This window comes from Leptonychotes weddellii, chromosome 9 (assembly GCF_054177405.1).
Source record: "Leptonychotes weddellii isolate Sample4059 chromosome 9, ASM5417740v2, whole genome shotgun sequence".
NCBI classification, from domain to species: domain Eukaryota; kingdom Metazoa; phylum Chordata; class Mammalia; order Carnivora; family Phocidae; genus Leptonychotes; species Leptonychotes weddellii.
The window spans coordinates 42,416,646-42,539,924 of record NC_138377.1 but is presented as its reverse complement, the minus strand read 5'-3'; the positions used below and the strand labels follow the sequence as shown (position 1 = coordinate 42,539,924).

The 123,279-nt window shown below is 40.3% G+C and overlaps 1 protein-coding gene and 1 long non-coding RNA gene across 6 annotated transcripts; both read left to right on the top strand.

The window, feature by feature from the left end:
• Positions 1–2,424: 2,424 nt before the first annotated feature.
• On the top strand, positions 2,425–82,054 carry FRMD6 (FERM domain containing 6). 4 transcript variants are annotated; one of them, XM_006731129.3, is made up of 14 exons: positions 2,425–2,562; positions 45,516–45,760; positions 50,487–50,577; positions 53,707–53,786; positions 55,007–55,083; positions 57,258–57,444; positions 60,627–60,782; positions 64,065–64,130; positions 64,991–65,059; positions 67,691–67,865; positions 71,952–72,287; positions 73,631–73,762; positions 77,118–77,209; positions 79,093–82,054. In XM_006731129.3, the coding sequence occupies exons 2-14, from the start codon at positions 45,662–45,664 to the stop codon at positions 79,375–79,377; spliced, it is 1,845 nt and encodes a 614-aa protein (XP_006731192.1). In that variant the 5' UTR covers positions 2,425–2,562; positions 45,516–45,661; the 3' UTR covers positions 79,378–82,054. The 4 variants fall into 4 exon arrangements, with proteins under 4 accessions (XP_006731192.1, XP_006731191.1, XP_081686643.1 ...); XM_006731128.3 differs by having other exon boundaries at positions 53,707–53,810; XM_081830517.1 differs by having other exon boundaries at positions 2,436–2,523; positions 53,707–53,810.
• Positions 82,055–91,141: 9,087 nt separating this feature from the next.
• On the top strand, positions 91,142–101,860 carry LOC145723433 (uncharacterized). Of its 2 annotated transcripts, none has more exons than XR_014148486.1 (4): positions 91,142–91,258; positions 95,460–95,715; positions 98,927–99,046; positions 100,350–101,860. It is a non-coding gene; the product is annotated as an uncharacterized LOC145723433 (long non-coding RNA). The 2 variants fall into 2 exon arrangements; XR_014148485.1 differs by having other exon boundaries at positions 95,460–96,977.
• The last annotated feature ends 21,419 nt before the right edge of the window (positions 101,861–123,279 follow it).

The window sequence follows — 123,279 nt, the reverse complement described above, 5'->3', positions numbered from 1 at the left end:
GGGCGCCTGGGTGGCTCAGTTGGTTAAGCGACTGCCTTCGGCTCAGGTCATGATCCTGGAGTCCCTGGATCGAGTCCCGCATCGGGCTCCCTGCTCGGCAGGGAGCCTGCTTCTCCCTCTGACCCTCCCCCCTCTCATGTGCTCTCTCTCTCATTCTCTCTGTCTCAAATAAATAAATAAAATCTTTAAAAAAAAAAAAGAGTTTTTAGGTACTTAGTTTACAAAATGTATTATGTAAGAGTCCATGTTTTTTGTGGTATTCACTGTTAATATGCTCATTATGATTCAAAAAATATTCACATAGTAAATTTTGCCACAATCTAAATCTAGACCATAAACCCAATCTTAAACATATGTTTGTTTGTTTTAAGATTATTTATTTATTTATTTGACAGAGAGAGAGAAAGAGAGAGAGCACAAGCAAGCAGAGTAGCAGCAGAGGGAGAGGGAGAATCAATCCCAGGACCCTAGGATCATGACCTGAACTGAAGGCAGTTGCTGAACCACCTGAGCCACCCACAGGCACCCCTTAAACATATGTTTTTTTAGAAAAGCTGTTTAAAATATTTTGCTCCTTGGGTTACCTAATTATTTTATATTGCAGCAGTGTTTCACCATCTAACAATATGTTGTTCTTTATCTGCTAGATGGAGAAAGCCTGAAAAGAAATCAGATTTAGGAACTGTTTTCCAAGATAGTAAAGCAATACTCATTTATCTTTACATATGAAATGCTGGACTATCTCATTAGACATCAAATTAATTAAAGACCTTACCAACTCGTGTTCACTATGCACTCATTCTGAATGCATGTAAAAGATAAAAATGAGAGAAAAGTGCAATCCTCCACTTTTAAATCTTACATTGTCATCAACTACCGTCAACCAATTTTTAATTTTAGTCTATTAATTAAATACAACTAATTTAGAAGGCAGTCATTGAAACATAGCTCTTGTTCTCTTTTCCATAATGAAGTCATGACTTAAAATCATAAGCGCAATATCCTTAGACACTGCTGCTTTGCTTTATCAGAAAGAAACTCTGAGTGTATTATCAACTGTGAAAAAAGATCACAGCTTCTCATGTTCAGTTCCAGGGTCATGGTTCCCAAATGGTAAAAGCTGCGAATGAGGCAACTATTCCAAGTTAGCTTCAGCCCTAATGAACACAAAACTGAATTTCTTTTGCCAAGCAAAGGAGGCACACAAACAGGTACACTTTCAACCAGTCCCAGCCAGCTTTACATACTGATGTTTGGATTCAAAGAGCAGAGCCGTTAAGTTGCCTTCTGTAAGCATAAATCTGATTTTGGGTAATGTCCTTTCTCAGGTCCTCCCCTGTCTGTCTCCTCACCCATTTGTCAGACCCGGAAACATACACCCTATTCCTCCTTTAGTGAGGGGCCCTGTGGGGCGTTACTGCCACCCCTGGCCAGGGGTCACTGGGGTCGGCAGTCAGCGTTAAGACCTCAGAGGGCAGAAGCCCACCAGGTGGGAGCACTGTGCGTCCAGGGCCTGGGGACCAGGTGGAGGCTGGGTCTCTCCCGTGTCTCCAGTTCCCATCAGCAGGTCCTAGCGGGCACAGGCTGACCCGCTCTTCTCCGGACCCAGCAACTAAAGGAGGCAAAGAAACCTCAATCTTCTGATTCGATTCTTAGTGCCATAAAAAAACAACTTCCAGCGGCGCTTTGCATCACCCGCCAAGCCCTCCAGCCACCTTTGGGAGCGGGCAAATAGAATTTGAGGGGTCACGAACGCTAAAACCACAGCAAATAGAGGCTGTGTCTACAATTGCATAAACAAGAGTTAGCGGGGGGAGGCTTGGCTTCCTGGCGGCGCCCCCTCCATCCAGTATAAACACCCACAAGGGCGCGGCGTCCCGAGTGGTGGGTGGGCCGGTGGGTGCGGGACAGGAGGACGGGAGGGAAGCTAGGAGTCACGAAGCCTCCTCTGCTGGGATCGCCTCCTCTTTGAGTGGCCTCCACTCCGTCGTTCCGAATTAGTAAAACGATGCTCAGTCCAAACAGCCACCCCCGCCCAGCCCAACTGGGCTCGGGAGGGAGCGTTCCAGGGGAGCGGGGGCCGAGCGTCGGAGAGGGCCATTCGGCCAGAAGGGGGAAGCTGACAGCGTGCCCTCCCGCCTCCGTCGTGGGGAAAGGCCTAGATCGCAGTGGTCCACACACAGCGCTCTTCTGCCACTCTCCTCCTTCCTCAGGACCCGGGAGGTGCGGTGCCCTCCGCTTTCTCCCACCCCCGAGTGGGGGCACCCCTCCGCGGGACGCTTGGTTGGGTCCGGGGCGGGGCCGGCAGGCTCCACGTGCGGCCGCAAGCTAGGCTCTCCGCTCCCGCGGCTCGGCGGCCACCCCCGCCACCTCGGGGCGGGCGTGTGGGCGGAGCCTCGGGGGGCGGGGCGGGAGGCGTGGGCGGGGGGCGGGGCGGACGCGGAGCGCTCGTCAAGCCGCCGGGGCAGAGGGGCTGAGAGGAGCCGGGCTGGCGCGGCGCAAGCAGGAAGGAACGGGGAGCTGGTGAGAGTCCGACGCCTGGTGCTCCGGGCTTTCTGCGAGGTACTAGCGGGAACTCGGCGCCTGGGGGCTTCCCAGTCGGCCCCTAGCCCGGCCACCGCGCCCCGGCTGCCCACTGTGCCCCCTGCCGGCCGGGCGGCGGCGGCGGCGGCTGGACGGGACTTTGGGAGGGTTTCTGGGAGTTGAGAGCCCCAGCTAAAGCAGTGTCCCCTTCTCTGCGTCTTTCTTCGCCTTCTTGCTTCCTCGGCTCTGGGCGTCGGGCACCGGGCTGGAAGGTCGCTTCTCCACCGGCAGAGCTCGCCCACACCGGGGCGGGAGGACAGGGCCCCGGGGCAGCCGAGCCCGGCAGCGGGGGAGGCGCGGAGCTCCGTGGCCGCCTGTGCGGCGAGGGCGGGAGGCCGACCGGGGCTGCGGGCTGCGCCCCGGGCTCACGGTGCCGCGCTCGGCTCCCCGGTGGTTTCCGGCGCCCTGTTCTGGGGGCGCCTGTCGGTTGCGCCCCATCGCTCGCGTCTTTGACGGGGCGCCGGGGCCAGCCCCTGAACCCTGCATTCCTGGGTGCCGTGCCGCCTGTTGTGCGCGCGCCGGGGCCCGGCAGCCGGGCTGCGGGAAGGGACCCGAGCGCGGCGGCTGCCCCACGGTCCCTGAAGTGTCTGGTCGGGGGGCCGGAGATTGAGCTGGGGCTCGGCGGCGCCAGAAGGGGGCCTCGGTGGGATGCGAGTGGGGGGCGCGGCCTGCAGAATTTGGGTTCCTGGAGGTGCTTGCGGCGTGCAGGCCGGGCCCCGGGCAGAGGAGACCACCAGCCTGTCCTGGAGGAGGGCCAGGAACTGTCAGGTATGGACCGCTGGGGGCCACCCGTGTGAGATCCACAGGGCTTCTAACAGCACCTCGAGTCCTGGGACAGCATAACCTAATGGGGAGGGCGTTTTCTTTAAGGGCATGAATAAATGGAAAGCTGTCAAAACAAGCATATTTTAAAGTTGAAATGAAGGCTGGCAGATTTTTAGGCCGTGCAGTTGTGTAGTTAGTGTCCAAAGAAATATTAGCTCCTTTACACCCTTTTCGTTTTTATTTTTTGGCAAAATCTGTGTTGCCAGAATTTCCCTCAGGAGCTTTGCATTGCCCACAGCGGGGAAGGAAAACTTCAGCAAGCGTTCTCAGGTTGCTTTTTTGACTTCAAGCCTGTGCTCTCCAGCTTTTTTTGAGTGTGCAGAAAAAGTATCTGATTCTCTCCCTTTTTCTCTGAGATCCCACGATGTTTGTTTATTGGTTTTATAAGCATCTATTTAAATTTAGCTTTTGCACGAAATACTCCCCGTTGCCACAGGGTGTAGTTTAGGGATTAGAAAATACTGTTGGAGAAAGCTGCTAGTGGCTTCATTTTCCAAGAATGTAAGTCATTTCCTTTCTGTGATTTCAGGGAGTTGATATTTCACAGCATCAAAACTTTGTGGGGAAAATTTTCCGTAATACATCTGTCATTAAAAAGGCTTTTGACTTTTGGATTTTTTTCTTCTTAGGGCTGCGCATAAATTCAGGTTCAGCAATGTTAAAGGATAAGAAGTTTTTCAGAATCTACAGCATCATGAGAGTATTGTAGAAAGTAATTTTAACAACCACTAAGACTTATAAACAGCCTGCTCCGTAGAGAGTGGGGGAGGGGAGAAGACCAGAGGAGAGAGGCAGGGAAACAGATGCTTTTGCTGTTGTCCTTTGTAGTATAAAACTTGTAGCACTTAATCATTTTCCTTGGGTGTGGTTTTGAGAAATAAAAGTATTATGTTAAAAATGAAATTACTCCACAATATGAGATAGCTGACATTTAAATGCTCTTTCAGTATGTTTGTAAACATACTGGATTTGTATTTCATATTAAAATGGACCTTTGGGATCATTAGATGGGAAGGGTCCCCCAGGAGATATCTACTATCAAGTAAGTTATCTGCAGGATATCTTTTCCAGAAAGCAGACCGACTGTAATATGAACTAATTTTCCCCCTTTTGAAAAATTGCTTGTAAAAATGCCTGAGATCTGACACTGATGGACCACAGTAATCAGCAGTTCTTACAGAACTCAAAACATCTTAAGGGAAAGGAAATCTGTCTCTATTTCCACTCCCTCCTTTCTGGGGGGCAACCTGGGTAAGCTACCAGCTTCAAGTACATAATTTGAACTTGCTGATTTAAGATGCTCCTGGCTCTCCAGGAAGACAATAGGGGCTAGGATGAAGACACTATTTGAAAGCAAAGTGTCCATGTGCTAGGTAATCATTTCTGGCAACCCGTTCTGTAAAAACTCATTCAATTGGGCTAGCTGAATCCAGGGAAGTGGGGGTTGTAGAGCTTTTCTAGTTTCTGGACTTTGTTTCCACTTTTAACTACACTTAAAAAGCCTTTGGCTTTCAGAACTTATGACATAATAGACTTGTGTAGCCTTTTTGTGGCAGATGCTTGAAATGAAAGTTTCAAACAATTGTTTTTGCCTCAATTGTCAAGTTCAGAGTTTAGTGTAAATAAGTCCTGTCTCACAACTTTTTTGATAAAGGAATTCTTTGTAGTTTTCAACTTGGATGCTGCACATTTTGATTTCTGAGACTGAGGGTTTAAAAAAAAAAAACCTGCAAACAATTATTTTATTACATGAAAGCCAGTACCAAGAAAAGATTAACTCAGTCCAGATGTAAAAATGTATGTGAATTTTAGATTTGGATGATCTCAACAAGTTTTCCCTTTTGTTGATGGAACTGCCTGGATCCCAGATGGCATTCACAAATGATCCCTTAGGTGGTTTTCTGAGTTCAGAACTAAATTTCGGGGGACTTCTATAAAGGCCTTTAAAATTGTTTTAAGTGTTCTAAAGGATAGAAAGTTTTCTGTATTTATGCAGACATGGGTTTTTCTGATTTCACGTTAATACAAACCTTATAAATACCCTGGTTTGGTAAATGAAGCCTGTGTAGGCAAGCCAGAAGTATTCAGGATTGTGTATTCTTATGGGCAAAGCATAGAATCTCTGGCTTTCGTTTATGCAATTCCAGTGTTGTTTTAAAGAAAATGAAGAGTTTTGTGTGTTTGCAGTCTTCAGTAGAATCCTGTTGTAATACAGTTTCTGGTTTCCTATATTAAGCAATTGGTCCTTACATGATGATCCTCTACCCCGCTCCCTCACCAACAAGAAACAACAAACACAACCTATAAGAAAACTACAGTAGTTTAAAAAAATCTGTACTTCCAGCGCTAAAGTTATAAAGGCTGTGTGTTGCACACTTAAAATTATATACTTTCAAGAAGTCTTTGATTATATAATTACACATTTGGGAGTTTAATTGCATTGTGATTGTGTATTAAACAGTTGAGTGTAGGAGGGGGGAATAGAAAAGATACAATGAAGGAATTTTATGAGTGGTGAAATTTTAGTTAAAATGTGTCTTTCCTGGGGGCACCTGGGTGACTCAGTTAAGCATCTACCTTTGAGCGCCACAGAGCGCCCCCCCCACCAACATCCTCGGGCTCCCTGCTCAGTGGGGTATATGCTTCTGTTTCTCCCTCTCCACCTGTCTTTCTCAAATAGATAAATAAAATCTTTTTAAGAAATGTATCTTTCCTAAACCCACACAGGAAAGATAGTATTGTTGGCCTCTGTAGTTAAACTTTGACATGGAGGGTAGAAGAGAGCTTTTTGAATTGCATATTATCCTGCTCGCTTCGGCAGCACACGTACTAAAATTGAATTGCATATTATCCGGAGGAAGAGGCTTTGGGGCCTATAAAAATAAGTAGAAACAAATTAAAGGAATAATTTGAGAGGAAGGAGGAGGTAGAATACTGGGGCTTGAGTTGCAAGGAAAATCTGAACTTAGGATGAATGTTTATTTATTTATTTATTTATTTTTAGATTTTATTTATTTATTTGACAGAGATAGCGAGAGCAGGAACACAAGCAGGGGGAGTGGGAGAGGGAGAAGCAGGCTTCCTGCCGGGCAGGGAGCCCGATGTGGGACTCGATCCCGGGACCCTGGGATCATGACCTGAGCCGAAGGCAGATGCTTAACGACTGAGCCACCCAGGCGCCCTGAACTTAGGATGAATATTTAAAACAAGGCTGAAGTAGGGAAAACTTTCTATTTAAAAGTGGAAATTAAAAAGTAAGATCTTTAGCTGAGAAAAAAGAAGGATTAGTATTAAGGTGCCCTACACAATCTGTATACAACTTGAAATAGTGCTGTTAAGTGATACTTACCTTGGAAAGCTTGCCTGCATTTGTGTCGAATTGCTGCTTTGGTGTCAAGTAATGTTTAGGGACTGGATGCTTATTATTGTGTTCTGCCCCCACCCCACACCACTTCTCATTTCAAAGACTGGGAACATTTTTTGTCTAAACTCTGATGATTCTACAAATATTATTAGCCCAAACGCTTGTGAGAACTAGAGCCTGCCTGCCATGCTGTGGGACCAGAGAGGCTCTACAGTAATAATGGCCAGAGTTATCATAAAATTTTGAGTGAAAACAAGCTACCTGTGCTTCCAGGTTATCTGATATGATTTGGTGGTGTAATTACTTCTGATGCAAGTTTGTATAATACCACTTTTTTTCTGTATCAAGTGGAGCAATCATGTAGTATACCATATTGACCAAAAGAGATAATAGAACACTGGGAAGGGGAAAGAAATCGCTGATCTGACAGGAAGAATTTTCTCAGGAGGAGAAACGTGTAGTGCTGCACCAAGTTCAGATGAACCAGTGATAGGCCAGAGGAGAAGGCAGTGTTGACTGGAGCTTTCTTGGAGCTGTCTGAGCATAACATTTTCTTGAATGCCTTTCCCCACCTGTGTGGCTTACCTAACAGAGTTTAACCTGTACAGGAAGAAACCAAGTAGAAATTTGGGCATTATCTAGTTTATTTCATTAATGTGATAACTGGGATAATTCTGACCAAAAATAACTATTTAGAACCTTCAGCATTCCTAATTGATTATCCAGGAATATTTCCAGAGGTTTTCTAATAACCCTGCCTTTATACATATTTATTTTAGAACGTTGAGCAGTAATGCTTTTCAGGTATATGAACACAGAAAAGCAATTATTTTATACTAACTTATAACCACAGTTTCATATGAAGGAGGAAATCATTATAAAAATCAAACAAGTTCTGGATGAAGATTTTAGGAAATTAATGAAAAGCTCACTGAGCTTTTCAGGTAGTTCTTTGTGTGGTTTATATTAAATGAGTAGTTATTTTTCTCCCCACAAGTAGCAGCATGTGTACTGTCCCAGTTTCAGTAGATGGCTTGAGGGGGGGGAGGTGTCCCTGTGGCTTTATTTCTTTGAACTTGTTATTGAATAATTAGATACAACCAGAAAAATGCACAGATCAGAAGTGTATACCGTGAAGTGATCATATCCAGGCAGCCAGCATCCAAATCAAAAAACCAGATCATTACCTCATCCCCCTGCCCCCTAGAAGCCTCTCCTTACATTGGTAATCCCTGCCCCAGGGATAACAGCTATTCTGACGTTCTTTGCCGTGGGTTAGTTTTAATCTGTTCTCAGACTGCATTTAAGTGCAATCAAATATGAGTTCTCTTTTTTGTCGTCTTCAGCTCGACATAGTGTCATGTCCAAATTGATGCAGGTAGCAGTGCCTTTTACTTTTACTTCTGTGGATGAATGTACCCAGTTTATTTATCCATTCTGTTGATGGACATTTGGGGAGTTTGGGGCTGCTGTGTGGGGTATGACCTTTTGATGGCTCAAGAAAAGTCAAGCACTTTGGAGTTGAAAGGAGAATATAGTCTTAAGATAAAAAGAGAAAAATACTTCAGAAATATGAGAGAAAAAAATGCAATATTACAAAAACACTGAAGTCTCAACTCAGTCCACAGAATCTTAGTGTTTCAGGGACACAGGAATATACCAGCTGGATATTGCCAGATTTTACCTGAGAACTGGGAAGAGGGAGGAGACCTCAGGTGGCAGCTAGCCTCACCATTTTTTAGAAGTGGAGGGACTGAGGCCCTGTGAGGTTGAGGGACTCAGAGTCTCAGGGCGCATGACAGCGTCAAGAGTACAAGCTGCTCTGACCCTCAGTCTAGTCTAGATTAGTGCCGTCTGACCGCTAAAACCTACTCTGCAGCCCGAGCAGTGAGTCCACTGGCCTAAGGATGGGGTGCCCTTTTCTGATTGACGCCAAGGTCTTCTGTAGCTCTGTGCAGATGGACTCAGCCCTGCCCAGAGTAAGCAGAGCAGTAGCCCAGTGAGGCAGCATTTTACCTCCTCAGGGCTCTTCTGTCTCTGCTCCCCTGCAGAAGTCCCTTGAACGTCTCTTCCTCCCTTTTCTACTTCTCCCTGTGTTCTAGGCCTTTCTAGTGAGATACTGGGTATTAAGTGCCAGGTAGGTGACATCTCGAGGTCCCTCCTGATTTATTGTTTCATTGCCATAAATGATCTAGGTTGGACCCCAATTTCAAAGGACTGTTTTCTAAATATTTTCAGAATAGTTCACTCTTAAGGAGATATTGTGAAAAATTCTTTCTTCTTTTTTTTGTTTTTTGTTTGGCTCTTCCTGCCATTATGTCCCCACCTTTTATACACTTTCCTCCTCCCCTGGACACCCTTCCCCCTCCTTCAAGTTATCTTTTTGTAAACATCCCTGGAAACATCCTGTCTCTACCTACAACAACAGTGCAATTCGGATGCTGAAGTTTGTGGCAGTCTCCAGGAAGCATTTACTGTAAAACATAGGATTATGAGAAATCTAACAGATAAAACAAAGTGCTTACAAAGGGAAACAAATGATATATACGTATCTTTCTTTCGTGTTTCCCTAAAGAAAAAAGGGCATTTTTTGTGGTTTAAGAAAAGGCTCAGAATTTTGACGTGGGCTCATAAGCAAGATGAAAAACAGGTAAAATAACAAAAGTTTTACAGATGGGTAGTAAATATATTCTGCTCAAATGAGATACTGCTTAGAACAGCAAAAACTTAGCATGTGTAATCTTAGAAAATAGAAAAAAAACATGCTCACAATAGGGTCACAACTCTGACAAGTTGCTCGCTGAAATTACTGCAGAAAGAGTAGTATGTTTTGGAGGCGACATGGAAGAGAAGCAGGAAAGTATAATGGTAAGAACGAGGTCTTTGGGTGCCTGGGTCGCTCAGTCGTTACGTGTCTGCCTTCGGTTCAGGTCATGATCCCAGGGTCTTGGGATGGAGCCCCCATCAGGCTCCCTGCTCAGCGGAGAGCCTGCTTCTCCCTCTCCCGCTCCCCCTGCTTGTGTTCTTGTTCTCGCTGTCTCTCTCTCTGTCGAATAAATAAAATCTTAAAAAACAAAAACAAAAAAACCGAGGTCTTCTGAAATCAGTCCTCTGGGGCCCAGATACAGGCTCCACTATCTTCCAGTGTGTAACCTTGAGGAAGTTACTTAATTCTCTGAACCTCTTTTTCCTTATCTGTAAAATGAGGATAATGATAGTAACCATACTGCAGTGTGGTTTTGATTATTAAATGAAATAGTACATATAATGCAATGGCATGGTCTGACACAGTAAATTGCCAAGTAATGTTAGCTCTTATTACTGAGGACAGAAAAACCCCGATGTATAGGATTTTTAGTTTTCTTGGAAGTCCCTGAGCCTTTAATTTACAAGCAACTCATGAGATTTTATTATGTTTACTTTTTGATGACATTCAGCAGGCAACAAAACCTAGTATTTCTCAGGTACAGATACCAGGCAATCTATGTTGCTGCACTTAGAGTAGCTGCTGGCCTGTCCCATTGATCACTAATTGATTGATTTTTCCTAATTCTAATTTCCAGTAGTCTCACTCAGTCTCTCAGCTTCTGCTTGCTAGATAATTCTTTCCAGATGCTAAAAAATAAATCTGCAGATTAAAAAATACTCTCTTTATGATAATTAAGGTTGTGCAAAGTATTTTTAAATGTAAAGAGTACCAAATGGCCCATGTCTTTTGCTCTACATAGATTTTATGTACTTTTAAAGAAAACCACGATTATTGGTATAAAGCAATTGTTGTTTATTTCTCTCATCCCTACCCCCCTCCAGTGGCACAGTTTATATAATGTGGGTCAGACCCCTTTATAACTTTCTCTCATGAGGCCCAAAGCTTACGATTTTAGACCATTCATTCAATGGAAATTAATAGTCTGAAAGTTTAAAAGGAGCGTTTAAGAAAAACAAACTTAAGCACATTAGAAAGACACATTTACATCTAAACAGCATAATTATAAGCCCAGTCAAAATAGGCACAGCATCCTCCAGAATTATCATGATGTATCATTTTACTGTGTTCATTAAAAGCGGGACTTACTCTGTATAACCCCATGCCCTGTAACACATTGTGTAATATCTTGAACTTAGTGAACATTTTTTAAAGCATTAAGTTACTGTGTCCATCAAAAAAATGGGTTTTACATCAGAAGTATCCAGGACCATGTTGAATACTTTGTGCAAGTCCTGCCAAAGTGCTTCTTGTCTAGGTGGGTGAACAAAATACATGTGTGTGGAAAGGAATTAGATGTTTTCAGATAAGTGCTAAATGGAGTTCTAGTTTTAGGGAGCAGAATCGCTAATGGCCAAGGGTAGGATGTCCCTTGCTTCCCTGGGGCTGCTGGATTTGTGTTGGGCCATGAGGTCAGGCTGGGATCTTTCTCTTCTTCAAGTACATAGGAGCTTTTCTGGGAACAACAACAACAATAAAAAGGTTAGGATCTAGTAAAAGACTCAAATATTAAAAGAAAACTATGAAATTGGAATTATTAAATGTTTATTTAACTTCATTCATTTAATATAATGTATGCCTACTGTGTTCCAGGCACTGTTCTAGGCCCTAGAGATATGTCAGTGAACAAAATAAAGACAAAAGGCCTGCCTTCATGGAGCTTATATCCTATTAGAAGACAAACAATAAACACAACAAGGCAAATTTTACAGTATTTTAGAAAGTACTAAGTGTGGTTGGAAAAAGAAAAATAGAACAGGGTAAGGGACATTGGTAGGGCTGGAGGAGGGTAGTGGGGCCTTTGGCAATTTGAAGTAGTATGGTCCTGATAGGACTCACTGAGAAGATGACTTGGAGGAGGAAGTTGGCCATACAGAGATACTTGGGGGGGAAGAGCATTCCATCAGAGATTAGCAAAGGCCTCAGGCAGAAGTGTGGTTGGTGTGTTTCAGGAACAGTGAGAAGGTCACAGAGTAGTAGTAGTAGATGAGGTCAAAGAGGTTTAGGTGGCATGTCCTGTAGGGCCTGACTGGTAGACCATTTTAAGAACTTAGGCTTTTACTCTGAGTGAAATGGGGAATCTTTGGAGAGCTTTGAGCAGGAATAAGGGGATTTGATTTGCATTTTAATAGAATCACTGGCTGCTATGTTGAGATGGAAAAGTGGAGCAGGGTGGTCAAGGGCAGAAGCAGGGATACTAGTTAGCAGCTGTTGATAATAATCCAACTGAGAAATGTCAATAGCAGTGGAGGAGGTGGTGAGAAATGACCAGGGTTTATTTTGTAGATCAAACCACTAAGATTTCCTGGCCAGCTGTTAGAGGAGTATGAGAGAGATCAGAGTAAGGATAACGTCAAGACTTTTTGCATAATTATTGAGTTGCCATGAACCGAGATGGGATCTGATGGAGGAGTTGGTTTGCAAAAGATAACTAGGAGCTGCTTTAGACATGTAATGTTTGACTTCCAAGTGGAGAAGTTGAGTAGGTTGTTGGATATAGGAATCTGGAGTTTGGGCACCTGGGTGGCTCAGTCATTAAGCATCTGCCTTCGGCTCAGGTCAAGATCCCAGGGTCCTGGGGTTGGGCTCCCTGCTCGACGGGAAGCCTGCTTCTCCCTCTCCCACTCCCCCTGCTTGTGTTCCTGCTCTCGCTATCTCTGTCTCTGACAGATAAATAAATAAAATCTTTAAAAAAAATAGGAATCTGGAGTTTAAGATATCCGGGCTGGAGATTCAAATTTGGAAGGTGCCAACAGAATTTGGATGAGATCCTCTAAGGAATGTTTGTAAACAGAGAAAGCAATCCGTGGACCAAGTCTTGGATCATACCAGTGTTTACAGTTTGTTGAAGAAGAGAGGAAATCTCCTAAGAAATTATCTTACAACATAGGAATTATGCACATATTTCCAACATAGTGGACCTAAGTGTCTCCATTTCCTAATTAAGTGTTATTATTAGAAGATACTGTTATTTCTTTTGACCCACAAGATGGGAAGAATGAACTGTGAGTTGTTTTTCTGTGATGAGGCACTTGGGCTGATCCTGAGGTGTTTCCACCTGTAGAGATTGAGTTGGTAAGAAGGAACCAGTAAAGGAGACTGAGAAGGAACAGCCAGAATGATAGGGGGGAAATTGGAAGAATATCCTTGAAGTCAAGTAAAGAAAAGTGTCTGAGGGAAGAGAGAGTGAATCAGTGGTGTCATAGGTTGAGAGGTGTGAGAGGTCAAGTAGGATGAGGACTGAGTTGCTCATTGGATTTAGCAAGGGAAGTCATTGGTGACCTTGACAAGAGCTGTGTCAGTGGAGGTGTGGGGACGAAACCTGATTGGAGTGGGCTCAAGAGGGAGTAAACAGCTTTTGAAAGAGAATTCTTATTTTCAGTTCAGTTTTTTATAAATATCCAGTATTGAATGTGAGTACTATTTAATATATCTGATAGACTTTGGGGTGGGACTTCAGAATACTAGAGGCCATGAGGGTCTTCAACAGGCTCTGACAGGGATGGGGGGAGCCTTTGAGCTTCCTTCTAATTATTACTGGTAGAGATCCTAGTGTTTAGATTGTAGACCGTTTCTTTAGAAGTAGAAAAATAGGGGGCGCCTGGGTGGCTCAGTCAGTTAGGCGGCTGCCTTCGGCTCGGGTCATGATCCCGGGGTCCTGGGGTCGAGCCCCGCATCGGGCTTCCTGCTCGGCGGAGAGCCTGCTTCTCCCTCTCCCTCTGTCTGCCGCTCTGCCTGCTTGTGCTCTCTCTCTCTCTCTCTGTTAAATAAATAAATAAAAATCTTAAAGAAAAAAAAAAAGGTAGAAAAATAGTTCTGATGCAGTTTCTTTATTCTAAATTGCATCCCTTTGATAAGAACTATATCCTGGAAGCACTGTTGCTTTGTGTTGAGACTTTTTGTTCTGTTTCTAATAAAGAGGTGTTCTTTACAACCCATTGATCCTTTCTATGAAAAGGATACAACAGAGCCCCGGGGAGACCTGTGCTTTGAGTTGGCTTCCTTTTCAGCAATGGTGATAGGTTTCAGCTGACCAGCCACATATCCTAGTGCCCCACGGACCTGGAAGCCTTCGTTCACGGAATGGATGGCTCAGGTTAGGGGTTCCCAAGAGGGGAGAACAAATTAAGTAATAGAAACATTGCTTGTTTTATATTTCTTTTATACCTTGCTGATATCTTCCATTGTGAATATTATTTCAAAGCATGTGATTATGCAATTTTCATAGTTCTGTATTGTATATCATAATTATGCACCAAGGATTTTCTCTTCTGGGAATTACCTTTCAATTATAATGCTAACTTTGTGTAATACTGTCATCAGAATGAATCAACAAGTCTCTGATACTAATTATCTTTTCTTTTCCTAAGCTTATTAAAATGTTAACACATAGGCCTTTAATGCTTAAATATTGTTTTTGGGTAGTTAAAAGCTTAAGGTGAATGGTAGAATTAAAACTTTGTTACATGTGTTTGAATGTTGTTTGGTAATAAAAGTATAGTAATAGTCTTTAGAAAGTTGCTAATTATGGGAAAATGCTGGAAAGAACAAGGGCTTTTTTTTTGCAGTGGATTATGGGGCGTGTTTTTTGAGAAGTGGCGCTCTGGGGGCTATATGTGTTTCCAGTGGGTTGTGGTGTACACATAATGTCAGCATTCTCTTAGGTACTGCTCTGTCAACACTGCTTTATTAGTATCATTTTGAATGTTTTTTCAGCTGAAACTTATAAGTCACTCCACAGTTAGTTAAATGAGCGTAATTGGCTTGTAACAGAGAAATTCTGACACAAGGCCAATGTGAAATAATTTGGCAGCCCTAGGTGTTTTACATGGTAAATACTGGAGTGTGCAGAGGTATAAAACTAAGCAAATTTTGAAATAAATGTTAAGTCTCTTAAGTCAGTGACTACAGGATGAAGTCCAGAGCTCTTAAGCATGGGAATTCAACATGCCAAACCAGAGCTGCAATCCTGTGGCCCACCGGGAAGACAGGCTGCAGACATGTTTTGGTTTCTAACATAGTATTAAAACATTTTTTGGCCACCATTTAAAAGTTGAAATTTTTAATTAAAAAAAAAACTGAATTCTGCACCTTCTTTTGAAAAACCAGAAGGCATGGTGATGATTTTTTGGGAGCAACGTAACAGCTTCCCCTTTCATATGGGATTTGTACTCTGCAGTCCACTATAGTACCCAGAAGAGATCCTCTTGCCCCCAACACAGACCAAGTGGTTGTTGGCATTTTCATCCTGCAGGCTTCCCTCCTTTCCTGCCTGCCCCAGTAGGCACATAAATTTACTCTTCTTATTTATAGTTACTTGGATGATTTTCCAGTGTCATATCACAGGTCCTTAAGTCTAACCAAATTTTTCTCCTCCTTGTCCCCCATGGTCTCCATTATCAGACTAATACTTAGTCTGGGTCCTCCTTGCTCTTCTGCTTCTACTGACCGGAGCTGCAAAACGTCTGTATCACTGCATTGGAACTTAGTACCTCCTACTTTATGTAGTCCTCTTTTTACATGTATTTTCTAGCTCCCCAGCTGTAAGTTTCTTGAGGGCAACAACCATATCTTATAATTTACTAGTGCCTCGCAAGTTTATTTTAGATTTACTAGATTAATTATTGTTTAGATTTATCTCCCAGTGGATGGTAATATATGATTATAATGATGCTTTAGAAGAATTAGAAAATATCAAAAATTGCGGCGCCTGGGTGGCTCAGATGGTAAGCGTCTGCCTTCAGCTCAGGTCATGATCCCGGGGTCCTGGAATCGAGCCCCACATCGGGCTCTCTGCTCGGCCAGGAGCCTGCTTCTCCCTCTCCTCCTGCTCCCCCTGCTTGTGCTCTCTCACTCTCTGTCAACTAAATAAATAAAATCTTTAAGAAAAAAAAAAGAAAATACCAAAAACTTATGTAAAATATATTGCCTCAAATAGGGCTTTCTTAATTTACTATGTCCATTTCTTTGTAGCAGGATTTATGTAATTTTTTTGAGTATTCACTAAACACCTCATTTATTGTCAGTTCTGATTCTGTTATGTAGATGGATGAAGTTTCCAAGTAAGTGGATCATTATTACATAGCAGTTTATTATTTTAGATATGCTTCCTTCTAAGGCTAATACTCTTTTAAATGTCTTATTTTTTCATTCTTTTGACAACTAGTATGTACCCTATGCAGAAGGACCTGGCGATAGCGTGAGTTCAACAGGCATTATGGTGCCTGCTCTCCTGAAGCTTTAACCTGTTGGCTGGAAAGGCAGATTTAAATAACAGAGTATATAATTGTTCAATTTTTTTTTAATTTTTTTTTTTTAAAGATTTTATTTATTTGACGAGAGAGACAGCGAGAGAGGGAACACAGGCAGGGGGAGTGGGAGAGGGAGAAGCAGGGAGCCCGATGCGGGGCTCGATCCCAGGACCCTGGGATCATGACCTGAGCCGAAGGCAGACACTTAACGACTGAGCCACCCAGGCGCCCCTATAATTGTTCAATTTTGATAAGTATTACCAAGAAGTAGGGGGTATTCCGAGGCCTTATAAAAGAGCACTCTGGTCAGAGGGTGGGGCTTTAATGGGGAGTTCTTAACACAAGTGAATTCTTAACTCCCTGTCTTTCTCATAATTCCATAACAGTTTGTAAAAGATTCTGAAAGTAAAAATTTAACCTTAGAAACAAATAAATTAGGCAATTTCTGTAAAAAAAGAAGAGTTAAAAAAAAACTTTTCTAAAAAATTTACCATTGGCTGCAGTCATTGCATTAATGATAAAAAATGAATTACAACTTTATAGTTTATTTTGTTTGGTACCTGAGTTGAACTCGATTTAAATAAGTAAATGAAAGACAAAAGGGAAATTGGGCTAGAAATTTTCAGATACAGCTAACTTGGAAACCAACTTTAATTTTATGAAACCATAATTATTTTAAAGATGTTTGAAGTAAGGACTTACGGCTTCCAAAAATAGAATATAAAAAATTGATTTTTTTCCCCCAAGTGGTTAATTACCTTTATTTTCTATCTCCAAACCCGTGACTGAAAAATATTAATAGTTTATCGGTCTGATCTTGGAGTGATGTAATACGGTGTCATGAAAAACCTCAGCAGTAAAGTTAGTGGCATTTGTGAGCCAAAAAATAGAGTGGAATTTTGTGTGGTGCATATATTTTATCACAGCAATCAGAAATGCCTTAGGCATTTTTTTCCCAAAGAAAATAGAATTCTATACTTAACTAAACCCATCTAAATATAGTGGTAAAGTTAATTTTTTGCATAGTTTAGTGGCACACTGAAACGAAGGTCAGCTGAGGTGGTGCCATTTCTGAAATTGCTGTTGAGAAACATGTTACTGGTAATTATAGAAGGAGATTCAGAAAATTAACATATTTAAGGAAGTTTTAGTTCAGATAAACCCAGGATTTTCAAATGTGAGCTTAAGGAAATCAGATCAGGACATAGTTTTTAAGAAATGTCAAATGTCATGTAGAATTTAAAGTGAATTCCAAATAAATCTTTTTAACCCCAAATATGCATTAACTCAGCCCACATTAATTTTAAGTTACGAAGAGGATGTTTAACTGATTATTTGTAATTTACTAAATTATTTGCTTTTCCTGGTGTCTACAGAAATATAAAGAGACATTTTCATGAATTTTAGTTGTAGAGTAAAAACTAGCGGGGAAAGCTAATGAAAGTTATCTAACTAATAAAATTTCCTTTAATGATTGTTTGGCTTATGTATTCTTGAACTAGACTTATATTTCTGACCAATAAGTTTCAGGAAACTTGTAAGCAGCATATCATAGATAGAGGATCTAAATTAATGCATTTTAATGTATAAACTATTTTCAGTTGAGGAGACTGAAATAAATACTCATTGCCAAGGGGATGGGAAAGGCTATGAAATGTTGTTTGGGGGCCTGGTAGGCTGGTTAGTGGTCACTGAATTCCATTTTCTAGTGCTTGAATCCTGACTAGACTTGTTGTAATGGTGACTCGTGTTTGTGTATCTTTTTCTTGTATGATGTTATTGTCTGTACTGTGGATATTAGTCATGTCTTCCCAGGTAGGCAGTAAGATGTTTTGAGGACACATGAGATGCTGTATTTCTGCTCTCTTGAATTCTTCCATAGCTCCTAGAAAACTGTTGGCTCTTGATGTAAGCCCAACAGCATTATGGCTTTATTCTTTCTGATATGTATGATATGAGAGTACTGTCATCTAGATGTAAACCTTCAGCAAGTCAGGGAAGCAAGCATTTGACCCATTAAAAAAAAGGTAACAGAATTGTGTTTATGCTTACCTCCCAAGACTGACGTTTAAATGATACGTATGTATAAATCGTACAATACCGATAGGTATTCCTATTTCAGGTTGGCATTGGAAGTATATACATTTTGTTGCTTAAATATTCAAAAGATTATGAAAAATAAAAATTTTGTTCCATAAACTTTCAAAAGACCATATGTAAATACTGGGTTTTAAAATTAGCAATAGACTGCAGTAATAGAAATTATCTCTAATTTCTCAGTGCAAGAAGACAAAGTCTCTTTTGAAATACCTTAGTTTGGCGTTTCTTCCCAGCCTGCATCAGAACAGGTTTCTTGTTTCCTCATGCCATGAGTTTTCTCGGGTGACAGTACAATATGCACAGCGTTCCTCTGCTTTCCTGGGGCTGACCGAGACACAAGCTTAATCCATTGGAAACGCCCATTTAACCATGCCTGCAGTTTTTTCTCCTTGGTTTGACAAGTGGTGGTGTCCACTCTTGTTCTGGTGATCAAGTTTTCCATGAGGGGGTAGTCTTAAAATGACATGGGCCTCTGACCATTTGAGTTGATGTGCTTGGCCCAGTGGCCTAGGAGTGAGATGATAATGGAAGTTATTTTGTAAGTATCTTTATGAACTTTGAACCTTCCACAGGCCAGGAGCAGTTGACTCATAACACAAACGAAAAACTATGTTTATGAAAATCCATGTTATGTATTTCCAAGTCTGACATATGAATAAAATATAACTTTCATAACAGTAATATGTAGTTAGATTTAATGTAGCATTGAAAAATACAAATTTTGTTTGTTTTCAAAAACTATGAAGATTGAATTTTGGTTACCAATAAAATGTAGCTGTACCATAGAACATTTTCCTCAAAGAAACAAATCAAGATGTCATTGATTTGCTTCCTGTGATAATTTTAAAAAATAACGTATATATACAATATATAAATATATATATATATTTAAAAATGTTTGGTTATGGGAATAATTACGTAATGGTAAGAATAATTCCAAATGGTGTTCTTTCGATTCTCTGAGATGCCAAAATGTAAAATAAAATAATAGGTCTTCAGAATGGTATATGCATCTTAATTAATGAGGTATTTCTACCTAAATGCAGATAGAAATATAGCCATATAGCACGATTAAGAATTCTATCATTAGAGTTCGGTATTATAATAGATCACTGTTCAGAAGTTGAATTACATCTGATTTTGAGAGAGGTCACAGATCTTAAGGTATTGTTAGATAATGGAAGATACTACTAAGATAACACAGTGCATTTGCAAGTGCTTTGTAAACGTGATACCCTGTACAGACACACCTCAGGGTCTTGTATAGTTCTCTGGATGGTCATGTACTACCAGTAGGTGTCCACAAGAGAAAGCAGAGTGTAGAAATTGCTGCAGTGTTTACCCTGGGCTGCAGGTCATGAGAGGGAGACTGTGACACTCTAAAATGAAGCACAAATGCGGGGTGCCTGGGTGGCTCAGTCGTTAGGCGTCTGCCTTTGGCTCAGGTCGTGATCCCGGGGTCCTGGGATCGAGCCCCGCATCGGGCTCCCTGCTCCGCGGGAAGCCAGCTTCTCCCTCTCCCACTCCCCCTGCTTGTGTTCCCTCTCTCGCTGTGTCGCTCTCTGTCAAATAAATAAATAAAATTTAAAATAAAGAAAGAAAGAAGCACAAATGCTCTGTGTGTGTGCATGGACACATACTCTGTAGGGCAAGGATGCAGAGTATTCATCAGAGTAAGAACCATGATTCATATATATTACCTCTTAAAAATTGAAGGTGAGCATGTATTTCCTTCAACTAGATATTCTGGCATCATCATAATTACATAATGAATATCTGTGTGACGTTTTGTAGTTTTAAAAGGAATTTTTACTTTGCTTACTTTATTTGATCTTCAGAGTAGTAGCCCCTCTATTTTACGGATGAGGAGGTTAAATAATTTGTACGACTTTACAGCTTTACCTGATACAGTTTGTGACACAACCAGAACATGGTATTCTTCTTCTAACTGCGGCCTGGGCTTTTTTGCCAGTCACAGTCGTCCTGTTGATAAAACATTTCTGGAGTGTTTGTAAAATAAGATGTGACATTTTGATTTCTTTTTTTTTTTTGGTACCTTTTTAAGTCAATTATAGTTTCTGCCAGATACTAAATCAACTTGTGTTCCTTAGTTAGCTTACATGGATTTTGCCATAGAGAATTTTTGTGTCAGGCTGAACTAGATAGGGTAGTCTTTTCAAACATACTGTACTTCCTGTGATAATGCATTTAACGTGGCACAAAATTCCTGATCATTGGATTTTATTAGAAGACAGCAAGGTTTACATAAAATTTCACCCTATTAATCCTTTGTTCAGAGCAGCTGTTACCTTGAAAAATATCTCTAGTAGTTTGTAGGGTTGGTTAGTAAAGGAAGATTAGAATAAAGATGTTTTGAAATGATTATACATTGTACACTTAAAGGTGAAACACTACATTTGCGTGACTTCTCTTGAGAACGTTGTAATCTTTAAGTGCTAATGTTTTATGGAAACATACCACAGGCCTTTTTGTAGGAAGTTTTACTTACATGTGGACTTTGCGGATGAACCCAAATTTAGCATGAGAACATCTGCAGTTCTTTCTTTCATTCAGCTGTCCATTTATATGCCAAGCATTTTGTTGGAAATTCAGTGATGAACAAGGCATGGACCTATCCTCTGGAAGTTAGAGCCTGGATGATAAGGGGAGACGGACAAACCAGTGAACACTTACACCACATGACAAATGAAATGCTACCTGTTTAAAACTCTGCTGTGCACTTTTTGTTTAACAAGAAATTTTATCTCCAAAATTCTTACTAGGTGATACCATTGGTATACATAAAAGGCCAACCTCTGTTTTTACTTAGTAAAACATTTAAAATTATACTCTTTTTTCCAAATCACCATGAATCCTATGTTTTAATTTTTAAGGTCTGGTTTAAACTTTCTGAAGCCATGGGTTTAGCCAGGTTAGCTAATATTGTATTATATCACTTTTGTTTATACCCTGTGTCATGCAGCAGAGGGTTTGAGGTAATGTGGTATTATTACTTCACACATACAACACTTAAATGAACACGTAATTCATTAAATTTTTTAAAATCAGCTTTTTTATTATATAAATTACACACAATAAAAATAAAGTTCACACATTTTAAGTAGATAATTTGGTGACTTTTGAGAAATGTATATAATCATGTAACCAGTGTCACAATCTTGATTGTCATGCCAAAAAGTTTTCTGCGCCTCTTCTTAGTCGGTCCTCTTCTCTTCCACCACTTCCTCCTCTTCCTCCTTCCTCCCTCACCCTCGTTATCCACAACAACTGCTGATTTTTAGTTTTGCCTTTTATAGAATTTCATGTAAATTGAATCTTCTGACTTGTAGTTTTTTTGTGCCTTTCTTTTGTATCTGGCTTTTCTCACTTAGCATAATAATGCTTCTTTGATTCATTCATTTTGCTGCATATATCTATGGTTCTTTTTTCTCATTGGGTAATAGTTGTCACAATTCGTTCATTCATTCACCTGTTATTAATGGATATTTGGGTTGTTTCCAGTTTGGAGTGGAACTTTATTATTTTATGAATGAAGTTACTATGAACATGCATGTGTAAATTTTTTTAAAATTTGAGGCACACCAATCAATGCGTTTATGTTTTTAAAATTTTTATTCAAGTGTAGTTAACATACAGTGTTATATTAGTTTCAGGTGTACAATATAATGATACAACAATTCTATCCATTTCTCAGTGCTCATCAAGGTAAGTGCACTCTTAATCCCCTTTATGTATTTCACCCATCCCCCCACCCACCTCCCCTCTGGCAGCCACTTTGTTTTCTGTATTTAAAAGTCTGGTTTTTGTTTTTCTCTTCTGTTTGTTCCTTTGTTTTGTTTCTTAAATTCCGTATGAGTGAAATTCTGTATGAGTGAAATCATACAGTATTTGTCTTCCTCAGTCTGACTGACTTCTTTTATCATTATACACTCTGGTTCTATCCATATTTTTGCAGATGGCAAGATTTCATTCTTTTTTTATGACTGAGTAATACTCCATTGTGTGTAAATACCACACCTTCTTTATCCATTCATTTATCAGTGGACACTTGGGTTGCTTCCATATCTTGGCTATTGTAAATAATGCTACAAGAAACATAGGGATGCATATATCTTTTTGAATTGGTGTTTTTGTTTTCTTTGGGTAAATACCCAGTAGTGGAATTACTGGGTCATATGGTAATTCTATTTTTAATTTTTTGAGGAAGCTCCATACTGTTTTCCACAGTGGCTGTACCAGCTTGTATTCCCACCAGCAATGAATGAGGGTTCCTTTTTCTCTATGCCCTTACCAACACTTACTTCTTGTCTTTTGAATCTAGACATTCTGACTGGTGTAAGGTGATATCTGATTGTGGTTTTGATGTACATTCCCCTGATGATGAGTGACGTTGAGCATCTTTTCATGTGTCTGTTGGCCATCTGTATGTCTTCTTTGGAAAAATGTCTGTTCATGTCTTCTACCCATTCTTGATTGGGTTATTTGGGTTTTTTGGTGTTGAGTCGTATGAGTTCTTAGAAATCCTCGGATATATCATTTGCAGATACCTTCTCCCATTCATTTGGTTGACGTTTTGTTTTGTTGATGGTTTCCTCCACTGTGCAAACGCTTTTGATATGGTGTAGTCCCAGTAGTTTACTTTTGCTTTTGTTTCCCTTGCCTTAGTAGACATATCTAGAAAAATGTTGCTAAAGCTGATGTCGAAGAAATTAGTGCCTATATTTTCTTTCAGGAGTTTTATGGTTTCAGGCTTCCCATTTAGGTCCTTAATCCTGTTGTGTATAGTGTAAAAAAGTGGCCCAATTTCATTCTCTGGCATGTAACTGTCTAGCTTTCTCAGCACTATTTATTGAAGAGACTGTCTTATTCTCACTGTATATTCTTGCCTCCTTTGTCATAGATTAATAGACCATATGAGCATGTGTTTATTTCTGGACTCTCTTCTGTTATATTGATCTGTGTATCTGTTTTTGTTCTAGTACCATCCTGTTTTGATTGCTATAGCTTTGTAGTGTATCTTGAAATCTGGGAGTGTGATGCCTCTTGCTTTGTTCTTTTTTAAGATTGCTTTGCTATTTGGAGTCTTTTGTGGTTCCATTTAGTATTATTTGTTTTAGTTCTATGAAAAATGTTACTGGTATTTTGATAAGGATTGCAAGTGTAAGTCTTTGGTGGATGTATCTTTTCATTTATCTTGGGCAGATACCTAACAGTGAGATATCTGAGTTCTATGATGAATGAATGTTAGACCTTCTACGAAGCTGTCAGTTGTTTTCCAAAGTAGTTAATACCATTTAACATTCTCACCAGCAGTGTCTGAGAGTTCTCATTGTTGCAAATTCTCACCAAGGCTTGGTATTACCAGTGTTTTCAACTTTAAACATTCGAGGGGTATGCATTGTGGTATATCACTGTAGTTTTTAATTGCATTTTCCTAATGACTAATCATGTTGAACATCATTTCAAATGCTTACTTGCCATTTGTATGTCTTTTTCAGTGAAGTGACTGTTTAAATTATTTTTAAGTGAGTTGTCTTCTACTAGTGAGCTATTTAAGTATTCTGGATTTAAGTCTTTAATTAGATAAATGTTTTTAAACTATATTTTTTTCCAGTCTGGGGATTGCATTGCCATTTTTTAAGTGACTTTCAAAGAGCAGAATTTTGTAAAGAAGTTCAGTTTATCCTTTAAAAAAAACATTTGACCACAAAGAACTCCTAGAAGTTTTCTGTAAGTTTTACAGTTTTAGTTTTTATATTTAGATCTATAATTCATTTAAAGTTAATCTTTGTATTTAGGCTAAGGTCAGTTCTTTTTCATATGAATATCTAATTGTTCCAGCACCATTTGTTAAAAAAGTTTATTCCCTCGCTAAAGTACCTTAGCACCTTTATCAAAAATCAAATGACTTTTTAGGAGGCCTCTATTTCTTGACTCTCTATTCCATTGACCTATATCTCTTTAGGCCAATATTTTACTGCTTTGATTATGTATTCTTTACAGTAAGTCTGAAAATCAGGTAGTAAGCCTTCCAACTTTGAATATGAATAGGGGAAAACCATTCAGTCTTTCACCATTAAGTATAATATTAGCTGTAGATTTTTCATAAACTGTCATCACTTCTATTCTTAGAAGTTTTTGAAAGACTCCTTAGAGGGAATTTTAGGACTTGTCTCTTCATTATCGAGAACTATATCGAAGGTTACCAGTAGATAACTTACAACTTTCCAAATCTTACCTGAAAAAGAATTTTCATCCAGCTTTCCCTGGAGAGACCATGATTAGTACCAACACCATATTTTCTTAATTCACTTTTCCAAATGTGAAGGTCATGAAGGAAAATAGACACTCCTCTCTTAGTGAGTACTTTTTGAACACTTTAATAGTTCTGCCCCTGGATCTGAGATGATAAGACGCTGAGGCATTTGTTGGCATTATATAACATTTTCTTTTTCTTTTTTTTTTTTTTAAAGATTTTATTTATTTATTTGAGACAGAGAGAATGAGATACAGAGAGCATGAGAGGGAGGAGGGTCAGAGGGAGAAGCAGACTCCCTGCCGAGCAGGGAGCCTGATGCGGGACTCGATCCCGGGACTCCAGGATCATGACCTGAGCCGAAGGCAGTCGCTTAACCAGCTGAGCCACCCAGGCGCCCTATATAACATTTTCTTGGATATGATTGAGGGAGTAAGATGACAGTGATGCACCATTGGTATTGGACAGTGGTCCTGCCTTGAGGAATGGTTGACCTTGGAATAGGCTGCTCATCTGGATTTTTTCAGGATCAAAGTCTATAGGTCAGCCTCAGGACTCATTGCCTTTCCAGGATGATGAGAGCCATATAAAAAAAGCAGTGCTAAACAGATAGGTTGGTTTCTGTTTTTTGTTTGTTTGCTTGGTTTATTTTTAAGTTCAAGGTTGAGTTATGGTTCCATTTTTCATGGAGGATTAACCCTGTCATTGTAGGGTAAAGTGTAATTCTGATTTCCTTCCTCCACACCCTTTAAAAACCAGACTTTTAAGTCTCTCTCAAAGTATTAGAGGATGATTACTATAAGAGGGAATGTTGTCTTTTGGCAGTGTGCTGGGGGGATGCACATCACAGAACCAGAAAATGGTGAACAGGTAGGTCAAATGGAGACAGCTTGACTGGGCTATTCAGTGACACGCTGTTGGACTGTATAGACTTTACACACCCGGGAGCCTGGAGGTTCACTGACAAATGGCTTTTACTTCTACTCTCTTTGGAATATACGGGTAATAATTGAGTTGGCTTTGTTTTTTTATCTTATTTCAAAACCCCGGTTGAGAAGAGTTCTAGAAACAAGGCCTGTGATTGGTGTATGGGAAATAGAATATTACTATGTAGGTAACTACTACTTGAAAATGAGATTTCACACTTGATGGAACTGGCAAATTTATGGTAGCTATCTTCTAAAAGTAAGCTAACGGAATTTAATGCTGGATGATGGGTAAAGAGAGCCAGCTTCTGATTGAAGATTACCTTGGGGAAAACATAAGGGATGCAGCCTCAGCTCCCCGTGATGTTCCCTGCGGCCGCCTTAATAGTCTTGGATTTGTGTTTCTCCAGAATAACACAAATCACCTCAGTCTTCTTAGAGTAGATTGGCTAATGATTGGATGATGCTTCCGGGAAATGGGGTAGCCATAAATAACGGAAGCCCTATATAAAATAAACATTTTTATCAGTTTTCTTAAGTAAGGGCTTTTAAAACTATAAATCAGAGTTTCAGGCTTTTTTTTAATGATTAAAATAATCATTGTTTTCTCTGACTTTTGAAATTGATATTTTCAGATGTCTTTATAAGTTTATGTGACAACTTTGTCTCTAACTTACTTATTCATAGCCAAACTCCCAATGGGGTGTTAAGTAAGAACTTTTGTAGCAATATAAAGCCTTGTTAGAATGTCCAGAGGAATCTTTTACTTTGAATTCTATAGATTGTGATTTTGATCTTCTTTTACCGTAAAGAGTACCTGGACCCATGAGTTTTACTTTACACCATTCTGCACATTTGGCACGCACACGGTATGTGTGCATGTATGAGGGTGTGTCCTGCTGCAAATGATACTCTTCTGGGTGTGTCTGGTTAACAAAATAATTGCAGCCCATAATTGATGTGTATAAGGGTAAAATTTGGATTCCTAGCATCTCACACTTTTTCTGTCTTCGTAAACTATTTTACATATAGTTCTACAACTTTATTAGCATTTGAATACTTTTACCTTAGTAAATCATTTTAGCATGTTTCTTAACTTTATATAAAAAATGAACTTTTTGAAGAGACTAGATTAAATTAAATTGTTCCCGACTCATGGGAGATTTTGAACAGAATTTAGAGAAGAAAAATCCTGAAAAGAAAAGCACACTGGGTACCTAAGACTAACTGGTATTATCTTGGCAGGTCAGTGCCTCACGGCATCGGTTTCATTACCAATAAAATTAAGGGGTTGTTGTAGATCGTCTGTAAAATCTGATACAGTGGTGAAGTTTTCATTTGGTTGTTATTTTATTGCATTATTTTTCCATTTAGTAGTAGATAGACTCCCAGAAATTAATACATACGCATACTACCAAATTGTAAATACTCCTGTAAGAATTCATTAACAACACCAGAATATCTAAAGCTTTCCCCCATTTCTGGGCCATGGAAACAGTTGTGTAGTAAGCACAATAATATTTTGCAAAGATTATTTTAGTTTGCTGTAGTTTAAGTGTTTGTACAGGATCCTCAGTGGATTTATTTTATGTTAAAAGTAGCAGGCCATTATAACAGGATTGCATACTTATACTTTATGTATCTTTTTCAAGTCTAATTGCCAGTATATATTCACAGCATTTTCAACAACACCTCTGATAAATTTTATTTTTTTAATTATGAAATACACAGAAAAGTGCTTATAATGTCTGTGTACATTTTAAATGACAATAGTAATCAACATCATTGTATCCACTACCAAGCATAAGAAAAATAATATTTCTCTAGCTCCTTTGTAGCTCCCGCCCCTTTCTGAAGACATCCACTATTCCCAGCCTACCCCATCCAGCACCATTTTGAGGTTAATCATTACATTGCCTTTCTTTATAGTTTTACCAATATATATTATGTATCTCTGAATTATTTATTGGTTAGTCACCTGTTTTTGAACTTTGTATTCATAGGAAGGAATTGTATGTATTCTTCTATAACTTTTTTTGCTGAACATTGTCTGAGATTCATAGCTGTTATCTTCGTATGGCTGTGGTTCATTAATGTTCACTGAATTGTTTTAACATACCATATTTTATTTCTTCTCCTATCAGCGGACTTTTGCCCTTTCCAGTTTGTACATTTATTTTGTTGTTGTCAAGAACCATTTAATAGGGGCGCCTCGGTGGCTCAGATGGTTAAGCGTCTGCCTTCGGCTCAGGTCATGATCCCAGGGTCCTGGGATCGAGCCCCACATCAGGCTCCTGGCTCAGCGGGGAGCCTGCTTCTCCCTCTCCCTCTGCCTCTCTCCCTGCTCATGCTCTCTCTCTCTCTGTATCTCTGTGTCTCAAATGACTAAATAAAATCTTAAAAAGAAAAAAAAAAACCATTTAATAGTATGGAAAATCCTTGCAGTGTTAAATTAGCAACTTCCCAAATGCTTTATTCAATCTTCTTTAAAGGCATTATACTCTCTTAGGAAAAAAAAAATATTTCAGGGGAAAAATAAATAAAGTTAATGTTAAGATTCCTATGTAATATAAGAATTTCTATATTACCACCAGATAATGAGAATTATTAGCAAAATCATTATCTAGAAAGCTGCAGTTCCAGTGTCAGAGGGAATTGTGTGCAAGTCTCATGAATGAAGGAATCAAAGATTTCATTGTGGAAATTAGAAGCAGATGCTTCTAAGTTGGAGGATTTTCCCTGAGAACAGCACTTTTTGTTGGCGATGTCGTGCTAGAAATTCATCTTGGCTGAAAGGAATTCTTGTGCCTGGTTGCTAAACCTGATATGACTTTTGAATACAGATGGCGATGAAAAACTAAAGTTTGTCTGGTTGAAAATTCATGAATTTTACCATTGCCTTTGTTCTTTTTGTTGGTTGCCTCTCTAGCATCTCCCCTCATCTCCCAGCTTCCCACAGGTACTCAGATTTTTGTTTTGATGTCCATGTACTTCAGGGGAAGTTGATCCTACCTCTAGCTCTAGAGGTGGGCCTCGGGTGGCCTCAGCTAGTCTTAACTATTCCTTGCCCCTACCCTGTGATAGGGGTGCTGGTGACCTAAGACATCCAGTTAGGCTGAGTATCATTACTCTTGTGTGCGTCCTCATTCTGGTTTATTTGACCAGTCTTGGAAATGCAAGCCTTAAAGCGGAGTGGTTCCAAGGTACCAGGAAGAAACTAGGTTTTGCGTGACATCTCAAACTACCGCATCAAACTACCCACAAACCCTTTCATCCTACTTGTAGTCTTTAAGTTACTTTGATTTTTATGAATTTCCCTTATAGCATTTAACTAGTTTACTAATAGTTAACATTTCTGTAGTATCTACCATATGCTTTATTGTCATCCTTTAAAGTAGACGCCGTTGTTATTTCCATTTTATAGACATTGAAGCAGAGATGTAGAGGTGGTAGGACTTGTCCAGTGTCATATAGCTAGGAAATAGCTGGCTAATAGTCAAACCCAGGCAATTTGGCTAACAGAGTTCAAGTTTGAGTTGGATAATTTTGATACTTGTGATTTAATGCCTCTCAACCAATAAATCTTTTTACATATTTGCTTTCACATAAGCTGGCTTAATTTGATACATAGGGAGACTTTCCTAGAGACTATTTTGTTGACAGTTTGGAGATTAGTATTCTTTCATGTTTGTCCTCTACATTTAAAGACAAGGAAAAATATGCACTTTTCCCCCGTAATTAATATGCAGAAAATATTTAAGAAGCTGTGACCAATACTGGCTCCCATTTCTGGAATGGGGATGGGGGAGTGCTTCTTAAAAAACATAATTTTAATTTTTTTTTTTTTTTTAAGATCTTATTTATTTGTCAGAGAGAGAGAGAGAATGCAAGCAGGGGGAGTGGCAGGCAGAGGGAGAAGCAAGCTCCCCACTGAGCAAGGAGCCTGATGTGGGACTTGATCTCAGGACCCTGGGGTCATGACCTGAGCAAAGACAGACACTTAACCGACTGAGCCACCCAGGCATCCTCATAATTTTAATCTTAATTACTAAAGAATTCACATGTCCAGTGAATTTATAAATAATTTACTCCTCATATCCTGCTCTGTGCCTATCATAGACCTAATACTACTGCAGACATTAGAGACATAAAGATGCTGATGGATCCTGTCCTGGAGGAGATTCCAGTTCTCCATGGGGAGACAGACTTGCCAACAAGTACAAGGGTGATAAGAGTGCAAGGGAAATGACCCTTAGCTGCCTACCAGTGTGGAAGCATGCTTACCAGAGAAGTATCTTGAGTTTTCAGGGGAGAACGAAGATATTTTGTTCTTGTTCTTTTAAGAGGTGGGTGGATAATATGCAAGGGAGGATATCTAGGCAGCGGGAACAACACAGTCAAAAGCACAGACATATGACAGCAAGACTTGCTCAGAGAACTACAAGGAAAACAATTGTAGTAAATGTACGACATGAGTTAGAGAATGGCCACACAGAGGCTAGATGGAACCCAATGGTGAAAGATTGTGCCTTAGAGTTTAGGTGTTCTTCCGTGGAAGTACTATAGCATGAAAGAGTGTGTGAGCTGGGATGTGAGAGATTGGATGTGCCCTTTAATGAGGTCACCCTGGCAGTATTGTGGGTGGCAGACTTAAGGAGTGAAACAAGACAGAACATTTAGAAATCCAGGTGAGAATACAGTGAAGATGTACGGTAGAGGAGAAAGGCACTAGAATGATAGACTAGACAAAAGGAAGGATTTTTTTTAATAAGATTATTTCTTAAGTGGATGTATAGCAACTGAATCCCAACCTTTTGACCACTGAGAATCACTTTTGTTGTCCTCCTTCTCCCCCATCTTCCTTGGGCCTCATGTCTGAAAAGATTGTCTATCAAAATAAATTGTTTTCATTTTTTAAATCAGGCACGAAAAACTAAATGTGCTATCAAAATAAGCACTTGAAAAATGGTATTAAAATTACTTAAGTGAATGATCTCTTAGTTTTCCTTGAAACACTACCATGGATAAATGTGCCAGTTTTGTTTTGTTTTTTTTTAATATGCCAGTTTTATCAAGGTGTTTGAAATATTTAAAATAACTGTAAAGATCTCATTACTTTTTTTTTTTAATTAAAGTATGACTGACACAAAGTGATACATTAATTTCAGGTGTACAACATAGTGGTTTGACAAGTTTCTATGTTATGCTCTGCTCACCACAGGTGTAGCTATCATCTATCACTGTATAATGCTATTACAGTGTCGTTGACTATTCCTTATGTTGTCCTTTTATACCCATGACCTCTTCATTCCATAGCTAGAAGCCTGTGTCTCCCACTCCCCTTCACCCATTTTGCTCATCCCTCGATCCCCCTTTCCTCTAGCAACCACCAATTCTTTGTGTTTTGGGATCTCTTTCTGCTTTTTGTTTGTTTTGTTTCTTAGATTCTATATACAAGTGAATTCATACGGTATTTGTCTTTCTCTGTCTGACTTAACTTCACTTAGTATAATACCCTCTAGGTCCATCCATTTTTTTTGCAAATGGCAAGATCTCATCCTTTGCGGCTATAAGTAATACTCCATTGTAGATATATGCACCACGTCTTCTTTATCCATTCATCTATCAATGGACACTTGGGTTGCTTCCATATCTTGGCTATTGTAAATAATGTTGCAACAAACATAGGGGTGCATTTATCTTTTTGAATTAGTGTTTTTGTTTTCTTTGGGTAAATACCTAGTAGTGGAATTACTGGGTCATATGGTAGTTCTATTTTTAAATTTTTGAGGAACCTCCATAGTGTTTTCCACAGTTGGCTGTGCTAGTTTCCATTCCCACCAACAGTGCATGAGAATTCCTTTTTCTCCACATCCTTGCCAACACTTGTTATTTCTTGTCTTTTTGCTTTTACCCATTCTAACGGGTATCAAGGTGATATCTCATTATGGTTTTGATTTGTATTTCCTTGATGATTAGTGGTGTTGGGCATCACTGTATGCCTTCTTTGAGAAAATGTCTATTCAGGTCCTCCTCCCATTTTTTAATGGGTTATTTGGGTTTTTTTGGTGTTGAGTTGTGTAAGTTCTTTATGTATGATAGTAACCCCTTACTGAATACATCATTTGTAAATATCTTCTCCTGTTCATTAGGTTGCCTTTTTGTTTTGTTGATGGTTTCCTTCACTGTGCAAAAGCTTTTTATTTTGCTGTAGTCCCAATAGTTTAATTTTGTTTTTGTTTTCCTTGCCTTAGGAGACATCTAGAAAAATGTTGCTGAAGTCAGTGTTGAAGAAATTACTGCCTGTGTTTTCTTCCAGGAGTTTTATGGTTTCAGGCCTCACATTTAGGTCTTTAATCCATTTTGAGTTTATTTTTCTGTATAGTGTGATAAAATGGTCTAGTTTCATTCTTTTGCATATAGCCATCCAGTTTTCCCAGTACCATTTATTGAAGAGACTGTCTTTTCCTTATTGTATATTCTTGCCTCCTTTGTCATAGATTAATTGACCATATAAATTATGTATTCATTTCTGGGTTCTCTACTCTGTCCAGTTGATCTGTGAATCTGTTTTTGTGCTGGTGCTGTAGTGTTTTGATTACTGCAGCTTTGTAGTGTATGTTGAAATCTGGGATTCTGATACCTCCAGCTTTGTTCCTCTCTTTCAAGATTGCTTTGACTATTTGGAGCCTTCTGTAGTACTGTACAAATTTTAGTAGTATTTGTTCTAGTTTTGTGGAAAATGTTGGTATTTTGATAGGGATCACATTGAATCTATAGATTACTTTGGATAGTATGGACATTTTAACAGTATTAATTCTTCCAATCTGTGACCATGGAATATCTTTCCATTTGTTTGTGTCTTCAATTTCTTTCTTTAATGTTTTACAGTTTTTAGAGTTCTTGGTCTTTCATCTCCTTGGTTAAGTTTATTCCTCGGTATTTTATTCTTTTTCATGCAATTGTAAGTGGAATCTTTTTTTTTTTTAAGTTTTTATTTTAATCACCCTGTGCTCATCACAAGTGCACTCCTTAATCCCCAACACCTATTTAACACCCCACCCCCACCACCCCTCTGGTAACCATCAGTTTGTCCTCTGTAGTTAAGAGTCTATTTCTTGGTTTCTCTGTCTCTGTCTCTTTCCTTTTGCTCATTTGTTTTGTTTCTTAAATTCCACATATGAGTGAAATGATACGGTATTTGTCTTCCTCTGACTGACTTACGTCACTTAGCATGATACCCTCTAGCTCCATCCCTGTCATTGCAAATGGCAAGATTTCATTCTTTTTTTGGCTGAATTATATTCCATTTTATATTTATACCACATCTTCTTTATCCATCCATCTATCAGTAGACACTTGAGCTACTTCCATTTCTTGACTATTGTAAATAATGCTGCAATGAACAGAGGGGTGCATATATCCCTTTGGATTAGTGTTTTTGTATTTTTGGGTTAGATACCCAGTAGTGCTATTACTGGATCATTTAGTATAGTTCTATTTTCCACTTTTTGAGGAACCTCCATACTGTTTTCCATAGTGGCTGCAGTAGTTTGCATTCTCACCAACAGTGCAAGAGGGTTCCTCTTTCTCCACATCCTCACCAACACCTGTTATTTCTTATGTTGTTGATTTTAGCCATTCTTACAGGTGTGAGGTGATATCTTATTGTAGTTTTAATTTGCATTTCCCTGATAAGTGATGATGAGCATCTTTTCACGTGTCTGTTAGCCATCTGAATGGCCATATATAAGTTCTTTATATATTTTGGATACTAATCCTTTATTGGATATGTCTGGGATTGTTTTCTTAATTTCTCTTTTTGCTACGTCATGATTAGTGTATAGAAAAATACAACTGATTTCTGTGTATTAATTTTGTATCTTGCAACTTCTCTTAATTCATTTATTCTAATAGTCTTTTTGGTCTTTAGAGTATTCTATGTATAGTATCATGTCATCTGTAGATAGTGATAGTTTAACTTTTTCCTTAACAATTTGGGGTGCCTTTTATTTCTTGTCTGATTGTTGTACCCATTACTTCTTTTATGAACTCCAGGTTAGAAGCCATTATAATTGTTGGTCAACAGAATTATGCTTATTACTATTCTGTCTAGAGAGTATACCAGAATCATGCTTTGTAGAAATGTTTTTGATCTCAAGTATAAAAAAAAAAAAAGTGATGGTTTCATTTTCCTGCATACCACTATTATCATTACCCTGTGCTTGGCCTCTGTAATCAAGTGCATAAAGTGAGTATGGTCATAGCAGAAAATAATGACAAAGAAGGGCAAACTTTGAAAGGCTAGGAGTCAGAATACCACAGGATGCAGAACTGTTGCCAAAGCTTAGAGAATGTGATTGGTTGAGTTAGCATACAACAAAACTTGAAAAATGACCCACTCTGTAGGATACCGTTGTGATGTCCAGTGAGTCTCCTTGGAAGCCTCGTCAGGGTACTGAAGGAGATTCCTTGTAATTCAGGGGAGCACTCCACAGCCTGATTTCTCATCAGTCTGAGTTTGCATCATGGGACAGCAATGCAGATTCTTTGATGGACTCAGGCCTCTCTCCTGCCTCCCTATCTGGGGCCCTTATCTGTATGACTTTACACCCTTGTCATTCTTTTTCTCCCCACTGCCTACAAACCATTTCACCTCCCTCCATGACATCTTTCCTCAGTAGCTGCACTTCCCTCTGTTCTCAGCCTTTCCACAAATCCATGGACAGCCTTCTTTTTACCACACAATTTAGCATTTAACTTAAAATATAATTGTATTGCTTCCTTTGTTTCTACTGTGTCAATTTTAACTCTTCAAAGAGGTTACAAGGTCTCTAAGGGCCAGAATTTAGAAATGACGTGAGAGACAAAAAGGAGTAGTATACTTTAAGGAAGTGCTGGAGGACTCAAGTACCAGCTAGCTTATATGCTTGCTCATTGACTGACAGAATATTCGTGATCTTTTTCTTTTTTTTTTTTAAAGATTTTATTTATTTGAGAGAGAGAATGAGAGAGAGAGAGCACATGAGAGGGGGGAGGGTCAGAGGGAGAAGCAGACTCCCCGCCGAGCAGGGAGCCCGATGCGGGACTCGATCCCGGGACTCCAAGATCATGACCTGAGCTGAAGGCAGTCGCTTAACCAACTGAGCCACCCAGGCGCCCTCATGATCTCTTTCTTTTCTTTTCTTTTCTTTTCTTTTCTTTTCTTTTCTTTTCTTTCTTTCTTCCTTTCTCTTTCTTTCTCTTTTCTTTCTCTCTCTCTCTTTCTCCCTGACTTGTTATCTTACTGTCTTTCTTTCTACCTATTTAATTTAGGGGCTTTCTTTATTCCTGCTAGTTCTATTCTAAAAACAGTGAAACAGAGTAAGTTTGGGCTACATGGGACATTTATGATTTGGGGAGAATGGGCTCAATAAATGGTGTTTTTTAATTGATGTACTACAGTTTACTAATCCATTCCTGTGGTTAAACTATTTAGGTGTTTTTTTTTCCAGTTTTTACTGTGATGGATAATAGTTTAGTGAGTACTTATGATCAAAAGCGTGACGTACTTTGGTTGAATTATTTCCTTTTTATACATTCCCAGGAAGTCAGGTTATTGGGTCAAAGGGTGCAAACATTTGTAGGACTAGCCACATATTTTTATTCCTTAGAGTATGATAAGCATTAGTTGGCACCAATTCAAGTCCACTTTGATTGGAAGGTGCTTTGCCATTCCCAGCTCCAAGGTGTGTGTAGCAAATCTCATTTTAGAGAAACAAAATAATCTATTAGCTACAAACAAGAGAAAAACACTATTTCTTTTAGAACTCAAGATACAATTAATGACAGAATAGATTGATTTAACCACCACATACCACCAAAAAACAGTTCTTCCCCTTACTTTCTATAACATGACATCAATAATGTTACTTGGTATTAAAGAATAGCTAATTTAATAATCTTCACAACAGTTTGATTTCAGAGGTGAGAAAAATGGACACAAAGAAGTAAAGAGCTTTGCCCAAGGGTACCCAGGTTTCAAGCATTTCAGCTGGGATCCAAATCCAGGCAGTCTGAATCCATGCTCTTAAGCAGCACATTATATTGCCTCTCACTATATTCCCACTTTCCAAACTTAACATTTCTTTTGATTGAATAACTACATTTCAAGTGTAGTTATTACTTGTGTATTATATGTTTGTGCTTATATGTATGTAAAATATATAAATATACTCAGATGAAATACATATATTTGCATAATACTGTACATAGGTTAACTATATATAAAGCTTCATTTCAGATAACATACACAACCACTTTTAGCTGTATAGTGTAAAAATGCTGTAGTCAGGTTATAGTCTGTACTAGATTGCATTTGGTAGTTAGCAAATTTTCCCCTTACCAAGTTTGTAAAATAGACCCCAAATTAAAGATACTTTTACTAGAAAAATAATTTTTAAAAAATGCTTTTACAGTTCTCAAATTGCTGTGTGTAGTACTCTTCCAGAATAGTAGTGTCTGAACTGTAGCTTAACCACCTAAACTTTTCAGTTGCTCAGATTTTTTTTTTTTTTTTTGGCCTTCCAGGTCTTCTTTGCTAATGATGAATATTCATCAGAGAGTGTATTATCCTTTGTCCAAAGAGAGGAGTAGCTCTCTCCATCCCAGCATTTGTATAACAAATTTCTTGGAAGAATTCTGGCTTTACTTGGATTATACGTTTACCCTTCAGACCAAGCACTGTGACTGGAGATTGGGGCACCCTCTTGGGCCAGCTTTGGGTCACATTCATACCCTATGTCATCTCTTCACCCTTCTAAAGTAGAGAATACGCTGATTGATAGCCCCACTGGAAACATGTGGGATTGGAGGGGGGCACTGCCAGGGGAAAGATGGTGCCAAACAGAATTACACATATGTCTTTCACATTCCATCTTTTGGTCAGCCAGCATACATTTGAACCTAATGCACTCATACACACTTTCTCTTTTTCAATATATAAAATTTCGAAGGAGTCACCACCTAATATAGTGCAACTGTCCCATTTATAATCAACACTATACTTAACTTCCCCACCCCAAAGTAGACCTCCCAAAGTTTAGCCCAGTTGTTGCATCTGGCTCTAAATTCCAGATCTCTAGGTGATAATGTATTCTTGTTGATCAGTTATCGATGTGCCTTTTTATGACCTGGCAGTGCATGACTGTTGTTTCAATGAACCATCCCCCCAACAACCTGATACCTAATACTTTATATTCATTATCTCATTTAATCTTTGTAATAGTTCTAGAAGGCCAAAATTACATATTTTAGAGGTGAAGAATCAAGCTCAGAGATTAGGTACTTGCCCATGGACATTGTAGAATCCAGATTAGGATTCAGGTTTGACTCTGGAGAGGTTAAGTCCATCTTTTTAATCAATATTCTGTCCCTGTTGTCTCTAAACAGCTGAGGTTCAACCATGTGAAAGGTGGTCTTAAGGTCTTCACAGTCCCTCATTTATCTATGAGAGCAATGGTTGGAACATGGGAAAGAGCAACAAAGAGTGATGTTCTTTCTAGAGGGTTTGGCTCCAGATAGTTGATAGATACCAACTACTTTCCTTTTCAGATAAAACAATAACTGCAAAAAAGGGACATGAAATGCAAAGTGTTCAATTTACTTTTCAAATTAAGTGAGAAAAATATTTCTGTAGTCCCAAAATGACTCTTACAAGCAAATTACCCTTACTTAAGAAAAAAATACCTTCATAATGCAGAGCATACAGACAAACTGAAAATGAGGTATTATTTGTTTCCAGGTCTGTTTTTATATTTCCAGGTATAAAATCAAAATGTAGGACTCTCCAGGAATAAGTACCTGATAATAATGGAAGTGTACTTATGTGAGAATTTTGGCAGTACACTCCATTAAAAATTTAAGTTTCAAGAAGGCTAAACATCAAAGCAGCCTCTGAAGCCAGAGGCCAATAAGACATTCAAAAGGTTAAAAAAGTTGACTTCAAGATTCAAGCCAGGTTTCTGAGTTTTGACTCAGTTGCTAACCTTTAGTTGGAGAATATGTGTTTAGTAAATGTTGTACTATTACAGACATACCCCAAGACATTGCAAGTTAGGTTTCAGACGACGGCAGAAAAGTGAATATTGTAATAAAGCGAGTCAAATGAGCTTTTTGGTTTCCCAGTGCGTATAAAGGTTATATTTTCACTATACTGTTGTCTGTTAAGTACACAATTGTATTATGTCTAAAAAAAATGTATATACCTTAATTCAAAATACTATAGTGCTAAAACAGTGTTAACCATCATCTCATTTTTTATCAGGTCATAATTCTTTTTTTTTTTTTTTTAAAGATTTTATTTATTTATTTGAGAGAGAGAGAATGAGAGACAGAGAGCATGAGAGGCAGGAGGGTCAGAGGGAGAAACAGACTCCCCGCTGAGCAGGGAGCCTGATGCGGGACTCCATCCAGGGACTCCAGGATCATGACCTGAGCCGAAGGCAGTCGCTTAACCGACTGAGCCACCCAGGCGCCCAGGTCATAATTCTTTTGCTGGAAGGTCTTGCCTCTGCATTGATGGCTGCTAACTGATCAGGGTGGTGGTTGCTGACGGGTGAGATGGCTGTGGCAATTTCTAAAAATGAGACAGTAATGAAGTTTGCCGCATCAGTTGACTCTTCCTTTCATGAACAGTTTCTCTGTCTCATGTGATGCTGTTTGATAGCATTTTACCTGCAGTAGAACTTCCTTCAAAAGTGACTTCAGTACTTAAATCCTTCTACTGCTTTATCAGCTAAGCTTATGATGTATTCTAAATACTTTGTTGTCATTTCCATAGTCTTCATGGCATCTTCACCAGGAGTAGATTACATCTCAAGAAATCACTTTCTTTGCTCATCTATAAGAGAAGCAACTCCTCATTCATTCAGTTTTTATCCTGAGATTGTAGCAATTCAGTCCCATCTTCAGGCTCCACTTCTAATTCTAGTTCTCTCACTGTTTCCACCACATCTGCAGTTACTGCCTCCACTGAAGTCTTGAATCCCTCAAAGTCATCCATGAGGGTTGGAATCCATGACTTCCAAACTCCTGTTCATGTTGATATTTTGACCTTTTCCCATGAATCATGATGTTCTTAATGGCATCTAGAATGGTGACTCGAGGTTTTCAGTTGACTTTGCCTGGATCCGTCAGAGGAATTGCTACCCATGGCAGCTATAGCCTTATGGAAAGCATTTCTTAAATAAAACTAGAAGGTCAAGATGACTCCTTGATCCATTGGCTTCAGGAAGGATATTGTGTTAGCAGGCTTGAAAACAACATTAATCTCAGTGTCCATCTCCCCATCAGAGCTCTTGGGTGACCAGGTGCATTGTCAATGAGCAGTCCTATTTTGAAAGGAATATTTTCCTGAGTGGTAGGTCTCCATAGTGGACCTAAAATACCCAGTAAACCATGTTGTAAACAGATGGGCTGTCATCCAGGCTTTGTTGTTCCATTTACAGAGCATGGGCAGAGTAGAGTTAGCATTATTCTTAAGGGCCCTAGGATTCTCAGAATGGTAAATGAATATTAGCTTCAACTTCAAGTCACCAGCTGCATTAGCCCCTAGCAAGACAGTCAGCCTGTCCTTTAAAGTTTTGAAGCCAGGCATTGACTTCTTCTCTCTAGTCATGAAATTTTTAGATGGCATCTTCTGACAGAGGCTGTTTCACTTACATTGAAAATCTGTTGTTTAGTGTAGCCACCTTCATTTATTATCTGAGCTACATCTTCTGGATAACTTGCTGCAGCTTCTGCATCAGCACTTGCTGTTTCACTTTGCACTTTTATGTTATTGGGATGGCTTCTTTCTTTAAACTTCATGAACCAACCTCTGCTAGCTTCATACATTTCTTCTGCAGCTTCCTCAACTCTTTCAGCCTTCCTAGAATTGAAGAAAGTTAGGGCCTTGCTCTGGATTACTCTGGGTTAAGCGAATGCTGTGGCTGATTTGATCTATCCAGACCGCTAAGTAAAGCTGTTCTGCTTTTTTATCATTTGTGTGTTCACTGAAATGGCACTTTTCCTTCAAGAACTTTTCCTTTGCATTCACAGTTTGGCTAAGTGATGCAAGAGGCCTAGCTTTTGGCCCATCTTGGCTTTTGCATTGCCTTCCTTACTAAGCTTAATCATTTCTAGCTTTTGATTTAAAGTGGAAGACATGCAACTCTTCCTTTCACATGAATGCTTAGAGACCATTGTAGGGTTATTAATTGTTCTTATTCCAATATCATTGTTTCGCAGAGAATAGGGAGGCAAGGGAGACAGGGAATGGCTGGTTGGTGGAGCAGTCAGAGCACCCACACTGATTAAGTTCATTCTCTTATATGGGCACCCCAAAACAATTACAATAGTAACATTAAAGATCACTGATCATAGATCACCATTACAAATATAATAATAATGAAAAAGTTGAAATATTGTGAGAATTACCAAATGTGAAACAGAGAAAACAAAGTTAGAAAATGCTGTTGGAAAAATGCTGCCAGCAGGCTTTCCACAAACCTTAAATTTGTAAAAAAACAAAAAAAAACAAAAAAAAAACAGACAAATAACCTCCCCTCCCCGCCAAACGCATTATCTGTAAAGTGCAATAAAGCAAAGTTCAATAAAACAAGATATGCCTATATTTTAAAAAAACAGCTAGATTGTAAAAAGTAATGACTTTAAGGAAACTTGTTCTCAATAGTTGGTTCTCAACAGTGGGTGATTTTACCCCAAGGGGGCATTTGACAATATCCAAAGAAATTTTGGGTTGTCACAACTGGGACATGGGGGGATTCTCCTGACATCTAGTGGGTAGAGGCCAGGAATGCTGCTGAACATCCCACAGTGCACAGGATGCCCACACTGCAAAGGATATTTGACCCATAATGTCAGTAATGCCAAGGTTAAGAAACCCTGCTGTAGGATCTTCCTAGTCCAAAGACATGTATGTAGCAAGTGAAACAACCCACACTTAATGAGCAAGCCTGCCATTGGAGATGAAAAGAAATCTGAGTTGGGGAAATAGACAAGAAAGATAACTATAACCTACTGAACTGTTAGAGATAGTGATTTGAAATAACAGACAAAGAGCATTTACACAAATGAGTTATCCATGAGGCAGAACTTCTAAGCGAACATGAGTTAGTCACAGGGCAAGCCCAGATTCAAGGGAAGGGGAAATAGATCCCATCTCTTAATGGGAAGCATGGCAAAGAGTTTACAGTTTTCTTTAATACACTGTAAGTGCTTAACAGTAGAACCTGGCACATAGTAGTATGTACTAAATGTTAGCTATAATTAGTCCTCTTATTCTGCCTTTTCTTAACAATAGGTGAACCTTAGCATTTGCTGTTCCCTCTATTTGGAAAACTTCCCTGGGATGGCTGGGTCAGTGGAAGGGAGGAAGGGAGGGAGGGAGGAAAGGAAATGACATCCCTCTCTTAATTCTGTTATCAGCTCAAATAGCAACTTATAAGAAGTGCTTCCCCTGATTACCCTGTATGAAATAGCATCTACACTACCACCTTATCTCCATCAACTCTCTCATCTACTCTGGGTTTATTTTTCTTCACAGTACATATCACCATCTACATTATATATTTATTGTCTCTCTGTGCTTTGTTCAGTGTTATATGCTCCATGCCTACGACAACACTTAGTACATTGTAGGTGTTTAATGTGTATACATGGAATGAATGAATAAATGAATGAGGGAAAAAAAAACAAGCCATTTTACCAAAGGCATTTTGATATCACTTTTAGGAATACCATACATTAAAAGACTATATACTATTTATTCCATAATGATATAAGCCACAGTATTCCTATGTTTCATGCTGTCAGCTGTTATGTCTTCCCATGAGAGTCGCCCATCAGAATACATGTGTTCTTGGGAAGCAGGGACAATATCATTATCTTAAGTTTCTTGGCAAAGGTATGTCCCTAACTAGATTCTGAGCTCAAGGGTGTAGGAGCACATCTTTTATTGCTTTTGTATTCTGCTTTTTAGCAAATAAATATTATAGTACTGTGTGTATAGCATGAGCTTCCTACATGTATAATTAAATTAAAAGTTAGGGCTCTCTGTGATCCAGTTTTCCAAGATAAATTTTGATCTTGTTTTTGTTAGGTAATAAAGACACCTTGTTGACTGTTGAAATACGGCTGCTAACCATGATTGCCTTATAGAATTCATCATATCGCAGCACCACCTTTTCACTTTTTTTAGGGTGACAGTCTCAGAATTGAGACTCCTTTGCCTCCATTCAAAGTGAGATTATATCATGTGTTGGAGATTTCTGGCAACCTCGTTCTTTTTTTTTTTTTTATAAACTTTTTTATTTTAGAATACTTCTAGATATATAAGACTAGCAAAGAAAATAGGAGTTCCTAGATACCCCATATGTACCCACTTTCCCCTATTGTTAACGTCTTACATGAGGGTGCTACATTTGTCACAACGGATAACCAGTATTGATACATTATAATAAACTAAAGTTCATACTTTCATTCAGGGGTGACCCAGTTTAAAGGTTAATTCCAATAATTTCTAAAAAATGAAAACTGATACTCAGTGTACGCACATCAGGTGGTGGCTTCCTGATTCTTAAAAGAAACAAAGTAACTTTTAACCAGTGGGGCTTATCAGGAAAAAGGGACTTATAATAATGTAGGTTTAAAATTCAAGTGGGGGGAGGGACACCTGGGTGGCTCAGTCGTTGAGCGTCTGCCTTCTGCTCAGGTCACGGTCCCAGGGTCCTGGAATGAGCCCCGCATCAGGCTCCCTGCTCAGCGGGAAGCCTGCCTCTCCCTCCGACCCTCCTCCTGCTTGTGTCCCTTTCTCGCTGTATCTCTCTCTGTCAAAGAAATAAATAAAATCTTAAAAAAAAAAAAAATTCAAGTGGTGGAATCTTATAACATTTTATTTGTAAGTTAGATATTAATAAAGATGATAGGATGGGGTTTGATCATTATTAAAGCTGTTTTGTTGTTGCCTGGAAAATATGATTCTGTAGCATGGTGTGTTCTTCATAAATATCTATCCTAGAAGCAATAATCTATCCAAAGATCCCTGGACAGAAAAGGGCTGCCGTGGAGTAGGAAATGTGCTCTCCTGGGGCTGAGTCGGGACTCAGCTGAGGACACAGCATAGGTAGCCAGTAGCTCAGAGGCGTATTTCTACAATTCAGATTGGTATAAATTTAGTCTGATTCTTTTCCCCAGGACTGTCCAATGTATGATTAAATTTTATACTGGAGCATTTTAGAGATAATAGGCATTTTGCTATTTCGCTGGAACCTTTTAATCAGCTTTCATGCAGTCCTGGGTGAAGTAAAAAACTTCATCCTCTCTCTCTTTTAGGACTTTTTAGTTTGCCATCCTCAAAGCAGAAAAGGCAGCAAAGAGGCAGCACTGCTTCTTAAAGACTCTTGGTTTTTATGAAATTTTCTTCAATAATCCTACTCCAGTCTTCTACTGCATTATTTGAATCATAAAATAAGTAAAAATTGTACTCAAATGAAATTTGGAAATTATCTTAATGAAGCTCTGGAAACATCTCAAACCTCAGAAGGTATTTTTTCCTTAATTTTTTTAATTATAGAAAGTAGGTCAATAGAAATACCCCCCTTTAACTGGTTTAATTAGGAATGGAAAATTATAGGAGTAACTCAATTTGAAGTGTAGATTTAAATAAGAAGAATTACACTGGGATTAATACCATTTTAGGTTTTGAATTTAAGTAAGATGCATTTAATTGTGGCTTATAATTTCTTCTTGAAAAGATTTTAATAGAGAGGAGGCCTAAGTGTTGGAATAGAGCAATACATAGGAAAAAATCTGCCATTAAAGATTTGAAAAGGAAATTGCTTTACAACCATAATTCTCAAATGGGATGTTTAAGAATTTATTCTACAGGACCTTAATAGAAAGGTCTTAGAGGAGAGGGAAACTATTCAGTGACCAAGTAAGTTTGAGAAATATTAAGTTAAACAAATTTAAGAAATTGCCTGCAGGACTCTTCAGAGCCTTTAATATTGAGGATTTTTTTTTTCAGTTATAGTGATGATGTCTTTTACATATGTTGGCTTATTCCCCATTCTATACCTCATGATGTTTTCCCAGTATATACTATGAAGGTATTAGAACCAACTCTCTGCTCAGTACCTTCCTTCTGTTAATTCAAGTGTGGTTTTTATACATGACTATATGTCAGAAATACCTGGGAGCTTTTTTAAAAGATTAAGATTCCTGAGCCCTGACGTGGGCTCAGTGAGTAGAATGCCACTGTGCTTGGGATTCTGTATTTATCACAGACACCCAGGTGATTCTGAGGCAGCCAACACCGGTCTTACGATTGGTGCTTTGGAACTGTTGAACTAAAAGTGGATTGAGGGGCACCTGGGTGGCTCAGTTGGTTAAGCATCTGCCTTTGGCTCAGGTCATGATCTCAGGGTCTTGGGATCGAGTCCCGCATAGGGCTCCCTGCTCACCAGAGAGTCTGCTTCTCCCTCTCCCTCTGTCTCTTCCCCCTGCTCATGCTCTCTCTCTGTCTCTCTCTCAAATAAATAAATAAAATCTTAAAAATAAATAAATAAAAGTGGATTGGATTTGGGGTGCACTTAGTTTGTGCTCATAGAAACATGGGCTAACCATCCCATACTGAAGATAAACTGCAGTGCTGAACTTCACTGATCCTGTAGGGTGATGTGCTGGCTACAACCTAATGTGCAACAATTGCTATGATCCTTTAAGAAAAGCAGAATGTTTCTAAGGGGCCTTTTGGTCACCTTCCTAATAACGAAATACTGTATATAAGATTACCATTTGTTTTTACTCAGTTTGAGTAGCTGCCTTGTGGTTGGTATTTTATTCATACTTTAAAAAGAAATAATAGTTTATATTTACTCCTAGTGCCATAAAAGATTATATTCTCTCCCATCTTCCTACTGATAACAGATGGACGTTTAACCTTAAGCAGATTATAAGTCATCTATGCTTTGGTCTACATGAGCGCTGACAGTAGCTTTTCTATTAAAACTGTGTTGTTATACTCTCTGCTTAGTAAAATCTTCTGCTCCTACAAATATACCTGGAAAGAGACAATATAAATGCTACTGGAGAAAAATAATTACTGTTGGTTTGAAAGGCAACTAGCCTTAACACCTTGGTTGAATAGTGTTATATTAGTAATAATATATGAAACAGTGGCACACTCATTTAAAAGTAGAAAATATCCCCCATTGTTTTAAAATTATTCTCCAAAGGTTTGCCAATGCAATAAGACATGAAACAAAGGAAGGATGTGAGTATTGAAGATTGGAGATAAAAATCTTCATTACTTGCAAAAAAAAAAAAAATTGTATACATTGAAAACCTGAGAGAAGTTAAAAAATAATGTGTTTAATAAACTGATTAGATATCCACAAAATCCACAGTTCTTTGGTATACAAACATGGTTGATACATATACAGTTTCGTTATTTCTATGTGTTGGTTGGTGAAGTACATAGAGGTATTGTTTGCGTTGTCAGGTTAAAGGATCAGGAGAGAGAGCAGCGTAATAAAAACTCAGAGAGAAAAAAGTTGTAAGGAGGCCTTAACCTTGGTGAGAGAGAGCAAGATCAATTGAAGTGAATCCTAGAGATGCTGCTGATGGTCTAGAGATCCCTGGCTTCCTTTGGCAGAGCCATGTTGGTGAAGCAAAGGAAGTAAAAGCCAGACCACAGTGGTTGAAGAAGGAATGTAATGGAAGAGCCAAGACACTTATTTGAGTTTGTAATGGAAAAAAAGAGCAAGAGATTGAGAATTTTGTTGTCGCTGCTGTTTTGTCATTTTGTTTGTTTATTTATGGAACCCTTCGTTATCTCCCATGTGAGCTTGGAAACTTCCCAAAGGCAGGCTCTCTGTTTCTGTGAGCTCTGCAGTGCATAGTACTGCCTTGAATGTATGAGGCACTCACTGGCTTTATGTTTAATTCGTGACTGTGAATGAAAGTTTGAAAACAGTTGATAGTGGGCAAAATACAGACTAAATTTCAGTGAGTTCTCCTTTACTAAAACAGGCAGCCCTAGCTCTGAGACGTGCTGACCCTGTGCGAACAAGAGCAGTTGTGCTGCTCATCTCCCTGTCTCTCTCACCAGTCTCGCTGCCTTTATTTATGGCTGGCTTTGGGGCTTTTTTTTTTTTTACAGCTATGAACCCTACGTAGGGGAACATCCTGCTGCTTCTCCTGTAGAGCGAGTGATGAGGAGTGGAGTCTGGCTTTGGAGTGCTCGGAACCAGAGGAATTGCCGAGGACTCGGAGCCTAGCCCTGACCACTCGAGAGCCCACAACACAATGAACAAATTGAACTTCCATAACAATAGAGTCATGCAAGACCGCCGGAGTGTGTGTATTTTCCTTCCCAATGATGAATCTCTGAACATCATCATAAATGTAAGTAGGTCCAACTTGAGAAATGTTGGAATATTCTGTTCCCAGCAGTGACCACATTCAAGTTACTGCTTGGTGAAGGGTGAAAGCCTTACAGAATGAGACCATGAGTAATGTAGCAGAATTGGGGTGTTTTAAAGTTGTCTACACAAGTATAAACTTGGAATTATGGCTTAAGTGCAGCTGCCTTCAACATTCCTTCACCTGGGGGTAAAATTATAGAATTTTGGTTACCATATTATAGAAAAACTAACACCTTGCTATTTTATAACTTTTTACTGAAATATAAATTTTTATTAATATATAATATGAATTTGCTTTTTAAATGCTTTTGAGTTGTCACACAAATGAAGTGGTAATAATTGCTAGCCTCTTACTATGCATCTTGATCATTACTAGTAGCCTGAGTCTAGCCAATTTCAAGAATAAGCTGTGACTTGAGCACTAAGCTGTGGCTTTTGGTTCTTGAGTCAGAGTTAACTGTCTTAGTCATCGGACATTGAGGAATATGGTCTTATTTTTCTTAACTTCTAAAATTGAGTTATAATCTACATACAGCAAAGTGTAGGAATCTTAAGTGTGCAGCTCAGAGAATTTTTACAAGTGTATATACCCGTGTAATCATCATCCAGCTTGAGATATGCTATATTTTCAGCACCCCGGAAAGATCTGTTGTGACTCCGCCTAGACAGTAATCTCTACCCAAAGAGGGGTAGTAACTGTTTCCTCCTCTATAATTTGTTTCTGAACTTCACACAGCTGAAATTATGTGGTGTGTTCTCTTTTGTATCTGGCTTCTTTCAATCAGCATTTGGTCTGTGAAATTCATTTATGCTATTACATGTAACACTAATTCCTTTTCATTGTTGTGTAATATTCCGTTGTGTGCAATTTGTTTATCCATTTATTTTTGATGGATATTAGGTTGTTGTAAGTATCGGGCTATTATGAACAAAACTATTATGAGCATTTTATGTGTATACCCATGTGTATACATTTGTGGGGTTTATTCAAGAGTGGAGTTGGGAATCATAAAGTATATCTGTGTTTAGCTTTGGTAGAGACTGCCAAACAGGTTTATGGTAATCAGAATCATGCCTAGCATTTTTCAACCCCTCTCCCTATTATCAACTTTCATATTCTTCCTCTCACTGATTGTATTCAGATGGAATTAGGGAGAAACTTGTCTTAGTGCATGCCTTGAATTGTTTTTTTTTTTGCTATATGCTACTGTATTTTTAACCCAATTGCTATATAAAAGAGTATTTCTAAATGTTATACTGAGTATATATGACATTTAAGTAGCGTCATTAAAAAATTTAGACAGGAAAAGGTTCTGCTTATTACCATAATTATTTTGGTTTTATTCTGAGAATCACCACAGTTTCAGTTTCTTGATTTACTAATGTAACCTCATTTTTGCTCATAGGGATTGTCTGAGCATCAAACTTACCTCTTGGATTAATTTTATCATCTGTTGGGCAGAATTTCTTTTGATTAACAAATTGTTATTCAGGGTACCCAAAGTTGTTTTTGAATATGTGAACTGATAGGCTATTATTTTTACATTTGGTTTTTAAAAATCTAATAAAACTCGGCAGCTTATCTTTTTCAGTGTGGTCATGGGCAAAATACATTAAAATGTAATTCTACTTATATAGGTGAATATGATATTTCAGTTGTTATATACGGTTATTTTATAAAAAGATACCCACTGAATTTTTTTTAAAAAATCAAAATCAAGACATATAGCCTAAGCACTTTAAGAAACTTCTCTCAGTTCCATTTATGTATTTAAACTAAACATAATCCCCTGATTGGATTGTATATCTGTGTGTTCACGTGTGCACTTATGCACACATACAAGATACGGAACCAAACCTTCCTGACCTCAGGTAAGTGGAAGGAAGGACTAATCTGTCTTCATGAGGAACACTAAGAGCTGACTACAATTTTCAAAGAAATTAATTTGTACTAAAATCTCAGCTGAGGAAGATAATTAGGAATAACACCTCTGCTACAACCATACTATGTGATTGTGAGAATTGAGAGTTGGCACACAGCGTCATTCCTGACACATAGCATAGTAGCTGCTATTATTACTGTAATTCCTCATCAGAGATTAATTTTACATGTCTTCACTTTCCTTATTTTGCAAAATTACTGTAATATCCCCACAGGATGGTCAGGACTATGATCATGGATTGTATAGCCATATATCGTCATGATTAAGGAGGGTTTAGAGTCACAGGGACCTCACTTGAAATCCCTACTCCTCGACATACTCTAGCCTTGGGCAAGTTAGGTTTTTTTTGCTTCCGTTTCCTCATCTATAAAGTAGAGATAATCTTCCTCCCCTCATCAGGGTCATTGTGAGGATTTAAAGATATAACATGAATAAACTTCTAATTGTAGTGCCTGGCAGCTGGGAATTGCTCAGTAAGTGAGCACTTAATAGAGTAACACTTGTTTTAATTTCTTTGAGCTGTTTGTTCATTTCATTAGGGAGCTCTGTTAATGAAGCTCAAATGGAGAATCTGAACTCCCTCTAGGCCTGTAAGATTTTCTTATTCCAGGGCACATAGACTCCCCTGCCACGTTCAGACTCCTCTCTAGCAAGCTGTTGAACAAAGGAGGGAGGAGGGACCGAGTTAAGTAGTATGGAGGCCCCTCATTGCTAGAAAACCGATTCAGGGCTGCCAAAGGTCTGTCTTTTTTCTACAGTGTTATCTTTGTATTCATAAAATTGCAATTGATGTTTGTAGTGTTGTACTCTTAACAAATTAACGGTAGCAAAAACAGTTTTATTAATGGTCTCATTTTTCATCATTTCTAAATATTTTTTAAACAAAGATAGTTTATTCCTTGACGTGTAGTTGATATGAGAGAATGTTGTCTTTCTGCATGTGGGGTAAACTTAGTGTTTTGATCATCCTAGTTTCTCCATGAGTTTGAACTAGTAGGCGATGTTTTAAATGATTTTAATCATCAGGTAAATATTAAATATGGAAACTTGGTAAATTTTGACAATAAAATTATGGTAAATATAAAAATTTTTGAGTAATATAAATAGTGGCCAAGAGTTTATACCTGTTCACTAAGACTAAAGTGAACAATTCTTTTTTTGGAATATATTTTAAGCATGCTTACTCAAAAACAATGACATTTATTTATTTATTTTAAAGAATTATTTATTTATTTTAGAGAGGGCATGAGCAGGGTGAGGGGCAGAAGGAGAGGAAGAGAATCTAAAGCAGGCTCCCCACTGAGTGTGGAGCCTGACACAGGACTCGAACTCAGGACCCAGGATCATGATGTGAGCTGAAACCAAGAGTCAGACACTGAACCGACTGGGCCACCCAGGCGCCCCAACCATTGATATTTAGGATCAAATGATGTTTTTATTAGAAAGTTCCATATGGAGTATATTTTTAGATAATACTTTAATTCTTAATACCTCATACTCTATAGCACTTTTTAAAGCTTCATTGCTCCTGAAGATTAAAGAACTTGAAAAATTGCACAATTAGCTAAAATGTGGCCTTAAAGACTCATAATATGAAAATACAAATAACTCAGGCTTGTTTTCACAGCAGGTTAAGACTTCACAGCCACAGCCTTACTTAATTACACTTTTATTTTTATTTATTTTTTTAAAGACAACTTTTTTTTTTTTAAGATTTTATTTATTTATTTGACAGAGAGCGTGCACAAGCAGGGGGAGGGACAGAGGGAGAAGCAGACCCCCTGCTGAGCAGGGAGCCCTTAATTACAGTTTTAAACAAGAACACTGCTTACTTGATAGTTGTTACAGAGTTTTATCAGTAGGCTCCAAATACTTGATTTAAACTAGCAGAACAATAATAAGTATGGAGGAAATGTACAGCATTATTTGATTAGCAGTTAGACAAAGTTACAACATGGTTTGCTTTATATATAGTTTGTGGTTTGGAATTTTTCTGTTAACTTTTTATCACATTTTATCCGAAGAGCTTTGTTTATGACATTTAAAAGTACAGTCAAAACTAAGGATTAAAGGTGCTATAGCTGGTATGACATTTTAAGTCTCAAATTTGTAGTATATTAGCATATTAGGCCATCAAGAAGAAAACCTTCCTTGTAAAGATACTTGCCTAATTCAGGCTTTTGATAATCTGAGTAGCCTGTTTGGATATCTTCTGAAATATTTATCATGCGCCATGATTTTAGAATAAGGCCTTGTCCATGTATTATAAGATTTATGAGTCTTGGACAAGATAGTATTGGTACCTTATTACCATTTCATAAACATTTGTATTGTGATAATCATTATTGAAACACAGCACAGATTAAAGCAATTTCCATGGACCAACAGTTGTTTTGCCAGTGTTGCTTGTCATTTTAAGGCGTATATTTACGGTGCATTAAATTGCCTGTTTGTGGGGGTGCCTGAGTGGCTCAGTCGGTTAAGTGTCTGACTCTTCGTTTCTGCTCAGGTCATGATCTCAGGGTCATGAGATCGAGCCCTGTGTCACACTCCCGAGTTCAGCGTGGAGTCTGCTGGAGATTCTTTCCCCATCCCTCTCCCTCCCACTCTGCTACTCCCTCCACTTGCATATTCGATCTCTTTAAAATAAATAAATAAAATCTTTTAAAAAATTTAAAAAAATAAATTGCCTGGTTGTGGCTCAGCATGTGGGCTTGGTTTATTTGCTATCGCAAGTTGTGTTTTTGTTTTTTTCCTCTACAGGTTAAAATTCTATGTCACCAGTTGCTGGTCCAGGTGTGTGACCTACTCAGGCTAAAGGACTGTCACCTGTTTGGACTCAGTGTTATACAAAGTAGGTCTTAGTCCCATCTCTGATAGATTTAGCCAACTATCCCTGAGGAAATGATATTTTATAGCTGTAACTTAATTTGGGCAAATTGTGTTAAGATTGTGATTATCAAAATACCCATAAGTTGGTCATTATTTTTAGTCTAGTAGTCATTTTAATCTTAACTGATGTGTATTTCTTTTAAGATTTAGAATTTAGGCCACGTATTATAGTTTGAACTTAAAAATGGGTTCCTTTTTAGGAATCTAGATTTTGTGTTTGTTCTTTTCTGTTTTAATGAACCAAGCTTGGTTTTTGTTTCCTTGCACTCAGGGAGCAGCTGATGCTAGGAGGAAATTATCTTGAATGTTTTTATAATTTCTTTTATAATTTTTGACATTAAAAAATTTAGACATAAGAAAAATAACTCTATTCAAGTTCTCTTACCGTTGACTGTATAGTATAACAAAGTGATCTACTAATTTGCTCCTATTTTCTGTTTTTCCCTCTGCACACCTTCTGTTTTTTCCAGTTGGACTATATGACATGAAGATAAGGGATCAGTTTCTTCTGTATATTTTATGTGAAGGTTTTCTGCACATAAAGGGCTCAATATAAGTCTCTTCCCCACCCCCCCCCATAATATCTTAGTTACTAAGGATTTACCTGTAACCATTCCTTATAAGCTTTTTCTTTCACATCATGTTTTTAAATTTCTCTAGTCTTGTGTCAAAAGATCTTTTAAATCTGTGTTGAGTTTTTCAGGAATACTTTTTCTGTGAAATGTATTTATTTATATTTTATACTTCTTTATGGATCATATTCTACTACTGGAATTGGTTTAAATTTAAAAGCTTATGACATCTTGAGAATCTGGTTAGTACCATAAAATGCTTAGATCTGCCAGGTTGGAAGGTGTATCATGATGAGCTGATAAACAAGGCCCTTCTCCACCAAAATGTGAACCATTTTCAGTTATCTTCTTAGGAGAGGCCAGAGAGCATGGAGCAGGGAGCACCTCAAGAATCAGTGAATCAACCATTTGCTCTTCAGTCTCTTCCTGTAATAGTTAAAGCAGTAAAAACACAAATGCTTAGCTCCATCCTTCTATCAGTGCATCTCTCAGTCATTCTTTCAAGGAAGGGTCCGGGAGAAATAAGATGCCCTATAGATTCTAAAAAATTTTTCTTTTATTCTAAACTCAAAGTTAATTCTTTTAATTCTACAACTACAGCCAGACTGTTGATCTGTGTTGTTCAACAAGTCAGCCTAATAAAACCAGTTTACAGCTTCCTTAAATTTCAAAATGAGAGTTTTTAAGATACCTTTTTTAAAAGAGAGATTGTAGTGTGGTGAAAGAACATTGGAAAAGGAATCAGTTGACCCGGTTCTAATTCTGGTTCTACCACTAGCTAGCTGTGTGGCTTTAGAAATATCACTTGACTTCTCTCGATTTCATTTTTCTCACATGTCAACTGGAAATTACTGCTTCACCTGCTTTGTCAGATTTTGATACAGCTTTTGAATTCTTAAAATAATAAAGCCACGATCAAACTGTCAGACAGTAGAGATATGGTGGTAGTTTAAAAATATGTGCTATTACACAGTGAACAGTCTCAGTTCTGTTTATTATATGGCTTCCTCAGATGGCAACCCAACCAAAACACAAATCATATTCAACAGGAAGGGTGTCTGGTCTTGTTCATTTCATGTTAATCGGTAGCATATGAGAGATGGGAGATAATTTAGTTGATCTGATAAGTAGATTTAAGTAGCACCCTTTTTTTGTCCCTGGGACCTCTTCCCTATCCCTTTTCAAATTGGTTGGCTTAATATGTCATTTATAAACAGAGTAGCTCTACCCTTCCTATTCTCTTATTGCTCTTTTTCAATCAACCCCCCCCCCCCCAGCATTGAGTCAGGAGTGACAGTGTGGTCAGGCGTGTTACCCTGGTAGGGAGTAGTCAAAGAGACACACTACCCTTCCAGAGTGAGTACATTTTTATGCAGAGCTTTCCACGAGCATACTCCTTTAGTGATGGTTAGAGAAAAAGGAATAAACTTTAAAAAAAAAAAAAGGCTTAAAACTTTGGGGGCACCTAGGTGGCTCAATCAGTTAAGCCACCAACTCTTAGTTTTGGCTCAGGTCATGATCTCATGGTTGTGGGATTGAGCCCTGTGTTGGACTGCTGCACACTCAGCGGGGAGTCTGCTTCAGATTCTCTCCCCCACCCTCCCCTTTCTGCCCATCCGACCCCTCCCCCATGCACCCTTGTGCTCTCTCTAAAATAAATGAATGAAATCTTAAAAAAAGAAGACTTAAAACATAGTATGGGATAGGAATGCTGAAGGCTTTTGTTGTGAAATATCTCGCTTTTAAAAGATTCTTTTCGGGAAATCTGAAAATTTAATATTTTTTTACCAGCTTGTCTTCACATGTTTAGATAATTTTTACATGGGTTTTAACAATCATAGTTTCTGCTCATCTTAAGAACATCATCCCCTTGAGGAAACACTTTGGCATTCTTTTTTTGCATGAGATTCTTCTCCTCATTCCACAGGATCAGTCCCAAAGGCAGTGAGAGTAATGGCTTGCTATTTTATCAGGCTGTGTTATATGTGGAGAACACAGAGAAGAAATAGTCTTAAAGGCTGTTGTTCACAGAGCATAGGTCAGGCCCCTCACTTGGAAATAGGCAGTTATCCTCAATGTCCCCTAATGTCTTACATAGCAGTTAGGATGCTGTTTCTTCTCTGTTTCATTATTCTGCACCTATGATGAGAGTTCTCTGTGAACTCAACAAAAGCATGTTTCTTCTAAGAGCCAGGAAGCCCACAGTGTTGGAAGTTTGTGCATTAGGATGACCATAGAAACTAAGTAAAAACAGGAGGTGGAAGCTTAATATTTCTTCTAAATATTACAGATTTTTAATAGTATGTGTTCTGTATTGCAAATGCAAAATAATTCATAAAAAATCTCATTAATGTCTAGCCAACCTTTTGTCTTTTAGTATCTTGTTGAGTTTTTATGGTACTTTGTGAATTCAGAACACATTCACAAATCTTGAGGCTTTATAAAAAACCCTGTTTTTGTGTATATTCTTTTCTTTTAAATCTTTTCTTATCATCTTGTCTCCTTTTTTTAATGTGCAGATAATGAACATGTCTATATGGAGTTGTCGCAAAAGCTGTATAAATATTGTCCAAAAGAATGGAAGAAAGAAGCCAGCAAGGTACGACAATACGAAGTCACTTGGGTGAGATTACATTTATAAGCAAAATTATTTTGATTTTTTAAAAGGTTTATTTTAGCTATTATATATTAGAAAAATATTAAATTTTAAAATTTTAATTCATAAAAATATTATGAAGTAGAGCATGGGAAAGGGAAATGAATTATAAGTTCCAAAATGTCATGTTGATGAAGTGTTAATAGTTTATTGCATATAACAGTAGATTTTAGGTATCTGCTTAAATAGGGGTACCTGGGTGGCTCAGTCAGTTGAGTGCCTGCCTTAGGCTCAGGTCTTGATCCCAGGGTCCAGGGAGCAGGGAGCCTGCTTCTCCCTCTGCCTGCCACTCCCTCTGCTTGTGCTCTCGCTCTGTCAGATAAATAAATAAAATCTTAAAAAAAAAAAAGATATCTGCTTAAATAATGTTGGATAATAACTTTTTAGTAATTTGAGGATAATGCTTTGAAATGAAAGCCATGGAAAAAGTATTCCTTTTGTGGCTATATTAACTGTCAAAACTGATGTTCTAGAAGTTATTAATAATTTTTTAATCTACTTTTACTATACTTACCTTTGATACTTTGTTACTTTATTGTACTGGTGGTGCTTTTATTTAGTAAACATTAATTCCATTTACATGGGAGATCATTCACAGGGAATTTACCTAGTGTTTCCAGGATCACCCTAGAAAATCAGGAATAAATCCCTAGTGTCTAATCCTAGATCCTCCAGTTTGTATTTTAAGAATTCTTGGAATAAACGGGAAGACTACTTGAAAGCCAACTACAAAGTAAGGCACATTAAAGTCTAAATAAACAAACAGCATATTAGAATTTGGTATGTGGAATGTCAGAGGCACAAGAGAACATTTGTAATGAGGAGCAAATGGTCACCACAGGGGATAGAGCTGAGAGAGGAGCTGGATCTCAACTAGAAATTTCCACTGGTATTTATTTTTATCTTCCCTTATGTTGTCATTGGCCTTACGGTGAATGAGTATATGCTGATGCTTTATAACTTCCCAGTTTTGCATGAACTTGGTATCCATATGGGACAATTGTCTGCCCTCTGCCAGTCACCACCCCCCCCCCCAATTAGAAATAGATAAAACCTTTCAAGATTTAAAAACCATCTTGTAAATAATGGCATTTTGTTGCTTTTGAAACCCCTTTTTGTAGTAACTAAAAATAGCTTGCTTTTTATATGTGTCTTTGTTTTAGGGTATTGACCAGTTTGGACCTCCTATGATCATTCACTTCCGTGTGCAGTACTATGTGGAAAATGGCAGATTGATCAGGTATGAGAACAGGGATTCTAAACTTTTACTTTGCCATAGCACTCACCTTCTAATATACCAAATAAAGTCCTCATGTTTGTCTGTTTTCACCTGCTATGATATAAATTCCAAAAGAGCAGGGATTTAAAAAAAAAAAAATATTTTTGTATGCTCATGTATCCTCAGTTCCTATAACAGAGGTTCAATAGACAATAAATATTTGTTGAATGAATGAATGATAATGTTAGACTATTAATGAAAATGTTAACAATATCACTGCCTCTCATTTTCTATACTCCACGTTTTTGATAACACATCAGTCAACACAAAGGTATTTCATTCAAGAAGGAACTAGCATTTTTGTGAAGAATAGAGAAACTAAAGGATTATATTCTTGTGGTAGGGTGGGGAGTAGTAGGGCAAGCAAGCAAGAACTCTCTCCTATAAAAATGCATGGTGTTTATACAGCCTGGTTTTCTTTTCACCTTCGGGGTCTTGCTTCTGTTCTTGGCAGTAGTTTTAAAGCTGAGATTACACCCAATGGAGCTATCCTGTGAGAATCTTAGATGCAGTTCGGCAAGGGCAGGTAATTGATTCTTTTTCTGGAGGTTGGTGCGTGAACAATACTATGCTCGTGATACAAACTCAGAATTTACCATCTCAGAAGCTAAGTTTATCATTTGTATAGGAGGATTCAGTACTGGGAAACTTTCAGAGGTGGTTTTGTTGGCTGATAGAGAAAATGGTGAACTCTCTTTTACTTATTTACTTTTAAACTCTGAGAAACCCCATGTAAAAGAGACAAAGATACATTTGGCTAATGAGTTATATGTAAGGTTCGCTCTTAATATTTGTGTTTTTGCCATATGTAATTTTAAAAGTAAAAAAATTAGTGCATAATTTTTTTAAAAGGCTAAGAAACTTTTTTAGTTATTCCGAGTTTATGTAAAATTTTTACTCAGTTTACCTACTAAGTATGGAATGTGCTGAAAAGAAGCAAAATATATTATTTAGCCACTAATTAACCCCCCGGGACTAATGAATGTTTAATTCATCCATGTACTTCTTTTCCCCAGGGATGAACTAGTCCAAACACTGTGTGGTCAGCATTATAAAAAGAAGTGCTCTGAAAAGTATTCTGTCCCGAGGGGGAAAAAATTACATAAATGCCTTATTTTTAAACTCTTCATACTTAAACACCATCTTAGTTGAAATCAACTCATGTTTTTATTGTCATCCGCTAAGAAGCTATGAATTTCAGATAAACATTCGATCTAAAATAATAGGAAGGCAAATAAATTCCTTAAACACACACACACACACACACACCCTTTTTCTCTTGCATTTTTACTTTGATCACAAAGGCATCTCATTTGCCTGTGACATTTTTTGGAGCTTGACCATGTTTTCCCCCAGTCAGCACTTCTTATTCAACGTATTTAATGGGAACTATATTTATTTCTGACCTCAACAGATTGTAATGAGTGCATTATTAATATTTCCATTTGTGAGGAGTATCATGATTGTCATAACATGTGCATATAAAACCACACCCATAAAGTAACATCCATTTAAAAAAAGAGAGAGAGACTTAAGGCAAGCTTTTTTATTTAGTTCATTCATTCTGAGAAAGAAAAAAAACAAAACTCTATAGTTAAATTTTTTTTTAAATGGACATATAAACAGAAATATTTTTAAAAGGGCCTTAGAGTATTTGTAAACAAACCAAAACAGAACGGCAAAACGTTAGAGCCAGGATTATCCCCTCAGATCTGTCCTTGTTTATGGCATACGTGCAGCATTATTGCAGCAAAATAATTTTAATGCAGACAACAAATGCCTAGGCTTCTATACTAATCCTTGTTCAATGAAATGTTTACCATATTGCGGTGGAATGATTCAGACCTTGTTTCCATTCTCTGAATGAATCAAATGGTACCGGCCTCAGGAAATGGTACGTTTGCTGTTGGGTAGTCTGGCTTGGAGTTCTGCCTCCCTGCGACTTGGGCGAGGCAGCAATCAGGTATAGCTACAACCCTCCCCCCTTTCTCCAAGGAGTTGGGGCGGGGAGGGAGGAAGAAGGAGCAGAAACAGAAGAGCTCTTGTCAGCAGATGGATAGCAGGATTTGGGTTCTGTTTACATGCCATCGGATTGTTCCATCAAATGTGATTTCGGTTTTCTTTTCTTTTCCTAGTGACAGAGCAGCAAGATACTATTATTACTGGCACCTGAGAAAACAAGTGCTTCATTCTCAGTGTGTGCTCCGAGAAGAGGCCTATTTCCTGCTGGCCGCCTTTGCCCTGCAGGCTGATCTTGGGAACTTCAAAAGGAATAAGCACTATGGAAAGTACTTTGAGCCAGAGGCTTACTTCCCGTCCTGGGTAGGCACTGTTTTCAAATTTTAAAGTGTTTTCTCTAGCACATTTGTGGTTCATTATGCCGCTACTTACTTGTGTTGCTTCAAGAAATGGGAACCCAGATGTTTGTGGCCAGTAAAACCTTTCATGATGCCCAAATACAAATTTAACACCTGAGAGCACTGTACACACGGATCTCTTGATATATTTGATCTGCTCCTTCTAGTTAATGGGGAAGAGGATTGCTATCCGTCCTAAATATGGTGCAACTTGGAAGTTGCCAGCCTTGTTTTGGTATTTGCATTGTCTTTACTTTCTTATTTCTTATTCAAGCTTCATTTTCTTTGCTTTGGAGGGAGAAAAAACATGACTCTTTAAAAAGTGAGATCATTGACAACTTTTCCTGTGTTGAGAAAACAAATATAAGTAAACTCCTTGCTCTGACCTCCATCTCCTCCACTCCCAAGAGAGAAACCATGCCACCATGTCAGCAAGAAAATTTAGGTTATTCCAGCATGAAATGTCTCAGCTGTCCTTTCTCCACACAACCCTGCCCCTGTCTGTGCCCACCCTTCGTCCAGGTCTCTGCTGTCACTTGTCTCTCTCCCATATCTCCACATCGCGAGCCTCTACTCAAACTAACTTCTTCAGTCAGAACAGACAAAGCACGTTTGGCTGGCCCCACTCATCCTCAGGAAGAAAGGAAAAAGGGAAAGAAGAGCTCCCACTCTCGCCTTCCCTTCTCAGTAAAGCCTCTTGAAAAAATAATGTATATTTGATTTTTTACCTTCTTTATTTCCCAAATGAACCCCTCAGCATGCTTCCATCTTGCCTTCCTTGCCTACCACTCCACTTGTGGCGCTTTCCCTAAGGTCACCAGTGACCTTGAGATTGCCAGGTCCAGTGGACACTTTCTGCTTCTTTTCTCGGCTGTATCTGACACGTAACTGCTCTCATCCTGGAGATCTCATCCAAATGAACGCTTCTTGACAACCACTTACGTGCTGGCAACTCCCAAATCTGTTTCTCTCCCCCTTGATCATTAGATAGCTGTTTACCCATAGGCACCTCAAACTCAGGATGCCCCAAATCAAATTCACCTTTTCCCCACCTCCATTCTGTATATTCCTTCCGCTGTGTTCCTATCTCAGCTAGTGGTGCAGCCATCCCCCCAGTCACCCAGAAGCTTGAGAGTCATACAGATCTCTCCCCATCACCCTTCTTTTTCCCTGCCCTATCCAGGCAACTGGAGCATCCTCTAACATAAAACACTTGATCACCCATCACTCAGCTTAAGAAATAAAATTCTCTTGAATTTTTGCTGTGGTTGACTTGCTAAATGTTTATCATGTGCCCGACCCATCATCCCATCTCCCAGGTTTTAGCTCTTGTCAGCGCTCAGCAGCACTCCTGTGGGGCTTGTCTTTGCTTCAGTCTTTACAGCTTGCAGATGAGTTGATTTTGCTTCTGACTTAAACCTTCAGGGCCTCCCCTGTCACCTGCAGAGTGAAAGCCAGGCTCTCAAACATGACTGAGGAACTTTCCAGAATCTGATCTCTGCCAGTCTTTCCAGCTTCCTCTCTGGTTGTCCTGCACCTTGAATTTGATGCTCTGACAACATCCAGCAATTCCTATGTCTCCACACATCCTGTGGTGTTTCACACTTCTGGCCTTCCTTCTGAAGTTCCTTTAGCCAGTGAAGCCCCTCTCCCTGTTTGACCTGGCAGACTCCTGTTCATCCTCCAAGACTGCTCAGCTGTAGTTCCCTCTGGGCAGACTGTCTAGCCCCCGCCTCTGGGCTCTGTCAGACCCTAGACGTAGTGTTTTACATCTCCTTTTCAAATGATCTGTTAATTTTTTGCCTCCAGTAAACTGTTTTTTTAATATATTCTAAAGGACAGGCACAAACGTCACCTTTTCTGTTTCTTCAGCATTTCACATTGAGGTGCTTCATGTAAGTTTTTGTGGACTGATTGTCAGTGCTTCAGTTAAAGAGAAACCACAAAAGGTGTCAAGCTTTTACATATCAGTGTCAGTGGAACCCAAATTAGCCCGTATCTCATTCCCTAGTTGTTGTCAGGTACTCACTGAATCTTGGTCCTTTAAATCCGAGCTCCCCATCAGGTGCCACAGCCTCCAGAGTGCTGAGATCCGAGTTTCTTCAATCTTTGGGATCACCAAAGCCACCTACTTCAGTGCCCTTACAAATACTATATTCTGTGTGTATCTTTGACCTGAGAAAGTTTGACAATTGCTCACTTAGATGATCTCCATGTAAAAGGAGTCTAGAAGGAAAAATCTAACTTTGAGTTCTCAGCAGAACTTCTTAAATGGCCAGTAATTGATCACATTTCATTCAGTAGGAAGAAACACAATGTCAGTATCTATAAAAACATTTTTAAACTAAAAATTCTTTTAATTTTTTATTCTGATGGTTTTAAGCACTACTCTTTTTGCTCTCCTTGCATAATTCTTTCCTTATTTTATAATCCTCATGAAATCAGCTGAGACTTTGAACTAATCAGCACCTTTCTCTTAGCCTGCAGCTAGCTGCTGGCTACTATATATTTTGGGCATTGAAAGGCTCAGGCTACTGTCCCATGAAAACCTGAGCCATGGTGAATTGCAATGAATGCTTGAATGAAATTGTTTTCTCACAAGTATTCAAATAGAGTGTTAATATCAGCCTTTTATGCAAAAACCAAAAATGTTTCAGAGAATTCCTCCCAGTCCCCTGCCTTCTTTGGATTAACATTTAGAACCTCCCACTCTGTGGCTGTAATTTTAGAAGAGTTAAGTAGGATCCAGAACCTGAAGATGTGTTGACAGTCAGTGTATTGCATGGTACCAGTCATTTTGCAAGTATAAACAGTGATGTGTACAAAATTTTGCAAGTTCGCATGATTTTTTTTTTCCCTTGGTGAGTTTAAAACCAAGAGAACATATTTTTCTCATTTCTTGTGATTTTTCTTCTCACATACGCAGTACTACAGCTAAACTGACTTTGTAGCTTCTAGTATTAGCTGATTCAGCCTAGTAACATAACAGATGGTGAAAACGGAATAAAAGTGGGAAATTTCCTACTGGAAATTAGCCAGTTTACGTGGCCTATTTTAGGTTCTTGTCCTTTCATCATTTGGGGGATGAGGGTAGAACTTCCATCCCTCCAACAAATGTTGCATTGCATACCCATTGTATCCCAACAGGTTGTTTCCAAGAGAGGGAAGGACTACATCCTGAAGCACATTCCAAACATGCACAAAGATCAGTTTGCACTGACAGCTTCCGAGGCTCATCTTAAATACATCAAAGAGGCCGTCCGGCTGGATGATGTTGCCGTGCATTACTACAGATTGTATAAGGTACAAAACTGTAGTGTGTCTGCCGCTTCTGAGGAAAAAAATACCTTCTCGATTAGAAGAAGCTTTTATTAAAATTTGTCATTTCATTTTTTAATGGGATTTTTATTTTTAATTTTTTTTTAAGATTGATTTATTTGAGAGAGGGAGAGCGCACGGGCACACAGGTGGGGGTGGGGGGAGGGGCAAAGGGAGCAGGAGAGAGAGAATCCAGAACAGATTCCACCTGAGCGTGGAGCGCTACATGGGGCTGTTTCATGACCCTGAGATCACAGCCTGAGCTGAAACCAAGAGTCGGGCACTTAAGTGACTGTGCCACGCAGGTGCCCCATTAAAGGGCTTTAAAAAAAAAAAGTTTCATGTGAACTGTTATCATAGGTCAGTCTTGGAGTTAATGATGCTTTTCCTCAGGCCTGGCAGCACAATGGAATCTTTCTGTAATGGTTCTAATATTGAGACAACAAGTGGCTTCAGATTGTGAATCTAGCTTTTCAGTGATTATGAAATAGTTATTTTTCTCTTTTCCAAATCTGCATGTCTGCCTTGGGGACTAACATTTGCAGTTTGTTTGATCAGTAATTTTTAATATTCCCCAAAGTGAAGCCATACCTGCATTGTATCCATTAATAAGAACTACCACAACAGCTAATGATTATTGAGTATTATCTCCATGGGGCACACTTGATTTTCTTTTTTAAATTCTCACAATTCTGTAAGATAGAAACTGATATTCATTTTACAGATGAGGAAACAGACCAAAGAGCATGAAACTAGCAAGTGGCAGAGCCAGGATTCAACCCGGGTCTGCCTGACTAGAGGAATTTATGGATAAAAAGTGTTTAAAACAGTGCCCAGCACATGTTAGGCATGATGTTCGGCTGTTAGCGTTATCACTGTTACTGTTATGCTCCTTATTACTACTGTACCCTTTGTGGTAAGATTAGCATAACTGGGCCATTGGAGGCTGGACTATAGTTTGGCTGCGTTACTGGATAATCTTCCTGGCTGGTTCAGAAAACTTACTAAGGTACCAAAGAATGGTATTTTTTTTTCTCACTTCCATGCCCAAGAGATGCATCGTTAATGTCCTGTCATCCTTGAGAGGCATAATTGAGTTCCATAGGAGCTCTTTGGCCAAATTCCTGAAGGACTGAATTGTTACTTCTTTTTTTTCCTTAAAAGATTTCATTTGTGACACCTCAGTTTATATGAGAAAATGCAAGTAAATGACATTTGACAATCGTTTGTATTTTAAAATGTACCGGAAGCATGAATGGTGTATAAGAAAGAGTGTGGCTTTAGAGTCAGATATTAGAAACCCTACATCACCACTATTATGGGATCCTGGGCAAATATAACTATAATCCTGGACCGTCTATGAAGTGGGAAGGATTCTATACAATTCACAAGTTTGGGAAAATTCTGTGAGATAGTGAATCCGAAATGACCAGGTGGAATGCCTGGCACATTAATCAGTGCTCAGTAAATATCAGCTGCTCCTTATTTGATAGGGAAACAGTATTTTAAAGAATCCTGTTAAGAATCCTTTAGTAAATTATCCTCAGTTTATCTTTTGTGTACAAATTAATCTTTTTTTTTTTTTTTATTCGAGAGAGAGTGAGAGAGAGCACAAGAGGGGGTAGGGTCAGAGGGAGGAGCAGACTCGCCGCTGAGCAGGGAGCCCGATGCGGGGCTCGATCCCAGGACTCTGGGATCATGACCTGAGCCGAAGGCAGTCGCCCAACCAACTGAGCCACCCGGGAGCCCCTACAAATTAATCTTTTATTTGCTTACAGTGTGGTACTTCTGCATGGCATAGAAAATGACCCTCTTACCTGCTTAAAACAAGATAATTAATGTAACTGAATGAAGTGAGGAAACAGATATTGGGCAGAGTTTTCATTCTTTACAGAAACAAAGTGGCCATTAAAACATGGGCAGAGTTTTCATTCTTTAGAGAAATCAAGAAGCCATTAAAACCGCTTCATTTAAGACCCGCTTGTAAAGTGGAAATAAAGTAGAGAGAGGACAGGAAGCATTCTGGGAAAAGAAACTTCTGAGTCCCTTTCTCAGTAACGCACACCTTGTGCCTGCCCAGCCAGCATTTTTATGAGCACAGTCTTATTTCCGAAAGCAGTCAGGGTAGCCTTGAGGAGGAGATTGACCTAAACTCCCAGTGATAGATTGGTTTCTCCCATTAAACCCTATACTGTATGTGCCTTTCTTGATATAAAAACATATTCGTTGGAAAAAAACAGCCCAAATAGTGAAAATAGGCCTTGTCTTGTCTTTACTATGCCAGATGAGCATGCATTTTCTAAACACATATCTTCTCATGTTCATGGGAAAACTGGCACTAAATATACTCATTTATTTTTATTGAGGAAACTCATAATGAAAATATTTCAGTTATTTAATAATTTTATTTTCTGTTTTGAACTTCATACCTTATATCCCGTTATTACAGATAAGCACTTAAAAGATGTGGCCCAATTTCAGAGTACATTTAAAATTCAGAGAACATTTCAGGAATTTTTTTTCCCATATGCTCATTGTAATTTATTTTTTTATAGTTTATGGTTTAGCTGGTAGAATGGATATCATATTACATGCAAATGATGAATCACTGAACTCTGCCTCTGAAACTAATAATGCAATATGTTAATTGAATTTAAGTAAAATAAAGTAAAAAAAAAAAAGGTATATCGTATTGGCAAGTGATAGTTGAATTTCTTAGAAATAAGTATTTTCTTTCCAAACTGAATATAAAGCCTTTCAGCCTTTTATCCTCATGAGATGACAACCTTAAATATTTAGGCTTGCCTATGATTTTGGCTTCAGAGCTGGAGAGTTACATGGTTTGAAACCTATAAAATCTAGTGCCTTTCAGAATATAACTATGACATTATATTCAACATTCTAACCTCTGAGAAAAGGTAGAAAGCTAAAAAAAAAAAATAAGCAAAAATAGTCTTGTTTATCAGAGTTTTCAATAATGTAATAATTTAGAATATTGTCAGATATGAGAGTGTATTAATATAGTGAAAATACTAATGCTTTGAAATCTTAGTAGTTTAAAAAGTAGAATATACCATTATTGATTTAATATGTACTCGTGATTTTCTTAAAGCTTATAGTAAAGTAGGGATGCAGAAAGATGAGCAAAGTTATTTTAAGTCACAAACTTTCTAATCCTGGGATTTCTCCTTCTGTTTTTCTTCTTTGGTGCTTAATTGTCCATTATACAAGAAAAACATACTTTTTCATATGGTTTTATTTCTATAGGATAAAAGGGAAATTGAAGCTTCTCTGACCCTTGGATTGACCATGCGGGGAATACAGATTTTTCAGGTTAGTAAATGAGAAATAAGTGTCAAATGGTATCTACTATGTCTTACATTGGCATTGCACCTGCCTGCTCCTTGGTAGGTTCACTGGTTCATTTCTGGCCATTGATTGGTCATTACTTCTTGTTTGTCCAGTACAAATGTGAATGATGTAGGATAGATGAAGTGATACAGTCCAAACCTCAACAGTAATAAGTCCTCCAGAACAGAAAATAATAAGCCAAAGATTGGCCCAGGTTCATCACTAATAGATCCTTAATATCCAGACATTCTTCTTTGTGGGTATTAATTTTATATATTCTCTTTTATCCTCTGGAGCATTATAACTGTGCAAAGAAAAAAATGACATTTTAATACAGTGCCGGACCAGACATTTTAATTTCCATTACATTTTCTGATAAAGCCTGTCCCTTGAATAAGTAATAACTGTCACACTTTTGCAGGCAGAATAGTATTATCCTACAGCCATCAACAGGGGAGAGAGAATGCCTCTTTCTGTGAGACCAAGGAGAATATAAGGATCTCTCATCTTTGGTTTAGGCAAATATCCAGTTATGAAAGTCTAAGTGCCTTTTCTCATCTCTTGAATGCCTGAGTCTTGGACTTTTTATTTAAATTTAGGGATAGGCTCAAAGGGAAAAGATTACCTTGAAAGACCAGTTAATGCAGTCACTCAGGAACCCAGAGCTACAGTTTGGTATCACTAATCTTTTAATTACTGTCTGAACATCTCCAAAGAGAGTTGAGGACCCCTTTCAGATTTTAATTACCACATTTTAGTTTTCCAGGAGAGAAGTTACAGCCGTTGTAGAGTGTCTGGCATTTTCCTCCATAACACTGTGTGCATTATAACTTTTTCCACAGAATTTAGATGAAGAGAAACAGTTACTTTATGATTTCCCCTGGACAAATGTTGGAAAGTTGGTGTTTGTGGTAAGTTTAAAATAAATGACTAAAAAATAGCACAGTTGTTTGTTTTGTGGATTTTTGTTGTTCCCTCTTCTGTTTTGTTTTTAAAAATAATGTTGTCCCAGGCACAAAAGTTGGTATTTTTTTTAAAAAGTTGACAAAGAAGACAACTAGCTTTCTTCTATTCTTATTATATGTGTTTTAATCCTTGCCACTCATCAGTAGTGAACCTAAAATTAAAGAATCTTATAGCAAAAAAGATGACTAATTTTAATTTGTGGGTCTGGGTCCCACTGCACTATCCTAAGTTACTCTGGTTGCAGAAGAAATGTAGTGGGGGAATGTATAAGATGAGTTTATCAAACAGAATTATTTTTAAAAGCAAAGGGATCAGAAAACAGCCATAATCACAGGATAAATTACTCATAGCACGGGGGTTAGCCAGTTCTTTTGGAAGTTACTTCTTTTGAGCAGAGAATAAAGAGTGATATAACAAGATGTTTCTATTAATATCTAACTCTTTGAAACTCATCATTATAAAGAAAGGTCTGCAGTTCTTAATAGGAAAAATGCTGTTATTTTTAGAATATTGAGAATAGTATCCTTTTTTTTATTGTAAGAGCAAATTCATGATTTTTCCCAGGTGTTTCTCTACCTTGCCAGCTATATCTGGTTTTTGGTAGGGTTCAAAGAATTACAGTTAATAATATGTATATCTAGTGGTCATTAAAATCCATATTTTTTTCTTTGTTCAGAAATTGTTGGGAAAAATGCACAAAGAAAGGAGGAAAATAAGGTTTTGTACACATGTGCCTCTCTCCCATAAGGAAGATGGCCTATATAAATAGAGGGCTGTATTGCCAAACAGCATTCGGGCACTGACTCCACACTGCCCTGTGAAGTCAAAAGACCTGTTCCTGACTTTACATTATTTTAATTACTTGGGCACAGTTCAATCTGATTCCACTTTACTGATACATCGAATGGGGCCTGACCTGCCTCCTCTTCACTTGCTGTCTCTCATCCAGGCCCTTTGTAAAAGAATCTGAGCGATATGAAAATGAGCAAATTATTACCCCACTTGGCCCTGTCGTGTCCCAAATTGAGTAGTAATAAAATGCACTTATGAAATTGAGTGTTTTCAGGGTCCTGGACTCAGTGGTTCCTGAACTGAGTTGTGCATCAGCCTCATCTGAGGAGCTTAAGATAAAAATTTCTGAGCCTCATCCTCCTCCCCTAAGAGATTTTTGATTCAGTGGGTGTGCGTTGGGGACCAGGCATCTATTTTGATGAATTTCCCAGATGATTCTTGTCATGGCCAGCCCAGTCCTGCCCAAGTTGTAGTACCTTGAGCAAGTTACTTAACCTGTGTGCCTTGGTTTCTTTGTTCCCAACTGGGGATAATTGGTCCTCCCTCATAGGCGTAATTGTGAGGATTAAATGAGTTAATACCTGCCGAGTGCTCATTAAGTGGCAGTTTTTACCATCCTGGCATTGGGATCCACTGGTGGTTCCTTTAAAATGAAAAGTCGAAGGGTGAGAACTCCATCCCCAACTGATACACACAAAGCCATATTGTTTTGTTTTGACTTTAAGTGTGTAGTTAGAAGATGCCTCCCTCTTTGCTTTACTTCTCCACTCTGGCTGAGAATTGTTATGTCTGGAATATTCCTTTTGCAGTCCTGCTGCCGTATTCATTAATAGGAGAGGTGAAGGAATTTATACTATCCCATAACTATAAGAAACTTTGCCAAACTCTCACCCTCAACTTATGTTAATGAACTTTGTTAATGATCCCAGGCTTAAAGAATGAGATTCCTTATATCTCTACTGATAGAGATAATTATATCTCTTCCTTTCTCATCCCTCCAACTGTCCCTCTAGCTTCCAGCTCCCCCTTTTTTTTAAGACACTGCATGCCCAACGTGGGGCTTGAACTCACCATCCTGAGATCAAGAGTTGCATACTCTTACTGACTGAGTCAGCCAGGTGCCCACCCCCCGTCCAGCCTCCCTCTTTGATCCAGCTAAAGAAGTTTTTCCATTTCTTTTCTTAACCCTAAATAGGAATTAGTAGTGTTTTCTATCAAAACTCCTTATTTCCTCCCCGGAGTTTATCACAAACGATAGTTATTTTATGTGTTTATGTACCATCTCTCCCACCAGAATATCTCTCTATGAAGATAGGGACCTTGTTTGCCCTGTTCACTGTCATTTTCTCAGTGACTAGCACAGTGTTTGGTACATAGTGTTTAACAAATATTTGAATGCATTATGCTTCTAGAATCTGTCATCTTGTTTGCTGAATTAGGGTGTTGGAATTGCATTTGAAGATGCTTTCATGATGGGCCCTTCTCTTCTCTCTTGTGTAAATGGCCCCACTAGCCAGAGAAACCGAAGATACTCCTCGACCGTCATACCCAAGTCAGTGTTTACTAGAAGACCCTGGCTAGACACTTCCCTGAATTTTTGGTAAACCTTGTCCTGTGACATTTTTGAATGGAAAAACAACAATTTGTCTCTCAGTGAATTTTGAATGGAGCTTTCTACATCTAGTTCTGAGCCTGTGGTTTTCCTTACTAAAAAGAGAGTGAAGGGGACCTTGGCTGGTGAGAGACTTCTCTTCCCAAATCCGACTCGTGCTTTTGCTCCACAGGGTAAGAAATTTGAGATTTTGCCAGATGGCTTGCCCTCGGCCAGGAAGCTCATCTACTACACGGGGTGCCCCATGCGTTCCCGACACCTCCTGCAGCTCCTCAGCAACAGCCACCGTCTCTACATGAATCTGCAGCCTGTGTTGCGCCACATCCGGAAGCTGGAGGAGAACGAAGGTATGGCGCAGCCAGGGAGGGTGGGGGCAAGTGGTGCCTTTGCCGCCTGTGGCCGCTTGCTCCTGAGAGCCCTGAAGAAGAGGCCCCGAGGGTTGGGCTTCTCCAGATTCAGAGCAGCGTTGCTGTTCACGTCTCATCACTGTCCTGGAAGACCAGGGTTAGCCTTGAGGCCCACCAGCTGTAGCACCTGTCCGGAATACCTGAGGTTATCGCTGTCATTTAGCTGTCCCTGAGTACCGTCTCTTTAAAGTTTCCCCACACTGGCCTTGAAGACCCTTACAGCAAGCCGCCACATGAAGGTGCAGGCCAAGGTTTATCTGCGACTCAGAGCACCTTGGAATCTGGAATTTTTTTCCAGTGCAGTTATTCCTTAGATTAGAGTGACAATAAAGGTGGGTGACAGAAATGTCTCCAGTCTCTCTTATAGACTGCCAGGAGGCCCCCAAGTCGAGGTGAGCAGAATGACAAAGGAGAAAGAAGTTTTCACTCAAGGATTGTATAAGCCAGTCCTGTGGGGGCTTTGCTGAGACACAGAAAAGAGCAATCCATTTGGGGCCCCTGAAAAGGGGGACGAGTCAGGGTAAGGAAGAGGAAGGCAGCAGACTTCAGCTCTACAATATGAACCTGACAGCCCTTTATCTTGAGCTGTGGCACCCCAGGGTGACTCCATTTAACACACTCCAGCTTCTAATCCCCCCAGATGCTACTTTGCATATTTGCCTATTTTAATGTCTTCAATTTGTTTTGCAAATTCACATTGTAGTAATTCTTATAATTCAATTAGATTAGATTTAGGATATCTGCATGAACATTTGGATGCAGATTCATATCTTGGGTCCATGTGTGAAACAAATATTGACCTCTTGGACCCCACCTTTCCCACAGAAACCAGGCAAATACCTGTCCTCTTAACCAAAAAACCTTATAGAGGTTTGCACATCTGATTGGTATCTCTCAAAAGCTATCTCTAACTAAATGGGACACAGTTTGGAGATGCCATTGCATTTGAAGCAGCCATCAGAACATGAATCATCCCCCACTGTCTGCCACCAAAGTGCTTCTGTCTTTGGAGAGAATTGGCATAACTGCCAGATGTATTGGCTTCCTCTGCTGCCACACAGCCAGTTCCTCCCCACGGTGACTCATCGGTAGAACAGATACATCTCTCCAATGCTGACATGAATATCAGGAGGAATGAAGATGGGACAGAAGCACCAAGGAGACTTGGAAGAATAGGTGACCTCAGTGTAGAGGCCATCATTTGCCAAATTGGCCACATTCCTAAGTGGCCAGGTTATAGGGCCTTGAGAAGTTCATTCCATGACCTTTGCCATCAGCATTTTCATAAATTCTTATTTAGATGACCTTAAGGGGAGCGCTTTAGAGCCTGAGAGAATTCATGAACTTCCCTTACAGGTTCTAAGGTAAAATTACAAGGAATTTTCAGTTGTTCGAGGGCAGGGTTTTGTCTCTTACCATACATAGTACTACATGCATATTTGGGGGCTTACATGAGGAGGGCAATGAAGGAGTGATAAAGGTGTAAATTGGATTTTTTATTTGGATAAATGTAGATAGATTTGAGGGGACATCTCTCTTTTTCTTCTAAAGAAAACATACTTAGTTTCTTCTACTTAGAGATTCTTCTAGGTCTAAAGCAAACCTGAACTAAGTTTTTCTGGGCCAGCCTTGACCTGACTCCATTTATCTCATCCACACGGAAGGGCTTCATTCTTACAAGAAAGCTCTTTTCCCAGTGTCCATTTAGTAAAACAAACAAACAAACAAAAAACCCAGCCCAAAAAGAGACTGTATTTTCCTTTTATTGAGAGTCACCTTGTCTGAAATACTCTTTTAGCATTTTATAGTAGAAAATGATCACAAGAATTCTTCCATAGCATTAAAAGCTTTTGTCATGAGAAAGGTTTTTTAACCCAACTTGATTCAACAGTTGGAGCTTATTCTTAGGTCTTATGTCAAGAGGTCACACTGACTGCATTCTGTTCCAAAATCATGTATAAAAAGCTTTGTGGTCTCTGGGCTTCTACAACAAAGGGAAGACAAAGAACACCAACATATTGATGATTTGTGCAGTTGACACCATTGATTACTAGGGAGGTGTAAGGGGTTGCATTTTGAAGGTCTTAGAATAAATTTCAGAATTTATTCTGAAATAAATTACGTAATTTATTAGAATTACGTAAACATTTCCTTCAGTTTGTAACAGAGTAGTGTGACACTTCTTAACTGTTTGCACTGGGTCTAAGTGATTCAGCCCTAAGAAGGGAACACTGGCCAGCCACATAGAACACCGAGGCTGCTCTGACATGTTGAGAGGAAGTAGATTTAGGCTAGGCTCCTATGAGGTAGAGAATAGGTTGGTGAGTGCTTATGTTCTGGTATAGTAATGAATATAGAGTAACTGTAATTGAGTCTGAACCTCTGGGAAGGGTTGGGAGTAAAAGGGCTATTTGTAAAAAGGTAGAAAAGCTTTTAAGTTATTAGATCCATAATTCCCAATTGTCTTAGAATTCCAGCACCCTAAAGAATTTTTTAGAAAACTATTTTCTCTTTGCTTTCCACCTTCCAAGTGCCCCATGGCTATTATTTTGAAACTACCGTGAATAGAAATTGTATGAGAATTTTGCAAACCCCTTTAGGTCTCCATCTTCATCTCAACCACTGTTGCCTTCAGAAAATAGGAATCTTTAGAACCCAGTCTCGCTCTAAAAGATGGATTGTAGATGATGAACGTGAGACTTGTCTCAGATGTGTGTGCATTGGGCTCTGGTATCCAACCCCAGTCTGCTTTCCGTGTGGGCTATATGCATACTCGCTGCTGTGGTGCAGCCTGATTCCTTAGAATTGATAGGAATGGCCCGGGTGCAGAAACGTACATTGCTTCCTGGAAAGCACACCTTCTGTTTCTGCTGATGCTCCTTCCCTCTCTGGGGAGCCCGTGGTGATTATACTTCAGAGTTGGGTTTAGACATCAGGAGTGCAAGTGTTTTCACTTACCCAAGAAACAAGACAATTAAATCCATCCATAGGCCCCTGAGAACCCAATTAGTCTACAAGTTAGCAGTTTCTGAAATAATATCAATTTAACCTTCCCCAAGTGCATTCTCCATCTTTCACATTGTTCTAATGTGTTATTTCTCATCAGTGTTAAGAATACAAAGAATCTGAACTACTTTGCTGTTTTAAAATTTTGACGTGTAACACAAAGGTATTATTGTATACCTGCAACTCAGTTGTGATTGGTGCTTTAATGTAATGGTTAGTTAAGCATTTGATAAAAGGGACTTTCTAATATGTCTTTGTGTTAAAGAATGGCACTGACCTATGAAAGAACAGTTTTATCAGTCAGAGGCCACACAGGTATAAATCACCAAATAGGTATCTATTATCGAAATAGATAATAAAGCCTCACTAGTTCACCCCAGATGGAGAAAAGGAGTCTTCATTAATGAAAAACTGAATTTTAGAACTCTTTGGAAGAAATTTGCAGAAGAATAGTTCTATTTTAAATTATATTCAACAGTCAGAACTAAACTAATTACAGGCCAAATTGAATAAATAAAATCAATGGCAATTAGTATAATTATATTTCTTAAACAGTCTTCTATAACAGTGCTTCTGAAATTATTTTAAAATTTCCAATCTATTGTGGACTGATCTTCGGCATAATGCAAAATCACAGCAGTGGCTGGCATGGCGATGTCCCATCGCTCTAAAAACTTCTGAGTATTTATTCCCACTTACTGAACCCATGTCACGTGGACCCATAGCAGTTTGCAGACAAGAGGTGGCCTGGCGACTCTACACGGAAGAGCACTTTTCTCCAGTTTTGAAGCTTTAAAACTCCTGGAGTGGTTCAAATACTCCCTCATATCTGTTGTTGCGGCTGATACTCATTTGCAGTCTTCTGAAGTTGAGCTCCTGTCCCAATCCTCACCACCCCCCAGCCCCTAGATTCTGGGTGTGCAGCCCCCTGCCTCTTGGCCGGGTGACTCACTTCCGCTCCCCGGCCGTGCGCTCTGGGTTGGTTGACTGTAACGGCGCGCTCTGCTCCTCACCACGCAGAGAAGAAGCAGTACCGGGAGTCTTACATCAGTGACAGCCTGGACCTCGACGTGGACCAGCTGGAAAAGCGGTCCCGGGCCAGCGGGAGCAGCGCGGGCAGCGGGAAGCACAGGCGCCTGTCCCGGCACTCCACCGCCAGCCACAGCAGCTCCCACACCTCGGGCATCGAGGCGGACCCCAAGCCCCGGGACGCGGGGCCGGAGGACAGCTACTCCGGCAGCGCGGTCCACCGCAAGCTGAGAACCTGCAGCTCCATGACCAGCCACGGCAGCTCGCACACCTCCGGAGTGGAGAGCAGCGGCAAGGACCGGCTCGAGGAGGACTCGCAGGACGACGGTAAGCCGCTCGCCGGGGCTCTCCGGGCTCGCAGCGCTGCCCCGCCGGCTCCGGCCCCCTCCACCGGCTGGCCTAGTATTATTTTCACATACCGGTTCTGGAGAGTTGATGTGTGGGGCGCCGCTCCAAGTAGTAGTAGCCGAGAAGAGGGGTCTTGCATCTCCTCCTTCCCCCGCCGCCCCCCGATTTGGTGGAGTTGCTTGGGTGTGAAGAAAGCGTTCCTCTAGCGGTGAGATCCGTGGCAGCCACAGGCTTGGATGCTGGTGGATTCCGAGGCCTAGCGGTTTCTGTGAAGTAGAGTAGAGGTCAGCCCTGCGGCGCTCACGGCTGCGTTTCTGATTCCCAGATTAAATAGGCATTGGTTAGGACAGCAGAGTAGATGCAATGATAGTGACAGAAATGTCTTCAACTTTTTGCAGGGGAAAAAAAAAAAAAAGATTTGAGCCCAGGCCATTGGTTATTTAGTATTTCTTAAATTCCTCCTATGCGACTGGAACTCTGGGAATATAATAGAAATTAGCACCTGGCTGCTTAACTCTCTGTTAAGGAGATAAAACGAGACCTCCAGCCAAACGTAGCCTATGTGTGCATCCTTTTTATTATTTTACTGCCTCAAGTGCTATAGCATTCAGGTTTGGGAAAAAGATACTGACTTCATTAAGGACAAATGCAGCACATTTGCTTGGTTTGGTTCCTGTAGAATTCATGCGGATCTCAAATGAAGTCCCTGAAATGCCTTGTGAGTAGGCAGCAATGGGAAATGGGGAGCTTCGTGAACTACTCATTGTGCTCTGGCCTTAGGCAAACAGCCTGTCAGTCTCAGTTTACCCTTTGTCATCTCAGCAAGGTGCTATAGCTCTTTCCTTCTTTTTAATTTTTTTTAGGATTTAATTTATTATTTATTTTAGAGAGCACATGCGAGCGTGAGCATGTACAAAGGGTGGAGCAGAGCGAGAGGGATAAACAGACTCTGTGCTGAGTGAGGAGCCTGATTCAGGACTCGCTCTCACAAGCCTGAGATCAGGACCTGAGCAGAAATCAAGTGTCAGTTAACTGAGCCACCCAGGCGCCCCTTTCTCTTTCCCTCTTTCTTAAAGAGTAAAGAATAATTGACAGTCAAATCATGGCATGAGAAGACATGTAGATAAACGGCGATCCTGTGAAAAAAGAGAACAAATTCATCTAGTTGAGTATTGTCCCTAGAGTTTCCTATTGTAGATTCTTATTAGCAAATCTGTTTTAGAATATGGATAATCACATAGCCTCCCTCAAAGTATGGCTATGAATTCTGGTGTCCATTTACCTTCATTATCCCCAAATGTCTTTTCCTTCTTCTGTGTCAGAAATAGAGATGCTGGTCGATGACCCCAGGGACCTGGAGCAGATGAATGAAGAGTCTCTGGAAGTCAGCCCAGACATGTGCATCTATATCACTGAGGACATGCTCATGTCACGGAAGCTGAATGGACACTCTGGTGAGCTCTTACGGGAAGTTCTCCTTAAGCAGTGGACTGTCCCAGGCTGAGAAGCAGGTGCCTCAGAAAATAGAAGGGTTGGGTAGGGCTCTAGGTCTGACAGGACTGGAATCAGAACCTTTCCAAGTCAGCACCATAGACTACAGGACTGAGTTTCTTCTGAGGAAGAAAGGGAAAGGAAGGGGAGGAAGCACCTAGGATTGGGAATTAGCATCTTCTACCGCAAGCGCTGGACAAAGTGGTAAAATACAGTTTTCTCTTGTTGTTGTTTTGTTTTGCTGTTTTAAACGATAATCAGAGAATCCTGTAATACATCTAGAAGGGGCCTCAGAGACCTTTTTACAGATGAGAAATCCTGTAGATTAGGGGGACAAATGCTGTGTGGCTAGAAACAGAAGTCAGGTCTCCGGGTTTGTTTTGTATTGTTTTCCCCACTATATCATACTGGGTGTAGGAGTCTAGAGGAAAAAGGTGTCAAAAAAGTTTGACATAAGAAGACATTCTTACTAAATCCCATATTCGATTAACTCTATTAGAAAAAATGCATTCACTGGAACCGTAGTATAAGGTTATATAATACGTAGTATCTATTTCTACCAAATAAAAGATGTTACCCTAAAAAAAAAAAAAAAATCAAACAGCACTATGGGTTTTGTTTTTAAGCCTCAGTCACTCCTAATGGCTCTTGTCACATTTCATGACTTGGTCTCCGTTCTGTACAAAAACACGCGTTAGGAATCAGCAGTGTGGACATGGCGCAGGTGCTTATTGCTCAGCCATGTCGAGCTTTGAGTGAAAGACCCTGTTTACAACTGGGGTGACCTGTGATTGCTCTGTCAAGACCCACGGTCCCCAATAGTGAGCAGCACCCCTGCAACAGGTGCTGGGAATCAGAGATGAACAAGGCCAGCACACATGGTCCTCTCATCCTGGCATTTAATCTGTAATTTCACTTGCTGACCTAGCAGAACCATGGCCTCCAGATGCTCCGCCAGGAGCCAGCCTGCCAGTGGTTACAGAGAATCCCTCTGCCGAACCAACACAGATTCGTCAGGCTGCTTGCTCTGGTCACGCTTAGAGTTCTCGTACCAAACTTGGCCCCTTTTGTTTTTTGCCCATTTGCTTTATTACACAGACATTTTTCCTTATAAATACATTTTAATATATATTAAATATAAATATACAATTATATGCACATTATAGGTGCATGGATATCATGCTCTCGATGCGTGCATGTGTATTGTTGTGGAAAGAAAACGGTATAAACAATACACACCAAAGTGTCTATGGGACGAGGAGGTGTGAGGGAAGCAGAGTTTTGCTTTTTATTTATATATTTCTACGTTTAATTTTTATGATAAGATTTTGTAATTTTGAATAAAGTATAAATAAGGTAGCAGTTTAAAAAGATTTATATACAAAAAATACTTCTTGTAATGTTATTTATAATAGTAAAGAAAAGGAAAAAGAACCTAAACAGTTAACAATGAAAAGTTGTGTTCTGTCCATATAGTGGAATATTGTACGGCCATTAAGTAATGAGATTTTCAAAGGATATTTAATAATATGAGAAAGATAGGCAGGAAAAACAGCACAAATTGTATAAACAGTAGGATCTCAAATTATAAAAATGTATATATGTATGTGGAAAAATACATAAAAATATTAATAGCCTTTTCTCTGGGTGATGGGGTTATAGATGATCTTATTTTCTTTCTTGCATCATCTTACTTTTCCAAATTCTTTACAGTTTGAGCATTTAAACATTGTTTTTAAAATGTGGAGCTGAGATTGAGTAGTGATAAAAGTTAGGTAGATGTCAGTTTAGTATTCTGACCACCAGACTTAATGCTGATTTATCCAATGCAGAGTCTGGGTTTGGGAGCAGATTATTTACAGGCATAGTGGCCAAGAGCACAGTTACCAGGAAATCCAGGAGGACCCATCCCAGGTCCTAGTGCACTAGTCCACATCTTTCTGTGAGATTTGTTAAGAGTTTAAAGCTTTTTAAAATACAAGGATATTCTAGAGAAAGACCCCCTACTAAAGCAGTCTGTACCACCCCCAAAACATAAATATCCACCTGAGAGTTTTTAAACTGTCTACATGTAAACCAAGAATGTCTTCCTTTCGTGTTTCAGTTGAATTAATTATCAAACACTTAATATATGCAAGGCCTATATTAGTCACTTGAATCATGAGTCATTTCTAAAGAGTTAAGAGAATACAAAAGGCCATTTCTGAGGTTATTAGCAGTAGCTAAATAAAAATCCCATTACTCAGGGTTCTTTTTTTATAAGGTGAGAATGTACTTTACCTGAGAAGCCATTTGGCCTTGAGGCTCTGGGATTTGACTGATGTGCTTCATCTGCCTGCAAGAAAAATGTCAGTGGTCATCTTCACTCGTGTCTCCAGTTCTTGTTAGTGGTTTTATCGCCGGAAACATTGGTTTCTGGTGCTTCACTCACGTGTCACAGACGCAGAGGGAGGTTTCAGCCCTGGATTTCTGTTGCCAAAGTATTAGCGGATTGCCCCTGAGCGCTGGGGTGACTAGGGGCCCTGTTGCTCTCAGAGGTCCAGAACCGAATGGTCAGGGCAACCTCCCATTTGTGGCCTTTCCCCGGTAGGATCTGCTGCAGGAGGCGAGTGCCACAGGGCCCCTGTCAGCCTGAGGCGTTCCTGTGAGCTGAGTGTGTCCTGCAGGCAGGCCCGACACCGTGCCCTTGCCATGCATTTGCTCTTCAGTCATCCTTAAACTCTGTGGGATGAATGCTGCTTGCAGCCCCACTTTATAGGAGACTTAAGACACAGGGAGGCACAGTCACTGGCCAGCATACACAGCCAATTACTCGTCTGGGCCCAGTTCCATCCCAGATCCGTGTGACTCCAGAGGTCAGACCCCCCACTAAACCACTGCACATCTAAGGGGAAGCAAGCATAGAATGCCATGTCACGGTTCAGCTGGGGTTAAGTTCAGACTTTGTGCTCTGTGGAACGTGGAGAAACTTGAGGCGATAAACTGCTTTACACCTACAGTCTTTCTTTTTGTTACTCACTTCATAAATAGCTTAATGAGAAGTTGTCGTTTAGAAAAATCAGACTCTAAACTCCTTCCTGTCCTCTAACCCCACATTTACTCCTCTCCCGCTCCTCCCTATTTACTGTAAGACAAGAGACAGAATCTGTTCCGTCCTGGCTGTCCACCACGGAAGAGTAACAGATTTTTCAGTAATGGTTAATATTTGACCTCTCAATCTTGGTGGTTGTATATGTCAGATATGTGGCAAGAGGTATGACTAACAGGAAATCTTCTCTGTTTTGTTTTTTTTTCTTCTTCTTCTGTGTTTTACTTTAGGGTTGATTGTGAAAGAAATCGGTTCTTCTAGCTCCAGCTCCTCAGAAACCGTTGTCAAGCTTCGCGGCCAGAGCACTGATTCTCTTCCGCAGGTACAGAAGGGATTGGAAAATTTAAATTGGGTACTGAAAACTAAAATAGAAAACTAAATAGAACTTAGAGTTATATTTATATAAATGAGCAAAAAATTTTAAAAACCCTAAGGAAATGATTCTTACTAGGGACATTTCAGTTTTGTTCTGAATTTATGTCCATTTTATTTGCTAGTTGCATTCATCTTTAAGTTGATACTGGGAAGCCTCTAGACCTCAAACTTCAGGTTAACTGTGTGTGTGTGTGTGTGTGTATTTATTACCTCAACAACTGGGAGAATAATTTTCTCGTCAGGTGTGTCATGGCAGAAATGTTTCCACACTCTGATTTTTCCATTCAGATTGAATTTTCTAAGCATGCTGAGTGAGGCTGTTTGATAACCTGTGATCGCTGGCTAGACTATTAAAATATCAAAAGATAAAACACTCTGAAACTCATGGTTGCAGCATCTGGATTTATTCTGCAACTGATTCTCACCTCTGCTTCCTGAGCATTCCCTTGCTCTCTCCTTTTCTGCGTCTCTCTCGGAACGTCTCTTTTTTGTTTTTTTGTCTTCTGTGTGTGCTTCTCTCCTCCCTTTTCTCTCTCTCATTTAAGTAGCCTTAATGTGCACCTGATGTTTTATTAAATATTTTTTTGAGTGCTCCAGTGAGTCATTGCTAAAGCAGTATGTGTAGCATGATGATTCAAGCTCCAGGGTCACACTGCTCGGGTTTGCCCCCCAGTTCTACCCGCCCCCCACCCCACCCCACCCCCGCCGGCGGTATTAGGTCTGACTGTACAGAAATGTCCATGGGACACAGCTCGGTATCAGGTTCCACAGTGGCAAGGCGGGAAGCACCGTTGTATGCCTGTCGCATGGATTTGCAGTGAGGACCTAGTGCGTTCTCTGTGGGAGACGCCCGGTGGCCCCTGGGGAGCCTGCCTGAGTACAGGCGATCAGCATCTTCAGGGAGTGCTCAGATGGGTTACTTCCTAATAAAATGTTTTTGGGCTCAGACCCTGTTCTATCCTCCTGGCACTTTTGCCTTTAGCAACACTCGATCACTTAACTCTAACAAGGGTTGGCTTTTGTGGTGTTCAGCAGCACAAGCTGAGAGGGCCATGCCTTGTTTCCTTAAATCACCCAGTAAGTATCTTTCATTCATGTAATTGTCTGAACCACTTTTTAACCTATTTATATTTTCAGCCAGTAGCACTTCTTGGGATAATGAGTTCTAGAAGTCTGCTGCCCGCTGTGTGAAGTATTTGGCAGAATACCACTTAGAGTGTTCGGGAGCTGCCTCTTGCCTCCCAGCCTTTTCTGTACTTTGTATTATTTTTCGATCCAAGAATTATAGCTTTTTAAAAAAAAAAACAATTCTTTAAATTGTGTTTCTTGAATAATAATTGGTTCGTTTCCCCACTTCTTATTAAAATAATAACAGACCTCAGCATGAGAGTGTTACCATGCTGAATTGTCATATTCTAGTGGGGGAAAAAAAATTGGGCCCTATCTTTACCTATCCAGCCCTATTTTAAGACTGTTTCTTGACAGTTGGGTTCCTGATGTATTTACTTCCTTCGCCTTAGATTATTCATCTGTAAAATGGGGAGAATAATGGCACTGGCCTCGTAGGGCTGACTGGAAGATTGAACGGTCAGGGCCTGCCCATAAGGGCTCAGTGAACATTCGCCGCTGTTACTGGTGGTGGTGGTGACATTTTCCCCCCAGGGCCTCAGGGGCCCAGAAATCTCAGATCGGAAATCACACTTTCCAACATACAAAGATTCCATAACCTTCTATGATTTTGCAGCCTCTCTCTTAACAAGAGCAAATACTGCTAACCTTTCACTTTGGTCTATACTCTTAAGGTTGTTTTAACCTTCCCTTATTTTGCAGACTATATGTCGGAAACCAAAGACCTCCACCGATCGACACAGCTTGAGCCTTGATGACATCAGACTTTACCAGAAAGACTTCTTGCGCATTGCAGGTCTATGTCAAGACACTGCTCAGAGCTACACTTTTGGGTGTGGCCACGAACTGGATGAGGAAGGCCTCTACTGCAACAGCTGCTTGGCTCAGCAGTGTGTCAACATCCAAGATGCTTTTCCAGCCAAAAGAACCAGCAAGTACTTTTCTCTGGATCTCACTCATGATGAAGTTCCAGAGTTTGTTGTATAAAGTACGTCTGCGCACAGCTAGCTCTCCATAGGCCTACAGGCAGCCTGCTGTTGGCTGGAGGCTGGAAAGCCATGGTTCGTTCTTTTAAGTATTGTGCCATATTCTCTTCACCCCAGAACATAGCTCTTTCTTGATGATAACTTGCGATGGAAATAAAAGCCTTGGGACAATTGCACTTTAAGTATTACACAGAGATAAAAGAACTGCGGAGAATGTACAGCAAGACAAGTGCCCGGAAGTTCATGATCCTTTGGAAGGAAATGTGCTTTACTGGTTACCAAGCCTTCGGAATATTGAATCGTGGTGTGTGTGTTCCTCGTTTTGTTTCTTCGTTTGATTACGTGACATCGCATTTTTTTTTATCATGTGAAAGATGTTGTTAGGTTTATTTGTTTGCTTGTAATTTTTTTTTTTTTGTTACTCCCTCACGCACGTGGTTTGAGGGAGGAGAGAAGGGTCTCTCCTTTTAACGGAGAGACCGGTGCCCACTACGTAGCCATTGCTGCCTCACTGGGGCTGTCCCAAAGTGAGCACTAATGAAGTGGTCAAAGTCCTGTAGCTCTAGCAAGCCAAAGATACGGACATACCAGAAGCTCAGCCCAGGTCCAGAAGACGTGAGTGAAGCAATAACCAGAAGGCTCTGTGTGCTATGATGCCTTTTGACTCCTTCACGCCCAGTCGGTGCTGTGTCCCCTTCCTGCTCTCCCTGAAGGCTCTAGGACCCAGTGGAGTTTGTCATCCGAGGAACGAATCAGTGGTGTTCATGTCATCGTGCATTTTGTGGCGTTAACAAAACCAGTTTCTGTTAAAACTGTGGAAATGCCTTAGAAGATGTTTGTGCTTGGTGTTTTGTTTTAATCAAGAACCAATTATGGTAATGCTAGTTTCTGCTTAACCAAAATACCCTAACTGTATGTATATGTTATACATATATAAGTACCTGAGATTGCGTGTGTCTATATGTGTTTAAAGCTTACTAACTCTTCTTCTTGGCTCCCATGACTGTTCTTGTGAATGTGGTCTTTCTTGTGGAGTATGGAGGATGTGTCACTGAATGAATGATACCTACAGACAATCAGTTAATATATGTAGAGTTAAGAATGACTGTTTCTCGTGGGTCTTTTGCCGTGATTCTCAGCCCTGGTTGCTTTAAAAACAGTAACGATGTCTGGGTCCCACGTCAGGCCAATAAACTCAGTCTGTTGTAGTGAGGTCCAGGTGGACCTGCCTTCTCCTTTAAAGCTCCGAATGGAGCTAATACGAAACAGGGTTTAAAACCATGGCTCCGGAGGGTGCCTTTCTGTTTTAATTTCGAAGTTAAAAGTGTACAGAGAATTGTTAGCGTTTGAGAGAGGGCCATTTTTAAGAGTTACTGCCACTGCTGTTAGGATATAGAATGAAACCACGTCAGGAGAGTGAATCTATTAACCTTTAGATGTACAGTAACAATGTTGTTCGTACTTCAGGAGAGAACTTTAGCACAATGTCTTTCTAGGAGATGTTTGTAATGATTTCATATTTTATAACATTTGTTTACCATATTTTGATAAACCATTTTTTCTATCTGCCAGGTTTTCTTAAAAAAAAAAAACTATATATTATTTTCTAAAGAAACAGTCATATTTTTATACAAAATTAAGTTTTCAGGTCACAAAGAAATAGATTTCGGGTACAGCGGAACATGCGGTGTTCCCCGTGGGTGGGAGTCGGTATGATAAACGCATGGAGAACACGGACCCGCCCGCCTGGGCCGCCCTTGCACGCCCGCATGTGGGTGTGCACCCGCACTCCAAGCCCGGTCAGATCAGTTCCACCCGACACCGGTAAAGGAACAGAAGTTCTGTAGGGTTCTGTAGTCGTGAAATTATTTTGCTTTTATCAAAAGTTCTAAAAGAACCAAAGTTTCAGATACCAGAATGTACAAAAGTATCTCAGTCTTCTGTACGAAAGGGTAGAAGGACCAGCCAATGACTGCTTCACTTACAAGTAAGTCGTTAAATAATCCACCATTTCGTATAGATGCTTCAGAGACGAGTCCTGGGAGGTATAACTGTAAAGAGCCCAGATCATAATGTGGTGCATTTCCTTAGCTCTTAGTGTTTCTTGCAAACATCAAGACAAAAACATATTTAATTAAGTATTTAGTTCTTTATTTTCTCTGTACTTCAACCAGAATCAGGTCTTCAGGGTTTTGCCAGCATTGTTGGTGGTTTTGCACACCCTCTTTCCAGTTGGATTTATGAATAGTCTTGTGGGTTTTCAAAAATTGAAACATGCTGAGGAACATTTTTGCTTTTTGATCCAGTTTGCAGCAGAGTTATATATATGTATATGAAAGTCCATTTTGGTTATCGACATTTTGTATTTGGAAATTGTTTTAAACAATAAAAAAGGAAAAGAAACGTATGAAGCTGTAATTTATTCTGCATTTGTTAATATCGTTGCTAGTCGGTATACCCGTTTGGTATATATGGCCTCTCTGCATCTACATTTGTATCTGCAACAATGAGCTTTATATCTACGTAAACTGTAAATAATCCTTTCTGTGAAAGGATCATCATATCAGGATGATACCAAAAGTGTGTAAAAGAAAACTGCATTATTTTGTAATGATTTCTTATAGGCATTTCATGGTAAGATTAGCAGTCAATAAAGTTACTTTTTATTTGTCTTTAAAGTGCCTTTTTTTTTTTTTAAATTAGAGTTCTCAGTGAAGCAAGAGGCATTAAGAAGTGAATGTTTTCTTTGTGTTCTTCTTTCCTATAACAGAGCACCTGGAGGGACATCCTAAAGGTCCAGTGTGGTAGAGCTCCCAGACGGACAGCCCTGTGGCGGGGATGCTCGTGAGGACGGAGGCTGAGCCCTGCCACGTGCTGTGCCCGTCCCACGTGTGTTAGGAGTTCATGGATTAACTCCTTTCATCCTTATATGCACATAAGGCAGGTGCTAGTCTTCGTCTCAAGTTAGAGATGAAGGAACCAAGGCTCCAAGAGGCTGTGGCAGCCAGCTGTCATGCACGCCCAAGTTGAGGGGCTGAAAGCACTCAGTAAAGTAGAATCTTTTTCATTTTTTTCAATTAAAATAACCACTTTAGTTTTGCCCACAAAATAATCATCTTTGGCGTGTTAAGTTTTCAGTTTTAAAAAGTAAGTGATTACGTCTACAAGCATGCAATCCCCAGGCTGAAGGTGAGGGCAACGTGGCATCAAGGATGGAGATGGCACTTCCACTTCCGGTTGGTAGACAGGAGTCTGAAGAGCCCGGTCAGCCTTGTGAAAGGGCGGCCATTATCGTCCTGTTACCCCGGTTTTCTTCCCTACGGTGGGATTAATAATTCAGAGGGCTGTATGGGGTTTCAATCAGGTAATAGTTAAAATATGCCCCTGAGGATGAAGGTGGGAGAGAGGAGGGTTTTCAAATCTAACCAACATTTAACTTGTATAGAATTGCAGCCATTTGGAAGCCTACAATCCAAAACCTCAGTAGAGGTGTTACTCGTGAATTTTGCAGTGTATCTGGTAAATTGTGAGTAAAGTGTCTGGTCACCTGCTATGTATCTGACACAACGACACACGTCCTGTCTAATCTTCATAACCCTTCGGGGAGTCAACTCATTTTACAGCCGAGGAAACAGACTTCCCCAAGATCCTGCAGCTCGTAAGTCTAGAGCAGCGTTTGAAACCCAAATCCACCTCCAAAAGCTTTGCTTTTTCTACTACATATACCACGTTATCCACTGCACTTAGAGAAAGTTCAGAATCTAATACAGAAGACAGACTTATGATTTTGATACTGCAAGAAATGAAATCATTTGTTGGCACACTTTTTTTGGCCACTCCTATGCCAGACCTGTGGGAGGATTATCTGGGTACTGCTCTGGCGCAGAGGCAGTGAAGACCTTGGGTGGGTAGGGAGTGGCAAGTGGGAAGAATGGAGGTTTTACTCAGAGGAAGAGCCTTGAAGGGGGACTTCTGGCAGATTGGGGTGAGGTAAAAACTGTCCGCGCGAAGATGAGTAGCCAGAGACAACAGTGTTCATTCAGGGACCTTTGGGCTTGAGGAACGACTCTCTCCAGACTGGTCGTGAAAGGCCCTGGGTGCCCAGAGGACACTGAGTTTTTCTCTGGACAGGGAGCCACTGAAGGGGACTATAAAAGGAAGGAAACATACTTGAGAGACATTATTTGAGAGGAACAATGGGATCAGTGCTACTGGAAGATAGGGAGAAGGGGGGCAGGACTGGAGAGATGGTGACCCGAACAAGGATGTGGCCACAGGGAGAAGAAAAATTCAAAAATGTAGCTATGCCTCTCTCCCCCTCTCTCTCATTCTCTCCCTTCTTCTCCTCCCTCCCCCCACCCCATCTCTCTCTCTCTCTCACACACACACGTCACCTTCTAAGCTAAATACTAGAAAAATAGGCAAGTTTTCCATATTTGGCAACATGCTTGGGAAAGCAAAAGGTTCACTACTGCTTTATATATAATGAATTAAAATCTCTGCACGAATGCCTTGAATGTTAAATATTGGCCCCACGGCCACAAACACTCTCATGTGGAGGCAGTGGTTCTCAAGCTGGGCTGCACATAAGAATGACCTGCAGAATTTAAAACACCAATGCCTGGGGTCCAGACCAGAGCTTATGATTTATTCGGTCAGGGTGGGCATGGTACTATGGAAAGTTCAGCTAGTGATGCCAATGTGCATCAGGGGGTAGACTCGTTCTACAGGTGAGCCCAAGCAGTGTAGACCAACCAGGCAACCTGCTCCTGAGCTAGCCTGATCCACACTTGGGCTGAGTTGCATTGCCAGAGTGTCCCAGTTGATTGCATTTTGTGAGAATGACGTTGTTTTCTTTTTACCAATACAGAGGTCAGAGCGTGGACCAATGTTCAAGTCCAGTGAACTCACCATTTCGGGAAGTCTGAATATACCCACATTCTGGAGAGCTGGGTGATACATACATATAGTTGTTTTGCCAAGTATGAGAGTGGAGGTTATGGGAGTTCAGTAAAATACTCGAACATCTCCTCCCTGTCACTTTTATTTGCTTCGTCATTTCTCTGACGCATTATATAAGTTGATCGCTACAGAGAGTAATGAATAAAAGTAAGCTAACTTCCACCTAGCCCTTTGATTCTTAAGACATTTATTTGAGTTAATGGAGGAGCCTGACCTCTGAAAAGTCCTGCTCAGATGCCATGAGACATTGTGGGTGATGGAGCTATATACTCTCAAGAGATTAATCGAAGGTCTGTAAACAGGGCACAGCTATAATTAACCAACTCATTACTTAAGATGGGTGTTTACCCATCTGGTGTCAACTGTAGTCAGTTAAGGTCTCCTTATTTTATTACTGTCATTATGGCAAGAGATGGATTTCATTAAAACAGACAGTTCCCAACTTAGAAAGGAATTATGTTCCAAGTTTGCTTTTAAATTGGTTGCTTGGTGTTTACAACACAACCTCCCCAACTTCCCTAACTAGCCCACAAATGCCTGTTTATCCCAGAGATACTATTGGAGATGATTTTTTTCTGCGAATTAGTAACCATCAACAAAGAGGCCCAGAGTATAAATAAGGTAGACAGAGTGACCCCACAACCAGATACAGAAGACCAGTAATTCAATCTTCAGGTTTTACTTCTCAGAGTACATCCGTATCCAAGTGTAGATAAAAGTAGAAAAAAGCAGTTTGCCTGGGTGGCTCAGTCGGTTAAGCGGCCAACTCTTGATTTCAGCTCAGGTCTTAATCTCAGGGTCGTAAGTTCAAGCCCCAAGTTGGGCTCCACTCTGGGTGTGGAGTCTACTTAAAAAAAAAGAAAAAAGCTTCAGGCAAGCCGTGTCAAAATAAAGCCACTCTCAGTCAGTTTCTACCTTGGGGTTCCATGAGGGGTGCTTCTAGGGTTTTCCCAACCACATGCCCAGGCTCCAGTCCAGAGCTGCCCAGTCCTGCTCTGCCATCATGAAAGAATCAGCAAGAACGAAGCCAACCCCAAAGGTCAAGTCGCAGGCCCTCTTCTGATCTCCAGGTGGGAGGAAGAGGATGGGTCTAGGAGCTACTTGGAGAAGCAGAAGCCCCAGGGTCTTACTTAGACTCTATCCCTGCGTTGTTACAGAGTATAAATAAGATGCTAAGAAAAAAGTGAAGGAGCCTCTACAGGGGCCTTTAAATGCAACAGCTAAGTGAATGTGGAAGACCACAAAAGCCACTGGAAGAATTAAAAGAAGGCCTAAATTAATACCCCCATGTTCCTAAAAGAAAAGACCCAATAAGATCAATTTTTCCCCATCAATTTCAATCAAAATTCCAACAATGAAACATCTTAACCAGGATGGAGTAATAGGACACGTTTTGCCCTCTCACCTTAAACAACTTTACAAAAAGAAAAAAGTAGGTCTAAGAAATGTTTTTTAAACCTTCAACAATAGTGCAGTAGAGTCAGCACCCCCTCGCCCCCCCCCCACACGCGCCACACACGCGCGCGCCAAAGAAAAACAAGGTGAGCCGCGCCATTGTCCCAGTTTACTGCCTGGAGAGTTTCCAGACCACCAAGGGAGGAGGGACCCAGGCAGATCCCAGTGGTCTCCCAGAGTTGAGAAAGCAGGGTGGGTAACTGGGGAGGCCAGCGTAGCTAGAGTCCACAGGGCGGAGTACCGGAAAAGAGAGCGCTGCCCAGAGCAGCGAGGAGAAGCGGGAGCGGGTGAGCGATGGAGAGCGCGCGCATGCGCTCTGGAGGTCTGCGTGAGTTTCTCCCCGTGCTGCGCTGAGCGTTCAGTACGTAGACTGCTCAATTCTTTACCTGTCATCTGGGCCGCTTTCCAGCTGCGGAGTGGACTAGTCACAACAGAGCCATAGGGCCTGCAGAGCCCAATATATTTACTCTTTGGCCCTTTATAGAGAAAAAACCGCCAATTCTTCATCACTGTCATTAATAACAGGAATTCTATGGTATTTTTTTGCCTCTGGAAAAAATGTTCTTACTGGGTCTGTATTTCAAAAAATTCTGGGCTATTCCTTGTAAATAAATGTCTTCAGTGAATTCTGCGTTGAATTGATTAATGATACTGACTGGGTTTAAATGTACCAACATTCTATTTGATTTTACTTGTGCTCTTCTCTGTTCCTTTTTTCCTCTTTGCCTTCTTTGGGCTTAATGATTTTTATTTCATTTTCTCTCTTATGCTTCTTTGTTTATTTATAGTGGTTGCTTTGAAGTTTATAGTATACATCTTTAAGCTCTCATAATCCACCTTCAAATAATATTACACCACTTTAAATATAGTATAAGAAACTTACAACAGAATACTTATATTTCCCTTTCCTGGTCTTTTTGCAGTTGCAGTACATTTGACTTTTTACATATGTTATAAACTTCAAAACACACTGTTTTTATTCTCGCTTTAAACGGTCAGTTATTTTTAAAAAGATTTAAAATATGAAAAAAAATGTGTTTTATATTTACCCACATATTTGCCACTTCTGGGGCTCTCCCTTCTTTGTGCAAATAAAGTGTTTCATCTGGTATTTTCTTTTTGCCTGAAAGATTTCCATTGACATTTCTTATACAGATCTCCTGGTGTTGAATTCTTTCAGCTTTTGTAGGCCTACAAAAGTTTTTATTTCAGTTCTAATGCTGAAACCTCCTTTTGGAAAGGAATGCAAATGTGTAATTTACATGTTGAAACATAGGTGTATGGTTATCTGTTTAATTTCAAAATTTAGTTTACTTTCACTCCTGCCACAGGAATATTCTGGTGTCCATAAATCTAAAAATAAAATTATTGCCAAGCCTTTAAAAAAAAAGTTTTAATTTCATTTTTTGTTTTTGAAAGAGGTCTTTGCTGGGTATAGTACTGAACAGCACTTCTCTTTCAATATTTAAAAGACTTGCTTTTTAAGCTCTGTTAGGACCAGAGAACCTTTAGTCCTAGAAGAGAGAGAATGAATGTGTGTGCCAAGTGGTATCTTATCTTCCATAATAGGAAGCTGGCAGATAATATTCCAAATTGAAAAAGCAGTATACAAATATTATGAGACTGTTACTTGAAAATATGGAGGCAAATACTTTTCTTCTAGAACCACCTCAAGAACTGAAAGTGTTAGCATCTGGGGAGGGAAGAGGAAAATGCTCTTTTTTTGTTAGAGGCTTTATAGATCTATTGCTTTAAAAATTTAAAAATTCTTTTTAAGAAAATAAAACTGATTTCAGTCACTAGCAAAGAACTCTGGGTTCCCAGAGACCATAAAGAGAAAAGGATCAGGACATGGAAGCAAGTGGGGTGGGGAGTCAGGCTTCCTTTTGAGGAGTGGGAACTGTTAAGTTTATCTCCAATGAACACAGTGTGGGCATAAGCCCAGGGGGTAGAAGGGAAGAGGGAGGCTGTTCCTTTGGGCTTGGACTCTTCCTGACAACGCCTGCAGGCTATTCTGGGAGGTATTGGGCTATTAATGAAAAAGACTTCCCGCGGCCACATGGGAGTTTGTAGTGAAAGCACCAGAAGGCGGGATGAATCTGCCTTTCTCCCTGCACATTGGGACATGTGGGGTCGATGCCCAGTGAAAGTGATCTGGCTCCTGTTTCCTTGGTGAGAACAGTCAGCAGATGGGTGTCTGGTAACTCAAAGCCTTTGTTGACCCGGCCCAAGTCAATTGCTCCACCTGGCATGGGGTTGGGGCTTACTCAGGTTTCAGCAGCCCGCCTTGGGGGCGGGGGGCGGCTAAGACAAAAAAAAGTGGGCAGAAGATGGAACCTGAGTCTGGGCATGCGGAGGGAGTGGGTGGAGACACAGACGATGTCAGCATCGGAGATGACTATAAGTAGGAGACTGTTGATCAGTCTATGCCCTCGGTCAAGTGTTCACAAACCTGAATGAGTCTCAGAGGCTCCCAAGAAGCTTTTTTAAAAGATAGATTTATTTCCGGGCCTCACAGCCCACCAGCCCATCAGAACCTGCAGGGGTGAGGCCCAGGATTCGGCTGTGCCCGCCCATTCCTCTACCGCCCCCTGGAAGCCCCGCTCTGCCGGTTGCAGACCATTCCAGACCACTCCTGCCCGGGGCCCCAAGGCAGTCCTCTCCTACGTTAGCTTTCTCTTCTTCCTTCTTTAGTAGCAATTCAGATGCAGTAGGAACTTTCTGAAACCCAGGGGTAAAACTCTGCTTTTTGCCAGGGGGGTCGACAGCGTCTGGCAGTTACAAATTCATGCTATAGGAGAAGCGGGGGCTTCCTGGGAAGGGTGGGAGCAAAGCTCGCCTATAGATTGTTGCCACTTCTGTACCATCGTTCATCTCATGAGAGATGAGAAACTCAGAAGGGCCCCTGAGGGGTTCAAACACAAACCGTTCTTTCCCCTTTGACAGCCTCCCGGGTCTGAGAAGTGTGGGCAGGCCCGGCCATTGCGCTTCTGCTCAGCACCAATAGAGGGCGCCCAAAATGACAATGCCGGAATGGGCTGGATTCAGTTATGGAAGATAGGAGCTCTGCTTTGGCAACCCAATTCGTCTTCTTACCCAGAACTGGCGAGATGGGATGGTATGAAGAGTATGCTAGAGAGCAAAGGAAAGCTTCCTTCCCTCCAGAATGGGCAGGCTGTGATGGCTGGATTTTTTTTTTTTTTTTAATCTGTGCCACCAGACGTCACATTCAGGTTCTTGGGACCTCCACAGATGATTCCCCCATTGGATTTTGGTATTTGTAGTCACAAAGGCCTCCCCAACAGGGCCACACTAATCCAAAAGCTAAAATAAATCTTCTATGATGAAGGTTAATGGTAAACTTAGAAACTGAGCAACAGCAGAGACTTATCTTTAAGAATTGCACCAGGTTATAAATTTTAGGAGGGCAGAAACCATGTCATTCTTGCTCACACCTGCATCCTCACCAACTAGTGTCACGTGACTCAAAAAAGTTGTTTGAAAAATGTTGAGTTAAGCAACAAGAGGAGGTTCGGTTGCCATGGGCCAAGGTGCCGGGTGGACTTGGTTGAAACTACAAGAAAATACTCTCTACCTGGAATATTCCACCTCAGGTCCTCCTCTTCATTCCAACCTCAATTCCATGACCCCTCCTCAGAAAGTTCTTCCCTGAACACCCAACTGAAATTGGCCCCTCCATTGCATCTCTGCCCTATTGCCCTATTTATTTCTTTAATAGTACCGGTCACAGTCTCCAACTCTCTGATCCACTAATTCAATTATCATGCTGTCATTTCCTGCCTCCTACACCGTAGTAGCTGCACTGTGAGGGACACAACATTGTGAATCTGGCTCACCCCTCCCAGCAGGCTCTTGGCTCAGAAGGTACTCTATGAATTTGAGTTGAATGAATAAAGTAACAATCGATTATGAGAAGAAGAAACCTTTCTCTATTCTAAAACACATTTTGTATTGATTCTGGAACTGGGCTGCATCTTACAACAGAGGAGCATATTTACAACAGAGGAGCATATTTGATGCCGTATTTCACTCCCACTTCTCCCTGAAAAGCTGTTAGGACATCAGGGTGCTCGTGTGGTAAATTTTGTCTTAGCACCAATGAAGGACAACAAACATTATCCTGAGCAGAGAGCTTAGCTGCCTCTAATCCAGAATGCTTTTTCAGAGCAATGAGGAGGAGGGAGGGACGTCAAAGAGGATGACATAAGGAAACCAGTGCCCAGAAATGATTAGAAGGAACACAATGCATGAAGGACATCAGGAGAGGGTTGGGTCAGTGGCAGTGGTCTTCATCTGGGACCAGGGAGTAAGAATTTTCCTTCATCCTCAGCCTCCTTCATCCCCATCTTGGGTGGTTATTCACGTGGCCAGAGACCACACATCTGATGCCTCATCCCATGGCCTGCTTAAGTCCCGGGCTAGACACAAAGCCAAATCCCTCCACGTACGGATTGCCCTGGTTTGAACTGCTTAAAGCATTGCCTTGTCAAAGTGTGTGCCTGCACTACCTGCCTCAGAACCCTCAAAGAGTTCGCGCACGACGCAGATTCTTGGGCCCAAACCCCCCACCCGGGGAGTCTGCCCCCAGAATCAGGCCCCAGGATAAGCGCCGCCTCCCCCACCCCCACGTGATTCTTAGGTGCGTGGTTCTCCAACTTAATGGAAATGAGGGAATGATTCCCTCGTGGGCCTAACTCAACTCCGGGCAGCTTCTGTGACAAATGGGAAAGGAATCCACACGCAGTGCTGGACGCGCTTGGTTGGCTGAGTTTGGGTGCGCGGTCAGGCCGGCCCGCGGGCGGGAGGCAGGGAGGGAGAGCGGGGCGGAGCTCAGTCTTGGGGTGTCCCTGCCTGCTCTCAGCCGCAGCCTGACCCCTGGCGGTCCCAGCGACTGGCTCGGCAGGAAGGACCCAGGGCTTGGGTCTTGTTGAGATTCCGGGAGAAGTTACACTCCACCTCTTGGCGCTCTTGCCAAGACTGGAAGACTTTGAGGAGGGGGTGATACGCAGTTAATGGATTCTCCGAATTCCTGTATTACCTCCATTGCTTACTCATCTTGCCCCCACCAACGTCTGCAGGCAGCTTCTTCGCTGCATATCTTATCCGAGGGAGGAGAGACAGAGAGAGAGATGGACAGGAAGCTGGGTGTTTTTACAATCATTTTTTTTTAAAGGTTGGGGAGGGGAGCAAGGTTTAAAAATCGCGACCAGGCACACGTGTGCTCCGGCGCTGCCTTTCCCTGGTTAGCGTCGCGGACGCCGGCCCCTCCCCGCGCCGCGCCCCGGAGCGCACTGAGCGTGCAGCACGCTGGCCCCGCTGCTGCTGCCCCCCCCCCCCGCTCCGCTCTCTGGGGCTCCCCGCGGCTTACCCAGCCCTCGGGCCCTGCGCCTGTTGAACTGGCAGAAGTTCGGTCCCTCCCGGGATGCCGGTGGTCCTAAAAACAGGTAATTCAAAAAGTCTCTCCGACAAACCATCTTTCTCTCCTTTTCCTTTTTTTTTTTTTTTTAAGATTTCATTTATTTATTTGAGAGAGAGACAGAGATAGCCAGAGAGAGCGAGCACGAGGTAGGGAGGGGGAGAGGGAGAAGCAGGCCCCCCGCTGAGCAGGGACCCCCCCCCCCCATGCGGGGCTCGATCCCAGGACCTCGGGATCCTGACCTGAGCCCAAGGCAGATGCTTAAGTGACTGAAACACCCAGGCGCCCCTCTCCTTTTCCTTTTTAATTCTCGGTAATGTGTAAACCAACAGAAATAGATCACTTGACTTTTTAATAGTGAACAATAATATGCTTTTGCATTTTCCGAACTGAATTCTAGAGCCCAATTCGAGAAATCATTATTCTTTTGTCTGGTGGTCCCAGAGAAAGATTAGTGTAGCAGGCTTGCAAACACAGAAGTGAGAGGCTCCCCCTGAGGGATGGTGTGGTGGAAGGAGAAGGCGGCCTGAGTGTCAAGGAGTCTGAGCTCTTGTCAGGTCGACTGCAACTCATTTATTCAGTCATTTCACAAATTTTACTGAGAGCTCTCTAGGAGGAAGGCATTGAACAGGATGCTAGGAAGACAAAGAAAAGTAAGAAATATGGCTCCTACCCTCAAGTTACTTTCCGTCTTGTGGGAGGCTGTAGAAAGACATATAAACCAAAAATTAGCCACCTGTTTGGACCATGAGTTTCTCTGGCATATTTAATTCTTTGATTTGCTGTGTGACCATTTTCGTTGCCACTCTCCATTCATAGCGTGCATAGAAACTTACTCAATTCTCACGATAACCCTGTAAGGGAGGGCCTATTATATACCCATTTTATAAATGAGGACACCGAGTACTTGGGGGGATCAGATCGCGTGCCCAAGGTCACATAGCTGGTGAGTGGTGGTACCAGAATCCAGAGCGGTGTGACTCCGGAGCCCAGGCTGCTAATGATAATGTTCCCCAGGGCCTTCTGCTTCTCATCTTGTTTCTGCTGCTTTGTTGCTTAGAGTCAACTTCTTAACCTCTCCCTGACAGCTTCTCTCTACCCACTTCTCCATCCTGACATTCTTTCCTCCAGTGGCAGAGAATAAGGTGCTCATCCTGCTGCCAAAGCTCATGCCGCCCCCGTCTTCCTTCCTTCTCCTCCAGACTACATCCACTCGTCTCCTTTCTCCTAGACCTTCAATTCATTGTCTCTGCTCATTCCTTCCCCTCAGCGCATAAACTTGTCAGAGGCTCACATTTGCTAGCAAACCTACAAACAAATAAAACACAGTGCAATAAAAGCTTCCTATAGCATACACCTATTAGAAATGCTAAAATAAAAAATATCGACAATACCAAATGCTGATGAGAAGATGGAACAATTGGATCGCTCATAAATTGCTAGTGGGAATGCAAAATGGTACAGTCCTCTGGAAAATAACTGGTAGTTTCCTATAAAAGTAGACATACACTTACCATATGATACAAAAATGGCAAATATGCCAGAGAAATGTAAACGAACATCCCAAAAACTTCTACCCTACTGCTACACAATGTCCATAGCACCTTTCTGTGTAAGAGCCCCAAACTGAAAACAACCCAGATGTCTTTCAAAGAAGTGAATGGCTGAACTGTGTGGTGTTTCCATATAATGGGATACTATCCAGTAATAAAAAAAAACCCCAAACTCTTAATACCTGCAAGAACACTGATGGTCTCAAGGCTGAGTGAACAAAAGCCCGTCTCTAAATGTTACATACTCTGTGGTGCCATTTCTGTCATATTTTCAAAATGACAGTTGTAGTGATTTGTGGTCACCAGGGGTTGGGGCACTATGAGGGAGTTCTTTGTGGTGATGGAATAGCTCTGTATTTGATTGTGGTGGTGGTGGCACAAATCGAGGCCGATTAGATAAAGTTGCAGAGAACTATTCAAACACACATAAGTGCCTGTAAGAACTGTTGAAATCTGAATAGGTCTATAGGTTGTAGCAATGTCCATTTCCTGGTTTCGGGACTATCGACTATGGCAATGTAAGATGTTACTCGTGGGTGAAGAAGCAGAACCTCTCTGTACTGTTTTTGCAACTTCCTGTGAATCTATAATGACTTTTTTTAAAAAAGTAAAAAAAAAAATGCATATACTTTAAAATCAAACAAGTAACAGAAGGGTTTTTTTACCCTATATTCAGTTCAGCCCTGCTGGCTCCTCACCTCACGGTCACCACTCCATCGCCCACCTCTCTCCTCCCCTTCTCAGCCTGTGCCACCCAAAAGGTGATCTGCTCTCATTGTCCCCACGTTCTCAGCTTCCCTTGGCTCTCCAGTCCACCGCCCTCAGCCCGCTGCAACCTCCCCGTCACCACGCAGTGTGGAGAGGCCATAGTCTTGATCTTGCTGGGTCTCTCTGCTGCATTAGCACCATCGACTCCTTCCTTCTAATCATTTGGAGTCTATGGCAAAGCACTTTCCTGCTTCGACTTACACCTCCTTGGCCATTCCTTGTCTGTCTCCTGTATGGATTTCTCTTTACAATAGCTTCTCTTCTGCTTCTTATCCCTTCACTGTCAATGTTAAAGGAATCAACACTGACCCGCTCCTTGACTCTATTCCAGGACCATCTCATCTACTGTCCTGGTTTTAACCACGCTTATCCGTTGCTGTCTCCCAAATAAATACTACTGCTCCAGACCCTTGATCAGGTTTCGGCTGTAACTACCTGCCTGCTGGTCATCTCTAGCTGCATGTCCTCTGAGCACTTCAGACTCAGCATGCCCAAATCCTATTTTTGTCACGTTCCTTCCAAATCAGCCCTTCCTTCCGATGCCACAGCTCCTTACTCTTATAAGCCGGACACTTAGGAGTTGCCCTGATCCCTCACTTTCAGTTGGTTGATGGGGTCCTCTTGCATGAGCCTTCTCAATGCTCCTCTCTACGCCTTCACCACAGTCCTGGCTCAGGCCACATCGTCTCCCGCCTGAGTTACTTCAATCGCATCCCAACTGGTTTCCCAGGATACAGGAATATCTTTCCTTAATCTGTCCTTCCCCTTAGGGGTAGAGCGATTTATTTAAAGCATAAACCGCCTTCATCAAACTCTTCAGGGGTTCAGTCCATCCCTTAGAGCCAGAGGCCCAACTGCCTGTCACAGCGCTGCTTCCTCAGTGGCTCTCTGCGTTTCGGTCTCTAGCACCCCAGAACGACCTGTGCACGTAGCTTGCATCTGCTGTCCCTCACCTCCGACCTGCACGTGTCGTGTCCGTGGAGAACATTTTCCCTCATGCCAGCCTCGCTCCTCTGCCCACCTAGGACTAGCTAACTCCCACTCAGCCTTTGGAGATCATCTCTAACCTGCCCTCCCCTCAGGTTTATGTTGCAGTGATTTGTCTGTGTGTCTGGACCATGTTTCCTCATGATTTCCTAGGAAAGATGACACCGGATTTAAGGGCAGGTCTTCTCATTACTTTAGGCAATGGGAATATTCTCTTCTCTGCGAGTGAGATGCATGAGCCACTGGGGAGGTATTACAAATGCTTTAGGCTCCATAATATGCCTTTCGCCAGCTGGTAGATTGTAAGTGAGGAGGAAGGACCGGGAAGGAAGACGGTGGCCCTGTCAGCAGAGGGCTGTATGGAGTGGCGGCTCGCAGGAGGGGCAGGACCACTGCAGCCCAGGCCTGGGTCTATTCCAGGTGAGATACAGAACAAAATCGACTCCCGGATCCAGGTGCTAGCATCGCAACCACAGCAAGTAATGTCTGAAGTGGATGCTCAGCAGCAGAGAACATGGGGGCAGGGGGGCAATTGTGAGAAACCTGTCCTTGCCATCATGGGAAGAGATAAGGAACACAGGTCTCTCTGGGAGTAGAAGAGGAACTCAGGAACGTTACACTCTGGTCAAGGCTCAAGTAGACCCTCAGTCAGGGACCCCGATAGCCCATTCTGGAGTGGGGAGCTCTGACAAGAATATGAGTGAGGAGGGAGGCAGCAGGACCAGGGGCGGACACCAAGAAGACTCGTCCTACCACTTCTGCTCCTGGGTCCCCCCACCGTAGCCTTTCTCCTGTCACCTCTCAGGCTGGCAGAATCTCCTTCCATGCTCTTTGCTTTGTCCTGAGCATTTTTAAGAGTGAAGGAGGCAACTTTTAAAAATAAATGCATCTTCTTCTGATTCGAAATATGCCTGGTTTCAGACTTGCACTGCGGTGTTCCCTTCCCGAAAGAAGAGGATTGTGTGCCATCTTGTGGTTGAGGGGCATCACGACAGCGGTTCTGCACCCAGAGCATCCTTTCTAGTCCCGCACCGGCCTTACCTGCCATAAAGCTCTGGAACGGGTTCTGGTTCAGCGGTAGGAGCAATCAGAGAATGCATCTCCAGAGAGACACTGGGGACTGAACTGGTAATGAATGGCATTGGAGTACGGTCCAAAGGGATTTTTCCTGCAACTGGTATGATTTTATCTCTAGGTACCCTTCTCCATAATTAATAAATGAATTCCAGAAAAATGACCTTGCACGGTGGCAAGAACGCCAGACCAAGAGCTAAGATACCTGGTATCTAATTGCCCCTCTGCCACAGACTAGCCAAAGGAACCAGCAGCAGAGAATAGTGTGGAAAGAGTACTGAACTGGGGCCAGGAGCTTGCTACTCAAGAGCTACCACAATCTAGTGTGTTAACACTTTGAGCACCTTCATGTGCCAGGTGCTGTCCAAGGTACTTTTTATGTTTCTTCCTCATAGCCATGCGGATAGTGGGTCTAGAAGTCAGGAAACTGAGGCTCAGCAAGAGTGAGTGAGCTGTCCAAAGTCACAGACTCAGTGAGTGACGAGTCAGAATCTGATTGGAAGACTGACTCCAAAGCATATGATCTTCATTTTTTAAATTATTGTATTGTTACAATTTTTTGTCACGTGAATGTGGGGAAGTTAGTGGGGGGTCACACAGAGGCCAGATGGTTTGAGTTTATTGTGTCCCTTGCTGATCGGGCAAGCGTGATTTCCGCCTGAGTGCTCTCTTAGTTTCCTGTGTGTTCTCACCTCTCCCCATCTGACTTAGTTTATAAAGGCATTTTTTTTTAATTTTATTTATTTTTGAGAGAGAGAATGAGAGGGGTGAGGGTCAGAGGGAGAAGCAGACTCCCTGCTAAGCAGGGAGCCCGATGCGGCATTCGATTCCAGGACTCCAGGATCATGACCCGAGCCGAAGGCAGTCGCTTAACCAACTGAGCCACCCAGGTGCGCAAGGCATTTTTAAGAGATTGAACTACCTCGGCTTCAAAAATCAGGTCCTTTGATTTCTGAAGATAACAGCTACAACCTAGAGAGAGAGAACACTGTCTGTGGGATGAATAGTAAAATCAGGTTTTTATAGGGAGGACGAGATGCTGTACCTGCCATTGGTGTGGTACTTGTTTAAGGACTGTCACTGCAGGGTCTCACCTGTAACATGAAACTTGTTCAAGATCACACAACTAGGACTTGAACCCAGGCCTTTTTAAAAACAACTTTACTGAAATATAACTGAACTCTAATAGACTGCACATATGTAGAGTAAAATTTGGCAAGTTTTGACATGTATAAAATGGTGAAACCATCACCATAATCAAGATAATGAATATATCTGTTATCCCCATAAATTTCCTCAGCTGCTTGGGAATCCCTCCCCCTGTCCTACCCCCTCTCCTCTCCACCCCCACACTACCATCTCCAGGTAAGCTTTGATCTGCCTTCTGTCACTATGGTTTTCATTTTATTCTTAAAGATTTTATTTATTTTTGCACACGCACACGAGAGAGAGAGAGAGCACGAGTGGGGGGGAGGGGCAGAGGGTGAAGCAGGCTCCCCAGTGAGCAGGGAGCCTGATGCAGGACTTGATCCCCAGGACCCCGGGATCATGACCTGAGCTGAAGGCAGATGCTTAACCGACTAAATCACCCAGGTGACCCTGGTTTTCATTTTATACAATTTTATATAAATGGAAGCATACAGCATGCACTCTTTTTTGTCTGGCTATATTCATTCATCATACGTTTCCTGAGATTCATTCATGTTGTGTGCATCAGCAGTTCATTTTTTTATAGTTGATGAATATTCCTTTATATGGATATACCACAATTTGTTTATCCATTCCCTGGCGACGGGAATATAGATTATTTCTATTTGGGGTCTACTCTGAATAAAGCTGTTATAAACATTAATGTACAAGTCCCTGCCATGGACATAGGCTTTCATGTCTTTTAGGTAAATAGCTAGAAATGGAATATCTGGGTTATATGATAGGTACATGTTTAACTTTTAGGAAACAGTGAAACTGTTTTCCAAAGTAGTTATACATTTTACTTATCGGTACTTCCAGAGTTCCAGTTTCTCCATATCTTTGCCAACACTTGCCATGGTCAGTCTTTTCATTTTATACCTTCTGGTAAGTATGTAGTAATATCTCGTTGTGCTCTTAATTTGCATTTCCTTGATGACTAATGATTTTAAGTATCTTTTCATGTGCTTATTAGCCATTCATATATCTTCTTTAGTGAAGTGTCTATTCAAATCTTTTGCCCATTTTAAAAATAAGGTTGTTTGCTTTTTGAGATTTATGAGTTCTTTATATATTTTGGATATGAGTATTTATCAGATATGTGATTTTTCAAATACTTTTCTCATTCTGTAGATTGTCTTTTCATTCTCCTATTAATGTCTTTTGAAGAGTGGATGTTTAAATTTTGATGAGGTCAAATTTATAAAATTTGTCTTTTATAGATCATGGTTTGGGTGCCGTATCTAAGAAGGCTTTGCCTAACTCAGGTCACAAGGATTTTTTTCTAGGTCTTCTAGAAGTTCTGTGATTTGGGGTTTTACTTTTGGTCTTTGATACATTTTGGTTCATTTTCACATCATGTGAGAGTGTATTGAATTTCTTATTTGTGTGCTTGTTTGCAAATGGATATCCAGTTGTTCCAGCACCATTTATTGAAAAGGCTATCCTTTCTCCATTGAATTTTCTTTGCATCTTTTTTGAATATCAATTGGCCAGATATATGTAACGATATTTCTAGAATCTCTGTTCTGTTCCACTAATCTATTTATCTTTATGCCAATACCATACTCTCTGATTACTATAGCTTTATAATGAGTCTTGAAATCAGGAAGCATAAACCCTCCAAATTTGCTCTTCTTTTTTAAACTTGTTTTGACTGGGCACCTGGGTGGCTCAGTTGGTTAAGCGACTGCCTTCGGCTCAGGTCATGATCCTGGAGTCCCGGCTTCGAGTCCCGCATCGGGCTCCCTGCTTGGCAGGGAGTCTGTTTCTCCCTCTGACCCTCCCCCCTCTCCTGCTCTCTCTCTCTCAAATAAATAAATAAAATCTTTAAAAAAAAAAAACAAACTTGTTTTGACTATTCTTGTTTTTTTTGTTTTGTTTTGTTTTTTTTACATTTCCATACAAATTTTAGAATCAGCTTTTCAATTTCTACAGAAAAGACTTCTGAACTTTTGTTAAGGATTGCATTGACTTTACACAGGTTTTAAGACTCACCTCATTATTAAGAAATCATGTCTCAAGAGTCAAAGTCCTTTGTTTTCTAATGTTCATATTTTTGAAAACCTTTCTTTCTTTCTTTCTTTTTTTCTTTCTTTCTTTTTTTCTTTCTTTTGTGGTTTCAGGTGGGAATTGTAAATCTCATCCCTGTTATTCCATCTTGACTGGAAATGGCAGATGAGCAAACCAAGGTCTTTGACCCCAAATCCTGTGCTCTTTCCTTAAGAAGCCTGATGGAAGAGAAGGTGGGTATAGTCTCACTTTAAAACAAACAAAAAAGATTTTTATAAAATTAAATTTTACTCCTGTTACTACCTTCAGTAAATGTTTAAAACCCTGTCCCCCACTCCCTGATATGACTGGGTTACTACACATCAATTTTTAAATTCCCAAATTTTGATTCTCACACATTAAATCTATTCTTTTTGTTCAATTTTTTGTATGGAAAGTCACAAAAACCCTAATATTGGAGCAAACTTCCTGACTTGGAGGAGACGCTATTTCCTCTGTAATTCTGATAGTTAAATGATACAGGACCCAGTCATTTAGTATGAAAAGAGGGACTGGTTTTTCTGATAAATCTCATCTTGTCGTGAAAGAGCAGAATCCAGGACTATGGGATATTGGTGGTTCCAGGCAGAGACCCTAATGATCTACTATATGTACTTAGCTTTTGACTTCATTAACTTGGAAATGAAACTGTTGGGAAAGCTAATCTAATGTCATCCATTAAATAAGAAAAATAGAAATTAGATCATTAAGGTGAAGGTGGCTGGTGCCAAGGTGAACATAATGAAAAATACTTTATTACTCTCCCTTATTTCAAAGCAGTCCTTTAATTAAGATTTCTTCCACCAACGAAACTAATTTCATAAGTTTATACAGCCATCACATTTCAATTTGCACCTCCAGAAAGTAACCCTTTTGCATTATAGGGAATTTATGTTTATTATCCAGGAAGGAAATGAGGCCAGGAGGCAAGAGAGACACCTCCGCGTGGTGGGGTGATGATTGTCCTGTCCAGCCTTGGCACACACGGCCAACAGTTACATTTCCAATTCCTTAGACTAAATTGAGTCTTATCTACTTTTCACATCAACAGCTAGTCTAAGAAATATTGCTGGAGATAGCAGGCTGTCTCTGGATTTTATCCCTCCTTGAACTTGTTGATGAAAGTGGAAGCCTGAATAGCAGTATCATTCTGGTTGCTGGTTTCCATGAAGATGGGGCAGCATAAATTCAATAATTTTTCAGAATATTAATTTAAGCTTCAGCCTGACAGCCAATGATCACTGGAACATATAGTACTGACCCAGCTGCTCAGCTCTTTTAGAAATGACTTAATTACACAGTCGGAACAGCTGCTAGCAGCAGCCAAAGACACAAGGAAGAAAAACAACAGTTAAAGGAGAAACAAGACAGGATTAATTTGTGGTCTAACTCATTAAGACCTCCTGCTGTCACCCTTTGCCAAGCCACTGAGCCTTCACTTCTTAGGAAATGATCACACACCTCCAGCTACTCTTATTAGTTTCCTTGATTTTGCAGAAATCATCACAACACCCAGGAGTCATGAAAAGCACCTGGAGCATGTAATCTGTTCCAAATGGGCAAAGCCTTCCCAGGGGGACCAGGGATGGTCCACAGAGCCTCTGCCCTTCCCTCTGTGGTGGAAGATCTCCCTCTCGATGTAGCTACGCAAGCCCAGGGTGACTCTCACTTTTCTTCCATTCTCCCCCTCCTCCTTTCTCTCATCTTTCTTCCTCCCTCTTTCCATCCTTCTTTCTCCCTTCCCTCGTCACCCTCTGGCAGCTGGATTGAGGCTGAAGATGGGGTGTCAGACGCAGTCAGATGTGGAGCTGCTGCCGATGCACCTGCCCAGCAGTCTGCATTCACCACTCATTCAGTCCTTACAAAAACCTCGAGAAGAGGCACTTCTCCCCGTGACACAGGGAGAGGAACTGAGGCTAAGAGAGCTTCTGTCATTCCTGTAAGGCCATTGTACTGGTTAGTAAGTGATTTCTTTCTGTTTCAGAACCCATCTTTTCTGTGATGCTGAGGCCTGGACTCTGCAAACCACATTTCTGCTTTATCACTGGCTCTTCGTTGGCAGGCTAGCAGGAGACTGTCGCGCTGGGCAAGGGAGAAGGGACTGCTGCTTCCTATTTGCTTCCCAGTAAGGTCAGCATCTTGCCCGTAGTGGTTTTCACCTCTGCAGCAGTAACTTCCCACATCCCCAGACCGGCCCTTCAAAAATATCAGCGTCAGTCAACTCAGAGGTCCAGGTTCCAGTTACAAAGGGCTCTGCTCCGAGCTTTGAGGTTCTAATATCCTCATCCTCTTCTCTTTGTCCTGCTAGCCCTTGGGGCAGTCGCTGCTTCCTAAAGTCATCATCCCTCTGTGCCTCAGTGGCCTCTTTGTTTTTTTTACCTTTTTGCATCTCCAGTACCCATTTAAACAATTCCTCTGTTAAATTCTTTTCTGTTAAAGTTACTGTCTTAGTTTCTGTTTTCCTAATACACAGAGCACTAGGATTCAAAACCAAGTATGTTTGACTCCAAATCCAGGCCCTTGATCCCTACTCTGGGCTATTCCCACCCACTCCCTTTCCTACCTGTGGCAAAGATACATTGCTTTGATCAAACTTTACTCAGCCTCCTAATCCTTCTCCTAGGCCCATCTGTGCACCACCTTATAAAAATCTAGTTTTGTCAAGAACCCTGCTAAGTCAGTTTAACCAGAACCTTCCACTCTCGGTATCTGATCAGGCTCCCCATGCTCCACTACCCCCCCAGGTGATGTCTGCTCACCCTGACCTGTCTTCAGCAAGAATTCAGTTGGGTCAGTTTCGCCAGACAAACCCCCCTCACCCCAGATGTTTCCTCTCAGTAATTTTCTATCTACGGACCCTCACTGTGGTCCTTGCCTATAAATTCCCACTTGCCCATCCTGTATTCCCAGTTTAGCCCATCTCTCCTCCCACCATGGAATCCCATTGCAGTGGTCCTCATACATTCATGATGGTCCTGAATAAAGTCTGTCTCACCAACTTCAACAAATATCATTAAAAAAAATTTTTTTTTTCATTAACAGTGGCATTCAAAAAACACTTTGAATCAAGTATCATTAGGAACTCAAGTTACAGTCTTTGGGTGCATTCCTTGGGGAAAGTCCTAAACATTGTCATATTGATGACTGAAGATTCCATCCACTGTTAAATGGTTTGGAAAGCACCTAGCATAACATAAGTGAATATAATAGCCTCAGCTAAACAAGATGGAACTCTGATTAATATATTCCTAAAAAGATCACAGAATTGACACATTTGCAAGTCATAGCAGTAATGGGAACTTACCAGCCCTCTGAGTTTCAACTGGAAATCTCATTTCTCTAAAAGCAGAACATACGGTATACTTTTGACCTTGTCTTGCTGATAATTTCATTTTGCAGAGGAAGAGAAAGAAACACAAGGAACTTCTCTCCTAGATTTAATTCTGACCTTGGAGGAAGAAGTAAAAACTAGTTATTGAAGCAGAAACGTAGGAAGCTGGGGGGGTGCCGGGAATCTTTCACAAGGAGGGTTAACATGCCCAAGAAAAACCATTCAGGGGAGGCTCTGACATGGATCCTAAAGTCAGCACACAGCTCTCAGAAGCTCAGAGGAAAGTGCAGTCTGATCCCATAGCCAGATAATTTGAAAGAAGAAACAGTATAAGAGGGATGACAGGATCTCAAAAATGAAAATCTGAGGATATAAGAGTATGGCTCTTGACAAGGAGTGAAAGGGATTGGCCTCCCGAAATGCCAGTGTACCTGCACAGAGAGCAGTTTAATGAGCTTAATTTATCAAAGGGTTTGACAAAAGATGGGAGAGGTGTATAGCAGGTGGTGATCTGTAGATGCCTGTTTGTTACACGTACCATCCAGAAGTGAGCTATCCAGGTCATTGCCTTCAAGATACTTACCTCCCAGGGAAGAGACAAATAATAAGCCTAAAAATAAGCAATAAAACCATAAATACATAAAGGATAACAGGTAAGTACAATAATGTTATGTGTATGTGTTAAACCAATTGAAATTGACAATATTCTATTTCATTTCATTTTTGACTTACAAAGATCGCCATTTCATATGGTGCAACCTACCATATTGTTGAGGGTTGGGGGTGACATTCCGCATAAGGTCGTGAGAAAGTGCCTCTCAGAGAAGGTGGCAGATGAGCAGAGACCTGAATACAGAGAGGGGATGAGCCATGTCAGAACAGAAGAATGTTCCAGACTTAGGGGAAAGCAAGGTTCAAGATTTTGAGGTGGGAATGCTGGGTGCGTGTGAGGAATGTCTGGAAGTCCAGTGTAGATAAAATAGAGGGATAGGGGTAAAAGCAGGAGGAGATAGGATGAAAGTGGCAGCCAGAGACAGATCATATAGGGCCTTATATGGCCCCCAGGTCATGACAAAGACTTTGAGTTTTGTTCTGGGAATAAAATGAGAAGCCCTTAGAGGTATGAGAACAGAGATGATGTGATGAATGATCGATCTTGGGAACCGTGTGGAGGGGCAAGCATGGAAGCAGGGGGACTGGTTGGGAGGCAGTGAAGGAGGTGAGAACGGATAGACATTAGGATGTAAAAGTGGCAGGATTCGCAGACTGCATTAGAAGTAACAGTTGAGAATGAAAAGTTGAAGATGACAAGAATGTTGGCCTGGGCTCTTGGATAAGTGGAGCCATTTACTGCCCTAGGAAAGAGAGAAGGTAAAAATTGACTTGGGTGGAAAAAATAAAGAGTTTGATTTTAGATACATTCAATTTAACATTTGTCTCAGATATCCAATTTGAGATAACTATATAAGAAGTTGGATAAACAAATTTAGAGTTTTAGGAATAGGACAAAATGGGGCGCCTGGGTGGCTCAGTCGTTAAGCGTCTGCCTTCGGCTCAGGTCATGATCCCAGGGTCCTGGGATCGAGCCCTGCATCGGGCTCCCTGCTCGGCGGGAAGCCTACTTCTCCCTTTCCCACTCCCCCTGCTTGTGTTCCCTCTCTCGCTGTATCTCTCTCTGTCAAATAAATAAAATCTTTAAAAAAAAAAAAAAGGAATAGGACAAAATGGGAGTTATTCACATAATGATCTATTTAATGCAGGGGACTGGTAGAAATCACATAGGGAATGACTGTAGTTAGAACAGAGAAGAGGTCTAAGGCAGAGGTCCGGGCACTTCACCATTTAGAGGCTGTGAGGAAGGGGATCCAGCATAGGAGACTCAGCAGCAGTTGTCGGCAAGGACAGAGGACAAACATGCACAAAATCACTCAAATTCCCAGTCCTTGCCACAGCCCTGTTTGGAAGAGGGACCTTTCAGAAGGCATAAGGAAAGCTAGGGAAGGATCCACAGGAGAATCCTCAGGCACCATCAGTTCAAATAAATATGAGGGCGACGCTCCAGGGACTCCCTCCCTCCCATGAGAATGAGCCCCCTCCCTTCTACCACCTCTTCCTAACCCCAAGTGAAAAAAGTCAGGTCCACGTATTTCAGGTATAAAAACCTCTCTTGCCTTTCCAATGGTCACAACAATTATAACTCACAAATCCTCATCAAAATGCAGTCACTTTCTAGAAGTCCATCAGAAAGCAACTTCCTGCCTAGGGTGTGAAAGATCCGGGTCCAAGGAAACCCAGAGGAATTCTCAGACACATATTGGCAAAAATACTAAAAGGCTAAAGATTAAATTAATTAGAAGACTAGACAAAGGAACCAGAGGAGAATCCAACAAGATGATCAAAGATAAAGTAAATCGTAAACAGAACCAGTCTGGGCAGTGTTCTTTGGAGACCACCGCTAGAATAGAGTCACAAACCTGCCGAAAAGCCTTCTGGAAGAGGCCAGGTCTCTGTCACTTAGGACAACTGGGTCACCAGGACTTGCCCAGCAGTGCTTATCTACCTGCCCATACCCACATCCCTCGGGTAATCAGAATAAGAGACTCCCAGCAAGAGAGGAGCCAGGCCAGTACATACCAGTCAGAACCGCCTCCGGATGCAGGGCGCCTCCACCAGTTGCGAAGTAGAATTTTCATTCTAAATATCTCTGTAAATAAGTCAACAGACAAATGCTGGTCTTGAGAGCACAAGACTTTTACAAAAGGTATTCAGAAGCATGAATATAAAAAGGAGTGTTCATCTTGTGCATTGCTGGGGAGATAAAATGAGGTGACCACTGTGGAAACCACCTGGCAGTGCTTCATCAGAATGAAACACAGAATCACCGCATGATCCAGTACTGCCGCTCCGGGGATTCTTTTACGTCTTTCAAAAAAGTGAGGACAGGGCTCCAACAGATATTTGTACACTCATGTTCATAGCAACGTCATTCACCATAGCCGAAAGGCAGAAGCCATCTAAGTGTCTATCAACAGATGAATGAATAAAAAAAAATATGGTACCTGCGTACAGGGGAATATTATTCAGTCTACAAAAGGAGGAAATGCTGACACCAGCTACAACATGGATGAAACTTGAAGATACTCTGCTGAATGAATTAAGCCAATCACAAAAAGACAAATATCGTAGGCTTCTACTTGTGGGAGATACCTAGAGTAGTCAAATTCATAGAAACCGGAAGTAGAAAGCTGGCTGCCAGGTGCAGGGGGGAGGGAGGTCATGGGCAATTATTGTTTAAGGGGGACAGAGTTTCAGTTTAGGACAATGAAAAAGTTCTGGAGGTGGATGAGGTGAATATACTTAATGCCATTGAGTTGTACACTTAAAAATGGGTAAAATGGTAAGAACAAAATTGCAAGGTTCCAAGAGTATAAGGTTAAAAGGTGATTGTTCATTAGGCAAATGTGTCTCAAAAGACTTATCAACATTGCTCAGTTGGAACAAAAATCTCATTGTTAGTATTAAAGAACCTATCTTTTAAAATATGTGGGAAGTATGTGCATGTAAAACTTGGTGTATATTGTCAGCATATAATGGTTTTGTGTGGCTCATCTTCAAGATTCTTTCTCTTCTCTTCATGTATGTGAGAGCTATAAATTCATCGTTGAAAAATTACAGATCTCAGTATAATTCTGATAGCTGGGGGATAGTGTATTGTCAGGTGTACTGGAGAAAAAAGAACTGGACTTTAAATAATTAAGCCAAATTGACTGCATTAATTAACTTATATCCTTAATCACTAATTTCATTTTTTATATTTCCCCTGACTTTTGGGGGAGGAATAGTCTGTCTCAAAAGCAGACTTTAGTGACCTAACGGTTTGAAAAGCAACCAGAGATAACGAGGCAAATATATTTAAATGGAAACATGCCAGCAATTATTAGTTAATTGAAAGTTTTTATGATTTTGGCCTGAGGTCGGTGCTTTTCCTGCTAAGCTATAATGTGGGCAGGGGAGAGTAACAACTTTGTTTCCTTTTTTTTTTTTTAATGAAAGTACTGATGAGTAATTTTGAAGCTTTTATTAAATTAAAAATTAAAAGATAGTAAAAATAGTCTAACAATTTTAAAAATCTGTTATATCTCAGTTGAGAGGTTTTCTTTTTAAATTTTTTTAAATTGAGGTATAATTGACATAATATTGTATTAGTTTCAGGTGTACAACATAGTGATCAACATATGGATATGTAGTGAGATGATCACCACAATAAGGTTAATTAACATACATCACTACACATAGTTACAAATTTGTTTTCTTTAATTACAACTTTTGAGATCTACCTCCTTAGCAACTTTCAAATATATAACACAGCATTGATAACTATAGTCACCATGCTGTACATTTCATCCCCAGAAATTATTTGTTTTGTAATTGGAAGTTTATAACTTTGACCTCCTTCACCCATTTCTCACCCCACCCCCTGCCTCTGGCAACCACGAGAGGAATATTATTCAGTCTATGTATCTATGAGTTTGGCTTTTTTTTTTTTTTTTAGATTCCATGTTATCAGTGAGATCATACAGTATTTGTCTTTCTCTGCCTGACTTATTTCATTTATGTTCATCTGTGTTGTTGCAGATGGCAGGATTTCCTTCCTTTTTATGGCTGAATAAGATTATAGTGTGTGTGTGTGTGTGTGTGTTGTGTGTGTGTATACCACATCTTCTTGATCCATTCATCCATTGCTGGACACTTAGATTGTTTCCATGTCTTGGCTATTGTTGATAATGCTGCAATGAACATGAGGGTGCAGATAATCTCTTTAAGATAGTGATTTCATTTCCTTTGGATATATACCCAGAAGTGGAATTTCTGAATCATGCGCTACTTCTATTCTATGGTACTTTCTCAACATTTTTGAGGACCCTCCATACTGTTTTCCAGAGTGGCTGCACCAGTTCGCGTTCCAACCGATAGTGCCTGAGGGTGCCCTTTTTCCACATTCTCTCCAACACTTGTTACTTCTTGTCTGTTTTTTAATAATTGCTATTCTAACAGGTGTGAGGTAATATCTCACTGTGGTTTTGATTTGCATTTCGCTGATGATTAGGGATGTTCAGCATATTTTCATATATCTGTTGGCCATCTGTATGTCTTCTTTTGAGAAATGTTTATTCATGTCCTTTGCCTATTTTTAAATCAAATTGTCTGTTTTCTACTGACTTATATGAGCTCTTTATATATTTTGGAAATTAACCCCTTATCAAATATACAGTTTGCAAATATTTACTCCCGTTCCATAGGTTGCCCTTTCATTTTGCTGATGGTTTCCATTGCTACAAATAAGCTGTTTAGATTGATATAATCCACTTGTTTGTTTTTGCTTTCAGTGTCAAATCCAAAAAATTGTTGCCAAGACTGAGAACAAGGGGCTTTCCCCCTATGTTTTCTTTATGGAGTTTTATGGTTTCAGGTCTCATGTTCAAGTCTTTAATCCATTTTGAGTTGATTTTTGTGTGTGGTGTAGATAATGGTCCAGTTTCTCTATTTTGCATGTAGCTGTCCAGTTTTTCCAACACTATTGACAAGACCATCCTTTCCCCATTGTAAATTATTGGTTCCTTTGTCATAAGTTAATTGACCGTATATGTGTAAGTTTATTTCTGGATTCACTATGAGGGATTTTTAAAGATAAGTCCATGTGAAATCGGGAATACGTTTCTACTGGCAAACTTTATTGGTGGTAGCTATACAATTCCCACAGAATGTATAATTGAGTGGAGGGAATTCCAGGCACAGTATATTATCATGATGCAGAAAATGTAGATACTTAATATCAAAACAATACAACCTTTCTCTGTTTGAACCTCATATAAAATATCTGAGACTATTAAAAAATTGTGTGCAAAAATATTAATAAAAATTGAGCTAATGTAATAATGAAGGTGGAATTTTAACTGAAATGTGCTTTAATTTACCTACATAAATATTTTTTAAAAGATTTTATCTATTTATTCATTTATTTATTTGAGAGCAAGAGTAAGCAGGGAAAGGGGGAGAGGGAGGGAGAGGGAGAGAATCTCAAGCAAACTCCTGGCTGAGCATGGGGCCCAATGTGGAGCTCCATCTCTTGACCCTGAGACCATGACCCGAGCCAAAATCAAGAGTCAGATGCTTAACTGACTGAGCCACCCAAGTACCCCTACATGTGTGTTTTTTATAATCAGTATTTATGAACTCAGACCACCTTGTGAGTAAGAACGTAACCTTGTATTCTGTAATCTTGTATGTATTTTACTAAAAAAAATCTTGATATGCATTTTAACCACATTTTAAATTAATCAAATTAAAGGTTTAGCAGAAAGTCCTCAGTATTACAGATTTCTCTGGCACTGGGTTGGTCTAAAGTTAAAATACCTGCCAAAAAGCAAAACTCATGAGCAGGATTTGCTTTGCTTAATAGGTTATACTTCTACATTTTAAGTTTCTGAAGAAATGAAGTCCTTTATTTTATATCTTTAGTATACTAACAACTGATCATTAAAATAAAACGCTCCTCATTAAGAAAAAGGAACAAGGAGTGAATTAACACAAGCTCAAAAATAAGATGGAAGAATGTTACCTTAAAAATTCAAATGTTATAATGACTCCCTAGGGCAAGGGTTGGGAGAAAGTCCTTACACAACAAGAGAAATAAAATAGAACAAGGAAGATAATACCGTAAGATTTTAAAAATAAAAAATAGAAAACCGACATCTCACAAAAGATGATTTCCAAATGGCCAACCAGTATATGAAAGGTATTTTGTTGCCTTCATCATAGGGAAAATGCAAATTGAAACCACACTGCAATACCACTGAGCACCCACCAAAATGGTTAAAAAGGAAAATATAGAAAATATCAAGTTTTGGGGATAATGTGGAGCAAATGGAACCCTTTGGAAACCTGTTTGGCATTATATACTAAAGTTAAACATGTGCGTATTTATGACCCAAAAATGCCACTCCTAGGAACCAACAGCAATGCATATGTGTGTTACATATGTTCACCAAAAGACATTGAAAAGAATGTTTATAACAGCACTATTTCAAATAGCCCACAAATGAAATCTGCACAAATGTTCATCAACGGTCAGATGAATGAAGTGTAGAATATTCACACACTATAATGCTATACAGCAGTAGGAATGAGGGATCTACTAACTAACCTGCAATAGTGCACATGGATCTCACAAAAACACTGTTGGGTGGCAGAAACCAGACACAAATGAGTACATACTTATGATTTGATTTATTTAAATTATAAAAATTGGTAAAACTAGTCTATGCTGTTAGAAGCTAAAAAATGACTGGGTTGGGAGGTGGGGTAGTAACTGAAAGGGAATGCGAGGGGATTTCTGGTCACTAGTCATGGTTAGTGTCTCACTCTAGGGGCTAGTTATACAGGTGTGATCAGGTTTTTAAAATCCATCAAGTTGCACACTTATGTGCACTTTCCTGTATGTATGCTATATTTCAAAAAATGTTTAAAAATATGGAGGGAATGAGGGGTGCCTGGCTGGTTCAGTCCGTAGAGTGTGTGACTCTTGATCTCGGGGTTGTGAGTTCAAGCCCTACATTGGGTGTAGAGATTAGTCTAAAAAAATTTAAAATCTTTTAAAAAAAGATATAAATAAATAAGGAGGGAATGAAAATGGCACTATTAACCAGAAAATATAAAAATGGATTCCAAAACAGGGCTTCTACTTGTCATGCTAGTGGCTGCATGCCTTAAGATTCCCTTGAGGAATGGTCCTCTTGAGGGAAGTTGGGTTTTGCTTTTCTTTTCTGACCGCTGGTGCTACTCTCTGATAATACCAACCAACAGATCATAGACTCTGCACTATTTGGAACCAGTTCCAGATTTTGAACTAAGAGTTGAGAAGGAAGGAAGAAAAAAAAAAAAGCATGGCCACCACACTTTCCCATAACGTTTCTACTTATGTATTCTTTTTGTAAATCACATTAGTCACCCTAAAACCTAAAATGCAACCACTAGAGCACCCTAAATGCTCTTACGTGGGGAGTGGGGATAATATCTGCTGTTCTGGGCAGCACTTTAATTCAAATACAGGATTTGGTGTGATAATATTTAACACAAAATGTCAAATTTGAAAGGGATATATATATATATATCCATATATATATGGTACATACGTATGTGTGTGTGTAAGTATGCACAAAAGGGTTGGAAACTTACCTATATATATAATAAGATATTTCAAAAACAAAGGGAGGGAACTAGAGCAGGTGAATTGAAAGCATCAACATGAGCTAATGCTTTATGGCGAGGTTTCTCAACCTCAACGCTATTGACACTTGGAGCCAGATAATTCTTGTGGTGGTAGCTGTCCTGCATATTGTAGGATATTTAGCAGTATCCCTGGCCATCTAGTGTGTAGATACTAGATGTCAGTAGCAAGTCTCCTCTCCCCAGTCACGACAAGTAAAAATGTCCCAAACTTTGCCAAATGTCTTGTGCGGGACAAATTTGCCTCGTTGAGAACCATGCTTTATGGTACATTGTGCCTTTGGTTCTGTCATTCCTGCAGCCAAAGTCACAGTCATGTCCGGAGCGCAATATAGACTCCACATTCCAACCCGTCTCACTATTTACCATGAAAAGGAGCCAGAGCTCCTTGGCGGATATTGGAACCAGTCTTAGAGAAAAAGCAAGATAGGCTGAAAATATTCCAAAACTGTCAGAAAGTAAGAATACTTTTAGAAAGTTCTAGATTAGTGTTAAAAGAAAAGAAGATTCCCACTGTTAAGGTAGAAAAAACTAAACAAGTTTATAATAATAATAGTAATAATAGTAGTAGTAGAGTCCGTTGGAATAAATTATGTCTATCAAAAGCATTATGATATAAAAATAGATCATATAAAAGGTATATACAAGGAAGTTTGTGGTACACACAACAGTTTATAGTACTGTTACCAACCCTTTTGCCCCCTAATAAAGCTGTTTATTAATCCATTTAAACGAATACAATTTCTGTTCTAGTTTTAGACAACACCTAATATACCAGCCACAACTGATAAATAGAAATAGGAAGGAAACCATTTTTAGGATTGCTCATACAAATCTTACAATTTCAGAGTTGCTTGCAAATCTTAAGTAGGCCAGTTCTAGGACATATGTTGACCATTTAGAGTAGAAGCCGTTTTGTTTTGGTACAATTCTGCTCAGCATCAGTGTTGGAGTAGGAGACCCCTGGATTTCCTAATGGATGACATGAAGGAAGAACCAGTGTGACCACAAATAACAAAATGTGACCAGGAGATTGCCTGGAGGACCTAAATGGGACAGCAAGGCTAATCCTTAACATCACAGAGTTGTTCAACTAACCGCACCACCACAGCAAGTACAGTCAGTGATGAGGCTACTCAAGAGTATGTGTATCAAGGATAGCTATTAAGGAAGCTAGCCTAACCTCACAGCGTCAGAAAGAGGTGGATGCCTATTCATCGGGAAATTAATAGAATTCAGCCAATTCATTTCCAAGTTGGCGGAAGGAGACCTGAACACAAGAGTAAGCATGCACTCCAAACCAACCATCCCTCACCTCCAAGATTCCCCCAGCTTCTGCCCCTGAGCATACCCTCCATTACCCTGATACTAAGACAAGGAGGAAGAAGACAACAAAACAAGCATTGCAAGGACCCTTTGAGGTTTAGGCCAGACTCCCTGGGACAGCCTATCTTGACCAGAGGGCTGTGACATGCTTTCTGAAATGGTTTTTGATAACTATAGAGTGTACTGTTCCATAGTAAATGGTATTAAGGGTTAGCCATGATTACTCTGTGGAGAACATTCATTTGATTTTCCTTTGGGAAATCCACTCACATTTGTAATCACATATTTTGGTAAAATGACCTAGTCTTCAGAGCTAACGGACAGGCTTAAGCCAATCAGGGATGAGTGTACGACCCAATTCAGACCAGTGAGATAGAGAAAATACCAGGATTTGTACAAAATGGACCAGAAGATGGTGGCAAAGTGTGTGTGGGGGGGTGAAGTTCTGAGGCCAGAAACAGCTGCCGCCATGTTGCTGTCATGAAGGGAATGGGCCTGATGATGAAGGAACAGCTAAGAGGTGTAGAAAATTGACTACCTGAAGCCAGGAACTCCAGACTATTCAGTTCTGGAAATCAGTAATCCCCATGTTCTTTTTAAAATTGAAGCTAGTGTATGAAGAGTTTTCAATGACTTGCAACATAAAGTATCTTAACAAATATGGTATGTTCCAAAAAGTTTTAGAACACACGCAAAACATGAAACTCAACAGTACAGTTACCTCTGTGGAGGGGCACTGGGAGTCTAGGTTAGAAGGCTTACTTTCCATTGTGTATGCAAAGGAACTGCTTTTATGTTCTCTTTGCTTCTTACTGTGTGTGTCTTTCAATAGAAAAAAAGTAGCTAAAATTTTTAGTAAACATGTCCTAAATCTTTGGTAGTCAAACTTAGAACTAGTTGCATCCAGATCATTCTAGGAGCTAGTTCAAACCACAGGTTTTCCCTTGAAGAATCTGATTCAGCAGGTCTGGGATAGGACCCAAGAACCTATATCTTCTACAATTCTCCCACTGATTGCAATAGCCAGCCAAGTAAGGACATCATTCACATTCGTGGTTCTCAGCCCTGACTGCACATTGGAATAACCTGGGAGAACTTCCAAAAGTACTGATGTGTGAATGCTTGAGAAGAATTATATAAGTTTCTGTGTGGATGGTATCTTATAAAGCTCCCTAGGCTAAACTTTTAAAAATCGAGTAATATTAGCTGTTGGAGAAGACATAGAGCACCTGGAATTCTCATTTATTGCTGGTAGGAATATAAATTAATATAACTGGGGTGCCTGGGTGGCTCAGCTGGTTAAGCGCCCAACTCTGGGTTTTTGGCTCAGGTTATGTTCTCAGGGTGATGAGATCGAGCCCTACCTTGGGCTCCATGTTGGGCGTGGCGCCTGCTTAAGGTTCTCTCTCTCCCTCTCCTTCTGCCCTTCCCCACCTGCTTTCTCGCTCTCTCTCTCTCAAAAAAAAAAAAGAAATTTTTAGGTAATACAACCATCTTGGAAAATGCTTGACAGTATCTACTAAAGCTAAACATATGCCTTCCTTACAACCCAGCAATTCCACCCCTAGGTATATGCCCAAGAGAATTTGGTGTCTGTGGCACCAAAAAACAGGTACAAGATTATTCACAGAAGCTTTATTCATAATCACCAAAAACTGGGAACAGTCCAAATGTCCATCAGTGGTAGAGTGAATTTTCAGAATTGAAACATAAGAAAGACTTCATTTTAAATAAAATGTTTAATTATTAAATTTATGTATTACCTATAGCAGATACACTGGACAGAATCAAAAGCTACAGAGAGAGAGCTGAAAGTAAATTTCTGTCTCATCCCTGCCCTGTAGTCACTCAGTTTCCCTTCCCAGAGCAATTATTAACAGTTTCTTCCAGAGATATTTCATGCACACAAAAACAGATCTTTTTGCTTCACCCTGGAAAAAAAGTGAACAGTAGATGAATAAACTGATACATTCATATGTTGGAATACTACATAGCATATTTTATATATATATATATATATATATAATATTACATATAATATAAAAGAGCAAACTATATAAGCAACAACAATGACGAATCACATAGACATTCTATTCAGTTAAGAAAAAAAAACCCAGATGTATAAGAATGCATATTGTATGATTTTATTTATATGAAGTTTAAGAGCAGACAAAATTTGTTCATGGTGATAGGAGTCAGAAGAGTGGTTACCTCTGGGGAGGCTTCTGGGGTCCTAGAAATATTTTGATCTGATAGTATATACAGGTAGATGCCATTGTAAAAATTCATCAAGCTGCACACTTAAGATTAGTGTACTTCACTGTGAACATATGTCATATTTTAATAAAAAGTAAAAATAAAAACAAGCAGGAAAAAATAAAATGACTGTAATGGGCAGCGAGTGTTGAAAGCCACTATTCTGTAGCCTCCAGCCTGAAAATGGCATTTAACAAATAGGTCACACTCTGTTTTGTTAATGAGATTTACCTTGTACCTCTTATTTCTCTAAAACCCCTCTTTCAATTGACCCCACTGAAATTTGCCTTCTCATTGTTAATTCCCACTGGCCTGGGCGTTAGTGGGAAGGAGTGAACTAAATACTATAAATGTTAAACTATTTCTCTAAACCTCTATTTTGAGTTATAAGAATTTCTTATGCAATGATAGTGCTGGAAAGGATAACTGAAATCCAAAATTTATCAGGATATTTTCCTCTCCTGTGATATTTTCTAAACTGCAATATGGATTATGAGTTGGTTTTTAAATATGGTACGCTAAAGAGGTTTCTTGGCATTGTAGGCTGAAAGTGCAATTGATCTGAAAATATCTATCCCTGCTTTCAAACTCTGCTCACAGCTATCTGACTAGGAAACCAATCGCATTAATAGCATTACAGCGCCAGCTCTGGCACATTCTTTTTTTTTTTTTGGCACATTCTTAATAAAGCACCATACCTCGGGAGGAAACCAGGCTGGCTGAGGCTTCTCAATTCTGCCCAATTCCAGCATCTGAAATGAAAACAAGCAGTCACATTTTTTACTTCAAACTAAAGATGCCCATTCAGTTTCTGGAATGAATAGAAATCCTGTTCAAGATTAGGATTATGAAATTCTTAGGACTTCCACTATTTAAGGTTGGAACCTTCTTTTCCAAGTAGGGGGCTTATCACTCACCCTAGAAAATACTCTTTTTCTTATTTCAACAATAATGATGAGAAGCTACTCCGTGTAAAGGGCTGTCGTCAGAATACAAAGCAAATGAGGCCAAGCCTTCACCCTGATGGTGTTTATTAGGGGCACATCACATGTGCAGAAGGAAACATACTCTGTTACAGACAGAGCAAGAGTTAAAAAAACCTAGTTCAGACCGAGTGGCCCAAGGGTTCAGATGTGGCTGAGATCACTTCAGATTAGGAGGAAATAACAGGAAGCCCCTCTTGACAGTCTTCACCCCATGTCACCTTTAAAGAAAGAGCAGTGAGAGGGCAAGAATAATTGAAAAGCAATTCAAACCCCACCAGAACCTCTTGAAGAATGTCAAAGGGAACACAAGAGATCACACAAGAGTAAATCCTGTGTCCCCCTCCATTTCTCTCTATTTGCCACACACTGTGGCTCCAGGAGCCGAGTGAGCAAAACGATGGAGCGTGGGAGAGACTGTGACAACCCCATGCTAATTATTCTTGTCCAGTAACAGATGGCTTATATCATCTTCTACAATAAGCCTTTGATGTTGTTCTTCCTTCCTCTGTGCCCTTCAAAATAATAAGAAACTATACATCTAGTACTTGAATGACACTAGTGATGTGGTTAGCCTAAATATTTTTAATTCACTTAATTTTTACAACTAGATGTCACTCATGTCCCTTTTACATGAAGAAACCAAGGCACAGAGGAGTCAAGTAGCTTGCCAGATTCACACAGCTGGTACATGCGAGAGCCAGAACCTGAATCTGGACCCTGAGCCCATGCTTCTTAACCTCTAGCTGATATTCAAATTCTAGGGCACTGCTTCTTGGGAAAGTGTTCCGTGACAACAGGACTTCACATTCACAATCCACACTCTCATTTAGCCTCAAAGTATTTCTTAATGTTAGTATGTTGCTTTCAGCTAAAGCAATCCTGAGGGAGAAGAATGAAGCTGGAGGCATTATACTGCCTGGTTCAAAATACACTACAGAGCTGTAGTGATCGAAACAGTATGATACTGACGTAAAAACAGACATTTAGACCAATGGGTCAGAATGGAGGACACAGAAATAAATACATGCATGTATAGTCAACTGATCTTTGACAAGGTACCACAAACGAACAATTAGGAAAGGATGATCTTTTCAACAAATGGTATTGGGAAAACTGGATATCCATGTGCAGAAGAATGAAATTGAACCCTATTCTCATGCTATATACAAAAACCAACTCAAAATGGATTAAAGACTTAAACACAAGACCTAAAACTATAAAACTACTAGGAGAAAACATAAGGGAACAGCTTCTTGACACTGATCTGGGCAGTGATTTTTTGGATACAACCCCAAAATGGGTCAACAAAATGGAAATAGAAGGGACTGCATCAAACTAAAAAGTTTCTGCATAGCAGAGGAAACAATCAATAGAGTGAAGACAACATACAGAATGGGAGAAAATATTTGCAAACCATACATCTCATAAGGGGTTAATATCCAAAATATTATGAGCAACTCAACTCAAAGCAGGAAAATAACTTGATTTTTAAAAACGGTTAAAGAATCTGAACAGCCATTTCCCAAAGGAAGACATACAAATGGACAAGTATATGAAAGGTGCTCATCATGACTCATCATCAGGGAAATACAAATTAAAGTACAATGAGATATTACCTCAGAATTGTTGCATTGGCTGTTACCAGAAAAACAAAAGAGAAGTATTGAGAGTGTGGAGAAAAGGGAACCTTTCTACACTGATGGTGCAGTCATTATGGAAAGAAGTATGGAGGTTCCTCAAAATTTAAAAATAGAACCATATGTCCCAAAGAAATTAAATCACAATGCTGAAGCGATATCTGCTCTCCTGTATTCATTGCAACATTATTCACAATAGCCAAGATACTGGAACAACCTAAGCATCCATTGATGGATGAATGGATAAAGAAGATGTAATACACATGCATGTGCATGCACGTGAGCACACACGCACACACACACACACACAGTGGAATATTATTCAGCCTTCAAAAGGAAGGAAATCTTATCATTTGCAACAATATGAATGAGCCTGGAGGACATTATGCTAAGTTAAATAAGTTAGACACAGGAAGAGAGATACTACATGATGTCACTTGTAGGTAGAATCCACAGAAGTCAAACTCTTAGAAGCAGAGAGTAGAATGGTGGTTGCCGGGGCTAAGGGGTGAGGGAAATGAGCAAATAGTCATCAAAGGGTATAGAGTTTCAGATATTCTGGATGAACACATTCTGAAAAGCTAGTGTGCCGCATGGTAACTATAGTTAACAATAGTGTATGGTGTACCTGAAATTTGCCAAGAGAACAGGTTTTAATTGTTCTTACAAAAAAATAGTAATAGTGAGGTGATGGATATGTTAATTAGCTTGCTTAAACATTTCAAGATGTACACATTACATCAAAACATCACATCAGGGGCGCCTGGGTGGCTCAGTTGGTTAAGCGACTGCCTTCGGCTCAGGTCATGATCCTGGAGTCCCGGATCGAGTCCCACATCGGGCTCCCTGCTCAGCAGGAAGTCTGCTTCTCCCTTTGACCCTCTCCCCTCTCATGCTCTCTCTCAAATAAATACAACCTTTAAAAAAATAACATCGTACACTTTAAGTATATATAATTTTTGTCAATTATACCTTAATAAAGCTGGGAAAAAAAATGTCACCCATTTTTGTCTGTTTATGCCATCTCCACATCTACATTATAAGCTATTGAGGACAGACTGTGACTCCCAGGGCCCATTAGAAATCCCATATTATCAGGGTGCCTTGACTGGAGTATGGGCTCAATAACATCTGATTCTCTTTTCCTGTATCTCATCCCCTTGCTAGTGCATAACACAATGCTATATCCATACTTGGTAATCCAAAAATACTACTTGAAGACAATAAAGGCACTAACTAAATTTATTTCAGAATTTTAGGCATAAGTTCTACATACCACTTTCATCTCTCAGACTACACTTGCATATTTTGTGCTATAAAACACATAATAAATAATGTCAGGAAAGCTTATTACATAAGTTTCAGGTGAATTATGGCAGACTAATAGCAGTCTTGCCCCAAAATAACAACTGAACTAATGCCTTAGTATGATTACTCTCAGCCGCTGAGTGAATTTAAATCATTTTTCTTCTTCCTCTCTCTCTTAGAAAGAGCAATGAGTAACTGTTTGTGAAAGATTGGAACTGGAAAAATAAGACTCACAACCACAGAGCATGACTAATGGTCAGAGAGAGGGGCTAGCAATACCCACAGAGGTCTGCCCTTGGCTCCCAATTTATTCTCGTAGCTCTACCCCACTCCTCTTGCCACATGGTCTATGTGCTTTGGGCTCTGCGTTCTGTCATGTGTAGCAAGAGCTGCTGGATCTCCTGCCCAGACTCTGCAGCTGTAAATCATGGCTGCTCAGGGCTGAGTGTGTTGTGTACTGACATTGGAACTGCCAATACTTAGAATCCTGCAGACAAGCTGCGGCTGCAGGCGTCTCCTCTGGATCTGAAAAGTGCCCTGGTGAAAAAAGGTATTGAAATACTGGGAGTCTAAGTCCCAATAGGATGAATTTTGAAGCTCTGTTAAATTAAGAAAACTGAACTTTGTTGGTTTTTGAGATAGCTTTTAAGATGTGGATTTCCAGCTTCATAGAAATAGGGGTTTTGTCTTAGGGGTAACACTTTGAGAAGCTGAGAAAGAAGCATTTAGATACCTTCCCCTAAATATCCCTCCTGTAATCTTGACTAAGTCAAGGCAATTTGAGCAAGGATGACTCCTTAGGGATTATATATATATATATATATTATATATATATATTTTATATATATATATATATATATATATTATATATATTGCTTCCTCTAACACCCTCTGCCCTGGAGCCTAAACCCCAGGCCTAGCCTGACTCCTTTGTGTTCTGTACCAACTAAGAAGAACTAGATCCACTAAACACCAACAATAGATCACATTTATGAAGGCTTACTAAAGCCAGACACTTCCAATGCATTGTATTCACTCACTTAATTTTCACAACAACCCAATGATGTAGGATTTATCTCTCCCTTCTACCCCATTTATGGTTGAACAAACTGAGGCACAGAGAGGTCTAGTAATTCACTCAAGCTCACGTTGTAGATAGGGGGCAGAGCAGGGATTCAAACATAGCCCTCCCCCCACCCCAAACACTGTGATGTGGCTATTCTAAGAAGGAACATTGGGTAGTGATGGTGAGAATAAGAGGAGGAAGATGTAGAAGAAATAAGATGGCACAGGAAATCAAAGAAGGCCACTTCTTTGTTCTCTGGTTCTCTGCCACTTCTCCCTTCAGGAGACAGATTCTATCAGGGCTGGCCCTGTGATTTCTTTGACCAGTAGAATGTGGCACAAGGGACGTTGTATAGGATACAGGCCTAAGTTTTAAGAGGTCCAGCAGCTTCTGCCTTTCTCCTCTTGGAAGCCAGATGTAGGGAAGCCCAGAGTATCCCACCGGAGAGAGAGGTCATGTGGAGAAGACTGGAGAATGAGACATCTGCCTGCTTATGTGCTTGGAGGGAGATCATGGAGGAAGAGGAGGGAGGCTCCCCAGCTGACAGCACCAAGCCCCCCAGGCCTGTGAGAAAGGCCTTCATGGACTTCAAGTCCAGCCCCGCTGCTAGCCAAATGGAGTCATGTGAGAGACCCAAAGTGACACCGACAGAAGAACCACCCAGTCAACCCACAAAAGAGTAAGAAATGATAAATCTTGTTTTAAGACACAAAGTTTTACGATGGTTTGTCGCATAGAAATAGATAACTGATACAGGTGGTTATTGAATTACTTGAACTTCAAGTTCCTTCTTGCCCTAAAAGTTGATGGCTCATGAAGTGGGATAAACATATTTGGGTAGAGCAGAGTGCTAGTGTAGGAAAAGATTGGAAGGTAAGTTAAGACCAGATGAGGTGGGCCTTTGGGGCCACGCTGAGGAATTTGAACTTTAGCTGGTAGATTCTGGAGATTTCTGAAGAGGGAAGTGCCATGAGAAGATTGTTTTTTAGGAAGACTAACATAACAGCAGCATATAGAACAGACATGAGCATACAGAACACATGTGAGAGGGAAGAAGGCAGAAAGACCTGATTGCTGAATCAAAGTCTAAAAATTACTGAGCAAGAAGCCACGAAATGCAGAATCAAATATTCTGTCTTTAAAGCACAGATGTTTTCTGCCTTAACTACAGACTCTACTAGCTCTTTATCTTTTCCAACTATGCATGCTCTTATTTCATAAAATCCATGGAAAGATACATGGATTTTAGAATAAGAAAACTTTGGTCTCAAGTCTGTTCTCTGGCACCTTCTAGCTGTGTGACTCTGAGCAAGTTACTGAACCTTGCTATATCTTATCTTCCTCGTCTGCAAAGTGGACATAATGAAAATGCCTCACACAGGGGCGCCTGGGTGGCTCAGTTGGTTAAGCGACTGCCTTCGGCTCGGGTCATGATCCTGGAGTCCCTGGATCGAGTCCCGCATCGGGCTCCCTGCTTGGCAGGGAGTCTGCTTCTCCCTCTGACCCTCCCCCCTCTCATGTGCTCTCTCTCATTCTCTCTCAAATAAATAAATAAAATCTTTAAAAAAAAAAAAAAAAGAAAATGCCTCACACACTCTGATGGTTGTTTTTCTTCCACAGAACAGCCCATGACGGAAGTTTCAGAATGGTGGCTGGTTCTTCTTTTTTGTTTTTTGTTTTGTTTTGTTTTTCCCTTTCACCTATTTCGCCCATCCCCCCACCACCTCCCCTCTGCTAACCATCTGTCGTTCCCTAGAGTTAAGGTTGTTCTGGTCATGACCATTCCAAGCAGGAGCGAGGAGAGGAAATACGGAGGAGCACGTGTAAGAAGCTTTATGAGGCTGACCCAGAAGTGGCACACACTTCTACTCCTACTCCATTGGCAAGGACTTAGGTGTACAGCTGCAAAGAGGCCTGGAACAATCCCAGCTACAGTTCCATTCGGTGGGAGACAGAAGGGGAGAGAAGACCTGGGTATTAGTTAACACGACAGAACTACTAAACCAGCCTCAACATCTACCACCAAACTGCACCCATCTCTTGGGTTGCAGACTGAGCATCAGGATTTTAAAAATTTCCTCAAGTGACTCTAATGTACAGCAAAGTTTGAGAACCACTGGATTAAGCCACCACTGCTGAGGTTTGCTATTACTTGCAGCTGAAAGTATTTCTAACTCATAGGTTTTCTGGGGCAGCACTTCTCAACCTTTGGTGAACATTAGAATTACCCTGGCGGGGGTGGCGGGGAGCTTTAAAATTTTTCAGGGCCCGGGGTGCATTCCAGACCAAGAATATCTGAATTTCTGGGAGTGGGCCTCAGCCATCGGTAGTGTTGAAAGCTCCCCAGGTGATTCCAATGTGGAGGCAAGATGGAGAATGACACTCAGAGGAAGAAAATTATTACAGATTTGTCTCTTGTGTACTTCTCTGTCTCATGGGTTAAGCCCACACTTCTCAAAATTTCATGAGCATAGATATCACCTGGAGTCCTTGTTAAAATGCAGACTTTGATTCAGTGGGTCTGGGGTAGGACCCAAGAGTCTGTATTTCTAACAAGTTCCCAGGTGAGGCTGACCTACTAGTTTATGGACCACACTTCAGGCAGCAAAGGGTTAAGCAACCATATCGAGTTCTGGAACTCTATGTTAAAATTTAGCAGTTAGTTCTAGGAATAAAGATTTTTGAAGACCAGTATATAGTTTATTATTCTTCCCTTCAAGGGAACTATCATCCCATAAAAATACAATGAATACTTTCATATTTCAAAGTTGCTAGAGGGCTGTTTCAAATTATCCAGGAGACATTCCAAAAGGGGAATATTTGATAGATATCCTCTCTTTGAGAAAAAATGATTTGACCTTTTATCCAAGGAAGTTAGAAAACTATGGGAAGAGAAAGTTTGAGTGTCATCATCTTTTATTTTATTTTTTAAAAGATTTTATTTATTTATTTGGCAGAGAGAGACACAGTGAGAGAGGTAACACAAGCAGGGGGAATGGGAGAGGGAGAAGCAGGCTTCCCGAGGAGCAGGGAGCCCTATGCGGGGCTCGATCCCAGGACCCTGGGATCATGACCTGAGCCGAAGGCAGACACTTAACGACTGAGCCATCCAGGCACCCCATCATCTTTTATTTTAAAATAAAGTTTTCATTTTAACAAATTTAAAGTAATAGGAAAGCATGGACAATAATTTTAGAGGAATACATAGGAATGGTCTCTTAATGAGGACACAATAAATACAGACCACAAAGGAAATGGGTAAGTTTGCCCGGGAATTAAAACTTCTATACATCAAAACCCACTAAAACAGTGAACACACAAGCTATCTCCATCTCCTCCTCCTCCCATTCTTTCTTGCACTTCCTCCATTTAGGCTCCTCCAGAACTACCATTCCCCAATCTACACTCACCAACCTCTGATCGCCTGCCCTTGGAGAAACCCAATGTTCAATGCTCAAACCTCAGCTAACTCAACTTTATTCCCCAGAAATTGTGTTCACTTGATTACAGAATGCCTATATTTTGCTCTTTTTAAATTAATGTTTTAAAGTAAATATGTGTACATACTTAACAATTATTTTGTACTTAAAGGTTTATAAGTAAAAAAACCAAAACCCATCATCCCACTCCTTCCCTCTCTTGATTCCTGTTTCCCAATGGCAACCATTTTTACCTCTTTAGCTCTTTCTTTTAATATTTAGGTGAATAATATTCTTAAATTGCTATTTTGATTTATTAATTTTAGCTCTTACCTATTGACTTCCCACCATTATATAGTAGATTAAAACTGGCTCATCTTCTCCTTCCAGCTCCCCACCTCCCCTCCAAACATACACACACACACACACACACACACACACACACACTCATGTATGCACACATCCATTTTCAAATATATCAGATAACTCTTAATTCCATTCTGAGATTTCATCTCTCTCCCTTCACCATCTCACTTCACCATCAGCCTGGGAATTCCCTCTGTCTCTCTTCCATGATGGCCCTCCTGTTTCCTAGGATTCATGTTGTCTTCTTCGGTGGTCAACTCCCTTGCAGATCATCATACTGATTGACACATTGTCTAGATGGAGAATTCCAACTGAAAACGATTTCCCTGGGACATTTTCAGGTACTGCTCCATTTCCTTTTAGTGCAGAACACTACTTAGTTCTTTTCCTACTTCAACAGCCCTTCCTTCTTAGCTGGTTTTCGTTTGTTGGTGTGGCTTGGTTTT

What these genes read in the sequence shown, in the direction of transcription:
- FRMD6 (XM_006731128.3), top strand. Translation starts at nt 45,662, where the DNA reads ATGAACAAATTGAACTTCCATAACAATAGAGTCATGCAAGACCGCCGG. An exon ending in TGGACTCAGTGTTATACAAA is followed by an intron (nt 50,578 to 53,706) that starts GTAGGTCTTAGT and finishes TTTAATGTGCAG; the next exon opens with ATAATGAACATGTCTATATG. An exon ending in TTGGAAAGTTGGTGTTTGTG is followed by an intron (nt 65,060 to 67,690) that starts GTAAGTTTAAAA and finishes TTTGCTCCACAG; the next exon opens with GGTAAGAAATTTGAGATTTT.